Raw genomic sequence first — 143,776 nt, 5'->3', positions numbered from 1 at the left:
CCACTGAAACGCTTTCAAAAAGGCCACCTGGTTGAGAATGACTGAGGTAAACCATCAAAACGCCAACCTTTTCTCACACCTTGAGGATGACATTTTGATGAAAAGCACCTGTTTTAGTATTTTGCAACCATTCCTCCATGCCCCACCAATCAAATACCTCTCAGAAAGTTTATTATCTGAGTAAATGCTTGTATTGAGTGTCAATCTGTTGTATAATGATGTGACTTGTATAACGTCTGCTTCCAACTCACACTCTCAAACGCAGCTCATTTTCCAGCCCACTTTCCAGCTCACACTCTCAAACACATAGATCCCCTGAACGCAGCTCTCTCCAGATCCCAATCACCTGAATTCTGATTACCTGTTCACACACCTGTATGTCATTATCACACAATATTTAGTTAATTTCTTTGCACCGCATCATTGTGAGGTATTGTTTGTTTTGTGACACACTTTAATTTGGCGCACTTGGGTTCCCTGTGATTTACTCTTCCCGTGTATGATAGTTTTTGCTTGCCTCACTAACCATACCTTTTGCCTATTCCCTGCCTGTACTTTAGCCTATTGGATTTCCTGTTATCAACCTATTGCCTGATCTCCCGGACGACGTTACTATCCTTTTCCCTGCCAGTACTGTTGCCTTTTTGGACCCCCTGTGTATGACATTCTGCCTGCCCCTGGACCCAGCTACCAGCCTCCTCCTGTGGTCCATTACAATAAACACTTGCACCCTGCGCTTGAAACCAGCTCTGTCTCCCATCGTGTTCATTACAACTTGCTCATAACAAACCACCAGCCACTGTTGTGAAAGTATGGATGTACATTTTGAAGGTTCTTTTTTTATTTAGTGTTTTAATTTTATTTTATTTTATCTCCCCAATTTTCGTGATGTCCAACTGGTAGTTAGACTTGTTCCATCGCTGCAACTGCCGTATGGACTCTGGAGAGGTGAAGGTCGAGAGCCATGTGTCCTCCGAAACACGACCCTGCCAAGCCGCACTGCTTCTTGACACATTGCTCACTTAAGCCGGAAGCCAGCCGCACAAATGTGTCGGAGGAAACCGCTTCCAACTGGCAACCGTGTCAACGCGCATGCACCCAGCCCGCCACAGGAGTTGCTAGGGCACGATGGGACGAGGACATCCCGGCCGGCCAAAACCGTCCCGTAACCAGGACGACGCTGGGCCAAAACCGTCCTGTAACCCGGACGACGCTGGGCCAATTGTGCGCCGCCTCATGGGACACCCAGCTGCGACACAACCCGGGCTCAAACCCGGATCTGTAGTAACGCCCTGCGATGCAGGCCGAAGGAAAAAAATGAAGTCCCCGTTAATCAAAATAAAAACTACATTGTAATTTCATCTCACTTATTAACCAATCTTATGTATTTATTTTGAATCTATGTTCAAGACATTCTCAGGAACTCGTTCAGCAATCAGTTTCTAAGAAAATGTGTGGTAAGTGTATTGCACAAACATAGATTAGATTCTTATCTTAAGAAAGCATCTCAGTACTTTGAGATTTCTTCAATCTTAATTTCTGCTCTCACTGTCATGAACAAGAGGAATTTATGAACTATTCACATTTGATGGTATAAAGTCAAACCAACTTTTTCAAAATTATTATTTTAAATGTCATGACACTACACAGAATTATGAGTATCCTAGAACTCTATTCTATCGTTTTTTTTTTTTTTTTTTTAATCCTTGTGGAAAAATAAGTTCACACATGTCTGGTATAGTAATGTGTCAAATGCATGCATTTTACATTAATGGACTTAGATTCCACTGATTCCAAAGGAAGGCCCTGTCATTAAGAATCTCTCACAATGTATGTTACCATGTTGCTACACCTTTAGTGGGAAATATGATACAACTTACTGTATGGTGGTTCTGTATGAACATACTGTATGTACTCACTGCAAGTGGAGATCCCCCAGCACCCCATGGATAGGTCTGTGACTTTCTGTCCCACACATCACTACATGAGAAATGGGGGTGGGGGTCTTTCCTCTCAAAAAGAGTAGGTAGACTATAGCCTCCAATGAATGAAAATACTGCTTCCTTTGATACAGAAAGAACCGAAGTGAGAAGGACAGAATACAGGAAGAGGGGAAGACACAATGAGAGATACCAGGTCTGTTTGGTGGGGTATGGGGGTGGGGGGAACTGTCTGTGTACACTGTGAAATATTAAAACAAGGTGGAAGGTGGTGCTTTTCAACAGTCATTTACTATTTTCTGAAAAAATATTTCTAACAGGATCTATTGTCATCATACCCTCTTTGTTGCAAGTGTCTGGAGGTTTCTGAAAAGTTGTCTGACAAGTTTATACCTACTGTATGCTCTGATAGTTTTCAAACACTTAATGTTCTTTTTTTTACCACAATAAGGAGTCTGGAGTTGTGAAATCCTTTTGGGCATTTCAGTCTTTCCATATAAAGCCCTCTCTCTCAACATTACTCAACCCAAGGCACCATTTAGTTACAAGGTGTGACTATGGCTATAGTCCTATGTGGTGAGCTTTGCATATTGAATGGTGTATTACCAGCCTTACAACACCAAATGGAAGACACTTTGGGATTTTTTGCTACTGTGTATTATCGGAAGAAGGGAGAAGATAAGGCGGTGTTGTGTGTGTGTGTGTGTGTGTGTGTGTGTGTGTGTGTGTGTGTGTGTGTGTGTGTGTGTTGAGAAAGAGTGAGCAAGTGGCACGTGATCTCGACACATCTCAATGAAATGACAGTTATTTTTATATATATATATATTTCCTTTTAGTCATTGATTTAAGGATTTGATTAATTGAGAACATATCAAAAGCATCCAAAACATTTAATCCTAATAGTTTTACTGGTTGTCAAACTATACTGTAGCTAGTCACCTGAGTCATTTGATCTGAATGTACCAGACTAGTAAAACATGATGAGGAAGCAATTCAATCCAGCCAAGAGCCTAACAGTTAAGTGGGACAAAAGGGAAATAACCTGCATGCCAAGTACAGTACAGATGTAGGATCTGGCTACAGCAGGAAAATAATCCTGCAGCAACAGAACATGTGAATTAGGATGTGGATTATAATGAATGGACATTTTTGCAGGGGTTGATACATTTTTCATTAGGGCAAATCAAGTCTGACATTTAAAAAAAAAATTACAAACTTTAGAAGCCTTTTTAAACCTTGAATACACTACAAGTTTACATTTCCTGCTGTGCAGGTACATTCTCTGAAACAAAAGAGTGATAAAATTAAGATCCTACATCTGTAAATAGTCAAATTATTAACCCATTATAATCCCTGTTCTAAAACACTCAGTCAAGCCGACCAGGAACAGGGAAAAGGAAAGTACTGCATGTTCTGGCACAGGGAGTAAACTTGTTTATTGATGATTACGCATAAACATCTCATTAGTAAAATGTTTCCCTTCAGCTATTGAGTGCTTTGCTTCCTTCAAATAAACTGTTTATCATTGTCTTACATCAGATGGCTTCACTCCTCTCTAAACTGATCGATGCAGGCTGAATCGATGTGCTATCTGATTTAAGACAAAGCTGTTTCCTTATTCTTTGGGTGATAAAATTCCTGGCAGGAACTCCCTTATCTCTCTAGAGGAGCACACAGAGGCCAAAGAAGGAATAGTGCTTTCAAGGCAACTGGGAAGTCAGAAAAAATAAGAGGTCATATCATGACGTAAGTGATCTTCAGGTCGGAAAGTGGGAACTCTAGAAAGAGGCCCGAGTTTCCGAGTTAGATGACCGTTTTTTTCCAGTCAGAGCTTGTTTTATTTAGATTTTCCAGTTGTCTTCAATGCACTGAAGTCAGAAGTATGAGATTTCTGAGTTCCTAGTTGTTGTGAACGTGGCAAGAGACAAGCACATGGAGGATCATGACGACACTCCCCTCTGAATAGTAGTCTGTCAGTAAGGCCAGATACCGTAAATACCTGATGAATGACGAAGAGTGTGAGTAGGCCTATCGATACAGAGAAAATGGGCTGCTCATCATTGCAGAAAAATGTGTTCTCACATTTACCTGTTGGAAAAGGTGACATTTATTGTGTCCAATTAATGAACAGAATTGGGCATAAGAAATTCTAATTTGTTCTTAACTGACTTGCCTAGTTAAATAAAGGTTAAATAAATAAATATAATATAGAATAGGAAATTAAATAACTTTAACTTCTATTTTATAATACTCTATTATATTATATAATATTCCTCAATATAAAAATGATGAACAGTAGGGCCTATGAGGGAGCAAGTGGCCAATGTTGAGGTGAAGAAAATAAAGAAAAAGTTATGTTTGCGCTTTTTACAAGGTCTGTATTCCACTGACTTTTGTAATGTTTGCATAATCCGTTGTATACTCTTTGTTTTTTTCTATATTGTTTATTTTGAATTTACAATCATTTACAATAATAATAAAATAAAAAAAGGGTACGTTACCATGGCAACCCTGGATCACTGCTTATTTGACCTCGGATGTAGTTACAATTTATTTGTTACTTCTTCCGTGTGAACAGAATTTTTTTGGTTTGCATGAAGTGAGATTTGTGCATGCTAAATATTTGGGACTAGCTAGCTTTGTAGCTAACTAAATTAAAACCAAAATGTCCCGGGGCTCAAGTGCAGGTTTCGATCGTCACATCACCATCTTCTCTCCAGAGGGTAGACTCTACCAAGTTGGTTAGTACAGTGTAATTTCAATCGTATGCTGGCTAGCTAAATGCTCAATCGGCTAGCTAAATGCTCAGTCATGGTTCCTAGCTAAATTTGCGCTAACTGTAACCACAGACAAAAGGGAACCTATCTTTGCTGTAACTAACTACAAGCTGCAAGTTAGCAGTAAGCCTACTTTTCATTTGAAAGTTATTATTTTTAACTAACTAATATTCTAGCAAGCTACACCAGTTAAATATCCACACATTTAAACAATGCTAGCTAGGCTAACACCCGGTACATGTAAACTCAAGAAACACAATGAGCATAACGTTTAGCTAACTAGTCAACATGAAATTGGTTGTCATTTTTTACAAAATAGCTACTGAAAACATGTTGCTTTCTTTTAGTAGCTAGCCTAATAGCATGTGACTACGGCTTGCTAGTGAAGATGGCTAACTAAATGATGTTGTTAACAAGCTAGTCTGCGAGGCTAGCGAGTGTTGCAGTTTATCATCGTGGTATACCGTTTTTTCTCTGACAGTCTCATATAGTGGGACTGCTTTTATCTGTTGAAGTGATTTTTATTATTTTTTTTATGTTATTGTATGCGTTAAAATGATGTCATGTCTTGAATAACCCTGTTTTATGTGTTGTTTTTGACAGAGTATGCTTTCAAGGCCATAAACCAAGGTGGTCTCACGTCAGTAGCAGTCAGAGGTAAAGACTGTGCAGTAGTCGTCACACAGAAGAAAGTACCAGTAAGTTCAGCTGTAAAACTCATGGCTGTTTACCTCATTATTCTAGGCTTCTCACCAGTGGAGGACTAATTTAGTACAACAATTGTATTTCATAGAAATTACATCACCTCGTTTTGTCTCCACAAGGACACACTACTGGATTCCTCCACAGTCACTCACCTGTTCAGGATAACGGAGAACATCGGCTGTGTGATGTCAGGGATGACAGGTAGGCTACAATACCCAGCACAACAGTCTTCAGCAGAGTGATGGACCATTTAGCCTTCATTGCATGGTTGTTACTCACAACAACTCAACTCCATGTGTATCTCAAAACACATACTAGCATATGCATAACCTTTTACCTTGTCCTGAACAAGTCCCAACGCTGTTTCTAACTGCTTGTCTCTTGTCTTCTCCTACCCCCAGCGGACGGCAAGTCCCAGGTCCAGAGAGCACGCTACGAGGCAGCAAACTGGAATTACAAGTACGGTTATGAGATCCCAGTGGACATGCTATGTAAGAGGATCGCAGACATCTCTCAGGTGTACACACAAAACGCTGAGATGAGGCCACTGGGATGCTGTAAGTGCATGTTTATTCATGTTCACCATCACTGGATATAAGTTCTACTATCAAAGAAACGCAAAAGTGATGATCCGTGTTGTACTCTTAATTTTCCTTTAGACATTATAGAAGACAATGCATCTCTTACCCAATATTATTTACAACTGTCAAAGAATTCTGTGCGTACTGTACTTCCTGTTTGACTAAAAGCATGTCTCTCCTCAGGCATGATAGTGATAGGTGTGGATGATGAGTGTGGTCCCCAGGTGTACAAGTGTGACCCTGCTGGATACTACTGTGGCTTCAAGGCCACCGCTGCAGGGGTCAAACAGACAGAGGCAACCAGCTTCCTGGAGAAGAAAGTTAAAAAAAAACTTGACCTGACCTTTAAAGAAACTGTCGAGGTAGATATGCCCTTCTACTCCGCTAACAGTACATACAGTACAAGGTTTAGTGATGCCAAGAGTGTGCAAAGCTGTCATCAAGGCAAAAGGTGGCTACTTTGAAGAATCTAAAATATATTTAGATTGTTTAACACTTTTTTTGGTTACTACATGATTCCAAATGTGTTATTTCATAGTTTTGATGTCTTCACTGTTATTCTACAATGTAGAAAACAGTAAAATTAAAGAAACACCCTGGAATGAGTAGGTGTGTCCAAACTTTTGACTGGTACTGTACATCAAAATTAAAGTGAAATGAACCAGTAGGCGAAATGTTGTACGGTCAGAATTTAGTTCTCTCCTCTGAAAAAACAGTGGATGAGATTGTGTTGTCTCTTTATTTCTTCAGACCGCCATCACCTGTCTGTCAACAGTCCTGTCCATTGATTTCAAGCCCTCTGAGCTGGAGATAGGAGTCATCTCAACAGAAGACCCTAAATTCAGGTGAAGCACCACTCTGAACACATCATTAGTCCCCATATAAAATACAGTAAGACCTTTGTCGTTTAGAAAGTGTGTACAAGAGTTAGTTTAGATGTGGTGGTGCTATATTGGGCTCTCCCACTAATGGACCACCAGAATACTGTTGCGACAACAAAAAACTAGTGAGAAATTTAGAATTTTAGTAATCCTTTCTGTAAGGTAATGCCTAAGAAAACTGTTGATCCTGGATGGACAAAGCTATATTCTATTCTATTAATCTGTCTTTTCTGCTTGCAGGATTCTGACAGAGTCTGAGGTGGACACCCACCTGGTGTCCCTAGCGGAGAGAGATTGAGCCCAGAAAAACTACAGAGAGGCCTAGAGAGATGTGTAAGGCCCAGTCAGAGAATTGTGGGATTTGTAGTCCCCAAGTTGAAGAACGGAGTTAATCCTTGTTTACTGTATATTTGCCCCCTGTTCCATTAAACATTTTTTCAAGTAAAATATTCCGTTTTGATTCATTTGTTTTCAGGTTGATCGCTCAATGCCAGAACGGGGTTTCACTCAAGCACTAGAGTAACAGACTGCACAATATTTTCTGTGTGTATTATTCCATCTGTTTTTATGAAGTTTAAACCCTTTTCTAATGTAGGCTTATGCCATTTTTGTATACAAAAAAATGTATTCTCAATGTGTGACCATAGATTTGACTGAATTCTGTGCACCATGCCTTGGTTATATGACCTAGTACAAACTTGAAAATGTTTGTACCTAAATTGGGTGACCTGACTGAGACGTTTTGAACATTGCTGCAGAGTAAAACATTGACTTCCTGTTGTGGTTCTGCTCACTTAATCACATGACTTACTATTGCAGAGCTGTGGTGAAGGTTCTTTACTACAATCAGTCAAAACTGGTTGTGACCTGTTTGCCTCCTTGTATCATTTCTTTTTTTGCATTTTCCATTTCCTTCAAGTCAGAAATAAAATGCGCCTCTGGTGACAATCAAAAGGCAAATTGACTTGAGAGAAGAGTGCAATATTTCTATGTGATGAGGGAATGGGGAAATATATTGGAAAATATCACATTAAATTAGGTTTATATAATAGAGGCTAAAAGACTAATCTGAAGTCTCAGCATCATGTTAGTTCTATGTCTAGAGGATATGAATAGATCACATGCAGAGATATTGGAACTGTTGTATTTTTGGGTGAGGCTGAGTCAGATTCCTTAGGAAATCCCCTGAGAATCCAGAGGTTAATAGGCCAACTGACATTTATGGCTCACAGCAAATAGGCTGCAATTAGAGGTTCCACTGTACACTCCCATTATAACAGTAGTCAAGGACCATATCTTTCTCTATCACTGATTATAATAGTGTGCCAATGGGAGAAAGGGTTGTAGAAGATACATGAGTAAGTCTATCCAGGAAGATAAATTGTTTAGTTAACTTTGAGCAATAAAAGCTTTTGCAATTTCCCTCTGACGACTTGGGGTAAATCCATTCAGCTGAAGGTAAGTTGTGTCATGTTCTGCTGTCTAACTCTCCTTATGACTGGTAATACTAATAATCAGTATGGGTAGTGCAGTAAATTTAAAGAATTCTTATATTGGTGAACAGTAGGTTCTACAGGAGTCGTCAATTCCCATTCCCACACACACTTATTCAGCAGCACTTCAAAGGTGGAATGTTTTATACGGAACAGTAGTTCCTCTTACACATCCAATTCGGGGGGACTTTTAACAATGTGACTCACAGCTAGTGACCTCGCCCCAACCAGGAAACCCCAGACTGTACTAATGCCGCATTCACATGTTCGTTGGAACTAGGAAACTCTGAAATTTCCAACCTGCTGATTTGTTTTACGAGGCCTGTATATAACTACAACCAGTTAGCATGTTGCAAATTTCAGAGTTTCCTAGTTCCGACTAGCTCATGGACGCGGCATAAGGGAAGATCTCAATTGCACACTCCAGGCTTTCTCATCCAATGGATTTTGAGAGAGCGTATGCAACTGAGATCTTCCCTTTGTGTTGAGTGGGGGAAGGGGACTTCAGTTGTCTTGCAAGTCTATGAAAAATTAACATGACTTTTGTGTGGGATTTCCATGTCAGTGAGTGAGTAGCGTTGGCTAAGTGAGCCAGTTAACTAAGGGTTCAATTCTGTATATTGCTGTGTAAAAATGGCCATGAAGAATTACTAGAGTGTGACAGAAAATTAACTACAACCAGAGGGTGTAAGAGTAGGAAAACAGCAGTCAAAATCCATTTTATATTATAGATGCATATTTTAATGATTCTTTTCAATAGTGTTTCACTCACATTTAATAAAAACATTCACAAGTATAAAAAATTATATCTCTGTATTTACAATATATGATGTCTGATATATACATGAAAATAGGATAATTCTCTCAGAGGTCAGGGCTCATATTATGCTTCCCGGTGCATATGATTTTCACCGACCACAAGACTTCCACCCCGAACAAATGCCATCTTCAGCCTTGTCTCTCTGATGTCTCGTCTTTAGGCCAGCTCTATGTGGCTCTCCCCCTAAAGGCTTCTGTGACCTGGAGTTCCCACTGTGCTTTGATTGGACTGGACAGGCCAGTAGCAGCTTCATCGACTTGACTTCACACCACCACGTGATGCGACTGCTTCAATTCTGCCCAAATGTAATGTCATCATATATCTGTGGAGAATGAAAGTAACAACATTAGGAATCTGTAATCGCAACTGTCATTTAAATAGAAGACAATATTCCTTTGGTACTATAGCCAATTCATTAGTCCAGATAGAGCCTTTTCCCAATCCCCCTAGAACTGCAGTTTTTTATTCATTTAACCTTTATTTATACAAAGATCAAATCTCTTTTACAAGAGAGACCAGTGTAACTTTTAGTATCTCACCTGTTCATCACCAGACATGCACTCCTCCTCACTCTCCTCTGATTCGCTCTCAGGCAGCTCTCTGAGTTCCTGGGCCGTCTTCTTATACAGCTGGTGGCGGATCTCAGCGTTCTGACGCCCGTAGGTCAGGTGGAAAGGCGTGTAGCCCCCGTATGTCACACTGTTGACGTCTGCCCCCATGGAGAGGAGCCGATGGACCAGGGATGGGTTCTGGAGGTCCACAGCCAGGTGAAGCGCTGTACGACCGCTACAATGTTCCTGGGGGAAACAAAAATACACCAAACATTAGTTCCTTTGGTCTGTGAATACATCTAGGTTTTAATTCATCAATGTGGATTCTTGATTCTTGGCATAAGAACACCTGTGTGATGAAACCTTACCTGTGCATTGATGTCGGCACCAAGCTGAACCAGACTCTCCACCATGGAGAGGTATCCGTTAATGGAGGCGAGGTGGAGGCAGTTGTGTCCGCTGTAGTTGGGGAAGGTGAGGATGGAGCGGAGGTGGCGGGGGCAGTTCTGGGTGATCACACTGAAGGAGGTGAGAGAGCCCTTCTTACAGGCGATGTGGAGGGCGGTGTTCCCACTGTCGTCTGCTATCCGCGGGTCACACCCAGCCTTCAGTAGCCTCTCTACCAGATGGGGCTGTTCTGTGATCACTGCCAGGTGGAGCGCCGTCTGAGAGAAGAATAAGAAGGTGGTAAGCTATTGATTTCAGGTGCAAATACCACCATTTAGATGGCTTGTTTATAACTATGTAAGTGTAGTGATGTTTTACGACCTGTTTCAATAAGACTGTGTTTTATCAACCAATTAATTGTGTTTTAATTAACCCATTAAGTTTCTGTTTTAATTGTTCTATTTTTGTAATTTTCAATTAGTCAATTATACAAAAATGAATTGGTTATCTTTAATTACCTGTCTCTGATTGTTCTGTGCATCCAGGAATAGATCATCATTGTGTGACAGTTTGATCATCTGCTCAGCATGTTCTGTGGCTTCATGAATAATGGCCAGGTGGAGAAACCTATGTGGAGGAGGGGTAAAAGAAAGAGTTAAAAACGGCTTTGCTTCAAATACGCACGTCTGAGAGGAAGTGGTTGAAAAAAAAAAGAACAAAGCGCGAGCACTAGAGCGTTGCTCAAGAATGGATTTTTGGGGGGGTTATTTCCACCAGTTGCGGCTTGACACATCTGATACATTATCAGTTCCTGGCAACTCGCCAGGGACTTTCCTAACTGCTCATAGCTGATTTTAGCGCCGCCCAGGGGCAGCTCTGAGCCAAAGTACACACTCAGCGGACAGCGGAGTCCAAAAGTCCTTTTGTTTACTTGCAAATGCTGACTATCAGCTGATTAATTTGACACAACTTGATAACAGGAGCATATCTGTGCGTTTTAAAAGTGACTTAGGCCTACAATGCAAATGAAGAAAAGCTCATTGAAATAGTATAATTATAATCCAAAGCAATACAGCACTTTATGCAAAATCATATGCATTCATAAAACATACCAATGCAACATTACCCAAAGATAAAAGTGAACTTACGTGTCTCTGTCCTCGGTCACTGTTTTCCTCCAGGGTTCATTACTGCAGGAGTTTGACATGACTTCGACGGGGGCCACTCTCAAGTCCTCCAGCTCCTTCACAAGGTTACCATATTCATCCTCTTTTAGCGAATCCAGACCGCTATCAAAACGGTCTTCTTGGCTAGGTATCATTTTGCCATGTTTCGATACCCGTTCATCGACGTTATAATCCATTTGGTTGTCGTTTGAAACTCTATAAACATCCATGTTGAATAGACTGACTGACTGACTGACTGACAAGTCTACTCACTACTCTGTTCCCTCTCAAGTCTGGAATGGAGTGCGTGTTGAAGGGAGGCGCCAGTGGCTTAAATATTCTAGCGGGGAGGAGACAAAGAATGGGGGATTTCCACGTTGAGTTATCTCGACACAACTAGGGAAACTCATAGACCGGGCTTTTATGAGAAAAATTCCCTCTCGAATGAGCCCCATACTCACGAGTAAGAATGAAAACTTGTAGTTTCCTATTAGACGTACCTGTGATGCAGACATAAATACGTTAAATGAATGAGATAGAAGATGAATGAGAGACAGACATTAGAGGTGCCTTTGACTGGTTCTTGAAGAATTCCCTTTTCACTTGGGGAATTAATGTGTCATAAATTATATGAGGGGCATAACTGTTCTGCACCTTTTGACTGTAATGCCATCATCAGGTAACTGTGCGGAACCCGTGTTAAATGGAATGTCAATTGAAGGTCAACCACAGTGTGAAATATCAAATTGGTTTATTATTAGGCCTGCCATATTTGTTATTAGTGTGCTATTACAATTCTGCACCTCACCTGGTCTCATATATGAACAGCTACATGGATAAAATGCATCTCTGTAAGCATAAACGGATAAGAAACTGCCAATTTAATATCTATATGTGGTCAGGTTTTCTTCAGGTTGGGATACCATGTTTGAGGGATGTTTGCAACCTTCATGTTGGAATACAGAACAAAAGCCCAGTATGGGGAAACAAAACCAAAAGATATCTTGCTGTTGCATGGTTCACAGGTGAATCAGATGGAGCTGGGAGATTCAGGTGATTCCACAGGGACTCTCTGATTGCAGAATAATACCACGGGGTATGGTACAGAGGTGGAAAAAGTTACACTTTCCAAATGGAGACAACCCCACTATGAAACGGACACTGCTGCGTGTTCCTCCATGGGATATAGATATAGCCTACTGGACAAACCATTAATGTGCTGCACATACCTAATGTGATATTTACATGGTATTTTGGTATTTTATTAGGATCCCCATTAGCTGTTGTGAAAGTAGCACCTACTCTTTCTGGGGTCCACACAAAAAAAGTAACCATGACATAATACAGAACATTAATAGACAAGAACAACTCAAGGACAGAACTACATACTGTACATTTAAAAGTGGCACACATAGCCTACATATCAATACATACACACAAAATATTAAAGTCAAATAGGGGAGAGGAGTTGTGCCGTGCGGTGTTACTTTCTGTTTTTTTAAACCAGGTTTGCTGTTCATTTGAACAATATGAGATGGAAGGGAGTTCCATGCAATAAGGGCTCTATATAATACTGTACACTTTCTGGAATTTGTTCTAGAGTTGAGGAGTGTGAAAAGACCCCTGGTGGCATGTCGGTGGGGCAAGTGTGTGTGTCAGAGCTGTGTGCTGTGTGTAACTATTTGGAATTTTTAACACATTAATATTTCTTATAAAAAGAAGAACGGATGCAGTCAGTCTCTCCTCATCTCTTAGCCAGAGAGACTGGCATGCATAGTATTAATATTAGCCCTCTGATTACAATGAAGAGCAAGACGTGACGCTCTGTTCTGGGCCAGCTGCAGCTTAACTATGTCTTTCTTTGCAGCACTTGACCACATGACTGGACAATAATCAAGATTAGACAAAACTAGACCCTGCAGGACTTGCTTTTTGGAGTGGGGTGTCAAAAAAGCAGAGCAACAAAAGGATTTCTCCAACTTTGTTTGCTTTACCTTGCGTGACAACAAGTAAAACTGTCTACCTGGGCTAGCCTCACCCTAGCTGACAAATGAACTGAAAACTCCCTGTTTGCACAGGGAAGGACGCTTTTAACAACATAGCAACTGTAACCACAAGCAGTAAGCATTCACACCTCTGTGGGGCGATACTGGGCGCTACTGTAAACATACACTTACACACACCTTCCTAAAAAAAGACAAGCCAGATGTCATATAAAGGATTTCAGCGTGAGTGTATGCGTCACACCACCAGGAGTCATGGCAACAGGCAGGTACACTCTTCTGTCTGTGGGATTGTGATTGGTCTGCTGTGAATTCCACACATTCTTTCATATCTGCCAAGTAAAGTATCACAATACTGAGTCTAGGTTGGGAACATTATGTGCTTTTTCTGAAGGGGAGTAACCCATGCTTCCTGATGTTATCATGTCTGTTGATGGTGAGATTTTTTCAAGGGAAATGCCTATTCATTTGTAAATAGGAAGTTCCTACTAATTTGTTGTAGTAAAATGCAACATCCTTCCTTTGACCACTTTGTTCTGTGTTTACTGTGGTTTTCATGCGCACAATTTCTATCCCAAATCTCTCTCTAGATTGCCCTCTATTGGGTTGCAGTTGTAACAACTTCAATAATTTACAATTACACAAGCCAAATCTATGATCTCTTATTGATATCACTTATTAAATCCACTTCAATCAGTGTAGATGAAGGGGATGAGACAGGTTAAAGAAGCATTTTTAAGCCTTGAGACAATTGAGACATAGATTGTGTATTTGTGCCATTCAGAGGTTGAATGGGCAAGACATAAGATTTAAGTGCCTTTGAGTGGGGTATGGTAGTAGGTGCCAGGCACACTGGTTTGTGTGAAGAAATGCAACGCTGCTGGGTTTTTCACGCTCAACAGTTTCCCGTGTGTATCAAGAACGGTCCACCAACCAAAGGACATCCAGCCAACATGACACAACTGTGAGAAGCATTGGAGTCAGCAACAAGCTTTCGACACCTTGTAGAATAAATATTAAGACATGTTTCTAATAGAATAGGTATGAGGCAAGTTTTACCTCAACATAAATAATCAAGGTATGTAGGGGAAAAAATACATTAGATCATCACCCCGTCTTTTTCAGTTTCCTCTATAAACAGGTATACTTCCTGATTAATTAAGGAATTGCCCTGACTTCTTGGAAAATAAATGTGGTAATACAGGTATTGTTCTTATCTTTTCATGTCCTCCCTTAAAAGGACAAGCCATATGACATTATTTAAATTATTTCAGTGGCACATTGATTCACCGAAACTAAAACAGTCCTCATATCATGCCTCTCCCCTCATTGTTCTCAGGGTTTCATGCTGAGTGTGCCGTACTCCTGTGTAGTACACATTTTCGGGGAAAATTTTAGAGTAGGGGTAATACCTTTTACATTCAAGCATTCCCACGGTTGGATAGTGGCAGACCTGAGGTCTGAGTGTGACACAGACATGTCATGAGGGGCTCCCTCTCCGCAGCTGACCCACTGCCCCAATGATACTGGAGGTAAACTTCTCTCTGTTTAGGGCTAGGTCAAGGTACAGTAGCAATTTAATCACTTCCAGGTCAAACTCTGTGAAATGTCCCATGTCATCATATCTCATCTTAGCTCTAAGACGAATATAAGCCCCAAAGGTCTATATTTCAAAGTCTATACTAGCATACAACTTGGTAGTTAAATAAAGGTTAAATAAAAATACCCCAAAATGTAAACGTCTAATACCCAGCTAGCACATAACGTTCTAAGAACCATATGTTTCTTAGAGCTTGGTGAGAGCGAGGTTGTCCTGTGGTTATTTTGCCTAAAACCTTCCCTCAACTTTCTTGGAATGGTGCAGGACAGTTGCTTGGATTTGTAACATTCTCAGCACATTTAATGAACTTAACATTTATATTTCATTACTTTAACAGAATGTTCTCCTAAAAGTTCAAACATGGTTACATTTAATATCTATTTTGGTAATGTTCTAAGAATGTTCTCCAATTGGTTTGACATTGAGAATGCTCTCAGGTAGTTCAGAGAATGTTAAGAAACAACATACTTCTGTGGGAATTTCAGTAGTTCAACAAAGTTTTCCACAGATTTCCTTTCAGTTTAAAGTCTATTTAAAGTCATGTTCTCAAATTGTTGCAAGAACTTTAAGAAACAATGTTCTTCTGTGGGAAATTCAGTACTTCAGCATAACATTTCCTACAGGTTTCCTCATGGTTATATTTAAAGACATGTTCTCAAATTGTTCAGAGAATGTTAAGAAAACGATCCATAAAAACACTACAAAACATTAGTAACGTTCAGAGAAAATCCTAAGAACGTTATTTGAAAACACATACACCTAATTCTGTGGGCAGTGTGCACGTAGCCTGTCTTCTATGGAGAGCTAGGTCTGCCTTTGGCTGCCTTTCTTAAATAGCAAATATGCTCACTGAGTCTGTACATATTCAAAGATTTCCTTAATTTTGGGTCAGTCATGGTGGTCAGGTATTCTGCCACTGTGTATTCTCTGTTAAGGGCCAAATAGCACTCTAGTTTGCTCTGTTTTTTTTAATTCTTTCCAATGTGTCAAGTTATTATATTTTTGTTTTCTCATGATTTGGTTGGGTCTAAACACATTCTGTTCTCATTACCAACAAAACTCATTATATCCTCTATCTTGTTAAGTGTGTTCAGGTGTGGCCCACTAATTGGCCACACCTGATCTTAATGAGTGATTGTTTTCTTTGAAATAGGGTCTGTTTCAATGGACGAAAATTAACAGCTTTGTATACATAAGAAAACATAGCATATTAGCTCCTTCCTGGTGGTGCAGTGGACTAATTCCATGGATAAAGAACAGAAGATTATAGGTTTGAATCTCACTGATGCTGTGTCACAATAAAAATACATGTGTTTGCATGGTTAATTAATTTCTGTGTCCTATCTGTGCTTGGAGTAAAAAAAATAAAAAATAAAGTGTTATTAAAAGTCTTTTTGAAACATTCAGTGAACATTTTATGGAAATTATTCAAAAACCTCCAAATAACCTAGAATTTCCATTATCAGAGCATTAATAAAACTTCCCAGGAAAACTTTCAAGGAACCAGAGTAAAACATTCTCAGATCCTTCCTGCAACCTTAAACAAAAACTTTCCCAGAACGGGAAAAATTACACTTTGGTTCTTAAAACGTTCAAAAAAAACGGGAAACGTATGGCTTCGTTTTCACATCCGATGATAAATCAAATACATTCCCACAACTTCCAAGAAACCAAAAGTGCTAGCTGGGTACATTGCTTCATCTAGGTCAGGCCTTGGTAAAGGCCGGCCCAGGGGTCGTATGCGTCCTGCGACCTGATTCAGTACGGCCCGCCTATTACTCGCCTTTGTGTAATGATTTAGCTCCCACCCCTTGTGGGACATTTAATATGAAGGCAAGTACAAATGACAACTGCACAAGGACAGACAGTGACTGACACACACGTCACAGCTACAAATAGTAGCTAGCTAGAAAAAACTACCTAGTTTCTAGGTAGTATGCTAGTTTCTAGGTAGTATGCTAGTGCTCCTTTTTTTTTAACAAGATCAGCTTTAAAACCATTTATTTACTCTTTCATGAGTTGCAGGCATTTGTTTTGCATCATCTCTTGTTTTGTTGCTTTTTTGCTTTTTTTAAAAACAATATATTTATTTCACATTTAATAAGCTATATATTTGTTGTTGGTTATATTTCACTAGTCGTATGGGATCAAAAAGATACATACAAATAACATAAATACAAAACAATACATTACATTTAACCGCATTTGTAACTTGAGTCTGATAATTATCGTACAAAACAGTTAATCTGATAATACTTGTGGAAAATAAAAATACTTGCTTGATATGTTTTCCAGTTTCTTGAAATACTTTGCAAATGCTAGTTATTTCTATGTGAAAACTGAAATGGTCTGTTCATTCCTTTTACATGTTAATATACACTCTTATCCAGAGCAACTTACAGTAGTGAGTGCATGAATTTTCATACTTTTTTGTACTGGTCCCCTGTGGGAATTGAACCCATAACCCTAGCATTGCAAGCACCATGCTCTACCATCAAATCGTCACAAACCACTAGATGTCTCAATGTACTCAATTTCTGTATTGTGCAATTGTTTTTCTTCATGGTGATGGAAAGTCTGCAGGTACAAACCTAGATGACCAGCCTATATACAATACAGTAATGTACATTTTAGATTCAGTGGTTTGTACGGATGGTAAATTAATACTGCACAAAATGTGGTTGTTTTCTATGTTATACTGGTCCCGTGTGGCTCAGTTGGTAGAGCGTGGTGTTTGCAACGCCAGGGTTGTGGGTTTGATTCCCACGGGGACCAGTATGGGAAAAAAAATGTATGAAATGTATGCATTCACTAGTGTAAGTCGCTCTGGATAAGAGCGTCTGCTAAATGACTAAAATGTAAAATCAAGAAAAATATTCAATTTGATGTGGATATTTTGTGTCTTCGCCCATAACTTTGCACCTTTTGATGTAAATGTTTAAGGACTGGGTTTTGTTCTTTCTGGATTCCATTAGAATGATGATCGCAGAGAAAGGGACATGGAAACAACTCTTACAATTCCAGCTATTGAATCCTGCAAGTGTGACGACCCTCCCACTCTGTCTGCCGTATTCTCTCTTTTTGTTCTTGTTTCCTTGTTGGGATGCCGGTGGGCGGAGCTGGGAGGGTCGTCAGCTACATGGGAAACACCTGGGTCCGGGTGTGTCCCAGGATAAAGGCACCTCTTCCACATTGATTGGGAAGACTCTCTCCAATGCAGACACTTTTGTTGATTTTGTTTGTGTAGTTTTGTGGCTTTTTGGTTATTTGCTTAGCACCTTTCAACACCCTGCATTATTACATTCAGGTATGCAAAACACTCACTTACACTACTGATTACACACACCATTGTTAATTACTTAGTTACTTTATTTAATAAATATATATTTTGATACTCCTTGTCTCCACGTTGTCTCCCTTTTGTTGCGAACTCTGAGCCGGTTCGTAACACAAGGTACTGTTCTTAATTATTAAACTACCTTTTTTTTTTTTTTTGCAAAGGAAATGTTTTTGCCCATGCTACAGATGTCTATATTGGTCTGCTAATACAGGACTAGTAAAGGCCCAATGCACTACTTTTATGAAAATATCAACATATTTCTTTCTAGGGGTGCTGCAGCACCCTCAGCATCCCTACTTCCCGCAGCTATGTTTACGGTTTAGAATACAAAAAGATTGAGAATGATTATTAGGAATTCAAAAGTCAAGACTCTTCCACCTAGGCTAATTCATTTTCCAATTCATATAAATTTACTTTTTTCAAATGTAGTTGTATGTCTTTAAATTCCGATAAAAATATAATTAAAATATCTGTACCTATTATTTTGTGCTTTATCTAATCTAGTGTTTCTATCCGCAGAATGGTGATCTGAGAGCAGCAGGATAATAATCTGAAAAGGAAGCACATGAGAATGATTACACTTTATCAACTAACTCGATTTTTAATAATCAAGCCAGCTCAGAAGTCTCTTGATCCCTACTCCAACACATAGTAAGAGCGCCCTCATGTGTCCTAGCTGTAATTGCATGTACTGCATAATGACTGCTTTAGAATTAGACTTTAGTTCAAGCGAAAAAAAATCTTTATTTTGAAGCCTTTGAGTTGACCTAGAATACATCCCACACAGAATATAAATGAGTATCTTCCTGTTCTCTCTAGATACATACACAAGTATTATTTTTTATTATTATTATTTTTTTCATCAGGGGTGCTGCAGCACCCCTACTTCTTGCGGCTACGTACGTACATAGACGATTTCAAAGAAATGCAGATGTAGGCAGATAACTATTTTGAAGTGGCTAAAATAAAGCATTGATGTTTTTCTCATTGACTGTTCATTAATTGTTTGGAGATTTTGAGAGAGCAAGACGTGACGCTCTGTTCTGGGCCAGCTGCAGCTTAACTATGTCTTTCTTTGCAGCACTTGACCACATGACTGGACAATAATCAAGATTAGACAAAACTAGACCCTGCAGGACTTGCTTTTTGGAGTGGGGTGTCAAAAAAGCAGAGCAACAAAAGGATTTCTCCAACTTTGTTTGCTTTACCTTGCGTGACAACAAGTAAAACTGTCTACCTGGGCTAGCCTCACCCTAGCTGACAAATGAACTGAAAACTCCCTGTTTGCACAGGGAAGGACGCTTTTAACAACATAGCAACTGTAACCACAAGCAGTAAGCATTCACACCTCTGTGGGGCGATACTGGGCGCTACTGTAAACATACACTTACACACACCTTCCTAAAAAAAGACAAGCCAGATGTCATATAAAGGATTTCAGCGTGAGTGTATGCGTCACACCACCAGGAGTCATGGCAACAGGCAGGTACACTCTTCTGTCTGTGGGATTGTGATTGGTCTGCTGTGAATTCCACACATTCTTTCATATCTGCCAAGTAAAGTATCACAATACTGAGTCTAGGTTGGGAACATTATGTGCTTTTTCTGAAGGGGAGTAACCCATGCTTCCTGATGTTATCATGTCTGTTGATGGTGAGATTTTTTCAAGGGAAATGCCTATTCATTTGTAAATAGGAAGTTCCTACTAATTTGTTGTAGTAAAATGCAACATCCTTCCTTTGACCACTTTGTTCTGTGTTTACTGTGGTTTTCATGCGCACAATTTCTATCCCAAATCTCTCTCTAGATTGCCCTCTATTGGGTTGCAGTTGTAACAACTTCAATAATTTACAATTACACAAGCCAAATCTATGATCTCTTATTGATATCACTTATTAAATCCACTTCAATCAGTGTAGATGAAGGGGATGAGACAGGTTAAAGAAGCATTTTTAAGCCTTGAGACAATTGAGACATAGATTGTGTATTTGTGCCATTCAGAGGTTGAATGGGCAAGACATAAGATTTAAGTGCCTTTGAGTGGGGTATGGTAGTAGGTGCCAGGCACACTGGTTTGTGTGAAGAAATGCAACGCTGCTGGGTTTTTCACGCTCAACAGTTTCCCGTGTGTATCAAGAACGGTCCACCAACCAAAGGACATCCAGCCAACATGACACAACTGTGAGAAGCATTGGAGTCAGCAACAAGCTTTCGACACCTTGTAGAATAAATATTAAGACATGTTTCTAATAGAATAGGTATGAGGCAAGTTTTACCTCAACATAAATAATCAAGGTATGTAGGGGAAAAAATACATTAGATCATCACCCCGTCTTTTTCAGTTTCCTCTATAAACAGGTATACTTCCTGATTAATTAAGGAATTGCCCTGACTTCTTGGAAAATAAATGTGGTAATACAGGTATTGTTCTTATCTTTTCATGTCCTCCCTTAAAAGGACAAGCCATATGACATTATTTAAATTATTTCAGTGGCACATTGATTCACCGAAACTAAAACAGTCCTCATATCATGCCTCTCCCCTCATTGTTCTCAGGGTTTCATGCTGAGTGTGCCGTACTCCTGTGTAGTACACATTTTCGGGGAAAATTTTAGAGTAGGGGTAATACCTTTTACATTCAAGCATTCCCACGGTTGGATAGTGGCAGACCTGAGGTCTGAGTGTGACACAGACATGTCATGAGGGGCTCCCTCTCCGCAGCTGACCCACTGCCCCAATGATACTGGAGGTAAACTTCTCTCTGTTTAGGGCTAGGTCAAGGTACAGTAGCAATTTAATCACTTCCAGGTCAAACTCTGTGAAATGTCCCATGTCATCATATCTCATCTTAGCTCTAAGACGAATATAAGCCCCAAAGGTCTATATTTCAAAGTCTATACTAGCATACAACTTGGTAGTTAAATAAAGGTTAAATAAAAATACCCCAAAATGTAAACGTCTAATACCCAGCTAGCACATAACGTTCTAAGAACCATATGTTTCTTAGAGCTTGGTGAGAGCGAGGTTGTCCTGTGGTTATTTTGCCTAAAACCTTCCCTCAACTTTCTTGGAATGGTGCAGGACAGTTGCTTGGATTTGTAACATTCTCAGCACATTTAATGAACTTAACATTTATATTTCATTACTTTAACAGAATGTTCTCCTAAAAGTTCAAACATGGTTACATTTAATATCTATTTTGGTAATGTTCTAAGAATGTTCTCCAATTGGTTTGACATTGAGAATGCTCTCAGGTAGTTCAGAGAATGTTAAGAAACAACATACTTCTGTGGGAATTTCAGTAGTTCAACAAAGTTTTCCACAGATTTCCTTTCAGTTTAAAGTCTATTTAAAGTCATGTTCTCAAATTGTTGCAAGAACTTTAAGAAACAATGTTCTTCTGTGGGAAATTCAGTACTTCAGCATAACATTTCCTACAGGTTTCCTCATGGTTATATTTAAAGACATGTTCTCAAATTGTTCAGAGAATGTTAAGAAAACGATCCATAAAAACACTACAAAACATTAGTAACGTTCAGAGAAAATCCTAAGAACGTTATTTGAAAACACATACACCTAATTCTGTGGGCAGTGTGCACGTAGCCTGTCTTCTATGGAGAGCTAGGTCTGCCTTTGGCTGCCTTTCTTAAATAGCAAATATGCTCACTGAGTCTGTACATATTCAAAGATTTCCTTAATTTTGGGTCAGTCATGGTGGTCAGGTATTCTGCCACTGTGTATTCTCTGTTAAGGGCCAAATAGCACTCTAGTTTGCTCTGTTTTTTTTAATTCTTTCCAATGTGTCAAGTTATTATATTTTTGTTTTCTCATGATTTGGTTGGGTCTAAACACATTCTGTTCTCATTACCAACAAAACTCATTATATCCTCTATCTTGTTAAGTGTGTTCAGGTGTGGCCCACTAATTGGCCACACCTGATCTTAATGAGTGATTGTTTTCTTTGAAATAGGGTCTGTTTCAATGGACGAAAATTAACAGCTTTGTATACATAAGAAAACATAGCATATTAGCTCCTTCCTGGTGGTGCAGTGGACTAATTCCATGGATAAAGAACAGAAGATTATAGGTTTGAATCTCACTGATGCTGTGTCACAATAAAAATACATGTGTTTGCATGGTTAATTAATTTCTGTGTCCTATCTGTGCTTGGAGTAAAAAAAATAAAAAATAAAGTGTTATTAAAAGTCTTTTTGAAACATTCAGTGAACATTTTATGGAAATTATTCAAAAACCTCCAAATAACCTAGAATTTCCATTATCAGAGCATTAATAAAACTTCCCAGGAAAACTTTCAAGGAACCAGAGTAAAACATTCTCAGATCCTTCCTGCAACCTTAAACAAAAACTTTCCCAGAACGGGAAAAATTACACTTTGGTTCTTAAAACGTTCAAAAAAAACGGGAAACGTATGGCTTCGTTTTCACATCCGATGATAAATCAAATACATTCCCACAACTTCCAAGAAACCAAAAGTGCTAGCTGGGTACATTGCTTCATCTAGGTCAGGCCTTGGTAAAGGCCGGCCCAGGGGTCGTATGCGTCCTGCGACCTGATTCAGTACGGCCCGCCTATTACTCGCCTTTGTGTAATGATTTAGCTCCCACCCCTTGTGGGACATTTAATATGAAGGCAAGTACAAATGACAACTGCACAAGGACAGACAGTGACTGACACACACGTCACAGCTACAAATAGTAGCTAGCTAGAAAAAACTACCTAGTTTCTAGGTAGTATGCTAGTTTCTAGGTAGTATGCTAGTTTCTTGGTAGTATGCTAGTGCTCCTTTTTTTTTAACAAGATCAGCTTTAAAACCATTTATTTACTCTTTCATGAGTTGCAGGCATTTGTTTTGCATCATCTCTTGTTTTGTTGCTTTTTTTGCTTTTTTTAAAAACAATATATTTATTTCACATTTAATAAGCTATATATTTGTTGTTGGTTATATTTCACTAGTCGTATGGGATCAAAAAGATACATACAAATAACATAAATACAAAACAATACATTACATTTAACCGCATTTGTAACTTGAGTCTGATAATTATCGTACAAAACAGTTAATCTGATAATACTTGTGGAAAATAAAAATACTTGCTTGATATGTTTTCCAGTTTCTTGAAATACTTTGCAAATGCTAGTTATTTCTATGTGAAAACTGAAATGGTCTGTTCATTCCTTTTACATGTTAATATACACTCTTATCCAGAGCAACTTACAGTAGTGAGTGCATGAATTTTCATACTTTTTTGTACTGGTCCCCTGTGGGAATTGAACCCATAACCCTAGCATTGCAAGCACCATGCTCTACCATCAAATCGTCACAAACCACTAGATGTCTCAATGTACTCAATTTCTGTATTGTGCAATTGTTTTTCTTCATGGTGATGGAAAGTCTGCAGGTACAAACCTAGATGACCAGCCTATATACAATACAGTAATGTACATTTTAGATTCAGTGGTTTGTACGGATGGTAAATTAATACTGCACAAAATGTGGTTGTTTTCTATGTTATACTGGTCCCGTGTGGCTCAGTTGGTAGAGCGTGGTGTTTGCAACGCCAGGGTTGTGGGTTTGATTCCCACGGGGGACCAGTATGGGAAAAAAAATGTATGAAATGTATGCATTCACTAGTGTAAGTCGCTCTGGATAAGAGCGTCTGCTAAATGACTAAAATGTAAAATCAAGAAAAATATTCAATTTGATGTGGATATTTTGTGTCTTCGCCCATAACTTTGCACCTTTTGATGTAAATGTTTAAGGACTGGGTTTTGTTCTTTCTGGATTCCATTAGAATGATGATCGCAGAGAAAGGGACATGGAAACAACTCTTACAATTCCAGCTATTGAATCCTGCAAGTGTGACGACCCTCCCACTCTGTCTGCCGTATTCTCTCTTTTTGTTCTTGTTTCCTTGTTGGGATGCCGGTGGGCGGAGCTGGGAGGGTCGTCAGCTACATGGGAAACACCTGGGTCCGGGTGTGTCCCAGGATAAAGGCACCTCTTCCACATTGATTGGGAAGACTCTCTCCAATGCAGACACTTTTGTTGATTTTGTTTGTGTAGTTTTGTGGCTTTTTGGTTATTTGCTTAGCACCTTTCAACACCCTGCATTATTACATTCAGGTATGCAAAACACTCACTTACACTACTGATTACACACACCATTGTTAATTACTTAGTTACTTTATTTAATAAATATATATTTTGATACTCCTTGTCTCCACGTTGTCTCCCTTTTGTTGCGAACTCTGAGCCGGTTCGTAACACAAGGTACTGTTCTTAATTATTAAACTACCTTTTTTTTTTTTTGCAAAGGAAATGTTTTTGCCCATGCTACAGATGTCTATATTGGTCTGCTAATACAGGACTAGTAAAGGCCCAATGCACTACTTTTATGAAAATATCAACATATTTCTTTCTAGGGGTGCTGCAGCACCCTCAGCATCCCTACTTCCCGCAGCTATGTTTACGGTTTAGAATACAAAAAGATTGAGAATGATTATTAGGAATTCAAAAGTCAAGACTCTTCCACCTAGGCTAATTCATTTTCCAATTCATATAAATTTACTTTTTTCAAATGTAGTTGTATGTCTTTAAATTCCGATAAAAATATAATTAAAATATCTGTACCTATTATTTTGTGCTTTATCTAATCTAGTGTTTCTATCCGCAGAATGGTGATCTGAGAGCAGCAGGATAATAATCTGAAAAGGAAGCACATGAGAATGATTACACTTTATCAACTAACTCGATTTTTAATAATCAAGCCAGCTCAGAAGTCTCTTGATCCCTACTCCAACACATAGTAAGAGCGCCCTCATGTGTCCTAGCTGTAATTGCATGTACTGCATAATGACTGCTTTAGAATTAGACTTTAGTTCAAGCGAAAAAAAATCTTTATTTTGAAGCCTTTGAGTTGACCTAGAATACATCCCACACAGAATATAAATGAGTATCTTCCTGTTCTCTCTAGATACATACACAAGTATTATTTTTTATTATTATTATTTTTTTCATCAGGGGTGCTGCAGCACCCCTACTTCTTGCGGCTACGTACGTACATAGACGATTTCAAAGAAATGCAGATGTAGGCAGATAACTATTTTGAAGTGGCTAAAATAAAGCATTGATGTTTTTCTCATTGACTGTTCATTAATTGTTTGGAGATTTTGCTCACTCATGTAAATCACTGAGAACCACACACTTATAACAGACCACAGCCTTATGCCTCATTTGACAGGGCTTTCCATTGATGATGACCAAGACAGTAATTTCATATGTGTGCTGCACAGTTTGTGGTGGTAGGTAAGGTTTAAGATGACAGCTCAGTGAAATTAAATGTGACACTAGCAAGGTTTCAATACAACTGACGACAGATTTTAATGCATATACTCTAAAGCATGAAGAAAATATACACACTTTTCCACCAGTGGTGTTTCCAGCAAACATACTTGTTGCAGATATAAATCAGTGCTTGATGACGTAGTTTACACACAATGTAATTTTTTGCTTAAGTTTTCATGTCCCTAATTAAAAACCATAGAGTTCAATGTGTTTCCATTACAACTGCCTACCGACAGTTCTGTCACAAAAACTGTTGCGTTAAATAGCAACTGTGCCTACTCTGGTGCTGGTACTGTAGGCCGTGCTGGTAGGCCAGTCTACATGAGATTATTATGGATAAGAGCGAGAATATTTTTATTTGTCAAGCATCGATCATCATGTCATCATAATAATTCCCTCGAAACTTATTGGAAATTTGCATCAAACTCCTCAACGTGCACTTTCACATGTGAAGCTCGTGAACGTTTATTTTATTTCATCTGTAGCTTAATAACTGCATGGCTTCCCAAATCATAGTGTGAGGACCACACACCATATCAACGAGTGAATCCAACTTTACTTCGATATGATGGTTATTGTATCAATATTTGCGCATAAAGCCGCTTCCACCGCCATTTCCGGACAACTTAATTTAAACCGACACAAAAAGATCCCACCACATCGAACGAACAAAATAAGATCTGCTGTGATTGTATATGCAGCCAATGAGGGAGTCTGTGGCCATGTTCGAGAGCATCAAATCCATGATGCATTTTGAGTAAATGGTGACGGCTGACCTACAAATACTAATGAGTAGTTATTTATGATGAAAGGTGATTTGTAGATCAGTCAGTTGCCTGCACTGTCGAACAAGCCCTGTGTACCGCTGCACTCACTGGAAACTGCAGTAAACTGGGCCCAGGTCCGGATCAACCACTGAAAGCTTTTTAACGTTACTCTGAAATTATGCTAAAATGTATTACAAGTAATGACAATTTATCTCCACATATTTTTCATAATCATGAATTATGGGCAGTTGGACCAGAGTAGCATTGGATTGCAAACCTTTGATTTGTTTGATTGGAGACACTTACAATGACGCATAAAGCCTTTTATTTGTTGGCAGAGAACAGTATTACAGTCCTCTGCAACTACTTTCTAAAGCAGGGTTCCCCAATCTCAGCTCCCCCCTGCACGTTTTGGCTTTTTACCCTAAAACTACACAGCTGATTCAAATAACCAACTCATCATCAAGCTCTGATTATTTGAATCAGTAGAAACCTTGTTCTAAAGGACTACAATTCCCTACAGTTGTACTTCCTGTTCCTGCAATGCAAGATGGGATAGGAGTTCTTGGCCTTCTTTTCTTTTGCCCTGTTGTTCTTCTTGCACCTTCCTGGGTTCTTCTTTGGTCAGAGATGGTTGTCTTTGCGTTGGACAATTTTCAATGGGTTGCATGAAATGTGCCTAATAATAACAACTCCTATATTGAAAAAGATTTACTAGCAATTTATACTTCCACTATCAATCAATGAAAAAACAAATGCAAACCCTTTGGCCAAGTGCATTGAATGATTAGCCCACATTGTACTGTCTGTCATGCTAGGCTGGGTAGATATGGCCCCATGGGTGAACAAGAGCTAGGTAATGATGTGATGTGAGCATTTGTAGAATGACTTTGATTATATGTGACAGTGAGATTGCACCATGGATTAAACATGTTGTGCATTGTACATCAAAAGCATTCATTTTGTTAACACCCAGAAGAGGAGACCCCAGTTTACTGGCTAATGTGATTTGATGTTAATTATTTGACTAGGCTACCTGTATTTGACAGTGTTGTTATTTCACTGAACACTAGATGGTTTAATTTTATTTTTGGCAGTGAAACGAGGGTACTCAGGCGAGAAAAAAACCTCACCCAAATGTATAGCCCCATTGGAAAATATAAACGTACTGTTTGAAAATGTGAAGAAAAATTTCAATTATTTTTAGAAAACTGCATTGCGCTACCCGTACCCCAGTTTGGGAATACCTCCTGTACGTCATTATATTAGATATACACTACCGTTCAAAAGTTTGGGGTCACTTAGAAATGTCCTTGTTTTTGAAAGAAAAGCACATTTTTTTGTCCATTAAAATAACATCAAATTGATCAGAAATACAGTGTAGACATTGTTAATGTTGTAAATGACTGTTGTAGCTGGAAACGGCTGATTTTTTTAATGGAATATCTACATAGGCATAGAGAGGCCCATTATCAGCAACCATCACTCCTGTGTTCCAATGGCACATTGTGTTAGCTAATCCAAGTTTATCATTTTAAAAGGCTAATTGATCATTAGAAAACCCTTTTGCAATTATGTTAGCACAGCTGAAAACTGTTGTCCTGATTAAAGAAGAAATAAAACTGGCCTTCTTTAGACTAGTTGAGTATCTGGAGCCTCTGCATTTGTGGGTTTGATTACAGGCTCAAAATGGCCAGAAACAAAGAACTTTCTTCTGAAACTTGTCAGTCTATTCTTGTTCTCAGAAATGAAGGCTATTCCATGTGAGAAATTGCCAAGAAACTGAAGATCTCATACAGCGCTGTGTACTACTCCCTTCACAGAATAGAAAGGAGTGGGAGGCCACGGTGCACAACTGAGCAAGAGGACAAGTACATTAGAGTGTCTAGTTTGAGAAACAGATGCCTCACAAGTCCTCAATTGGCAGGTTCATTAAATAGTATCCGCAAAACACCAGTCTCAACGTCAACAGTGAAGAGGCGACTCCGGGATGCTGGCGTTCTAGGCAGAGTTCCTCTTTCCAGTGTCTGTGTTATTTTGCCCATCTTAATCTTTTATTTTTATTGGCCTTTGAGATCTCACTCTTCAAATCAAATTTTGCACCGAATACAACAGGTGTAGACCTTACAGTGAAACGCTTACTTACAAGCCCTTAACCAACAATGCAGTTTTAAGAAAAATACCTTAAAGTAAGATAAAAGTAACAAATACTTAAAGAGCAGCAGTAAAATAACAATGGCGAGGCTATATACAGGGGGCACCGGTTAGTTGAGGTAATATGTACATGTAGGTAGAGTTATTTAAGTGACTATACATAGATAATAACAGAGTAACAGCAGCGTAAAAGGGTGGGGGGCAATGCAAATAGTCTGGGTAGCCATTTGATTAGATCAGGGCTACCCAACCCTCTTCCTGGAGATCTACGGTCCTGTGGGTTTTCAGTCCAACCCTGATTTTACAGCGTTGGACTGCTTATTAGCTGCTCAACAAGACCTTAACTAGCTGAATCAGATATGCTAAATTAGGGTTGGTCTGAAAACCTTCGGGAAGAGGGTTGGGCAGCCCTGGGTTAAATATTCAGGAGTCTTATGGCTTTGGGGTAGAAGCTGTTTAGAAGCCTCTTGGACCTAGACTTGGCGCTCCGGTACCGCTTGCCGTGCGGTAGCAGAAAGAACAGTCTATAACTAGGGTGGCTGGAGTCCTGGTATAGAGGTCCTGGATGGCAGGAAGCTTGGCCCCGGTGATGTACTGGGCCGTCTTGGCATCTCCCTTTGGGTTCCTTTAGGGCGGGGTTTCCCAAACCTCTCCTCAGCCCCTCCAGACTTTTCACATTTTTGTTTTAACCCTTAACTGGCACACATGGTTCAATTAGTCAACTAATCATCAAGCCTTTGACTAATTAAATCAGGTGTGGCAATTTAGGGTTAAAACAACAAAAATTGAAACTTCTGGGGGTGCCAGTGGACAGGGTTGGGAAACCCTGTTTTAGGGTCAGATGCCCCAGGGTCAAGCTCTATTTAAGGCGGTATTCACCCCCGCCATTAGCTGCAATATGGTCACCTGTTCCGGTATGGTCCATGTCCTCCGCTGTGACTTTTGATAACAATAATATACAATTAAATGAGGTAGCCAGGACTGGCATATGTTATCTAATTAGAAAAAATGGTTACACTTTGCACGCGTAAACAAACACAACTAAATAGGTACATAACACTTACCATGTCTTGAGGTCTTCTTAGACCTTTTTTGTCCAGATATTTTGTGAATTATGTTGCCTCTGCTGTCCCTCTCTCCATTGGTCAGGGGCAAGGCTAGTGGTAGGAGCAGGTGACTGTCGCTTTGCAGCTCACTCCTTCTAATCCTAAAGTATTTATTCAAATCAAACATAGAACTCGAATCTGTCTGTGATTAGAATTACAACACAAAAACATTGTGGTTTGCCTTGTCACCTAAAACCCTCACAAACTTTTACAGATGCACAATTGAGAGCATCCTGTCGGGCTGTATCACCGCCTGGTACGGCAACTGCACCGCCCACAACCGCAGGGCTCTCCAGAGGGTGGTGCGGTCTGCACAACGCATCACCGGGGGCAAACTACCTGCCCTCCAGGACACCTACAGCACCCGATGTCACAGGAAGACCAAAAAGATCATCAAGGACAACAACCACCCGAGCCACTGCCTGTTCACCCCGCTATCATCCAGAAGGCAAGGTCAGTACAGGTGCATCAAAGCTGAGACCGAGAGACTGAAAAACAGCTTCTATCTCAATGCCATCAGACTGTTAAATAGCCATCACTAGCACAAAGAGGCTGCTGCCTACATACAGACTTGAAATCATTGGCCACTTTAATAAATGGAACACTAGTCACTTTAATAATGTCACTTTGATAATGTTTACATATCTTGCATTACTCATCTCATATGTATATACTGTTTTCTATACTATCTACTGTATCTTAGTCTATGCCACTCTGACATTGCTCATCCATATATTTATATATTCTTAATTCCATTCCTTTACTTAGATTTGTTGTGAAATTGTTAGATATTACTTAGCTGCACTGTCAGAACTAGAAGCACAAGTATTTCACTACACCCGCAATAACATCCGCTAAACACGTGTGTATGTGACCAATAAAATGTGATTTGATTTTGTATGTACCCACAATTCAATTGCCCTAAAAATATACTGGGGAAATGGAAAGAAATATAACTTACAGCTACATGTTGAAAATGTAATGCTGTGCAATAGCTTTCCCAAAGAGCCTCCTCAAATGCCACCCATGCCGCATCGCACTCTTTGCGCAAGCTCATTTCTCTATTTGGTTGAACATCAAATCAAATTGTATTTGTCATATGCGCCGAATACAACAGGTGTAGACCTACAGTGAAATGCTTACTTGGGCTCCTGAGTGGCACAGTGGTGTAAGGCACTGCATCTCAGTGCAAAAGGCGGCCCTACAGTCCCTGGTTTGATTCCAGGCGGTATCACATCCGGCTGTGATTGGGAGTCACATAGGGCGTCGCACAATTGGTCCGGGTTTGGCCGTCATTGTAAATAAGAATTTGTTCTTAACTGACTAGCCTAGTTAAATAACTTTTTTTTTTTATGTACAAGCCCTTAACCAACAATGCAGCTTTAAGAAAAATTTGTGTTAAAGTATTTACTAAAATAAACTGAAGTAAAAAAGAAAAATGAAAATGAACATTATTGTACGTTAACGTAGAAAAGAAAAGTAACAATGTGTGATCATATACTGTGAGACAATGAAATATATAATAGTAGATTCACACATGATAGAAGTAAATTGGTATACATTGTGGATGGTTGGTTTTCATGATCGTTGGAACTGCGTTATATTGTGCAAAAGCAAAAGACAAAGCTTTCCCAGTTAACACTCAAATGTTTTTGTTATTTATCTGCTTTAATTCATCTCAGGTGCGAACAAAGCTGTTATTATTATTTATGAACTAGGTGTATTCATATTTACACAATTGGTATACAGACAGCAAAAAGACAATTACGGTTTAAAATGTGCAGACACCTGTGTAGCTATGTAATCATTTCTATGGGACACACACAGGCCATAAATAAACTAACTACTCCATGAAAGATCTAATTAAAAGGCAAAATAGTTTATTCTGTTATGTATTCTGTGCAGAGTAATTCATTGTTTATGAAGTGAATGTTTCTGAGGGAATGTCTAAATGTTTTCACTTTGTCATTATGGGGTATTTTGTGTAGATGTGTGGGGAAAAAATATATTTAATCTATTTTGAATATGGGCTGTAACACAAATGTGGAATAAGTCAAGGTAGGAATACATTCTGAAGGCGTATCTACAATGGATGTGTATCGAATCGCGCTTGAAAGGAAAGATTCGACTAACTTACCAGGGATCTGTTCACCTGACTTGATTTGTTATGGTGTTTCCTTCTCATCAAGATGAATATGAAGTCTTCCCTGTGGCTCAGTTGGTAGAGCATGATGTTTGCAACGCCAGCATGGTGTGTGCAACGCCAGGGTTGTGGGTTCGATTCCCACGGGGGGCCAGTACAAAAAAATCTAAAAAAATAGAGCATGGTGTTTGCAACGCCAGCATGGTGTGTAAACGTAAGTTGGGTGCGTATTCAACACAACCACAGGTATAATAAGAACGAACACAAAGGTCAGTTCCGGTAGAAATGATAAAACGGAATCATGGGAGATTGAGTTTCACAGTCCGTCACTCATTGCCAGACACTTTTAAATCATGAAATAAATACTTTAAAAAAATCGCTAAAAAGTATTTCCATGTGCTTACACGATTGATATTATTGATTGTCTTTTTACATAATTAATAACGGCGAGCAGCTAACTAAAAGGGTCCAATGTTCACTGGAGTTGCAACCGGCGGGAACCAAAAAGCTAACGTTAGCATACAAGCGTCTGTTGGCCAGAGCGAATAAATATCACTTCCTGTCTATAAGATGAACGAATATACATAACTGATTGAAATAAATTGTTTAGAATTATGCGGTCCGAAATACAGAGAATACTAGATTATTTGTCATTTCTTGTCCAATAACTTACCTCGTTCTCACTGTAAAATAGCTAGCTTCAAACAAATAAGCATTTATGTGTATTTGTACTTATAGCACAAACTCAGGGCGCATCAAGTTTAGAGATTCATAAGGGGCGTGGCATCAGAGGTATCTGGTGTTATTGATTTCGATGCGCCATAAATTTCTGCTATTAGTGCATACAAACATTGTGCTTATTTATACATATAGTACACACTTAATGAGAGACCACTGCTTCCTTGACATTCTTTGTCTGTCACCTTCAGCAATGAGTTGTCTTTTAAATATAGAAAAGGCATAGCTCCCTGTATTCATGTATGTTCGAATTTGGTTACCATAGTATTTGTCTGTCTGAACAGTTTGTGGCTCATTTGTGGTAATCGGAGTAGCCTGCTCTACCGCGCGACCAATGGGCGCGACTTCTGTGCGGCGAGGGCTGCGTTTGACACGCACGAGACGTCACTTTGTAGGCGGGTTTTTCATGGAAAGTGCTGGAAAAAACGAAGTACACCCAAAAGAGCTGACTGATATTCTTCCGTGAGAGTAAAAAGACCCATCATTTCCACATTTTTATACATTTTAATTTGTGGCAATTTCTTACTACACTGTACGATTGATACAAAATGTTACATTATGGTTTTAAATCATATGTGTTTCCCCATTCACGGTGTCCACAACTAAATGTTAAATATTTGCTTTGAATAAAGCTGTAGTCTGTCATCATGCCATGTAATCAAAACTCAAAAACCGGCAGTTCAAACAACTATATATGTATTCCCTATCAAGTCAATAGCCTTTCCCAAAGATATTTCAGATCATTTACAAAATGTTCCACACGCTTGAGAATGCAGAGGCAATTCAAGTCTCAAGTTTTAATGTCACATGCACAAGTACAGTTAAATGCCTTTCTTGGAAACTCAAAACCCAACAATGCAATAATCAATAACAACGTAATACTAGAGAAAAAAAACACGAGAAATAACAAATTTGAAGAACACAATAAGTACGCCTACTATAGACAGGGTCAATTCCAATACCATATGTACAATGTACAGGGATACTGGAGTGATAGAGGTAGATGTGTATAGGGGTAAAGTTACTCGGAATCAGGATATAAGATATAAACATAGCAGCAGCTTGTATGTAAGTGGGTGTGTGTGTGTGTTTGGTGTGAGTGAGCAGATGGAGTGAGTGTGCAGGGCCCTGTGAGTGCATAAAGACACAAATATAAATAAAAATGTCTGTGAGGCTACAAGGTTAACTCATAGTCTGTGGAGCTATTCCATGATGGAAATGGATTAAGATCATCATTATGAAAGAAAGGGAAAAAAGAACTATCACTTCGATGAAGTTATTTATATTTATTGTAACGTGACAAGCATTTACATGCAATTAAACTTAAGTGTTTGGTTCCTTCATAATTGTTGGAGATGCTGCACCCAAAGATGCCGCAACAACACAGCTGCGGATGGATACGTCCGCACAATCAAACACACAAGAGGGTATAAAGATATCGGTCTTTTAAAAGGAAATCCCTTTCTATTTTCCTGCGTCAGAGAGCAGAGGGGACTTGAGATATTGGCAGCATTTTATTCAAGAGAAGTCAACGGAACAAATAAAGGTATATATTAACGTCTTAACTCTTAAACGCAGCCATGTACTCAGTTTGCTTTATCAAATCACTGCTCAACTAAAGTATTATTTTTGACTACCGTAGCGCGTTAGCGTCTCTGGCTTGGTCCCGCATCCATCAGTCGAGAATGTTCGATTCAGTAACTAACGTTACTGTAGCTAGTTTACAAACGTTTGCTATATTTTACGTAGTTATTTAATTAAATTCGTATTCCTTACTTATATACTAAATTATCTAACCGATAACCACATTTTGCGACGATTTGAGTCCCCACTCATTCGTCTCACCACACCTGGTTCTGTCTCATTCGTCCTCGATGTGTGTGTTAACTAAAGTTAGCTAGATTGACTAACTTGTGGAAAAGCACATTTCGAGGCTAACGTGAATTAACTATCTAATGTTTACTTAGTAACGTTAAGTCGGCGTAGAACCTGTCGATAACAGGATTGGCTATCGAACTAGCTACTGTCAACGTTTCGCTCAGCAGCCATTTGCTAGCTTTCGTTTTCCGTCTGGCCAATGCAGCTAGCTGGCACTGGTTAACGTTAGCTAGCTACACCTGCATAGTTTGACACTTCGCAAATTGTTGTAGTGTCAATTTAATGGCCGTGTGAACTGCCCTGAAGTTGGAATTGGTTGTGCCATGCACCTTCTGAATGTAGTTAATTAAACATTGTATGCAATGGTTGACCTTGTCCTTTATGCCTCCAGTAACGTCAATTGTACATTGCGTACACAGGCAGCATGACTTCGCGAGACGGTACGCTAGCTAACATTAGCTACTTCCTCGTGCATTTCTAGCACTGCGGAATCGTCGTCACCTTCCTTGATATTAGCGATTCGATATCCACGTGCGGACAAGTTCAAAATCGGTCAACGTTCTGGAAGTCAATTTGGAGTAGAAATCTTTATGGATTCCCTGAAACCTTTCCACCGACTATGTAAAACACGTGCTGGCAACGTCTATTGTCTCCTGTATGTCGCCATGTTGGCTGCTGGTTCCTCAACCTCCGGTAGTTGGTTTATCACTATTAATTTCAATTAAAAAAAATTAAAAAATGTAACCATTATTTAGCTAGTCAAGTCAGTTAAGAGCAAATTCTTACTCACAATGACGGCTTTCGCTGTCCAAAGCTGGACGAGGCTGGGCAAATATGCGCCACCGTATGGGACTCATGGCTGGTTGTGATGCAACCTGGATTCGAACCAGGGTGTGTCGTGACGCCTCAAGCGCTGAGAAGCAGTGCCTTTGACCGCTGTGCCACTCGGGAGCCCCGTGAAAAGGGACTGATTGTGGAGACCACTTGTTAATTCACAAATTGGCGTCTCTTGCATCATTTTTGTTAATAATGCAGTCAGATTGGCATGGCCATTAACATCGTTAGATTTGAGGACTCTACTATGGAGGTGTTAAATGACTCATTTGCAATGAACTCCCCTTGTTACTAACGGCACTAGAATATGCATTGCTTAATTTAAATCTGTACCTCCTATATTTGGGCATTTTCCAGAGTTCATAACATTCATAACTTTTGCCCCCAGATGCCTGAAGAAATGCGCCAAGAGGAGGAGGCTGAGACCTTTGCCTTCCAGGCAGAGATCGCTCAGCTCATGTCCCTGATCATCAACACCTTTTATTCCAACAAGGAAATCTTCCTCAGGGAGTTGATTTCCAATGCATCTGATGTAAGTGAGAGGGTTGGCATTTGGCCCCATGTTGGATATGTAATAAAACACCCCTCTTTGGACTTAGCAATATTTTGATGCTGACATTTACTTTGTTCAATATCTTTCAGGCTTTGGACAAAATCCGATACGAAAGTCTGACGGACCCCACCAAGCTGGACAACGGCAAGGAACTGAAGATTGACGTCATCCCCAATGTGGAGGAGCGCACCCTGACCCTAATCGACACTGGAATTGGCATGACCAAAGCTGACCTCATCAACAACCTGGGAACCATCGCGAAGTCTGGCACCAAGGCCTTCATGGAGGCCCTGCAGGTATGTCCATTGGATTACAGAAATATTCACTAATATGCATTCAAATACTATGCAGGGAGAGAACATGTTGTGATTAATTATTTCCCTCTTTGCTAGGCTGGAGCTGACATCTCCATGATTGGGCAGTTTGGTGTGGGTTTCTACTCTGCCTACCTGGTGGCCGAGAGGGTGACTGTCATCACTAAGCACAACGATGATGAGCAGTACATCTGGGAGTCCTCAGCCGGAGGCTCCTTCACAGTCAAGGTCGACACTGGTATGTGTCCCATTCAATAAAAGCTGGGTTCAGGTGGGGGGCGTTGCGCACGACAGAACAATGGGGGGGGAAAAGGGAAAGGAAAAAAACAATGTACCTCTTGTTTTTATACAGTATAGTGGATTAAAGGTGTTCTTACACTACCGTGTATTGTAGTGGCGACAAAATGGGCAAATGGATTTCTATGGTGTAATTAATTTCCAGGGGAGCCCATGTTGCGTGGAACTAAGGTGATTCTGCACATGAAGGAGGACCAGACGGAGTATGTTGAGGAAAAAAGGGTCAAGGAGGTGGTCAAGAAGCACTCTCAGTTCATTGGATATCCCATCACCCTCTTCGTGAGTATATGTGTGGAAGTATTTGACAAGTGTGATTAGTGGCCATTTTATGTAGGTGTGGCTGAGGATACAGTAGTAAGGGAAAGTCTTATGTATATATTTTTTTTATTGAAGGATTCATAAACTAAATTGCTCTTTGTTTCTGTGTAGGTTGAGAAGGAGCGTGAAAAGGAGATCAGTGATGATGAGGAGGAGAAGGCAGAGGAGGAGAAAGAGGAGAAGGAGGCAGAGGACAAGCCCAAGATCGAGGACGTTGGCTCTGATGACGAGGAGGACTCCAAAGACAAGGACAAGAAAAAGACCAAGAAGATCAAGGAGAAGTACATTGACCAAGAGGAGCTGAACAAGACCAAGCCCATTTGGACCAGAAACCCTGACGACATCACCATGGAGGAGTACGGAGAGTTCTACAAGAGCCTGACCAACGACTGGGAGGAACACCTGGCTGTCAAGGTACGAACGGTGAAATTTAGAAAATGCGCCGCAATCAAAGTGGTTGCCCAGATGATGGCCTGGTCCCAGATCTCTTTGTGCTGTGTAGCCAACTCCTATGGTCTGTGGGAATAACTATAAGCACACAGCTCTGAGAACAGGATAAGGTGTGTATTTGTATTTAGTAACTCTCCTGTGTCTTCCCTTCTGCAGCACTTTTCAGTGGAGGGCCAGCTGGAGTTCCGTGCTCTCCTCTTTATCCCCCGCCGTGCACCCTTTGACCTCTTTGAGAACAAGAAGAAGAAGAACAACATAAAGCTGTATGTCAGGAGGGTCTTCATCATGGACAGCTGTGAGGAGCTCATCCCAGAGTACCTGAGTAAGTAACCCAGTCTTTGTTGCTTGCTTTCAGTCTTGGAGATCCGAAATGGCTGCCATTTTGTCCCCTGGGACATGTTTGATTGGAAAGTTATTCAATGGTCAGTAGTTTCTGTAATGCAAATACCCCTGGCCACAGGCTATTGCAGGGCCACTGAATGCAAAGGCAGCGCTGTCTCATGAATGGTTTATTCACATATAGGCTAATGGCAAGGGCTGACAATGCTGCTCTGAAATAGTTGGCTACTAGTCTGTTCTCTTTGGCCTACTTATGATGTATATTAGTTTGTTTGACACACACTAAGGTTCTTTCTATATTGAAGTGCTATTAAAGGGAAATTAATGTCTGTTACCCCCCCTGCAGATTTTGTGCGTGGTGTGGTAGACTCTGAGGATCTCCCCCTGAACATCTCCCGAGAGATGCTGCAGCAGAGCAAGATCCTCAAGGTGATCCGCAAGAACATCGTCAAGAAGTGTATGGAGCTGTTCGGCGAGCTGGCAGAGGACAGGGAGAACTACAACAAGTTCTATGATGGCTTCTCCAAGAACCTCAAGGTAACTCATTGCATGTGTCAGGAGATGGGTAGGAACTTGAGAAATTCAGATTTTTCTTTTGAACTGATTGGTTTTCTGCTAATAACTCAACTTGTCCTCTCCTGCAATTGCTGTCATTTGGTGTTCTTCAGTGACTCAAAGGTCTACCTCACTGGGTATTAAACAAAGGTTTACCTAGAGTAGACTCCTTTCTAGCATTTTTTAGTTTCCCCAATTTATTAATTGCAATATTAGTGATCTTGCTCCTCATACCCTGTAGGGGTAGTTGCTGTACTGTGTTCCAAACAGGATCCAGCCTACAGTGTTTTAGAACCATAGATAAAAATTGACTGGCTTCAGGAGCCACAACGTTTTCTGAACCTCCATAAGCTAAATGAGTGCATGAAACTTCCCCGGGCAGTAGTTTAATGTCTAATGGTCTCCTATTGACTACCAGATTATACTAATGGTCATTGTTTTTCTACAGCTGGGCATCCACGAGGACTCCCAGAACCGCAAGAAGCTGTCGGAGCTGCTGCGCTACCACAGTTCTCAGTCCGGAGATGAGCTGACCTCCCTCACGGAGTACCTCACCCGCATGAAGGACAACCAGAAATCCATCTATTACATCACTGGTGGGTCTAGTTAGCCATTTAGCCCCAATAAAGTAGAGCTCCAAACCCAGCAAATCACTTAGACCCAGAAGTTGACTGACAATATTTATTTATTTTAGGCGAGAGCAAGGACCAGGTGGCCAACTCTGCCTTTGTGGAGCGTGTGCGCAAGCGAGGATTCGAGGTCCTGTACATGACGGAGCCCATTGACGAGTACTGTGTCCAGCAGCTGAAGGAGTTTGACGGCAAGACCTTGGTCTCCGTGACCAAGGAGGGCCTGGAGCTGCCGGAGGACGAGGAGGAGAAGAAGAAGATGGATGAGGACAAGACAAAGTTCGAGAACCTCTGCAAGCTCATGAAGGAGATTCTGGACAAGAAAGTAGAGAAGGTAGGTGACTGGAACAACCTATGATTTCTGCAATTAATCAATTTCTGGTCTTTGCTCTATTTTAGAGTGCAACAGTTGACATTTTACCTTTCATTTCTGGTTGTGAACAGGTGCCCTAGTTCATCATTAGTTAATATTGATCCTGGTGAGTCCATGTAGTCTGAGGTGGTCGTGTCCCGTTGGTCTCCCGTGTTGTGACGCTGGTCGCATTGACTTGAGTGGGAATGCTTTAGTTTTTGTCCCCAGGTGTTCGTGTGGCATTATGCAGAGACTCTAGAATATGCTGTGAAGCAGCATTCGTGTAATGATTGCGTGTGGCTCTAACACTGACACCATCATTCAGACTTGAGAATTTGCCTGTTTCTGACTACATTTTGGATGAATTCTAACCAGACTTTCCAGCATGATATTTAACTGGATTTTGTCCATTTTAAAACCATATTTTGAATATAAATTAACTTGCCTACACTGGTTCTTGCCAAACTAATCTCCCATGCTGTTACCACGAACTAATGCTGCTTTGTGTTCCCCAGGTGACCGTGTCAAACAGGCTGGTGTCGTCGCCCTGCTGCATTGTGACCAGCACGTATGGCTGGACGGCCAACATGGAGAGGATCATGAAGGCACAGGCCCTGAGGGACAACTCCACCATGGGCTACATGATGGCCAAGAAACACCTGGAGATCAACCCGGACCACCCCATCGTGGAGACCCTGAGGCAGAAGGCTGACCTGGACAAGAATGACAAGGCGGTGAAGGACCTGGTAATCCTGCTTTTCGAGACCGCTCTCCTCTCCTCTGGCTTCAGCCTGGATGACCCTCAAACTCACTCCAACCGCATCTACAGGATGATCAAGCTGGGCCTGGGTGAGGATGCACTCAACTGTGGGAGGGGGAGAATTTTCTCTAAAGGTCATATTAGTTGGTTATAATGGAAATGTATACTGGATCTAATGTCCCTTCTCTTCTTTCCCTCCAGGAATCGATGATGACGAAGTGATCCCTGAGGAGCCCACCTCTGCACCTGCCCCAGATGAGATCCCACCTCTAGAGGGAGATGACGATGCGTCACGCATGGAGGAAGTGGATTAAATGCCACTTAATCTACCCCTTATATAGCCTCACGTTTTTCCAATCGAACATGTTTATTTGCCCTTTTTTAAATGGGTAACCTGGTCAGTGTCCTTTATGGTATAAAGTCTTAATTCTAGAAATGCGGTTCATTTGTTGTACAAGCTGTATGTAATAGTTAAAGGTGGGCAACGCATCTGGAAAAAAACAGTACCCTGTTGCACTGAGTTTTAAATATTGGACTGGTAGATGTGTGTGAACAATGGGAAATGGAACATTCCATTACTGACACGGTGTTGGGTTGGTTTTCATGTGCAACATAACATGCACGCTGCATGGAGAGTTGACTGCAAGGTTCCTTTGCCTGAGTCCAGACCTGTCTGTATTCAGTCTTTGTTTTGCAGAAATTAAACGATGTAATACCTTAAACGTTCTAATTTGCTGTCTGGACTACTTTGTTCTTCAAAACATTAGAACATGCACCTGTGTTGTGTTAAAAAGGAGACTTCTGAAAATGAGTAACAAATAATGTCAGAACCACAGTTCAACCACCGTTTCTCTAAGGGCTAGGTTTAATAATAAGGATCTTCTGTGGCAAGGAAGGAACATGACTTGTTTGAACAGTTGACACAAGTCCCTAAACTACTGCACACATCAGGGGAGCACAGGCAAACGGGCATAATTTTGGCAGACTCCTGACTTTTTATAATGGAATCTTTTCTCGACTACCGAACAGACGCTGGAGATTGAATTCATTAGTAGGGAACGACCCTCTGCAACAATCAGCAGTTTAAGTTGAGGCTGGAGAAATGCAACCATTAAAATTCAGACTAACTACATGCAATGCCTGACCAGCCATGATATCAAAATTATAGCTAACACTAGCCTCAATGGTTTAGACATGAGTACAACAAGCATTGTGTTCTGATGGGATACAACAGTTTAAAACCTCTTCGGGACGGTTAAGCTAACGTGATGCGGTTGTAAGTAATGAGGAATTTCCCAGGACAGACATCTGATATTGGCAGAAAGCTTAAATTCTTAATCTAACGGCACTGTCCAATTTACAGTGGAAATACCATGCTATTGTAGTGCACAACTTCACCTAGTTATTAAATTAGGCATATTTGGGCAGTCGATACAAAAGTTTGAACAAATCCAATGGTTCTTTGGATCTAAAACTGCACATTCGCCACTAGATGGCAGTGTATTGCACCTGGGCTGGAATAATACATTACGGCCTTTGTCTTGCATATCAAAGATGATGGTACAAAACGGTTGAATTTTTTTTTTCCTTTGTATTACTACATTCCTTTCAAATGGTACCAATATGCGTATCCTTGCTTCAGGGCCTGAGCTACATGAGTATGTCATTTTCGGTGAAAAAAAAGGGCCGGATCCTTAAAGAAAAACGCCTCGTGCTTAGTTGTCTTAAACACTGGGTACATGCAGTGCCTCCGGAAAGTATTTGGACCCGTGACTTTCAACATGTTACAGCCTTTCTCAAATTGATTAGACTGAGGAAAATCTACACTATAAGGACTTGTTACACTTCCCCAGATCTGTGCCTCGACACAATCCTGTCTCAGAGCTCTATGGACAATTCTTTCTTGTTTTTGCTCTGACGTGCACTGTCAACTGTGGGACCTTATATAGACAGGTGTGCCATTCCAAATCATGTCCAATCAATTGAATTTACCACAGGACTTCAATCAAGTTGTAGAAACAGGATGCACCTGAGCTCAATTTCGAGTCTCATAGCAAAGGGTCTGAATACTTATGTAAATAAGGTATTTCATTTTTAATACATTTTTATTTTGTCATTATTGGGTATTGTGTGTAGATTGCTGAGAAAATGTATTTAATCCATTTTAGAATAAGGCCATAACATAACAAAAATGTGGAAAAAGTCAAGGGGTCTGAATACTTTACAAAGGCACTGTAAATCAGTAGATGTAGCAACTGCAGATTGTCCCTTTAAGTTGGACCTTGCATAAAACTGTCTAGAATTTAGGTTTTCAACTTGAACCATGTGGTTCGCACCCTGCAAATGTCTCTGTTGCCACTCAAGGCATTAACACACAAAGATATGTTATTGAGGTCACGAGTTATTCAGTGAGAATCATATAAAAGTCAGGGTGAATTCTTTGAAATCACATGGTTTGTAGTATATTGCAGAGGCCTCGTGAGGGGGTGGAGATAACTGCAAATCTAAATTTTTCAGCTATTGTATCGAGGAAATGTGTTAACTTGTGTGGGTGACTTACTCACGTCTGACCCCTGGCCACTTCTGTCATTCTGATACTGAAGGGTCTAACCAAGCGAGTGACAGAAACAATGGAGACCCTCTGCTAGGCTACTATGAATATCAGTGGAGTGAAAAGAGAACGCAGTAGTAGATTAAAAGTTTAATGGACAGTACATACTGATGGGGAGGGATTTTTAGACAACGTTTCAATTTGCCTTCTTTTACTACTGCAACTAGAGATTTCACATGTAAAGATTTAACTTGTGTCTTCTCTGCTTCAACAAATGACTTCCTGTGGAACTTGTTCTTCTAAAGATCTGTGGTTGTCTTCACACTCTTGGTGGTGACAAAATGTGTCCCCTAGTAGGTGATTATGTTCATTCACACTGTACCACACCTCCCTACATGATCTATAGAAATTATAAATCAAGATCTGATTAAAGAAATGTCATCATGGGGGTGATGAAGGTCAATTATGTCGGGCAATTGATGAGCACTCTGTGGTTGATTCTGAATGGCGTGATTAAAAAAAACTGCTCAAAGTAATGTGTGTGATATTTGCTTTAGAGTAAATTGAAACCACAAGATGCAATATAAGGAGCACAACCTTCACCCCACAAGATTACAATTTGTCTTTGTCAATGTACACGGTATCGTCACTGAGGCGCTCTTGCACGATACCAGTGTTGTATTTAGGTTTCCATTACGTTTATGAGCCCTGAGAATGAGTAGACCTGACCGGATAGAGAATCTAAATAGAATAGCTTAAATCAGAGATTACTATCTTCAATATCTGAAGGGGGAAATATTTGTTTACGCACGGTGATAAGTTATCTAAAACATCAGACAGGAAATTGATCAACCCTAAAGAAGCAGGTGGAATTCAGATGACATAACCGGAGAGGTGACCTAAAATAAATTACACAAGAACTGGACCCACCAACTAATAACCTTTACAGTTGGGTGGAAGGAGATGTGAAGTGTTATGCTCTGTGTGTAATGTTCTACATCTGTTTTGTTCCACTACTACAGTAAGCATTATCACCAGTTAACCCTTTCCTGCCACTCAGAGCGAAAGCTTGTAGTGACTGGTTGGTTTCCCCAGGAGTGGGAAGGTTAACTGAGGGTTGGCTGAGGGTTTTGTGTGTGTGTGTGTGTGTGTGTAGCCTTTTGCTCCTTTACACCAGTGAAGAGGCATGGAGATGCTCACATCACCACACACTGATCCGGACGGTTTGGGAGTAGGAGGTGTTGTAATGATAGCCCGGGGGGAGGAGGAGGGGAGTTCCCCCCCATATGGATGTGTGTATGTCACACTGATAAAATAATGTGACAAATATCACACAATACCATAATAGCTTCAATTCAACAACACACACCAACAGACAGCTCATGGAGAAGATCATCATTCTGTTCTCTGGTAATCTAGTTTACACATCTTACTGACTCCTTGACGTAAACCAATACCCACCTATGAGAACTACACTGGATCAGGATAGCACCACATTTTCCTTAGGTTATAATAGTTTAATATCAAGAGGTCATGACCTTTTAAAGGTCAATAATCAATATATGCAAGAGGAAATAATGTATCACTAGTGTAGTCAGCCCCCCCTAGGGCACAGCTACATCTCATAGCACCCTCTGACCTTTTCACACAAAAAAACAACCCATTCAAGGTGGAAATTACACATGCATCCATTCCAAGTGTTAACTTCATGTATTTAAATTAATTTAAAATATTTTAATTATCAATCCAGCCTACTAGTTGAAATACTACAAAGGATAAAAACAGAAAAAGTACCAGTTACATTTAGTTCTACGCCAAAGCCCAAGACTGTCCAATCCATCCTTCACATTCCTGAGAGAAAGCATCAACCACCATCACTTCAGGCCACATTAAAACATTCACACATCAAAAAGCAGATATCAACAGCGCAGCTCTCCTCAAAGTAAGCACATCATTAGACAGATTTTAAAAAATATATATGCATGACTCCATCATAAGAAACATGTACTGTATTCGACTACGCGCAATGTGTCCAAAGACAAATGTTTACATTGCGTTCTTCCCTAGGTGACTCCCCCAGGCAACATTGAAGGCTATATAAAAACCATTGAATTATCTTGAATATGCCACGTCCCATGACCCATTCTATGACATTTGCTTTGCTACTAGTACATTAGTTGTTCTAACTATAGTCTTTGTCTAGGCCCGGATAGAGGTGGGGCAAACCGTCTAGTCAAACACCACCATAAGCCAACTGACATTTCAACAAAGGTGTCAAGCTAATGTAAACAGAACATAAAAATCTAACATTTGTACAGCCTATACATAGGGCATTGATATTGTTTTGAGTCATATTCATCTCAAGTGTTGCAGCAAGAGCAGATTGGCTTCTGGACCATAGTTAATGATACAGTGCTGTATATTTGAATGTTTTATATTTGAACTTCATGAAGTGATTGCAATTTGACAAATCAACACCCTTCATTGACAGGGCCTGTACACACTATGCCCTATGGGTGATTACTGACTATGGCTTGTTTGAATACAAATTCTAATAATACCAGTACAACAGGTCCATGTCCGGTTCCAAATTATACAAAACACCTGCTCTTTCCATGATGGATCGACCAGGTGAATCCAGGTGAAAGCTATGATCCCTTATTGATGATACTTGTTAAATCTTTTGAGGGCAAAAGTGGGCGGTGCAACTCAATATTAGGAAGGTGTTCTTAATGTTAGGTACACTCAGTGTACCAGTAAAAAGTTTAGACACACCTACTCAATCAAGGGTTTTTCTTTTATTTGTTTCTATTTTCTACATTGTAGAATAATAGTGAAGACATCACAACTATGAAATAATACATATGGAATCATGTAGTAACTCTAAAAAGTGTTTGAAAAATCTCAAATAAATGTTGATTTGTTGAAGTAGCCTTGACAGCTTTGCACTCTTGGTATTCTCTCAACCAGCTTCATGAAGTAGTCACCTGGAATGCATTTAAATGCCTTGTTAAAAGTTAATTTGTGGATTTTTTCCCCCCTTCCTAATGCGCTTGAGATAATCAGTTGTGACAAGGTAGGGGTGGTATACAGAAGACAGCCCTATTTGGTAAAAGACCAAGTCCATATTATGGCAAAAACAGCTCAAATAAGCAAAGAGAAATGACAGTCCATCATGACTTTAAGACATGAAGGTCAATCAATCCAGAAAAGTTCAAGAACTTTGAAAGTTTCTTCAAGTGCAGTTGCAAAAACCATCAAGCGCTATGACGAAACTGGCTTTCATGAGGACTGCCGCAGGAAAGGAAGACCCAGAGTTACCTCTGCTGAAGAGCATAAGTTTATTAGTTAACTGCACCTCAGATTGCAGCCCAAATAAATGCTTCACAGGGTTCAAGGAACAGACATCTCAACAACTGTTCAGAGGAGACTGTGTGAATCAGGCCTTCATGGTTGAATTGCTGCAAAGAAACCACTACTAAAAAGGACACCAATAAGAAGAGACTTGCTTGGGCCAAGAAACACGAGCAATGGACATTAGACCAGTGGAAATCTGTCCTTTGGTCTGATCAGTCCAAATTTGAGATTTTTGTTCCAACCGCCGTGTCTTTGTGAGACGCAGAGTAGGTGAACGGATGATCTCCACATGAGTGGTTCCCACCATGAAGCATGGAGGAGGTAATGTGATGGTGCATTGAAGGTGACACTGGTCAGTTATTTGTTTAGAATTCAAGGCACTCTTAGCCAGCATGGCTACCACAGCATTCTGCAGCAATACGCCATCCCATCTGGTTTGCGCTTAGTGGGACTATCATTTGTTTTTCCACAGGACAATGACCCAAAACACACTTTCAGGCTGTGTAAGAGCTAGTTGACCAAGAAGGAAAGGGATGGAGTGCTGCATCAGATGACCTGGCCTCCACAATCACCCGACCTCAACCCAATTGAGATGGTTTGGGATGAGTTGGACCGCATAGTGAAGGAAAAGCAGCCAACAAGTGCTCAGCATATGTGGGAACTCCTTCATGACTGTTGGAAAAGCATTCCACCTGAAGAATTTTAAATCTATTTTGATTTGTTTACCATGTTTTTGGTTGCTACATGATTCCATACACTACTATTCAAAAGTTTGGGGTCACTTAGAAATTCCCTTGTTTTTAAAGAAAAGCACATTTTTGGTCCATTAAAATAACATCAAATTGATCAGAAATACAAATAGTACCTGCAAAACACCAGTCTCAACGTCAACAGTGAAGAGGCAACTCCGGGATGCTGGCCTTTTAGGCAGAGTTCCTCTGTCCAGTATCTGTGTTCTTTTGCCCATCATACACTTTTCTTTTTATCGGCCAGTCTGATATGGCTTTTTCTTTGCAACTCTGCCTAGAAGGCCAGCATCCCGGAGTCGCATCTTCACTGCTGACGTTGAGACTGGTATTTTGTGGGTACCATTTAATGAAGCTGCCAGTTGAGGACTTGTGATGGGTCTGTCTCTCAAACTAGATGCTAATGTACTTGTCCTCTTGCTCAGTTGTGCATTGGGGCCTCCCACTCCTCTTTCTATTCTGGTTAGAGCCAGTTTGCGCTGTTCTGCGATCTTCAGTTTCTTGGCAATTTCACGCATGGAATAGCCTTCATTTCTAAGAACAAGAATAGACTGACAAGTTTCAGAAGAAAGTTCTTTGTTTCTGGCCATTTTGAGCCTGTAAATCGAACCTGCTGATGCTCCAGATACTCAACTAGTCTAAAGGCGGCCAGTTGTATTGCTTCTTTAAATCAGGACAACAGTTTCCAGCTGTGGTAACATAATTGCAAAAGGGTTTTCTAATGATCAATTAGCCTTTTAAAATGATAAACTTGGATTAGCTAAGACAACGTGCCATTGGAACACACGAGTGATGGTTGCTGATAATAGGCCTTTTGTTGCTTTTCTTTCAAAAACAAGTAAATGTCTAAGTGACCACAAAGTTTTGAACGGTAGTGTGTTTTATTTCTTAGTTTAGATGTCTTCACTATTATTCTACAATGTAGAAAATAATAAAAAATTAAGTAAAACCCTTGAATGAGTAGGTGTGTCCAAACTTAACTGGTACTGTATGTAAACATATAGTGTATCAATTAATGATAATTAGTTTATATACATAGCGCTGATTAATTTGCCTGGCTAAGCAAACTGGAAGTCCTCCCCTCCCCACACACACTCCCTGGGTCAGCCAGGCCACTAAATGAATGCCACAATACTTAACATACAGCATAAAGATTTATGGCATTTATGCTAATCAAATATATAATTATGGTTTGCTGAGTTGAATCCTAAACTAACAAAGCAGAGAGCAAATAATTGTGCAGGCTGAATGTTCCAAAAGCTGAAGTTCGAATAAATCCGTCTGGCTGCAACTCTTGCTGGCATTTGACAGTAAATTGTCTTTTGCATGACCCAACGTTAGTGTGTCCTATTAAAAAATAAGATCGGTCAACAGATGCTTATTCAAGATGCCCAACACCCACACTGCATCGGAAAGTATTCAAATCCCTTGCCTTTTTCCACATTGTCACGTTAGCCTTATTCTAAAATTGATTAAATAGATTTTTTTCTCGTCAATCTACACACAATACCCTATAATTACAAAGCGAAAACAGTTTTTTAGAAATGTTTGCATATTTATACAACTTTAAAAACAGAAATACCTTATTTACCTAAGTATTCAGACCCTTTGCTATGAGGCTCGAAATTGAGCTTAGGTGCATGAATGAACAGGGTCTGCAAACTTACGTAAATATTTTAATATTTTGTTTAATTACATTTGCAAACAATTCTAAAAACCCGTTTTTGCTTTGACATAATGGTGATATTGTGTGTAGATTGAGGAGGGAAGAAAACAATGTAATACATTTTAGAATAGGCTGTAACGTAAGAAAATGTGGAAAAAGTCAAGTGGTCTGAACACTTCCCGTAGGCACTGTGTGTGTGACAGTCCCAGTTCCATATAAAATAGAACATTAACTGCTGCAAAGTTATTTTTGATGGTTTGCTGGTAAGCTGCGCATTTGTTCTTGTGATGCTGTGAGGAAAATGGTTTAGTTCTCTGTGGGGACACTATCAGTAACATTCCTTATCAGACACTCTGGTAAGCCATGAGGGACAAAAAACATCAACTTTCTATGATCTGTATTTTGACTTGAGATCTGGGTTTGCACAGCTCGAACATCCGCGTAAATCCTTCATTCATGTCAATGGTTGACTTCTGCAAAAACGTAAGTTAAGTGGGCAGATCTCAAGTCAGAACACTGCCCAAAGTGAATCTTCTTTATACAGAAGAAATAAAATATTCAAGCAGAATTGCCTGATCATTGACTAGTAATGATCACAGAATATTTCTCTCATGCCATGTCCAAAAAGTAGAACAATGCAATAATGACATCGTTTTTAAACAAAATTGATACAGTATCTACACAGAGATGATCCCCTGCTCTGCTCACCACAATATCTCATGTTCTCTCACTGTCAAAGTAACTTTTCATAGAGGCCTTATAAATCACTTAGTATGGTGCCATTCGCAATGTTACATTACCAAGAGCTGGAGTCTTGCAGTACACAGCTCATGTCCTAGCGCTAATGCCAACACTTCACCTCAAATGTCAAATGTATGTTCTGAGTGCTGCTCCAGAAGGATATCACGGAGGCAGAAATCAAAAGGCGTCAGCCATTATCAGTTATTTACATTTCACATGCCAAATGTGGTATACTTTTGAGCTGGGTTTCAGATACACAAATGGACAAGCGACGGTTGCCGTGTAATTTAAAACGCCAGTGACTGCTGATTGCTTTAGCCGAATGACCTCTGACAACAGCTCGGTTCGTGTCAAGTCAAACACCTTGAAAAGGCATTCGAATCCCTTTCTGTACCTTTTCTATACAAAGTAGAAACCCATAAAATGAACACTTAAAAAAAGTCAAACTGGACACACAGACGGGAAAAAGCGCCACCGAAAACGTGGCTTTAGTTCATTTTCCAGTTCCCTCCAACTCCTCCTCCTAGACCTTCTGCACCTGTGGCTGCGGTACCTTGCGTCCCGCCTTCATGCGGCTGCGGGCGTAGACACGCAGGAAGAGGGCGAGGAAGACCACGGCCATGCCAAAGCCCCCCACCATGGTGACGGCGTGGCCGTACAGGAAACAGGAGAGCAGGATGGCGATGGCCTGCCGCAGGGTCATGATGATGGTGAAGACGGCGGCGCCGAACTGCGCGATGGTGTAGAAGATGAAGAGCTGGCCGCACGCCGAGCACACCGACAGCAGCACGGCATGGAATGCAAACTCCGAGTGGCGCGTCATGAAGGCCAGCGAGTCGAAGAAGGCGCCCTGCTCCAGCAGCGAGCCCACGGTGAAGAGGCAGGAGAAGAGGTTGACGCCGAACATCATCTGCACAGATGACATCTTGTGCTTGAACAGGTTGTCCTGCCAGTTGGACGTGAAGCTGTCGAAGACGATGTAGCCACCCAAGATGACCACGCCGCTGAACGTTGTGACCGTAGATGGGTGCTTATCGGCCGTGCTCGTCAACAAGAACATGCTGACACCCAGAGAGATGAGTGCCGCCGTCAGGTACTCCCAGTACTCATAGCTCTTGTGTGACACAATCTTGCCCATGAGCATGACAGGGATCACTTTAGAGGCCTTGGCCAGCACCTGGGTGGGGAAGCTGATGTACTTGAGGGCCTCGTACTGGCACCAGCTGCTGAGGACGTTGGAGAGCGAGGCAAATGAGTACTTGTACATAGGTGCGCCGTGGCGAGGCTGCTTGAACAGGACACACCACAGGCCTGACACGGTCAGTGCCAGGATACGGTTCATGAACACCAGGAACTGGGAGTCCTTGAAGTGTTCGCCCTCCTCCTCTGGGGTGGAAGCACCGTACGAGCGAGTCATCACCCTCTCCTGTAGGACACCCCATGTCAGGTAGGACACCTGGAGAGACAACAGGATAACATAGAGAAGGAGACGTAGAATATGAAGTACATGAGATATGAATAAGTCAATATGTTTGCATTGCAGTTTAAATATATAGAATCTACCCAATCAAATTCAATACAATTTATTTACAGTGCCTTCAGAAAGTATTACACCCCTTGACTTTTTCTCCATTTTGTTAATACAGCCTGAATTTAAGTGATTCAATTGCAATTATGTGTCACTGGCCTCTACACACAATACCCAATCATGTTTTTAGAAAGGTGTGCAAATTAATAAAAAGTTCAAATGTCTTGTGTCAAAAAGTATTAAACCCCTGTATTATGGCATAAAAATTTGCTTACACATTTTTGAATGACTACCTCATCTCTGTACCCCACACATACAGATAATTGTAAGAGCCCTCAGTCGAGCAGTGAATTTCAAACACATATTCAACCACAAAGACCAGGGAGGTTTTCCAATGCCTCGCAAAGGGCACCTACTGGTAGACAAGAAAAATAAAATAAACATTGAATATCCCTTTGAACATGAAGTTATTAAATACATTTTGGATGGTGTACCAATACACTCAGTCACTACAAAGATACAGGTGTCCTTCCCAACCCATTTGCCATAGAGCAGGTACTGGGGGTACGCCAAATAAACACATTCACATTTGTTTTTACATTTTTTTCCTCACAAACAGTCCATTTATATTTTCCAACTGGTCTATACATGTATAAAGGCAACAGATACCATTAACTTGTTATGGATAGGGGGCAGTATTTTCACGGCCGGATAAAAAACATACCCGATTTAATCTGATTATTACTCCTGCCCAGAAACTAGAATATGCATATAATTATAAGCTTTGGATAGAAAACACTCCAAAGTTTCTAAAACTGTTTGAATGGTGTCTGTGAGTATAACAGAACTCATTTGGCAGGCCAAAACCTGAGAAGATTCCTTACAGGAAGTGCCCTCTCTGTAGAAGGCCAAGAAATGGTCACTCTCTTTATTGAAAACTGAGGATCTCTGCTGTAACGTGACACTTCCTACGGCTCCCATAGGCTCTCAGAAGGCGGCAGAACGGGGAATGATGACTTTGCAGGCCATGGTTGAAAAACAGTAGCGCATTTGGATAGTGGTCGATCTGAGAACAATGAGACTGGGGGCGCGTGCATGAGCCGACACCATGTTTTTATTTTTTCGTCTTTGAACGAAAACAGGGTTTCCCGGTCGGAATATTATCGCTTTTTTACGAGAAAAATCGCATAAAAATTGATTTTAAACAGCGTTTGACATGCTTCGAAGTACGGTAATGGAATATTTTGAAATCTTTTGTCACGAAACGCGCCGGGCGCGTCACCCTTCGTCACCCTTCGGATAGTGTCTTGAACGCACAACAAAACGCCGCTATTTGGATATAACTATGGATTATTTGGAACCAAACCAACATTTGTTATTGAAGTAGAAGTCCTGGGAGTGCATTCTGACGAAGAACAGCAAAGGTAATCCAATTTTTCTTATAGTAAATCGGAGTTTGGCGAGGGCTAAACTTGGTGGGTGTCAAAATAGCTAGCCCGTGATGGCGAGCTATCTACTCAGAATATTGCAAAATGTGCTTTCACCGAAAAGCTATTTTAAAATCGGACATAGCGATTGCATAAAGGAGTTCTGTATCTATAATTCTTAAAATAATTGTAATGTTTTTTGTGAACGTTTATCGTGAGTAATTTAGTAAATTCACCGGAAGTTTTCGGTGGGTATGCTAGTTCTGAACGTCACATGCTAATGTAAAAAGCTGTTTTTTGATTATAAATATGAACTTGATTGAACAAAACATGCATGTATTGTATAACATAATGTCCTAGGCGTGTCATCTGATGAAGATCAAAGGTTAGTGCTGCATTTAGCTGTGGTTTTGTTTTTTTGTGACATTATATGCTAGCTTGAAAAATGGGTGTCTGATTATTTCTGGCTGGGTACTCCGCTGACATAATCTAATGTTTTGCTTTCGCTGTAAAGCCTTTTTGAAATCGGACAGTGTGGTTAGATAAAGGAGAGTGTTGTCTTTAAAATGGTGTAAAATAGTCATATGTTTGAAAAATTGAAGTTTTCGGACTTTCGAGGACTTTGTATTTCGCGCCACGCCCATCATTGGATATTGGAGCAGGTGTTCCGCTAGCGGAACGTCTATTAATAAGAAGGGGCTACAAGCGTCTTATATGGTGAGCTACCGAGTGGCTAGGACAGGCAACCCCCATACTATTGTGGAGAATTCGTCCTGCTGCCACAGATGTGGCTGGGACAATGCTGGGGGAAAAGGACAACAACAAAAAAATCCTATACAGACAATGTCTTCATCAAACAACACTGTTTCACGACGCATCAGTGACATGGCAGGAGATGTTTTGAAACAACTACTGCTTCACATACAAGCCAGTGAATTATATGCGTTACAGCTGGATGAGTCAACAGGCGTGACACAGTCCGCGTCACTAGCATGAAAACTAAATACAGGCACAGACTGTGTGTGGAAAATGATTTAAGACTGAGACTCTCTCCAATACAACCCAACATTGCAGAGTTATGTGCATCCTTTCAAGCACACCCTTCTCATTAACCTTTGGTGAGTGATTCACAAGTTTCCATGAACAAATAAGGTTTTATATGTATGATGATTAAATAAAGAGCGAAATTATTGATTATTATTATTTGTGCCGTGGTCCTATAAGAGCTTTTTGTCATTTCCCACGAGCCGGGCTGTGGCAAAAACTCACACTCATTCTTATGTTTAATAAATGTATAGTGTGTGTGTGGCAGGTTTACAATGAAGGCAAAAAACAACACTTGAGGGTGCGCTGACCCTGGTGCCAGAGGGGGTATGCAGCTGGAGGTTGAATGTTTGAAGGGGTACGGGACTATAAAAGGTTTGGGAACCACTGCTCGAGGAAGGAAACTGCTCAGGGATTTCACCATGCGGCTAATGGTGACTTTAAAACAGAGTTTAAATGGATGTGTTAGGAGAAAATTAAGGATGGAGCAAGTACATTGTAGTTACGCCACAATACTAACCTAAATGACAGAGTGAAAAGGAAGCCTGTACAGAATAAACATATTTCAAAACATTCATCCTGTTTGCAATAATGCACTAAAATAAAACCGCATAAAATGTGGTAAAGAAATTAACTTTTTTGTCCTGAATACAAAGCATTATGTTTGGGGAAAATCCAACACATGACAGAGTACCACTCTTCATATTTTCAAGCATGTGGGAAGTTGCATCATGTTATGTGCATGCTTGTCATCGGCAAGGACTAGGGAGTTTTGTAACATAAAAAAAACAAACAGAATGGCGCTAAGCACAGGCAAAATCCTAGAGGAAAACCTGGTTCAGTCTGCTTTCCAACAGACACTGGGAGATTAATTCACCTGTCAGCAGGACAATAACCTGAAACAAAGCAAAATGTACACTGGAGTTACTTACCAAGACGACATTGAATGTTCCTGAGTGGCCTAGTTTCAATTTGGACTTAAAATTTTAAAAAAATAATCGCCATGAAAACCTACGGCAAGACTTGAAAATGGATGTCTAGCAATGATCAACAACCAACTTGACAGAGCTTGAAGAATAAAAAAATAAAAATAATACTGTACAATCCAGGTGTGTAAAGATCTTAAAGCTGGCCGATCGAAGGGAGGTGCGGCAGGTGCTGCTTTTCCTCCAGATGCTGTTATTTCATCTAAAAGATCAGGTATTCACCGACCCCAGCTAAGTAGCTCTCACAAACATTTAAAGTGCAATTATGCTTTTTATCTCCAGTACATTGCCACGATTGTCAGCTATGTACAGTATGTAGCTGCTCTACTGATAATCTCAGTGCGTCCTTGCTGGGATGACAATCTACAGTTCAGCGTCATGTTCTTCTAAAACACATATTGATCTGGTGTTTAGTAATACACCAGAAAGCATGACAATCATTCTATATGGTTACTGGGCTGTCTGACCATAATGTGACACTCATAGCCAGAAAGCTGTCTAAGAACAGGTTTAACTTCTCTACTGTTAGAAAGCCTGATCAACTCAGAATACCTAAGGGTGAATACAATTATTTTGATGCAATTAAGGGAATTAAGTGTTCTATACAAATGTAGAAACTGACAGTCAGGGTTTTCTATTCACAATCCAGCCTACAATAAATGGCTTCCTAAAGAAAACCAAATCCAAACCTGGCTGGAAGAGAATTCTTCCTTGGCTAAATGGAGAAATTTGGAAACTGCTGAAAGAATGAGATTATGCTCAAAAAACTGCCCTGAAGTCCAAATTAGAGCACGACAGACGTAGGTTTACCATGTTGAGAAATAAGGTGATGAAAGAAATCACAGGCCAAGGAAAACATTTTTTTTTAAATCAACATAATTGGTGAAGCTAAGGAAAATTCTAAATTGATCTGGAAAAATCTAAAAGAAGTTGACAGGGAAAGACCATAGTAACACTGCAAAAACAGGCTCTCAAAGTGCTTGATAGACATCATCACTGTTACATCTTCAGAAAGCATGATAACTCAGCTTGTATTCAAGATCCGAAATGGTCTGGCACCCCCCTGCCATGAGAGGTGACTGTATAGTTCCCTTAAGGAATAGCACCTTTAGTCAAACTGCTTTCTCTATGAGAGCTTCCCATGTCTGGAACACACTGCCATCAGACACACAACTGCACCACCTATCGCACTTTCACAAAAAACAAAGTCATGGCTAAAGGCCAATCAGACTTGGGAACATAATCCCTAGCTGTGTATTACTGCTTTCCATGTTATCTGTAGCTTGTGAGGTGTGGAAACACTGTTGCTTTTATACATTCTGTTTCTCTGTCTGTCTGCATGCTGCTTGTCCTATGTTGCTCTTTCTGTGTGCTATGTGCTGCTTGTCCTACGTTGTGCTGTCTGTGTGCTACGTGTTGCTTGTCCTATGTTGCTCTGCATGTGCTCACTGCTCATTGTTTTTCTGTATTGTTATTCTAACAGTTTTTAATAACATGCCCAGGGACTGCGGTTGAATAATAGCCGGCTGGCTAAAACCGACACTTTTACTAAAAGGGTGATTAAATGTGCACTGTCGCTGTAAAAATAAACTCAATAAAGTAAAGAGACTTACCCAGAAAGAGTCACAACTGTAATCGCTGCCAAAGGTGCTACAAACTACTGACTCAGGGGTGTGAATACTTACGTAAATTAGAATTCTGTATTTCATTTTTCAATAAATTAGCATGTTTTAACTTTGTCATTATTGGGTAACATACAAAAATCTATTTAATACATTTTTTAATTCAGGCTGTAACACAATAAGTCAAGGGGTATGAATACATTCTGAAGGTGCTGTATACAGCCATTTTAACTACATGTCACAAAGTGCTCTACCTGAAGTCCTGCAGCGCAGAAGACTAACTTGAAGGCTTGTCTGGCCGACGAGCCAGGGTCCGCGTCATTTCTGGGAGCTAGCGACACGTCGTCTAGGAGACCTGTCTTCGATTCACTTCCAAACACACAGGCTTTTATGACAGGATAGCAAATGCCTCGGCCTGGGGGGAGGGGAATAAACAAGGTCCAGAACACATCAACCATTCACTGATCCAATTCAACATACTGATCATGTTATGTCAACAGAGAGAACATGGGATTTGCAACTTGAAGGACACTAAGTCATACCGGATAGATAGGTAGGTGTTAGTCATGTGGAGAAAAAGTGTGGGTCTGTGTGTGTGTGTGTGTGGGTCTGTGTGTGTGGGTGTGTGTGTGTGTGTGTGGGTCTGTGTGTGTGGGTCTGTGTGTGTGTGTGGGTCTGTGTGTGTGTGGGTCTGTGTGTGTGGGTCTGTGTGTATGCCAGCGTATAAGTGCAGCGTGTGTGTAATCACCAGTTTGTAGATCATCCACACCTGTTTGGAGGTAGTTGATCCTCTTCAAGTAGGTGATGAGGAAGTAGCCGGGGATGATGATGGTGGTGTAGCCTAGCACGTTGAGGAAGAAGCGGAACAGCCACATGTCATGCCAGTCCTGCAGCAGCGACGACTCTTCGTCCGCCGCCAGCGAAGATGGGAGGATCAGAACCAGGCCAAGCCAAAGCCTTCAGCGCGCGCACACGTACACACACACACACACACACACGGATTAGTACCAGAGACATGGCAGGTAAGCTATGTAGTAGACTGATTAACTATAATAAAGCAGTCATAGCCATTGAAGCAGCATGTTTTCCCACATTTTTAAAGCGATGGATTGAAATACTGCAGACTCATCTCTGATGAGATATCCAAATTTGATTCATATTGGAAGGTGGGACACACTGTCATTTAAGAGCACATAACACCCATTGAGTCAAGAGAAGAGACCATCCCTTTTCATACAACTCCTATTGGTCGAGGTGGCAAGACCAGTGTCCACCTGTCATGTTCACCAATCCTGTACACTAGCATCCTTTTCCACAGATACTACTAACCTACCTACACCCATCCAGTGTGTGTGTGTGTGTGTGTGTGGGGGGGGGTGAGGGGGAGGGGGGGATGTAACCTAATCAGGCTGTGTGAAAGGTGTGTTCCCAGCCTGCCTGGATACTTCTCTGCTTGACACAGACAGAGGCTCTTTGTGTGCACCTCTACCCCAAGCCAGGCCACTGCAGCTTCTCCTAGTGCAACCTGGGCTGTGAACAAGCAGCTCACTATATGCAGGAATGCAGTCCTCTCTGCACTTTAACCAACCAACCTGCAGGCCGAAGCCATTCACATCAGGGCAGAGACTGAAAAATGGCCACATTTAGGCTGTGAAAAATGGCCACATTTAGATTTCATCTACTTATCACATGGTTCATATTTGACTGTTACAAAATTGCAAAGAGGGCCTTGTTGCTTTTATATAAATTAGGTACTCTGCAACAGTTAGCCTAATTATTATAATGGTTAGAATACACACTTGTATGACTTGAGACAAGGATGTCAGCCTGGACCCATAACCGCCTTGACGTTTACATGTTGTTTTTCACAAACCTGACAGGGATGGACTAAATTACACAGACGTGTCCTAGAAAAGCTGAACTGTGTCCGTTGTAATAATATACAGTAACAGGAACCAACCACATACAGTAACGAACCACATACGACTATTTACACAACCCAAAGGAATGGACTAAAAGCTGAAACGTGTGAACAGTTACATGACTAGACCTACATCATGTCAATGGCCATAGCAAGGGCCTTTATTCTGCATTTATTCATTTGGACCTAAGTAACTAGTTAAACTGTTGTCATAACAGCTAACGTTAGCTCTAGAAGCGAAGTACAACGTTGCAATCTTCCTGAAAACAAAACATAACGTCGCGTGCACAGTTCCACTGTTGCTTACAAGGGCACGCTCACATTGACAACTAGTAGTTTGCTGTGTCAAATCAACAAAACAATGCTTTACGTTGGATTTAAATTGAATGCATTTTCAAAGGAAAATTAAGAGGCGACCGCATCAGCACAATGTGTTCCTACCTCCATGAAAAAGATGGCATTTTCCTCCCACTAACACCTGGCGTAACGGACACGCCGAACAACTTAACCGCTTTCGCTGCAATGAAGCATGTAGCGACTCAAATCAACTGTTGGAATCGTTATTATGAAAGCACTTTCGCCCCTGAGCTAACTGTTCTCTTTCCCAGTGCCTTTACAACTTATCAATTGCCTATGTGTTCACTTCAAGAAAGAATCCCCCCCTTCAGTGGAAAATTAGGTTGTAGTCCTATTTTGCGACATTGCCACCTGTAGGGCTGGATGAATACATTCACGAATCCACTGCACTGTAGTACAGCACAACTACTGTGTACAGTACTGTAAGTATCGCTACAATATGTACAGTAGTTTAAATGAAACAAGAAAGTCAATCAGAAATGAAACCTTGGAAGAATTAAGTTGATTCACAACAACATTCACCCGATAATGTAATAGAAACAATATTATCAACATAGTTTTTCCAAAGCATGAACAATTTATAATGAGGAGTTTTCATTTATCCACACTGAAAACCAAAAGTTTGGAAAGATGCATGTCCCTCACAAAAAAAGGAAGCTAGAAGAGCCAGCACGTTTCTCAGTACACCAGCAAGCAAATGCTGTTCTCTTGACAATGAGGAAGTGTTGCTGTCCAAAAACACAGACATGCCTGTCATTGAATAAGCCCATGCCATGATTAGATAGCAGAAAAACCCACCAATCTCTTTTACAAGTTCTTTAAACAATTAAAGTTAATTTACCAACATTTCTGAAAATGGACAAATACTGAAGAAAAATATAAACACAACATGTAAAATGTTGGACCCATGTTTCATGAGCTGAAATAAAAGATCCCAGAAATTTTCCATATGCACAAAAAGCTTATTTCTCTCAAATGTTGTGCACAAATTTGTTTACTTCCCTGTTAGTGAGCATTTCTCCTTTGCCAAGATAATCCGTCCACCTGACAGGTGTGGCATATCAAGAAACGGATTAAACAGCATGATCATTACACAGGTGCACCTTGTGCTGGGGACAATAAAAGGCCATTCTAAAATGTGCAGTTTTGTAACACAACACAAAGCCACAGATGTCTCAAGTTTTGGGGGAGTGTGCAATTGGCATGCTGACTGCATGAATGTCCACCAGAGCTGTTGCCAGAGAATTGGATGTTCATTTCTCTACCGTATGCCACCTCCAACATCATTTTGTAGAATTTGGCATTACTTCCAACCGGCCTCACAACTGCAGACCGCGTGTAACCACGCCAGCCCTGGACCTCCACTTCCGGCTTCTTCACCTGCGGGATCGTCTGAGACCAGCCACCCGGACAACTGATGTAACAGGAGTATTTCTGTCTGTAATAAAGCCCTTTTGTTGAGAAAAACTCATTCTGTTTGGCTGGGCCTGGCTCCCCAGTGGGTGGGCCTATGTCCTCCCAGGCCCACCCATGGCTTATCAGTGATGTCTGTTGTACTGTTGTGCTGGGTACAGTATGTGCTGCACACTGTCAGTGCAGTACACATGCTGCGTAGCATGCTACACAATGGCCTTTTCCAACGGCTATCATCTTATTAGCCAAGGATGGCCTTATGAGACTATTACCTTATTAGAAAAGAGGATGTGCAAATACTGTATCTGCTCAAGATTGCTGATTTTAAATGCCACACCACCAACCACAGAGGAAGTGCCTACCTACCTGCCCATCATGCTCCGTTCTCATGCATGCTTTCATGCAGTGTTGGGGTGGTTGGGTAGAGAGGAAGTAGCCTTAACCAGGGGTTGTAGGTGTCATAAAGTAGGAGTGCTGATCTAGGATCAGTTCAGCCTGTTAGATCATAATGTATGAGATTATATGGACAAGTGGGACCAGGGCCCATATCCACAAAGCATCTCAGAGTAGGAGTGCAGGTTTAGGTTCTACCAAGTCCCATCTGTCCATGTAATCTTATTCATTATGATCTAAAAGGCAAAACTGATCCTAGATCAGCACTCCTCCTCTGATATGCTTTGTGGATAGTGCCCTGATCCTAGGTCAAATGAAACCAAGCTGTATTTATACAGCCCATTTAAGACATGGAATGCAAAGCAATGTGCTTTACAGGGGGGAAAAAATGATTAAAAAAACTATGAAAATAAAATATGAAAAGATTAGAGCTCAAAAGATTAATAAATTCAATACAGACAGGCCTTGGAGTCAGTCTCTTTGTCAACATGAATATTAACATCACCCAACACAATGATTTTATCATAGTTCTCAAGGACAATAGACAATATTTCAGAGAAATCAGTAAATAAAGTGGGGCAGTGCTTAGGTGGCCTATACAGGGTTATAGCCAGCACTGGTGGCTGACATTTAAACAGTGTAGCAAGATGCTCAAAAGACCCAAAGTCGCCAAACGAAATGTCCTTACAACTGGGAGCATTAGTAAAATTAGAAGCTGTCCCCCCACCCTTTTCCCTTTTCTGATAGAGTATGAAAAGCTGTAGTCTGGGGGGAGGCTTCAATAAGAGCGGCACTACAGTCTGACTACACAGTCATGTTTCAGTGAAAAACATGCAATCAACTTTGCGCTCAGTAATGAGGTCATTCATGAGAAAGGTTTTACTGGTGATTGTTCTAACATTTAAAACCTCCATATTCAATGCGTGGGTCACTCTGCCCCTGGGGCATCTGCCTCAAGGTAAACCAATGGAATAACAACCTAATTAAATTATTAACATTACAACCACGTTTTCTGACAGTCTCAAATCTATCAGAATGGTAGGAGATAAAAGTTTGTATAAACTCACTAGAATGCGGAGTTAAAGGAACATTAATTAGGTTACTCACAACAACCATAGTTCCATTTCTACAGAGTTGATATGGTTTCCAAGTCCTCTGTTGCTTATTCTGACAGGGAGAACTGGAGCACTACCAGACCCTGTCCGTCAGTCTCTAAAACAGTTTGATGTTGCTGGAAATAATCTTGGTCAGCACTCCTAGTCTGAGATGCTTGACACATACAGCCCCGGAGTCTTACATCTGCTTCTTGTCACAGGACACAGAAGCAGCCAGGTTTGTCTACTGACAATAGAGTCATTTTAGGGAATTCGTTCACTCAAAAGGGCGTCGGCCATTAGGTTCACAACATTGTGTCCTGGTTGGGGCAAATAAAGATTTGTTTGTTCAGTTACAGTGTTGTGAAAATATAATTTGCATATCCCCTGCCAAAACAATGGATTCCTAATCGTCCGGAAAAACAAGCTAGACTGGTTTATCTGGCTTATATTTGCGTATTAACAAGTTGTCAAAGAATAAATCAGATAAATGCCAAAATAAAGGCACAAATAAGTCCCTCCCCACCGTGCACACTGGTTGAAACAACGTTGTTTCCATTTCAATGAAATTACATTGAACCAATGTGGAATAGACATTGTCTGTGCCCAGAGGGTCAAGTGCTTGTGAAAGAAAATATGCCAACATGCAAACAGAAGATAAAACATTCCCCATCAACAAAGACAATAAATGAATCCCTCACCTCATTGAAAGGCTTCTTTATTCTTGGGCCCAGTCTTGTCTTAGGCCTATGCCTGAATATTAATTATGGGCAGCCTGTCAGAGTACACAGAGAACAGGTAAGTTATCCGGCTGAGTGGAATTTCCAGACTCATTGTATAAAGGGAAGAACCCAGCAACAACAATAAATAGGATTTACCAAAAGCAGCAGACAGGAAACTGAGAAATAAGGGGGTTTGCAGTTATCAAGGAGGCTTTGTTCTCCCGAGTCAGAATCACACGATGTTTACAAAAATTAATTGGATGGATTTGCAGTACATGCCGAGTCAGCAATAGCCTGCAAGAATGGCCCTATCAACAAAACATCTATTCGATCTCTAGTCTATATTAATGACATACAGTGCATTCGGAAAGTATTCAGACCCCTTGACTTTTTCCACATTTGTATGTCACATTACAGCCTTATTCTTTAATGGATTAAATTGATTTTTTCCTCATCAATCTACACACAATACCCCATGATGACAAGGCGAAAACAGGTTTTTGAAAATGTTTGGAAATGTATAAAAAAAAAAATCAAAAACAGAAATACCTTATTTACATTATTATTCAGACCCTTTACTATGAGACTCGAAATTGAGCTCAGGTGTATCCTGTCTCCATTGATCATCCTTGAGATGTTTCTACAACTTGATTGGAGTCAACCTGTGGTAAATTCAATTGATTGGACATGATTTGGAAAGGCTCACACCTGTCTATACAAGGTCCCCAAGTTGACAGTGCATGTCAGAGCAAAAGCCAAGCCATGAGGTCGAAGGAATTGTCCTTAGAGCTCCGAGACAGGATTGTGTCGAGGCACAGGTCTGGGGAAGGATAGCAAAAAATTGCTGCAGCATTGAAGGTCCCAAGAAACCTACATCATTCTTAAATGAAAGAAATTTGGAACCACCAAGACCCTTCCTAGGGCTGTCCGCCAGGCCAAACTAAGCAATCGGGGGCGAAGGGCCTTGGTCAGGGAGGTGACCAAGAACCCAATGGTCACTCTGACAGAGCTCCAGAGTTCCTCTGGAGAACATTCCAGAAGGACAACCATCTCTGCAGCACTCCACCAACAGGCCTTTATGGTAGAGTGACCAGACGGAAGCCACTCCTCAGTAAAAGGCACATGACAGCCCACTTGGAGTTTGCCAAAAGGCACCTAAAGACTCTCCGACCATGAGAAACAAGATTCTCTGTTCTGATGAATCCAAGATTGAACACTTTGGCCTAAATGCTAAGCGTCACGTCTGGAGGAAACCTGGCACCATCCCTATGGTGAAGCACGGTGGTGACAGAACCATGCTGTGGGGATGTTTTTGAGCAGCAGGGACTGGGAGACTAGTCAGGATCGAGGGAAAGATAACCCCAAACTTAAAGGGATGGAAGGGAGGGTGGCCACCGTCAACAACGGTCCCTGTACTACACCCCCCCCCAGGCTGGGGAGCGTCGCTGGAGCCTCCTGGCTGATGAGCGTCGCTGGAGCCTCCGGGCTGATGAGCGTCGCTGGAGCCTCCGGGCTGAGGAGCGTCGCTGGAGACTCCGGGCTGAGGAGCGTCGCTGGAGACTCCGGGCTGAGGAGCGTCGCTGGAGACTCCGGGCTGAGGAGCGTCGCTGGAGACTCCGGGCTGAGGAGCGTCGCTGGAGACTCCGGGCTGGGGAGCGTCGCTGGAGGCTCAGGGCTGGAGAGCTTCGCTGGAGACTCCGGGCTAGGGAGCGTCGCTGGAGACTCAGGGCTGAGGAGCGTCGCTGGAGGCTCAGGGCTGGAGAGCGTCGCTGGAGGCTCCAGACTGGAGAGCGTCGCTGGAGGCTGCAGACTGGAGAGCGTCGCTGGAGGCTGCAGACTGGAGAGCGTCGCTGAAGGCTGCAGACTGGAGAGCGTCGCTGGAGGCTGAGTGCTCACAGCAGGCACTGGCTGTACCGGGTTATGGAGGCGCACTGGAGGGTGAGTGCACGAAGCAGGAACAGGACGTACTGGACTGGGCAGGTGCACTAGAGGCCTGATGCGTGGGGCTGGCTTTGGGGGCGCCAGACCAGTGACACGCACCTCAGGGCTAGTGCGAGGAGTAGGAACAGGGTAAACTGGACCGAGGAGATGCACTGGTGGCCAGATGCGCTGCGCCGGCGCACTTCTCCCTGGCTGCCAGCTAACTCTCGCCTGGTAACGCTGCGGAGCCCGCACCGGACTGTGCACACATATGGGCGACACAGTGCGTATCTCCGCATAACAAGTTGCTTGCTTGATCCGTCGCTCCCCATAATAAGCACCTGTACATAGCCCATCTGTAAATAGCCCACCCAACTACCTCATCCCCATATAGTTTTTTTAAATTTTTCCTTTGCAACCTAGTATCTCTACTTGCACATTCATCTTCTGCACATCTATCACTCCAGTGTTATTTGCAAAAATTTTACTTATTTCGCCACTATGGCCTATTTATTGCCTTACCTCCCTAATCTTACTACATTTGCACACACTGTATATAGATTTTTCTATTGTGTTATTGACTGTACGTTTGTTTATCCCATGTGTAACTCTGTGTTGTTTGTGTTGCACTGCTTTGCTTTATCTTTGCCAGGTCGCAGTTGTAAATGAGAACTTGTTCTCAACTGGCTTACCTGGTTGAATAAAGGTGAAATAAAAAAAATTAAAAATTAAAATGAACAGAAGTTCTGAACATATGTTTAGGAATGACAAGAAAAAAGTGAAATGGTGTTGATTATATTCTGTTTATTACAAAATATAAGACTTTGGAACTGTTAAGAGAATGCTCAAAGATCAAAGCTAATTGATCAGAGAGAAGGAAGATGGTTAAACAGGGAAAATATAACTGTATTGAAAATACATCTATTACGATAAAATGTGTCTTACCAACAAAGATACTGGCATGGCAATACATTCAAAGTATAAACCAATAAATGAAATATACAATGAAAGATATTAAGTTATGATAATAGATAAAGAACCTCTTTATGATAACAGATTTACAGTGACTAAAGTTTTAAAAAATGTAAAGTTCCATTCTGAGAGCTTAAACTATTTTCACTTACAGCATGACAGCAATGCATTTTCTTAATCAGTTAGTATACACATTTGATAGAGGTAGATTCCCTGTATTTTATAGGGAAATTAAACATTTGAATTCTTCCAACTCATACTCATCTTTTTTTGATAGTAAATGAATGTAGAAACAGAAGGAAAACTTTTCCAAGTTTCCAAGTGAGATTTAACTGCTCCTAGTATTTGAAAACGGGTATAGAACTAATTCAGTAGATATACATTTTCCCCTTTGTACCTTTTGCTAGTGGAGAAAAAGCTTCTTTTCAATGTGAATTGCTCATGCAGAGGGACGAATTCTAACTTTGACTTTTCATGCACAACTCAATCTTACATTGACTTCAATGCATGATTAACACAAAAGGCATGCAGATTGCAGGTTAGTATTCAGCCCATATAGTCTATAGTCATGATGTACAAAACATTAGGAACACCTTCCTAACATTGAGTTGCACCCCCCGCCCCTCCCCTTTGAACTCAGAACTGCCTTAATTCATCAGGGCATGGACTCTACAAGGTGTCGAAAGTGTTCCACAGGGATTCTGGCCCATGTTGACTCCAATGCTTCCCACAGTTGTGTCAAGTTGTCTGGATGTCCTTTGGGTGGTGGGCCATTTTTGATACACACGGGAAACTGTTGAGCGTGAAAAACCCAGCAGAGTATGCAGTTCTTGACACACACAAACTGGTGCGCCTGGCCCCTACTACTATACCTCAATCAAAGTCACTTAAATATTTTGTCTTGCCCATTCACCCTCTGAATGGTACACACATAATCCATGTCTCAATGATCTCAAGACTTAAAAATCCTTATTTAACCAGTCTCCTCCCCTTCATCTACAGTGATTGAAGTAGATTTAACAATAAGGGATCATAGCTTTCACCTGGATTCACCTGGTCAGTCTATATCAGCAGGTGTTCCTAATGTTTTGTTCACTCAGTGTACACGCAATATAAATGAAAGTAAACCATCACACAATAACAAACATGATTGAAGTAAAGCTACAGTTTTCCGATGATGCTCAAGATGTTCAAGATTCAAAATGTCTCCAGCTGTAGAGTATATTCAGGTGGTGAGAGTACACTCAGAATGGCCCTCCAACCACTGACCTGCCCTGGATTTGAATGTCATCAAAAGGGAAAAGGGCAAGGATCTGAAAGGAAGCCATATGATGGGGGTTTATATTTCACATATTTTATACCTCTGATCCAGACAACAGTCCAGTCAGTCTCTTTCATAACAATAAATAAACTGGGGATGTTACAATTTCCCCGCAAATCCTCACAAATATGTATTTCTAGCATTCTCAGTGAATATCACCGGACTTCGAGTCAAACGCCAAATGCACTTTGAGCTGATTTCCCAGACACAGATTAAGTTTATAGCTATAGTCCTGGACTAAAAAAAGCATGTTCAATGGAGAATCTTTTTTATTCCAGTACAAGGATTAATTTGTGTGTGGGAAACTGACCCTTCCTGTATAACTCACATCATCATTGCCGTTGGCTAGATCCAGTGCCGTCTCATCCTCCATGTTCCTCAACATCTTGTCGGCCCCAGATTGGCAGAGCAGGTTGGCGATGGCTGCGTCCTGCCGGCCCACCGCCAGGTGAAGTGACGTGCAGCCGTTAAACATCGCAGCATCCATGTCAGCTCCCTTGTTCAGAAGCAGAGTCACAGAGATCACGTCATGGAGCTCCACGGCCAGATGGAGAGCTGTCTTACCACTTGTACCTTCCTGGGGGACAGAGAGAAGACAGGCAAGGGTATCGGTAAATACAATTTCTCTTCAAAAAAGGATAGGGTGAGGGAAAGGCCACCAGGGGGAGCAAAGGACCAAACAATCTTAGTAAGGAACTGTCCTCCTCAATCCAGTTTCTTATTCATTCTAAAACTGAAAATGTGCCAATGTCTTGAACACATAAAATTAGGCAAATTATATCTACTGTATAGCAAGCTTATTTCCCCCAGAAATATATCTGGGGTAGGTAAGGTCAGTCTGCTATGTTGTGTTGAGTTCTATATCCATCCATATGTGACTCAGACTTGCTGGCCTGGGCCTATTCTCTGACACGTCAAGCATCTCCAGAAAACCCCCTGGTTCCCAGCCAGCCTCATCACGACCCAACTCTAATTACATGAATCCATCAGAATCCACTGAGCTTAGGCCGTATCACTATCAGTACAGTAAAGTAGTAAAGGACATAGCTTGAAGGAGAAAGGCTGTACCTCTAAATATATATATTTTTAAATACCATGTGTTCATTAATATATCACATTTGCTCATATCGTGACATGATACATTCCTTTAAAGACAGTCCTCAAAGGTGTAGCTTGATCATCTAAGTCGAGGTAAATGTATATCTGCCCTACTACAAATAAAGAGGATTTAGGAAAGACACAATGTTATGAAGTACTAACTACAGTATTGCAGCACAATGAAATGCAGTACCTGAGTAATACAAGGTTATTGTAAGGGAGTACACCTGGGGAAGTCATTGGACAAACCTGGATGTTGAGGTCTGCCCCTTTCTTCATCAGTAGCTTCATCAGACAATGCTGTCTGTTCACAGTGGCTAAGTGGAGACAGGTGAGACCTGAAAACAAAGACACATTCCTTTAAAAAAAATATCACCTTTCAAAAATCACCTTTCTGAATGAGGGATTAGATTATTTTGACTACATGTTATAGCTAGTATCAAACAAGCATCAGTAAGGTCATACCACGTGACACACAATAACATACATAAGCTACATATCAAACAAAATATACAATTGTTTACAACCATAAACATGATTTCCATCTCCAAAATCTACTAAGCCGGGAACATCGAATACCAGCTTGACAGCAACAACAAATCATTTAAACCACAGTCTTGTCTCGCACAGAGCAATGTCGCAATAAAACACAAAGCACGAGGCAAGAACAAGCTCGCACAGATGCCGACATACTGTAGACGCCAACACAACAACAGGAAGTGGCACTAAATAAAGAGACATCACATCATGGTATCGTTATAGCCTCTCACACAGCGTGCAAGGTGGCAACAGCTGATCATCCAGGGTCCTGTTCAGTAGGCACACAGCGTGCAGGGTGGCAACAGCTGATCATCCTGGGCTCTGTTCAGTAGGCACACAGCGTGCAAGGTGGCAACAGCTGATCATCCTGGGCCCTGTTCAGTAGGCACACAGCGTGCAAGTTGGCAACAGCTGATCATCCTGGGCTCTGTTCAGTAGGCACACAGCATGCAAGGTGGCAACAGCTGATCATCCTGGGCCCTGTTCAGTAGGCACACAGCATGCAAGGTGGCAACAGCTGATCATCCTGGGCTCTGTTCAGTAGGCACACAGCATGCAAGGTGGCAACAGCTGATCATCCTGGGCTCTGTTCAGTAGGCACACAGCGTGCAAGGTGGCAACAGCTGATCATCCTGGGCTCTGTTCAGTAGGCACACAGCGTGCAAGGTGGCAACAGCTGATCATCCTGGGCCCTATTCAGTAGGCAAACAGCATGCAAGGTGGCAACAGCTTTGCAAAGAAGGGCACCTATTGGTAGATGGGTAAAAATAAAAAAAGCAGACATTGAATATTCCTTTGAGCATGGTGAAGTTATAAATGACACTTTGGATGGTGTATCAATACACGCAGTCATTACAAAGTGACTGCGTCCTTCCTAACTCAGTTGCCGGAGAGGAAGGAAACCGCTCAGGGATTTCACCATGAGGCCAATGGTGACTTTAAAACAGTTACAGAGTTTAATGGCTGTAGTTACTCCACAATACTAACCTAAATTACAGAGTGAAAAGAAGGAAGCCTGTACAGACTAAAAATATTTCAAAACATGCATCCTGTTCACAACAAAGCACTAAAGTAATACTCTAAAAAATGTGGCAAAGCAATTCACTTTTTGTCCTGAATACAAAGTGTTATGTTTGGGCAAATTCAGTACCACTCTCTATATTTTCAAGCATCGTGGTGTCTGCATCATATTATGGGTATGCTTGTAATCGTTAAGGGCTGGGGAGTTTTCAGGATAAAAAAGAAATAGAATGGAGCTAAGCACAGAAAACATCCCAGAGGAAAACCTGGTTCAGTCTGCTTTCCACCAGACACTGGGAGATTAATTCACCTTTCAGCAGGACAATAACCTAAAACACAAGGCCAAATCTACACTGGAGTTGCTTACCAAGAAGACAGTGAATGTTCCCGAGTGGCCGAGTTACAGTTTTGACTTAAATCTGCTTGAAAATCTATGGCAAGACTTGAAAATGGTTTTCTAGCAATGATATATGTTTTGAAAAGAATAATGGGACAATGTTGTTCATTCCATGTGCAAAGCTCTTAGACACTTACCCAGGAAGACTCACACCTGTAATGGCTTTCAAAGGTGATTCTAACATGTATTGACTCTGTATTGAATATTTAAGTAAATTTGATATTTCTCCATTTCATTTTCAATAAATGTGCAAATGTTTTAGCAAAAATATATATTTAATAAGCTGTAACACAACAGAATGTGGAATAAGTCAAGGGGTATGAATACTTTCTGAAGGCACTGTACATTATGTAGAACACACATGTAGAATAAGGAAAGTAACAGCTCTATTTCTGACATTTATAGCTGTAATATTTAATGTTTGCCTACTGTAGTGGGCCCAGGGTTGTATTCATTAATGCACACATAGAAAAACGAAAATTAGTGTTTCTTATATGGCAAGTCCAGGTAGGCTCTCCCTGTTTCAGTCAGTTTTTTCACCATTTGGTGCCTAATGAATATGGGCCCTGCTCTCTCACCTCTCCAGTTCTGGGTCTCCAGCACGGAGCCCAGCTTGCTGGGGGAGACATCCCGGGTCATCTCGGTGGCGCATTTGGCCTGGCCCTGCTCGCAGGCCACATGGAGCGGCGTATTGCCCTCCTGGTCCTGCAGCTCCAGGCTGGCCCCGCTCTCCACAAGGCCCCGCACCACCGAAGACAGGCTCAGGTAGGTGGCAAGGTGTAGCGGCGTCTAAGGACCACGCATAAAAATAGAATTACTCATATGGGTACACTCAATATGGCCGCCAGTCCACCCATTACAGAACATTGACTAGGATGTGGATCCCCTTTCTAGTAATTCTATTTCTATGGAACCACATACCAATCCAAACAAACAACCAACAATGGGTTAGTATTACAGGTTGGTGTGATATCTGACTTGGAGTCAGAATGGGCCCTCTTTAAAGTGAATTTAGTACAATCAGGGTTGCTAAGAGCTGATCAAGGATCTGAAGTTAAGTACAGTAGCTAATATCTACAATGAGTGTACAAAACATTAGGAACACCTTCCTAATATTGTGTTGCACCCCCTTTTGCCCTCAGAACAGCCTCAATTCGTCAGGGCATGGACTCAAAAGCATTCCATAGGGATGCTGGCACATGTTGACTCCAATGCTTCCCACAGTTGTATCAAGTTGGCTGGATGTCCTTTGGGTGGTGGACCATTCTTGATACACATGGGAAACTGTTAAGCGTGAAAAACCCAGCAGCGTTGCAGTTCTTGACACAGTCAAACCGGTGCGCCTGGCACCTACTGCCATTCCCCATTCAAAGGCACTTTGCTATTTACCCTCTGAATGGCCCTCATACACAATCCATGTCTCACTTGTCTTAAAAATCCTTCTTTAACCTGTCTCCTCCCTTTCATCTACACTGATTGAAGTGGATATATCAGATGACATCAATAAGGGATCCCCTCGATTCACCTGGTCAGTCAATCTCATGGAAAGCGCAAGTGTTCCTAATGTTTTGTAGACTCAGTGTATGACTCAGCTTAAGTATAGAATAGTTGAACTCTTTAATGCCATAGGAGGCCATACCAAGTGAGGGGATGAGCAACAATACATTGGTAAGTAACTAAAATAAATAAAATGTAGGCCTAAGGCATCTCAATGTGGAACTGCTGATTGAACTGTGTAGGGGGGGAATATAATGACTAATATAACCAGTAGGGCTACCACTGCTTACGTGGCTTTTGGTAAACTCTAACAGAACAGAGAAATAACAAGGCTATGTGTGTGTGAGTCACGGTGTAAAAAAACGCTGACTGTGTCATTTCTGCTCTCTCCGCTTTCCTCTCCGACCCATCAGGATTTCTCCAACGCCACGTCAGCTTGCCCCCCCGCATGTTCACTCAAACCTCCTCTTAAATCTGCCCTGTCTAGCTTAAAGGTTTTTATCTATGAGAGAGAGAAGATTCCAGATAAGATTCCTCCACTTTTATTCATTTTTTAAAGGCGGGAAAGCAGGGGAGTTTCCAATTTCATTTAAGCTCCCTTATGAAATAACTCTGGATCCACCCACTGAACCCTTACTGTGAGAGGATGCAACTACTGGAGAAAGGGGAAGAGAGTTTCTCATGAATTACACGATGCAGAAATAACATTATCACCTCTGTCGTCATAAACATTGGCAATTGCAATCATCAAGAGGAAGTATCATGAAGGTTAAGTCAGTTTCAGTACACCAGTATAACCAGTGTTGAGGGTGTAAAGAGAGGAGCGTTGCTTTGTTTACTGTACCTGGTACAAGTTGTTCTGGATGTCCAAGACATCTTTGGGAAACAGCTGTATCAATTGGTTGGCAAAGTGTTCATCTTCATGGATGATGGCTAAATGCAGGACTCTAGAAGGGAAACAAAAACAAAACAACATTTCTCATTAAATTTCTATAATAAATCAGATTGATTTATAAAGACCTTTTTTCATTAAATGTGTCATAAAGTGCTTTTGCGGTAACCCGTCCTAGGCCCCACAGCAAGCAAAAGCAGTTTTGAGTTACTGTCATTTAAACGTTGCATTCGACTGGAAAGTGAGCCGCCCGAGGAAAGTGGAATCGTTTCTCATTCAAAACGTCCAGTTACTTTCCTTTAAACGTTTAAAAGTAAGCAGCCTCAGGAGACGAGAACAACATATAATTTGATGGAAAGAATTACCTGCTTGAGCATTCTTAGAATGATATCAGACCTACCTGGAAATGTAACGCATTGCATTAATGTCAACTGGTTGCTTAGCAGGCCACACTCATTGGTTGCGAATGTTGTGCAATAATGGAACTTTTATGCAAAGAATAGTCATGTCAGGAGGATGTTTCATTCCGCAAAGCACTTTTCGAATATGTATCTTCTTGGGTATCATTCACCACTGGAACCGTAGTTATTTGAAGAAGAACAAACAAAACTATCGGTTGATGAAGGGATGTCTAACATACACAAACCGCAGACCTATGAACTTTAACTACACAGTTAAAATGCAAATGCAATGAATTTTGTTCTTTACTGCACCCCATTCACGCTGTCATCACATGTGGTTCATACAGTCAAAGTGGAAAACAGCAACACCAAGAAACACTCACCCCAAAAGCTAAAGGGGAAGTTCTAGCAGACAAAAGAGTCAAATGCAGGAAATAGACACAGTGCTTTGTTTAACCTACATCAAGGCTTTCCAAAACACACTGTTCACACACTATTCCCTACAAAGTGCACTACTTTTGACCAGAGCTTCATTTTCAACCTAACTAACTGATGTGAAAGTAGTGTAGGCCGATAAGGCCAAAAGTCTGCATGTCTGTGGTAATTCTATGAGTTTCATTAATCAGCCTATTCTTGGGAGATAATTACTATGTGAACATGTGCCCTGCCTTGTCTATCATGGGGAATTTCCAGTGCTGTGTTTTATACTTCTGCTTTCCAAGTCGAGGCAACTCACAGGAGTTCATCCGCAGCTTTCACACAAAGGCCTGAGAGTATGTATCACTCCACACTTAAACTCTCCTCTTAGTCGACATCACATGCCATGATTATTGGGATTAGGATAAACATGACACACGTAAAGAAAGAGCTGTGCAGGGCAAAACTACAGGTCATTCACCAAGCCTTTATTTATTCATCCAGACAGCAACTACAACTGGTGGTTGTTTTGATTGTTCGCTTGGTGCAGTAGGCCTAGTCTACGAAAACGCATCCATCTACAAAATGTTATTGTGGTTAACACACTCAGACATCCAGTCATTCCATCAGACATGACGGCATCAATGAAAACGTCACCTGTTTGTTGACAGTGGTAATTTTAGCCTATGCTTTCATTGCCAGATGAAACCCCTAAGAGGACAGCCAAAGAGTAGCACCCATCCAATTCTGTAAGATCTACCAGGTTGATTCTGGAAGGGTCTCTAGGTGATTGGGGCAAAGAGTTGGTTTTTGGGTTGGGCACAAATGTATGGGGTAGGACAGACACCATATTGTGCATTAGAATTGAGTTGATAGACATTTGCATGGACCAATTGGTACTCAATATAGCCTATGCTATGTATTTTAGACAGGGGAAAGTCATAATATATATACAGATATTAAGGACACCGCTGCTGCGACTCTGTTCTTTATTCTTACTCTGATTATTATCTATTCTGATGCCTAGTCACTTTAGCCAGCGTTTATGTACATATCTACCTCAAATACCTCGTATTCCTGCACATTGACCAGGTAGTGGTACTCCCTGTACATAGCCCCATTATTGTGTATTCTATTTAAGCAATAAGGCCTGAGGGGGTGTGGTATATGGCCAATATACCGCGGCTAAGGGCTGTTCTTACCGCGACACAACGCGGAGTGCCTGGACACAGCCCTTAGCCATTGTATATTGGCCATATATAACAAACCCCAGAGGTGCCTTATTGCTATTAAAAACTGTTCACACCAGAATTTGAGCAGTAAAAACAAGTGTTTTGTCATACCCGTGGTATACGTATGAAAGCTGTCAGCCAATCAGCATTCAGGGTTCAAACCACCCAGTTAATAATCCTCTTTTTAACTCTGCATCTTTAGGGAGGGGTCATAAACAAACATTTCATGGTAGTCTACACCTATGGTTTGGCGCATGTGACAAATTTGATTTGATATTGTCAAATTAAACTAAAATTAGCCGACTGTTGTCCATACTTGTGTCTATACTGAAAAATGTGTCAACAAGAATTGTGGGCGGATCCCAATGTAATTAATTCAAATGCAAAGTTGACCATGCCTTGGCTTGCACACACATACACGCATGCGTGTGTTTCTTGAAACGTTGTTCACCAAAACTTCGTCGTCATGACAAGAACACGTTTTACCTTTTCAAAAACACAAAATAAAATATTAGTTATTTAAAAAGAGGTAAATAAAAAACGTACGTGTCTCCATCTTCAGTGATGGTGGTGAGAAGGTTTTCTTCATGTTCACTACATTCTGTGTTCTCTGCGCTGTCATCTTTAGACTTTGAAATGTTGCAGCCCCCTATAATCTCACTCAAACTCTCAACATTTAGTGACGATGACCCATAAGCAGAATCCAAACGCTCCTCTGTGCTGGTGATAGTCAATTTATCCCTGGCTTCACTGGGTTCAGAAGTCGAATCCCGATCTGTTTTGATAAAGGGGTCATCTTTCATTAAAGATTGGAAGGATTCAACACCAGAGTCCATTTGGTTATCCTCCAACAAATCCAATTTCCGCTTCGCATCTTCGGCGTTTTGCATGGTGGCCCGCGATTCACAGTCACTCCAGGTAGTCTTGACCAGTTTAATCCCCGAGAGGCCTATATGTTGCTTGATGGTGCGAGCAGTTCTCGGAGGAAAACTCGATCACACCTGAGTAGGAATTCACTGTTCCTTTCTGAAACCAAAGGTAGCGGTTGAGTTTCATGCCATCGGATCGAGCGCGTTGACTTTCCCCACACCACCAGTTTAGGCTACATGAAAATAAGTGGTCATCTTGCAACAACGCATAAATGGTATAAACACTTCCCTACACGCAAAATGGGGCATTTACTTCAAAACATAAGAGTCTTAATATCAGCAACAGGCTTCAAAATAACTTTGACACTGTCATAACCTGTGGTAAACCTGCATAGTTGAGAGCATGTGAGCGATGAAACGCGATAGGGGAAGCGCTCTGCGCTTACGTGAAAAGGCGGACTGTTTTTGTCTGGAGATGCGGATGGGGAATCCCCGAAGTGCGTATTATGCACTTACATTACAACCACCCCCAACGCTGTGGAGTGTCCCTGGTTTTACAGGATAGGTTTGAACTACACTCCCCGTACCATGCTTTCATTTGTGTTTCTTTCTAAACTAGTGTCACAATGTTTCAGTGAGTAGAGGCCATATGGTAGGCCTAAAACAGCATAGCCTAGACCTATACTCTAATGTTGCATATAACTTTTTGTAGATACAGTGCCTTCACAAAAGTATTCACACCCCTTGACTTTTTCAAAATGTTGTTGTGGTACAGCCTGAATTTAAAATGGATTAAATGTAGATTTTTTTGGTCACTGGCCTACCCACAATACCCCATAATGTCAAAGTGGAATTATGCTTTTAGAAAAATGAAAAGTCAATAAGTATTCAACCCCTTTGTTATGGCACGCCTAAATGCGTTAAGGAGTAAAAATGTGCTTAACAAGTCACGTAATAAGTTGCAATAATAGTGTTTAACATGACTTTTGAATGACTACCTCATCTCTTTACCCCACATATACAATTATCTGTAAGGTCCCTCAGTCGAGCAATGAATTTCAAACAGATTCAACCACAAAGACCAGGGAGGTTTTCCAATGCCTTGCTAAGAAGGCAGATGGGTAAAAACAAAAGATGCAGATATTGAATATCCTTTTGAGCATGGTGAAGTTATTCATTACTCTTTGGGTGGTGCATCAATACAGCTAGTCACTACAAAGATACAGGCTTCCTTCCTAACTCAGTTGGAGGAAGGAAACTGCTCAGGGATTTCCCCATGAGACCAATGGTGACTATAAAACAGGTACAGAGTTTAATGGCTGTGATAGGAGAAAACTGAGGATGGATCAACAACATTGTAGTTACTCCACAATACTAATCTAATTGACTGAGTGAAAAGAAGGAAGCTTGTACAGAATAAAAATATTCCATTTACATTTTTTTTACATTTACGTCATTTAGCAGACACTCTTATCCAGAGCGATTTACAAATTGGTGCATTCACCTTATGATATCCATGCATCATGTTTGCAACAAGGCACTAAAGTAATACTGAAAAAAAATGTGGCAAAGCAATTAACTTTTTGTCCTGAATACAGTCTTATGTTTGGGGCAAATACAATACAACACATTACTGACTACCACTGTCCATATTTTCAAGCATAGTGGTGGCTGCATCATGTTACTGGTATGCTTGTAATCGTTAATGACTGGGGAGTTTTTCAGGATAAAAATGAAACGGAATGGAGCTAAGCACAGGTAAAATCCTAGAAGAAAACCTGGTTCAGTCTGCTTTCCATCAGACACTGGGAGATGAATTCTCCTAACAGCAGGACAATAACTTAAAACACAAGGCCAAATCTACACTGGAGTTGCTTACCAAGAAGAAAGTGAATGCTCCTGAGTGGCTGAGTTACAGTTTTGACTTAAATCTACTTGAAAATCTATGGCAAGACCGGAAAATGGTTGTCTAGCAATGACCAACAACCAATTTGACACAGCTTGAAGAATTTTGATAATAATAATGGGCAAATATTGTACAATCCAAGTGTGCAAAGCTCTTAGAGACTTACCCAGAAAGACTCACAGCTGTAAATTACCGCCAAAGGGGATTCTAACATGTATTGACTCAGGGGTGTGAATACTTATGTATCACGCCTGCTCCCGCTCTCCCTCTCTGGCGCTCAATGGTGCCAGGCTGCCCTTCATTACGCACACCTGTCACCATCATTACGTGCAGCTGCGCAATATTGGGCTACATTAATTTGTTGATTACCCCCTCTATATTTGTCTGCTCCTCAGTTTGTTCCCTGTGTCAGCATTGATGTTGTTATTTTTCCCCTGTCCAGACACTGTTCCTGTTCTGTTTAATGTCCGATGTTTATTAAATGTTCACTCCCTGTACCTGCTTCTCGTCTCCAGCGTCGATCCTCACATTTATGTAAATTAAATATTTCTGTGTTTCATTTTCAGTACATTTGCAAACATTTCTAAAAACATGCTTTCACTTTGTCATAATGGGATAGTATGTGTAGATGGGTGAGGAAAAAAATGGATTTAATCCATTTTGAATTCAGGCTGTAACACAACAAAATGTGGGATAAGTCAAGGGGTATGGATACTTTCTGAAGGCACTGTATGATTAAGCATTCACAATAGGCCTAATACAAACATGGAAATACAACTGGTGGCCTATAGTATAGCCTACTAATGCTTACTCACTGTAAACACAACTTTAGTGGCCAATATAACCTACTAGGCTAATGCTTATTCACTGTAAACATAATTTGAGTGGCCTATAGAAAAGCCTACTAATGCTTAATCGCTGTAAACCCAACTGCAGGAGTTGAAGTGCAAGACTTGTAGCCTAATTTTCCAGCAGAGAGCACTGGTCAGCTTTTTTGAATCCAACCCCAAAAGGTATTTTTCACAGTTGGTGTTCAATATATCTCCTGTAGGCTATTTCTCCTCTCTGGGTGCTCTCTGATTCAGCTCATGGTTTCACAATTAAATAAAGAGGTATCATCTCATCTGTAGCCTTTTCTTGGTAACAAAAGAGACCAATGTGTTAATGGGTAGACAGAGGCTAGTAGGCTGAAATCTGTCAAAATGCCACACCATTCCATAGGAGTCAAACCTGAACGTAAATCCCTTTCCCCTTTTCAAATTAAGCCTAATATCAGTATGGCCATTAGGGGGCAGAATCAGCCATGTTATAGCAGACTTTTTACCTTTGAGAGTTGATACCACGCTTTACAGCCTACAGTACAGGTGATAATACATTAGATGTTAGATGTTTGACTACAGCATTACTGCAGAATTACTACAGCATTACCACAGCATTACTGCAGAATTACTACAGCATTAGTACAACATTACTGCAGAATTACTACAACATTAGTACAACATTGCTTCAGAATTACTACACCATTACTGCAGCATTACTACAGCATTACTGCAAAATTACTACAGCATTACTACAGCATTACAGAAACACAGTGCTACAGAGGATTACTTGAATAATATTAACTATAGAAGGCCTAGTATTGCCCATAGCATGAAAAGCTACTCATCAGATTTTCTGTGCATTTCAACTTGCTGTCAAGAGCCGCTGTTGCATATTTTGGCCTGCAGTTAATGTCATTAATGTTCCAAGTGCAATCATATCTGGCCATGCTTTTTGAATGATTAGATACAGTTGAAGTTCAAAGTTTACATACACTTAGGTTGGAGTCATTAAAACTAGTTTTTCAACCACTCCACAAATTTCTTGTTAACAAACTATAGTTTTGGCAAGTCGGTTAGGACATCTACTTCGTGCATGATACAAGTAATTTTTCCAACAATTGTTTACAGACAGATTATTTCACTTATAATTCACTGTATCACAATTCCAGTGGGTCAGAAGTTTACATACACTAAGTTGACTGTGACTTTAAACAGCTTGGAAAATTCCAGAAAATGATATCATGGCTTTAGAAGCTTCTGATAGGCTAATTGACATAATTTGAGTCAATTGAAGGTGTACCTATGGATGTATTTCAAGGCCTACCTTCAAATTCAGTGCCTCTTTGCATGACATCATGGGAAAATCAAAAGAAATCAGCCAAGACCTCAGGAAAAAAACTGTAGACCTCCACAAGTATGGTTCATCCTTGGGAGCAATTTCCAAATGCCTGAAGGAACCACGTTCATCTGTACAAACAATAATACGCAAGTATAAACACCATGGGACCACGCAGCCATCGTACCGCTCAGGAAGGAGACGCGTTCTGTCTCCTAAAGATGAATGTACTTTGGTGCGAAAAGTGCTAATCAATCCCAGAACAACAGCAAAGGACCTTGTGAAGATGCTGGAGGAAACAGGTAAAAAAGTATCAATATCCACAGTAAAACGAGTCCTATATCGACATAACCTGAAAGGCCGCTCAGCAAGGAAGAAGCCACTGCTCCAAAACTACTATAAAAAAGACAGACTACAGTTTGCAACTGCACATGGGGACAAAGATCGTACTTTTTGGAGAAATTTCCTCTGGTCTGATGAAACAAAAATAGAACTGTTTGGCCATAATGACCGTCGTTAAATTTGGAGGATAAACGGGGAGGCTTGCAAGCCAAAGAACACCATCCCAACCGTGAAGCACAGGGGTGGCAGCATCATGTTGTGGGGGTGCTTTGCTGCAGGAGGGACTGGTACGCTTCACAAAATAGATGGCATCATGAGGCAGGAAAATTATGTGGATATATTGAAGGAACATCCCAAGACATCAGTCAGGAAGTTAAAGCTTGGTCGCAAATGGGTCTTCCAAATGGACAATGACCCCAAGCATACTTTCAAAGTTGTGGCAAAATGGCTTTAGGACAACAAAGTCAAGATATTGGAGTGGCCATCACAAATCCCTGACCTCAATCCCATAGACAATTTGTAGGCAGAACAGAAAAAGCGTGTGTGAGCAAGGAGGCCTACAAACCTGACTCTGTTACACCAGCTCTGTCAGGAGGAATAGACCAAAATTCACCCAACTTATTGTGGGAAGCTTGTGGAAAGCTACCTGAAGTTAAACAATTTAAAGGCAATGCTACCAAATACTAAGTGAGTGTATGTAAACTTCTGACCCACCGGGAATGATGAAATAAATAAAAGCTGAAATAAATCATTCTCTCTACTATTATTCTGACATTTCACATTCTTAAAATAAAGTGGTGATCCCACCTGACCAAAGACAGGGAATTTTGACTAGGATTAAATGTCAGGAATTGTGAAAAACTGAGTTTAAATGTATTTGGCTAAGGTGTATGTAAACTTCCGACTTCAACTGTACATTGATTATATCATGCTCACGTAATCACTGTGCCATCTACATTTACATTACATTTAAGTCATTTAGCAGACGCTCTTATCCAGAGCGACTTACAAATTGGTGCATTCACCTTATAATATCCCGTGGAACAACCACTTTACAATAGTGCATCTAAATCTTTTAAGGGGGGGGTTAGAAGGATTACTTTATCCGATCCTAGGTATTCCTTAAAGAGGTGGGGTTTCAGGTGTCTCCGGAAGGTGGTGATTGACTCCGCTGTCCTGGCGTCGTGAGGGAGCTTGTTCCACCATTGGGGTGCCAGAGCAGCGAACAGTTTTGACTGGGCTGAGCGGGAACTGTGCTTCCTCAGAGGTAGGGAGGCGAGCAGGCCAGAGGTGGATGAACGCAGTGCCCTTGTTTGAGTGTAGGGCCTGATCAGAGCCTGAAGGTACGGAGGTGCCGTTCCCCTCACAGCTCCGTAGGCAAGCACCATGGTCTTGTAGCGGATGCGAGCTTCGACTGGAAGCCAGTGGAGAGAGCGGAGGAGCGGGGTGACGTGAGAGAACTTGGGAAGGTTGAACACCAGACGGGCTGCGGCGTTCTGGATGAGTTGGAGGGGTTTAATGGCACAGGCAGGGAGCCCAGCCAACAACGAGTTGCAGTAATCCAGACGGGAGATGACAAGTGCCTGGATTAGGACATGCGCCGCTTCCTGTGTGAGGCAGGGTTGTACTCTGCGAATGTTGTAGAGCATGAACCTACAGGATCGGGTCACCGCCTTGATGTTAGTGGAGAACGACAGGGTGTTGTCCAGGGTCACGCCGAGGCTCTTAGCACTCTGGGAGGAGGACACAAGGGAGTTGTCAACCGTGATGGCGAGATCATGGAACGGGCAGTCCTTCCCCGGGAGGAAGAGCAGCTCCGTCTTGCCGAGGTTCAGCTTGAGGTGGTGATCCGTCATCCACACTGATATGTCTGCCAGACATGCAGAGATGCGATTCGCCACCTGGTTGTCAGAAGGGGGAAAGGAGAAGATTAATTGTGTGTCATCTGCATAGCAATGATATGAGAGACCATGTGAGGATATGACAGAGCCAAGTGTCTTGGTGTATAGCGAGAATAGGAGTGGGCCTAGAACAGAGCCCTGGGGGACACCAGTGGTGAGAGCACGTGGTGCGGAGACAGATTCTCGCCACGCCACCTGGTAGGAGCGACCTGTCAGGTAGGACGCAATCCAAGCGTGGGCCGCGCCGGAGATGCCCAGCTCGGAGAGGGTGGAGAGGAGGATCTGATGGTTCACGGTATCAAAGTGTAGGTTTTTTCAGAAGGGGTGCAACTCTCGCTCTCTTGAAGACGGAAGGGACGTAGCCAGCGGTCAAGGATGAGTTGATGAGCGAGGTGAGGTAGGGGAGAAGGTCTCCGGAAATGGTCTGGAGAAGAGAGGAGGGGATAGGGTCAAGTGGGCAGGTTGTTGGGCGGCCGGCCGTCACAAGACGCGAGATTTCATCTGGAGAGAGAGGGGAGAAAGAGGTCAAAGCACAGGGTAGGGCAGTGTGAGCAGGACCAGCGGTGTCGTTTGACTGAGCAAACGAGGATCGGATGTCGTCAACCTTCTTTTCAAAATGGTTGACGAAGTCATCCGCAGAGAGGGAGGAGGGGGGAGGGGGGAGGAGGATTCAGGAGGGAGGAGAAGGTAGCAAAGAGCTTCCTAGGGTTAGAGGCAGATGCTTGGAGTTTAGAGTGGTAGAAAGTGGCTTTAGCAGCAGAGACAGAAGAGGAAAATGTAGAGAGGAGGGAGTGAAAGGATGCCAGGTCCGCAGGGGAGGCGATTTTTCCTCCATTTCCGCTCGGCTGCCCGGAGCCCTGTTCTGTGAGCTCGCAGTGAGTCGTCGAGCCACGGAGCAGGAGGGGAGGACCGAGCCGGCCTGGAGGATAGGGGACAGAGGAAATCAAAGGATGCAGAGAGGGAGGAGAGGAGGGTTGAGGAGGCAGAATCAGGAGATAGGTTGGAGAAGGTTTGAGCAGAGGGAAGAGATGATAGGATGGAAGAGGAGAGAGTAGCGGGAGAGAGAGAGCGAAGGTTGGGACGGCGCAATACCATCCGAGTAGGGGCAGAGTGAGAAGTGTTGGATGAGAGCGAGAGGGAAAAGGATACAAGGTAGTGGTCGGAGACTTGGAGGGGAGTTGCAATGAGATTAGTGGAAGAACAGCATCTAGTAAAGATGAGGTCAAGCGTATTGCCTGCCTTGTGAGTAGGGGGGGAAGGTGAGAGGGTGAGGTCGAAAGAGGAGAGGAGTGGAAAGAAGGAGGCAGAGAGGAATGAGTCGAAGGTAGACGTGGGGAGGTTAAAGTCACCCAGAACTGTGAGAGGTGAGCCATCCTCAGGAAAGGAACTTATCAAGGCGTCAAGCTCATTGATGAACTCTCCAAGGGAACCTGGAGGGCGATAAATGATAAGGATGTTAAGCTTGAAAGGGCTGGTAACTGTGACAGCATGGAATTCAAATGAGGAGATAGACAGATGGGTCAGGGGAGAAATAGAGAATGTCCACTTGGGAGAGATGTGGATTCCAGTGCCACCACCCCGCTGGCTCGATGCTCTAGGGGTATGCGAGAACACGTAGTCAGACGAGGAGAGAGCAGTAGGAGTAGCAGTGTTATCTGTGGTAATCCATGTTTCCGTCAGCGCCAGGAAGTCTAGGGACTGGAGGGTAGCATAGGCTGAGATGAACTCAGCCTTGTTGGCCGCAGACCGGCAGTTCCAGAGGCTGCCGGAGACCTGGAACTCCACGTGGGTCGTGCGCGCTGGGACCACCAGGTTAGAGTGGCAGCGGCCACGCGGTGTGGAGCGTTTGTATGGCCTGTGCAGAGGGGAGAGAACAGGGATAGACAGACACATAGTAGACAAGCTACAGAAGAGGCTACGCTAATGCAAAGGAGATTGGACTGACAAGTGGACTACACGTCTCGAATGTTCAGAAAGTTAAGCTTACGTTGCAAAAATCTTATTGACTAAAATGATACAGTACTGCTGGCTGGTGGAGTAGGCTAGCTAGCAGTGGCTGCGTTGTTGACTTTGAACGTGTAGCTGGCTAGGTAACCTCGATAGTTTCAGTACTACACCTTGTCGTGATACAAAGCAACTTTGTAGCTAGCTAGCTAACATAACACTAATCAAGACGTTCCTTGTATGTATTTAGTTTCTACAATGCTGCTCGTCGGTAATAGTTGGCTGGGTTAGGAAAAATGGCGTCGCGGGGGACGGAAATAGCTGGCTAGCTGACCTCGATGGCTTGCTAGCTAACCTCGGTAATTACTAAACTAAACAATTATCGAGCTATGACAAAGACAACTAAGTAGCTAGCTAGCTAACACTACACTAGTCAAATCGTTCCATTGTAAAGTATTAGTATCTACAGCGCTGCTAGTCGGTAACGGTTGGCTAGCTAGCAGTGGGTTAATGATGACTAGGTGTGTTGACTAAGTCTGGCGCCGCGTCGCGGCTGGCTAGCTCACCTCGATAATTACTCAAACTACACAACTATCTTAGATACAGAGACAGCAAAGACAACTATGTAGCTGGCTAACTAACACCACACTAATCAAGTCGTTACGTTGTAATGTAATCGTTTCTACAGTGCTGCTAGTCGGTAGAAGTTGGCTAGCTAGCCTTCCCTGTAGCTCAGTTGGTAGAGCATGGTGTTTGCAACACCAGGGTTGTGGGTTCGTTTCCCACGGGGGGCCAGCACAGAAAAAAATGTATGAAATTGTATGAAATGTATGCATTCACTACTGTAAGTCGCTCTGGATAAGAGCGTCTGCTAAATGACTAAAATGTAATGTAAATGTAGCAGTGATGACTAGCTAGCTAGCTAGCAGCTAGGAGTGTTGACTACGTTAGGAGGACGAAGATAGCTTGCCTCGATAATTACTCAAATAATGTATTCATTTCAATTACATGTGCTTGTATTTACACGTTATGCTTTATTTATTTATGTAATTTGCTTTATGATACATTTCTAAATCACCACCAGGTACAGAATATTGTCCAATATGAATTTTCCGTCTGTCTCCCCTCTGTTTCAATGACAAGCTGTTTTTAGAGGGAGATCTAATAACATCACTTTGGGGTGAGCCATAAAACTGGCTCAGGTCAAACTGGCTTACTGGCAACTTGTGTTAAAGGCTTAGATCTTCACTGAGCCAAGGATGGTTTTCATTGAGTAGGCTATGGAGGTTTATACCAGTTCTATCAATCAATTCAAATCAAATCAAATGTATTTATATAGCCCTTCGTACATCAGCTGATATCTCAAAGTGCTGTACAGAAACCCAGCCTAAAACCCCAAACAGCAAGCAATGCATGTGAAAGAAGCACGGCGGCTAGGAACAACTCCCTAGGAAAATCTCCCTAGAAAGGCCAAAAACCTAGGAAGAAACCTAGAGAGGAACCAGGCTATGAGGGGTGGCCAGTCCTCTTCTGGCTGTGCAGGGTGGATATTATAACAGAACATGGTCAAGATGTTAAAATGTTCATAAATGACCAGCATGGTCAAATAATAAGAATCATAGTAGTTGTCGAGGATGCAACAAGCACGTCCGGTGAACAGGTCAGGGTTCCATAGCCGCAGGCAGAACAGCTGAAACTGGAGCAGCAGCACGGCCAGGTGGACTGGGGACAGCAAGGAGTCATCATACCAGGTAGTCCTGAGGCATGGTCCTAGGGCTCAGGTCCTCCGAGAGAAAGACAGAAAGAGAGAATTAGAGAGAGCATATTTAAATTCACACAGGACACTGGATAAGACAAGAGAAATACTCCAGATGTAACAGACTGACCCTAGCCCCCCGACACATAAACTACTGCAGCATAAATACTGGAGGCTGAGACAGGAGGGATCAGAAGACACTGTGGCCCCATCCGATGATACCCCGGACAGGGCCAAACAGGCAGGATATAACCCCACCCACTTTGCCAAAGCACAGCCCCCACACCACTAGAGGGATGTCTCCAACCACCAACTTACCGTCCTAAGACAAGGCCGAGTATAGCCCACAACGATCTCCGCCATGGCACAACCCAAGGGGGGGCGCCAACCCAGACAGGAAGACCACGTCAGTGACTCAACCCACTCAAGTGACGCACCCCTCCCATGGACGGCATGGAAGAACACCAGTAAGCCAGTGACTCAGCCCCTGTAAAAGGGTTAGAGGCAGAGAATCCCAGTGGAAAGAGGGGAACCGGCAAGGCAGAGACAGCAAGGGCGGTTCGTTGCTCCAACCTTTCCGTTCACCTTCACACTCCTGGGCCAGACTATACTTAATCATAGGACCTACTGAAGAGATAAGTCTTCAGTAAAGACTTAAAGGTTGAGACTGAGTCTGCGTCTCTCACATTGGTAGGCAGACCATTCCATAAAAATTGAGCTCTATAGGAGAAAGCCCTACCTCCAGCCGTTTGCTTAGAAATTCTAGGGACAATTAGGAGGCCTGCGTCTTGTGACCGTAGCGTACGTGTAGGTATGTACGGCAGGACCAAATCAGAAAGATAGGTAGGAGCAAGCCCATGTAATGCTTTGTAGGTTAGCAGTAAAACCTTGAAATCAGCCCTTGCCTTAACAGGAAGCCAGTGTAGGGAGGCTAGCACTGGAGTAATATGATAACATTTTTTGGTTCTAGTCATGATTCTAGCAGCCGTATTTAGCACTAACTGAAGTTTGTTTAGTGCTTTATCCGGGTAGCCGGAAAGTAGAGCATTGCAGTAGTCCAGCCTAGAAGTAACAAAAGCATGGATTAATTTTTCTGCGTAATTTTTGGACAGAAAGTTTCTGATTTTTGCAATGTTACGTAGATGGAAAAAAGCTGTCCTTGAAACAGTCTTGATATGTTCTTCAAAAGAGAGATAAGGGTCCAGAGTAACGCCGAGGTCCTTCACAGTTTTATTTGAGACGACTGTACAACCATCCAGATTAATTGTCAGATTCAACAGAAGATCTCTTTGTTTCTTGGGACCTAGAACAAGCATCTCTGTTTTGTCCGAGTTTAAAAGTAGAAAGTTTGCAGCCATCCACTTCTTTATGTCTGAAACACAGGCTTCTAGCGAGGGCAATTTTGGGGCTTCACCATGTTTCATTGAAATGTACAGCTGTGTGTCGTCCGCATAGCAGTGAAATTTAACATTATGTTTTCGAATGACATCCCCAAGAGGTAAAATATATAGTGAAAACAATGTGGTCCTAAAACGGAACCTTGAGGAACACCGAAATTTACAATTGATTTGTCAGAGGACAAACCATTCACAGAGACAAACTGATATCTTTCCGACAGATAAGATCGAAACCAGGCCAGAACGTGTCCATGTAGACCAATTTGGGTTTCCAATCTCTCCAAAAGAATGTGGTGATCGATGGTATCAAAAGCGGCACTAAGATCTAGGAGCACGAGGACAGATGCAGAGCCTCGGTCTGACGTCATTAAAAGGTCATTTACCACCTTCACAAGTGCAGTCTCAGTGCTATGATGGGGTCTAAAACCAGACTGAAGCGTTTCGTATACATTGTTTGTCTTCAGGAAGGCAGTGAGTTGCTGTGCAACAGCTTTTCTCAAATTTTTGAGAGGAATGGAAGATTCGATATAGGCCGATAGTTTTTTATAATTTCTGGATCAAGATTCGGCTTTTTCAAGAGAGGCTTTATTACTGCCACTTTTAGTGAGCTTGGTACACATCCGGTGGATAGAGAGCCGTTTATTATGTTCAACATAGGAGGGCCAAGCACAGGAAGCAGCTCTTTCAGTAGTTTAGTTGGAATAGGGTCCAGTATGCAGCTTGAGGGTTTGGAGGCCATGATTATTTTCATCATTGTGTCAAGAGATATAGTACTAAAACACTTTAGTATCTCCCTTGATCCTAGGTCCTGGCAGAGTTGTGTAGACTCAGGACAATGGAGCTTTGGAGGAATACCCAGATTTAAAGAGGAGTCTGTAATTTGCTTTCTAATGATCATGATCTTTTCCTCAAAGAAGTTCATAAATTTATTACTGCCGAAGTGAAAGCCATCCTCCATTTGCGAAGGCTGCTTTTTAGTTAGCTTTGCGACAGTATCAAAAAGGAATTTCGGATTGTTCTTATTTTCCTCAATTAAGTTGGAAAAATAGGATGATCGAGCAGCAGTGAGGGCTCTTCGATACTGCACGGTACTGTCTTTCCAAGCTAGTCGGAAGACTTCCAGTTTTGTGTGGCGCCATTTCCGTTCCAATTTTCTGTAAGCTTGCTTCAGAGCTCGTGTATTTTCTGTATACCAGGGAGCTAGTTTCTTATGACAGATGTTTTTAGTTTTTAGGGGTGCAACTGCATCTAGGGTATTGCGCAAGGTTAAATTGAGTTCCTCGGTTAGGTGGTTAACTGATTTTTGTCCTCTGACGTCCTTGGGTAGGCAGAGGGAGTCTGGAAGGGCATCAAGGAATCTCTGGGTTGTCTGAGAATTTATAGCACGACTTTTAATGCTCCTTGGTTGGGGTCTGAGCAGATTATTTGTTGCGATTGCAAACGTAATAAAATGGTGGTCCGATAGTCCAGGATTATGAGGAAAAACATTAAGATCCACAACATTTATTCCATGGGACAAAACTAGGTCCAGAGTATGACTGTGGCAGTGAGTAGGTCCAGAGACATGTTGGACAAAACCCACTGAGTCGACGATGGCTCCGAAAGCCTTTTGGAGTGGGTCTATGGACTTTTCCATGTGAATGTTAAAGTCACCAAAAATTAGAATATTATCTGCTATGACTACAAGATCCGATAGGAATTCAGGGAACTCAGTGAGGAACACTGCATATGGCCCAGGAGGCCTGTAAACAGTAGCTATAAAAAGTGAGTGAGTAGGCTGCATAGATTTCATGACTAGAAGCTCAAAAGACGAAAACGTCATTGTTTTTTGTTTTTTTGTAATTTGAAATTTGCTATCATAAATGTTAGCAACACCTCCGCCTTTGCCAGATGCACGGGGGGTATGGTCACTAGTGTAACCAGGGGGTGAGGCCTCTTTTAACACAGTAAATTCATCAGGCTTAAGCCATGTTTCAGTCAGGCCAATCACATCAAGATTATGATCAGTGATTAGTTCATTGACTATAACTGCCTTGGAAGTGAGGGATCTAACATTAAGTAACCCAATTTTGAGATGTGAGGTATCACAATCTCTTTCAATAATGGCAGGAATGGAGGAGGTCTTTATACTAGTGAGATTGCTAAAGCGAACACCGCCATTTTTAATTTTGCCCAACCTAGGTCGAGGCACAGACACGGTCTCAATGGGGAAAGCTGAGCTGACTACGCTGACTGTGCTAGTGGCAGACTCCACTAAGCTGGCAGGCTGGCTAACAGCCTGCTGCCTGGCCTGCACCCTATTTCATTGTGGAGCTAGAGGAGTTAGAGCCCTGTCTATGTTCGTAGATAAGATGAGAGCACCCCTCCAGCTAGGATGGAGTCCGTCACTCCTCAACAGGCCAGGCTTGGTCCTGTTTGTGGGTGAGTCCCAGAAAGAGGGCCAATTATCTACAAATTCTATCTTTTGGGAGGGGCAGAAAACAGCTTTCAACCAGCGATTGAGTTGTGAGACTCTGCTGTAGAGCTCATCACTCCCCCTAACTGGGAGGGGGCCAGAGACAATTAATCGATGCCGACACATCTTTCTAGCTGATTTACACGCTGAAGCTATGTTGCGCTTGGTGACCTCTGACTGTTTCATCCTAACATCGTTGGTGCCGACGTGGATAACAATATCTCTATACTCTCTACACTCGCCAGTTTTAGCTTTAGCCAGCACCGTCTTTAGATTAGCCTTAATGTCGGTAGCCCTGCCCCCTGGTAAACAGTGTATGATCGCTGGATGATTAGTTTTAAGTCTAATAATTGGTCTTCATCAGTGGACAGTCAGACTATATCAGTTGGACTTTGACTAAAATCTCTTCAAACAGAGGCCCACATCAGAAATGATTTGTTCACTTAGTGTTGTTATTCTCTAAAATGTGTGAATGTATGTTTTTCTTGTGTTCGTGATACGGATGTGTGTGTGTGTGTGTGTGTGTGTGTGTGTGTGTTTAATATAATACAATAAAATCCATCAATCTCAATCAATCAGTTTGGGAAATATGACTAGGTTTTCTGGCACAACAGTCTGCTTAAAGTGGCACTTCAGTTTCCTTTTCACCTCAATTAACATCTGATTTACTTAACAAAAGGCACATCTCAATAGGTGGTCCAGGTAAGTCATGACATAGCACAAGTAGGGGAATGGGGTGCTTGCTCCTCTATTGTTCCTCAAGCAAGAGGGAGGCCAATGACATCACGACTTCCCATCAAACCAACTCCTTGAATGCCCTAGTCCTTGAAGTTTGTTTGCAGTTGTGTAAAAAAACAATATTTTGCTCTAAACTTTTTTTGTAGTTGTACCGTTTAGTGTGTGTAATTTACTGTATCTATAGGCCTACTTGGGATATCACTTTTCAACAGGAACAGTAAAAAAACTTTCCATCTCTCAATGATGTTCCATGTTGAATACGAGGCTATTAAGAAATATAATTCTACTGATAACATGGAATGGGGAATAACTCACCCATACAGACAATTTCACGTATCCCTTCCCTGCAGAGACCAATGGACACTGAAGGGGAACCTTGCTGTGAGCCGTCTACTGCCGTCTCATCACAGATACCTGGAGAGGATTGCAATCACCACGAGCACACACAGGCGCGCTCTTATATTTACATTTTGCCTGTGCCATATCGTGTAGAATAGTCTACAGAGTATTTGTCTTTGTCCTATATAGCCTAGTAGTGCACTTGTTTTTTCATTTACTGAGGCTAATTTATGCAGCTGCCATGACCATTTTATCCTGACGGGGACTGACTGATGTCTTTACCATTTCCCACTACTCTATCACAAGAGCCATTCGGAAGCACCTGCATCAACGCGCAAAGGAAGGAGCCCAATGTTTTCTACTGCGGACATATGAACCCAAGACATTACGCTTTGGATATAGGCTGCCCGTAGCCATGCAACAACACCTCACATCAAAGATTCTGTGGGGAAGAAGATGCTGCTTTGAAACTGGAGCATTGTTAACCATGATGTAGAGGTTCCTTCCGGCTAAATCGGGTTGGATTATGTAGCCTGCGATAGGCTTGCTGGCGAGTTTACGTTGCCCTGTGATTTGAACCTCAGTTTTCCTAAAGTGATCCATGCCCCTGTGTTTTTGCCTTTGTCAACATGTCCCCAGCATCGGCTGCCACGGCCAGTGAGAGCAGCACCACTACCGTTCCAGAGGAGGACACAGAGGAGAGCCCCCGCGAGGAGGTGAGAGAAGAGAACCGCTTTGTATACCTTCAATTTTGCGCCTGCGGCTGCACGAGAGCTGCTAGGCGAATCGTGCAATTGGCAAAATAGTTAATATTCATATCGCAGCTAAATCACCCATAACCTGAGCCCTAATCTGATTCAGAGATAGCAGCTCAATTACCCACTTATAATAAACGCATTAGGCGCTGCAGCTGCACCAATACGGTTTTTACCGTGTATCATGTAAATTATAAATAGCCTATAGTTTTGACCATATTATTCATTCAATATGTTGTGTAGCTGTGCGTGAGTGTGCGCTTGTTTTTGTCTCGTCTCCAGCCACTGTAAAACATCCAGGTTATATGGTCCCTTTCTGGTGGGTATCAAAATGATTGACAGCCCCCTGTCTGAGGAGATATCGTAATGACAGGCTACAGGCCTATACTCCTGTCAAGGCAAGGGATTATTAAAGCCCTTTAAATATTCATTTATACAGCAATATTAACATTCTGGATGCATTTCACAAACTATTATTATTTCTAATTGCTACAATGAACCCTTCTTGTTTTAATAGTGTCATTCTGATCAGGGAACACTATTGTATAATTATTTTTAGCTGCTGGTGGGTTATATTTTGAGGATTTAATAGGGTTTATTATCAGTTGATAGGATGTGTCACTAACCATTTTAATGTATTCATTAGCTTACATTCACAATTCCTGTTACACTTCTGGATTAAACATAAGACTGAAGAGCTGACAATTCCAATCAAGTAGTAGGTTTAAGTATAGAGATGTGCTAATGTTGAGTCAAACTTTTGTTTTAGTTGGGCATCTCTTCCATTAGCCTTTCTATTACACTAAAGGATTTTTTTGTACCACAGAGCCAGTCTTAAGAGAGTGTCAGCTTGACAGAAACTCAATTGGGGGTAATTCCATGGTAACATAGTGATGCTAAGACTCCGATTTTTCACTTTAAAATGTATGTAAAACAATAACCAATGATTGCGAAGTTAAACAATAAAACAATAAATACAACTCTATGCACAAGGACTACCTTTAACAATTTCCACTGAACATTTTACAAAAACACAATTTACTTGAAGAACAGTGCAGATACAAAGTTTGGTAACAGAATGAGGGTTTGTGCTGTTGATGCCATCATTCTGTTACCAAACTTTGCATGTGCAAAGTTCTCGAAATTTCACGAAATTATTGTTTTATAACGTATTGTAGCATATAAAAATAGGTCATTTACAAGTGGAAACACCATGTCACAGGTAGTGGGAATGAAAGCCTGTCAATCTGACTGTCATGGTTGTGTGTAGGAACGGACCAAGGCACCACGTGCGTATCGTTCCACATCTTTATTTCTATGTGAAACTATGCAAGACAGACAATAAACTATAAACAAAAACAACAAACCGTGACGAAGAGGTGCTACATGCATAAACTCAAAATAATCTCCCACAAACACTAGTGGGAAAAACAACAACTTAAATATGATCCCCAATTAGAGACAACGATGACCAGCTGCCTCTAATTGGGAATCATACGAAAACCCCAACCTAGAAAAAATAACCTAGAACACAACATAGAAAATGGAAACTAGACAAAAAACCCAACATAGAAAAAAGAAACTACAACCAAACATAGAAATAAATAAACTAAACAAACCCCCCCAGTCACGCCCTGACCTACTCTACCATAGAATAGTATGAGCTCTCTATGGTCAGGACGTGACACTGACAGTGTGAACCCAGAGAAAGCCTAAAGTAATCGGGTAGAAAGTGGGACACTTCTTTAACACCCTCACTTTGTGCTTCATCAACACCATTTGTTGAACACACCTCTGGTGAAAATCAGGCCACCTGAGAGTGTCATCATTATGGCTATTTTCGGCTCCTACAGAATTCATTAGGAAGTAGGCATTATCCATGAAGTAGGCATTATCCACAAAGAAGACATTATCCATGAAGTAGGCATTATCCACCCACACAGCAAGACAATCATTTTTCATATCATTATTTCATTGTATAGTATTAATTCAGCTGCCTCCACATTGTTGATAATTAACTGCCTGGTGCATTTTCCCTAGCTTCACCATTTTACCATGAAGATTCCCACTGCTTTTTCAATCAGCTTTTATCAAATGAAGCTTAAAATGTCAGACGCAGTGACTGCAATGCTTTCCTAATGAAAAATATTAATCAAGTTACATCTAGAATTGACTGAGAAATGGCTGTACCTGCTATCCTGCTTTCCTCTAATGTTTCCCAAACACTCTATAGCCTGTTTCTGCATTGTTGAGGCAAGTGGTTATGATGAATATACGATGTATTGATGTTTGCTATGCATGATATACATCGGACCAGAATAGATCATCAGACCAGACGGTATCTTTCCTCAGGCACCTCGAGATGCTCAGAGCTTGAACATACCCTACTGCCATAGGTAAGGGCAGGCATGCTGTATAAGACAATGTGAAACATTATCTGTTGGACACCAGGCAAATACACAAAAAATAGTAGAAGAAATAAAAGTATTTCCTTCAAATGAAAAGTCTAAAAGAAAATGTAGTGCAATATCCATTGTGCAAACACAACGTGTATCCCTTCAAAGCTGTAGAATGTTAGATGAGTACCAAAGGACACCCCCATCCTCTACAATCAATCATGATCTCATGTCATGCTGCTTAAACTCATATTACTTTATGCTCAATTCAAAAAGAGGGCACAACAGCTCCATGCAACAGGAGCTGGAAAGTGTGTTATGTTAGATTGATTACGGTGCTGGCTAGAGTTTATCCACTGCCAGTGAGTGAATAATATTCCATTGCAGTAGCATATCAACAGAAGGGGAAATTCAGTGCTAAGCCCTCTGCCCTGTGGGGCGTTGTGTTGACAGGGGGCATGGGGACCATGTCATGTGACAAGGTTGGGGGAGGATAATTATGGAGAAGGAACATCTATTATTTACTCAGTGCTGTCATGTTAGGAGCACGGCTTGCTCATGTGTTTTTCTTTTCACAACATATCAGAGAAGGTCTTTTGTAAAAACCTGGAATACATTTTGGCGAAACCTGTATTTAAATCCCCAAAAAGGTTGTCTATACAGTACTATCCTGTATTATACACTGGGTGGTTCGAGCCCTGAATGCTGATTGGCTGAAAGCTGTGGTATATCGTATACCATAGGTATGACAAAACATTTATTTTTACTGTTCTAATTACATTGGAAACCAGTTTATAATAGCAATAAGGCACCTCAGGGTTTGCGGTATATGATATACCACGGTTAAGGTCTGTATTCAGGCACTCTGCGTTGCTTCGTGCATAAGAACCACACCCCCTCGTGCCTTATTGCATAAATAACCTATGCAACGAAAGATAACCATTGAAGCATGATGCCTCCTCTTCATAGCTGGTTGCAATGTCCTGCCTACCCTCTGTAGGCTACTGTTTAGTTCCAACAAATTAATCCACTGCCAAAAGTATCACCCCATGATGTCCAGGCAGCGAGCCTCCTGTACTATACACCATTAAGCCAATCAATCTCTGCCCCCTGTGTGATGACTGATATGCAAATGTAGGAATGAACTGCGCTATAATCCAGCCATCCTGAGGCTTTTGGATCCCTTGCCAACCGTGTGAGTAGGCTGCACTCCCATAAGGCGTGACCAGCTCCTGATGCAGGCACTGGGGCTTGCGGTGCCCTGGGGTGGAAAAGATACCACCAGCTTCATTGTGCCTGGATGAAATGGCTGCATGATTTCTTCTGGATGGTTTGCTCTCTTAACGGTTCACAATTTTGGAATCCAAAGTGTTTTAGATATCTGTTTAAATAAATACTATTTACATGAGTAAAACATTATTTTGTAGCTAATATAGCTAATTTCACTTTTATAATGCTACTGTATATTTGATCAGAAGACTCCTATATCCACATACATAGGGCCATAAACTGGGAGTGCTTCACACTCACTTGAAGTTGCTGGTAGTATATGTGAGGTACTTCATGGCGACAAACGCATTAAATGTTTTCTCAATGGCCTGGAATGGAAACAAGCAGATTCTCATGAAAAGGTTGAGAGTTCAGATGAAGTGTGTGAGCCGTTTGATCTTAACAAGCAAAGACATGATCAAGCGGCTCCCTGCTCAGGCATAAGATATGTTAATGCACTTAGAATGCTGACTATTTCTCTAAATATTTAATGTGTTGCAAAGAGCAGGTGCTTTTGGTGTTTCTATAGAGTTATTTAAAAGATACAGTGAGGGAAAAAAATATTTGATCCCCTGCTGATTTTGTACGTTTGCCCACTCACAAAGAAATGATCAGTCTATCATTTTAATGATAGGTTTATTTGAACAGTGAGAGACAGAAAAACAACAAAAGAATCCAGAAAAACGCATGTAAAAATTTTTTGATTTTTTCCCCGCATTTTAATGAGGGAAAAAAGTATTTGACCCCTCTGCAAAACATTACTTAGTACTTGGTGGCAAAACCCTTGTTGGCAATCACAGAGGTCAGACATTTCTTGTAGTTGGCCACCAGGTTTGCACACATCTCAGGAGGGATTTTGTCCCACTCCTCTTTGCAGATCTTCTCCAAGTCATTAAGGTTTCGAGGCTGACGTTTGGCAACTCGAACCTTCAGCTCCCTCCACAGATTTTCTATGGGATTAAGGTCTGGAGACTGGCTAGGCCACTCCAGGACCTTAATGTGCTTCTTCTTGAGCCACTCCTTTGTTGCCTTGACTGTGTGTTTTGGATCATTGTCATGCTGGAATACCCATCCACGACCCATTTTCAATGCCCTGGCTGAGGGAAGGAGGTTCTCACCCAAGATTTGACGGTACATGGCCCCGTCCATCGTCCCTTTGATGCGGTGAAGTTGTCCTGTCCCCTTAGCAGAAAAACACCCCCAAAACATAATGTTTCCACCTCCATGTTTGACGGTGGGGATGGTGTTATTGGGGTCATAGGCAGCATTCCTCCTCCTCCAAACATGGCGAGTTGAGTTGATGCCAAAGAGCTCCATTTTGGTCTCATCTGACCACAACACTTTCACCCAGTTGTCCTCTGAATCATTCAGATGTTCATTGGCAAAATTCAGACGGGCATGTATATGTGCTTTCTTGAGCAGGGAGACCTTGCGGGCGCTGCAGGATTTCAGTCCTTCACAGCGTAGTGTGTTACCAATTGTTTTCTTGGTAACTATGGTCCCAGCTGCCTTGAGATCATTGACAAGATCCTCCCGTGTAGTTCTGGGCTGATTCCTCACCGTTCTCATGATCATTGCAACTCCACGAGGTGAGATCTTGCATGGAGCCCCAGGCCGAGGGAGATTGACAGTTCTTTTGTGTGTCTTCCATTTGCGAATAATCGCACCAACTGTTGTCACCATCTCACCAAGCTGCTTGGCGATGGTCTTGTAGCCCATTCCAGCCTTGTGTAGGTCTACAATCTTGTCCCTGACATCCTTGGAGAGCTCTTTGGTCTTGGCCATGGTGGAGAGTTTGGAATCTGATTGATTGATTGCTTCAGTGGACAGGTGTCTTTTATATAGGTAACAAACTGAGATTAGGAGCACTCCCTTTAAGAGTGTGCTCCTAATCTCAGCTCGTTACCTGTATAAAAGACACCTGGGAGCCAGAAATCTTTCTGATTGAGAGGGGGTCAAATACTTATTTCCCTCATTAAAATGCAAATCAATTTATAACATTTTTGACATGCGTTTTCTGGATTTTTATGTTGTTATTCTGTCTCTCACTGTTCAAATAAACCTACCATTAAAATTATAGACTGATCATTTCTTTGTCAGTGGGCAAACGTACAAAATCAGCAGGGGATCAAATACTTTTCCCCCTCACTGTAGCTATTATTTAAAAAAATCCATTGATTCATTCTCATCAGGTATTTGAAATGTATTTTGTCCACAATGCTTGCAGGTATGTTTTCACAGACTCAGATTGGTATTTTCTCTCTCTGTTTCCCTCTGTGCAGCAGCGGCCCCTGAAGCAGTCGCTCAGTAAATCCCTGTGCAGGGAGAGCCACTGGAAATGCCTGATCCTGTCCCTGCTCATCTACGGCTGCGTGGGGGCCATGACCTGGTGCCACGTGACCAAGGTGACGCGCCTCTCCTTCGACAGTGCCTACAAGGTCAAGTCCATGATGTACCACGAAAGCCCCTGCTCCAACGGTTACATCTACATCCCTGTGGCCTTCATGGTCATGCTCTACGTGGTCTACCTGGTGGAGTGCTGGCACTGCCACACCCACAACCAGCTACAGCACAAGGTGAACGTGGAGAGTGTGGGAGAGCGTGTCGGGCGCATGCAGCAGGCCACGCCCTGCATCTGGTGGAAGGCCATCAGCTACCACTATGTGCGGCGGACGCGACAGGTAACACGCTACCGTAACGGAGACGCATACACCACCACACAGGTGTACCACGAGCGCGTCAACACGCATGTGGCCGAGGCGGAGTTCGACTACAGCAACTGCGGTGTGAAGGACATATCCAAGCAGCTGCAGGGCCTAGACTGCTTCCCTGTCACCAAGCTGAGGTTCACCAAGTGCTTTAGCTTCGCCAACGTGGAGTCGGAGAACGCCTACCTGACTCAGCGGGCCCGCTTCTTCACTGAGAATGAGGGCCTGGACGACTACATGGAGGCTCGCGAGGGAATGCACTTGAAGAATGTAGACTTTAAGGAGTACATGATTGCCTTCTCGGATCCGGACCACCTGCCCTGGTACGTGTCCAACTACGTGTTCTGGACGGCCGCCGCCTTCACCTTCTCCTGGCCGCTGCGCGTGCTAACCGAGTACCGCACGGCCTACGTCCACTACCACGTGGAGAAGCTGTTCGGCTTCGACTATGTCCCTGTCACGCCATCTGAGGAGCGACCATATTGCCACCACATCCCTCGGGTCAACACCATCGACAGCACCGAGTTGGAGTGGCACATCCGCTCCAACCAGCAGCTGGTGCCCAGCTATTCAGAGGCTGTACTCATGGACCTGGCTCAGCTCTCGTCAGGTGGCGGCGGCAATGCCAACACCTACTCAATGTGCGGCGGCTACGGCAGCTACCGGCAGAACTGCGAGCGCTGCCACCGCACCATCAGCAGCTCGTCCATCTTCTCGCGCAGCGCACTGAGCATCTGTACTGGGACTAGCCCGCGCATCCCCTTCAGCGGCAGCCGCTTCTCACTGTCGCGGCTGTACGGATCGCGGCGCAGCTGCCTGTGGCGGAGCAGCGGCAGCCTCAATGAGACATCGTGCCCCACAGAGAGCACGCGCTGCCTGACGCCGTCGGGCCAGCTGACTAGCGAGGAGAATCCGCCGGACTACCAGGACGCGCTCTACTTCCCTGTGCTCATCGTGCACCGCAACGAGGGCTGCCTGAACCACTCGCTGCACAGGAACGGATCCTGCGTGGAGACCTCTATATGACCCAGTGCTGGGCCTCCCAGTCCAGACCTGAACAAGGAATGTAATGTTACTGTCCTTTCTCTGGGAGGACACTGACTGGATAATGAACCTTCCTTTTGGATCTTTTTTTTTCTCCATTAGACCACAGAACACATGACACACCAGTGGCATTCCGGAACCCTTCCAGACCTCTTCCAACACTGTTTATCAAAGACAGTACTGAGTTAAATGCACATTTTGAATGCTCACTCCACCTTTTCCATAATTTCCTTTGCAGCCCAGCTCATCTCACATGAGATGCCCTCCAGTGATATGTTCATCATAGTAAGTAATAGACTATGTAACTATCTCAAAGCATGTATGAAAAAAAAACACATTCATAGGCAAAATCAGACAGTCTGCGACAAATGGACATAATGATCTGAGAATGGTATTTGGAAGGACATATGTTGCGCGGAATGCACACCACCACCATTCTGGACCAATCACAATGCTCTGTTCATATCAGTTTGAGTTTCCTTAACCAAAGTGTCATGTTAGCTTCCACACTATCTATAAATAGAGAACATGAAAAGCAAGGTACACTAACAGACATTGGGCCTGAGAATAAACTCCACCTTAAATCGTAGTGCATTTTGCTGTTGTCATAACCAGGTAGCAAACAACTTCAATTGGAACATCTGTTTTCGAAGTTGGATAAAATGTGTTATTTTGTAAGAGTCTTAGAAGGGATGTCTTGTGACTGAAAATCCCCAACACAGCTCAACACAGCTCAAGACAGCTCAACGGTAGAGGCCTTCATTGGAGATGACTCATAAGTGGGGCATGAGTTTAAGGAACATAAACATGATTTATTCAAGCCTTAGAGAGCAATTTGGAGATGGGAAGGAAAACCATGACGCCACATTAAATAATTGAGAGCAAGAAAAGTTTAAAACATCTGACTTATTTTTCTAGTAAATGCATTACTGGATATTTGAAATTATGTTGCAGATATCAAAGTAAATTCATACAGACTATAATTTGTTTCCCCTCTAGCTCATGGTTCTTAATGAAAAGCCTTAGATGCAGATCTAAAATTTTCATTAAAACATTACAATTTGAAACACATTTGGGCTATGTGATGGTGTAGTTGTTTGTTTTGAGGCCAACAAGAGATCTTTTTACGGAATTAAAGTTCTTTCATGATAATGATGATGATGTGAGATACAGCAGTTACAACATCCAGTTAATTAGCAACGGGAATCAAATATCACAGGATGCAATAACATTCCCACTTCCTGACCCTCTAAATATAGTAACATAGTCAGACCCATGAATAATTTAGATCAGGAGGACTAAATGGTACAAATACTTCAAACTGAATCCATGAGAGAAGTCTTTCATCGCATCATTTTCCTTACTGTCAATATTACTGTGTCACTCTTCACTACATGTTAATGCATTTCTGATTAACTAATACATACAACATCAATGTGATTATATCATGTCAACTCAGCTGTCAATAATAACCTCAGCATTGCATATCTCCTATTTTCAATTAATATTTGAACTCAAAATGATTATTAATTACTATATGAAAAATAATTTCCTTCAAACTACCTCATCTTTGTTTTCGTGATTTAAGTGCTTGACTGTGGGTGCTTTAAAGTTTGGCTTAAAACCACACCTAAACCACATAGCTCACCTACCCATTCATCCAAAACTACACCCTAACAACATACTGTACTGTAGCTACCCATTCATCCAACCAACCAACCAACCAACCAGAAATACAAAGGCAGAAACAGAGCAACTCAACTCACTGCATCTCTTCTAGGTAGCAATATACTGATGAGACAGGACATTTAATTGAGGCTGGCACCAATGATCAGGCCCTGAAAACTTCAAGATGTGCTTTGTCTATTGTCAGAAAAAGTAGCTTTAAAAGCAGGACCACGTGCTGATTCTGATGATGCCTATCAGAAACAGCCAGACAGCATCACAGAGACCCAAAATAGACTGAGGGCTGTGTTCAAACACTGATAATGTCAGCTTTAATAATAAACCAGGAGGATTCTTGAAGATCTGAGAATAAACACGATCACAACTGATCAAATGTTCTATGTACTAATGGCTTATTTCCACTAGCAAAGTTTCAAAGCAAGACCAGGTAAATAATATTTTAACATAAGTTCAATAAATGTGTAGAATTCACACCTAGGATTAATCTAACCACTAGGAAGGGTAGCCTAGTGGTTAGAGTGTTGGACTAGTAACTGAAAGGTTGCAAGTTCAAATCCCTGAGCTGGCAAGTTACAAATCTGTCGTTTTGCCCCTGAACAGGCAGTTAACCCACTGTTCCTAGGCCATCATTGAAAATAAGAATTTGTTCTTAATTGACTTGCCTAGTTAAATAAAATAAAAAATCACTTATAAAGTACACAGAATGGGTGCCCAGCTAGCTCATGAAGTGAAAAATCCAACCCACTTCCCCCAGTCCACTGAAATATACACACACATTTTGTAAATAACTCTTAAATGGTTTTGAAGGTAGCGGTCAAAGGGCTTTGTTGCTGTGATCAAACTAAAGCTAACCCTAGGAGCTGGAGTCAATATGGCCCAGGATAAGAGCTAAGCTGACAGCTAGCCAGTCACTTCTGGCCCAGAGGCCTCTGCTATTTAATAGAAAACAACTCTGATGAATTCAGGGTGATGGCAGAGCTCAGTAATCTATGCCCAGGACTCACACTTACAATTCACACATTGTTATTAGATCTATATACACAAAGGATAGATAGGCCTTTCTCCATTTTATGTATCCTACTGACCTCAGATTCTCACAGCCATTCCCATTCTTATCTCAGAAATGACTAGCATTATTGACTAATGGGGATATGTGATTGAATTGACTGTAAACATTGGATTGACCACTTAATAATCTAACGCTGTCAAAGATAAACTCATTCTGCTCATTCTGAAAAAACATACACCTATTTTGTGAAATCCAGTGATCATCCCATGAACAAAAATTGCATTAACAATATACTGGTAGATCTCTTGCAGAGAGTGTAATACCAGTTCTTTCTCTTGATGCGTTTCTTCCTTACACCTTACTACCTTTATAATGTCACTTGCCACTGGCCATTTTAGGAAACTAGATGCGAAGCAATTAAAGGAAGTTGTTCAACCTCAATCCCATTTTCTCGACAACAAACCAAAAAACACTTTATCTATACAATAAAGCAGCAAACAAAAAATACACACCAGTCATAACCACAAGACACTGAGTCCTGTCTGGTTAGTTGTGGCTCACCTCATCAAAAGCGCATCTATGCAACCCCCATAACCAACTCAGGAGTGTAGTCAGGATATCCACCTTACATTTGTCATAAATTCTACCCCTTAACCTTTTCTTATTATCCCTGTCAGCTGACTTGACAGTGCTGTTTGATTTGTTTCCCAGATAGGAGGCTATGAGGATGCACTTAAGTGCCCAACGAATCACAGCATGTGACGCAGCTCTGTAACCATACTGATGCTCCTATAGCAGATGATGGAAGGAAGGTTATTCTAGCCTAGCTAGAGGTCACACATGTCATGGGAAGCACAGTTCACTCAGTCACAGAATGCCCTCTTTTTCATTAGAAGATTTTCAGAGTTTTGATGAGCTCTCTTTAGATCACTCCTATTATGGCTGAGATGGGTTGAAGTTAGGAAACAGTAGATAGTGAAGCCCCAGAGTTTTAGATTTCAACAATGGTAAAAAAAAAAAGATAGTGATACTGGCATTATATTACCGACATTACATTACAGACTCAATAGTCCATTGCTCACTGGCCAGCCTCTCACTAATAAAAAAAAGTTAATTTAATGTAGATAAAACAATTATATCAGATGGCTTCACTGTGATATGTAATTGTGTACAAATAAAAGTGTTTAACAGTGTTATGTTTACTAACCATAAAACAATGAATAGTATTCAAGCACAGCAAACCAAGGTTATCAAACTTTGTTTTTTAGTGACAATTCAGAAAACTGAAAATCTTTTCCTACCACAGACTGTTAACTTCGAACCCTTTATCATAATGTAACATAGAACTAGGCTTGCAAAATTCCGGTAACTTTCCACAAAATCCCGGTTGGTAGATTCCCAGAAACAGGAGGGTATAACCAGGAAATCCTGAATCTTCCAACCAGGATTTCTGAAATACCTGGGAATTCTGAGAAAGTAAGTGGAATTTTGCAACCCTAGATGGAACCCTTTATCGTGTGTACAAAGTGGAGTAATACCTTATAATACTGTATGTACTCTCACACCCAGAATGCTTTTGGGGCTCCTCTTTTTATAATGTTGTGTATAATTTTGTGGCTCAAAACAGGATTGCAGGAGAACGATTTTGTACTGTAAGTAATACAGAGATTGTAGGTTAGGACTGTCGTCGTGTTTCTTGTGCTTAGTCGATTGTGTCACCAATAAATGCATAAAATGTGGTGTTTTATTCACAAACACTGCTAATCCTCAAATGTACTCGACAACAGGGAAGTGTTTCGGGTTTTCAGATCAACAATCGACACATTTCTATATAAAATGGTGTTGTACAAGGAAAATGAATCTTGTAAAATACAGTACAATTTCAATTGCAGACCCTCCAATCTGATGCTGTATGAGCTATACACTTACTTTGCAATGGCAGAGCACTGTTGATTATTTCCTTTCGATGTTATTAGTACGTTTTAACACTCTTTCTTGATAGGGGAAAGGCTGGAAGAGATTACACATTTTTGTATGGAGGTCAAAGCCACAGATTTGAGTGCAGACAACCTTTTACATAAGGAAGCCAACCGCTGACTTATTCGATCAATATTCCACTATCTTAGACTGTCATTCAGACTAGTTACATTGGTTTGCGTCCCAAATGGCACCCTATTTCCTATGTAGTGCTCTACTTTCAAACATATCCCTCTGGGTTTGCAGATCTATGTGTTCTGGGCCTTGGTCGAAAGTAGTACACTCTCTAGGGAATAGGGTGCCATTTGAGACACACCTATTGTTAAGTTTATTCTGATCATACTGAGAACATTGCTCTGCCTGCATTTCTCTTACTCTCTCAATGTCATAGATTGCTGGTCCTTGCAGCAAGATCTACAGTCAGGAAACATGTTTTGTACTGCCTAGGTAAGGTGGATCACAGGTTGAGTGTGTGACTACTAAATAATAAATATAGAGGAAAACTGCAAGTCTGTATGTACAGTTGAAGTCGGAAGTTTACATACACCTTAGCCAAATACATTTAAACTTTGTTTTTCACAATTCCTGGCATTTAATCCTAGTAACAATTCCCTGTCTTAGGTCAGTTAGGATCACCACTTTCCCAGTGGGTCAGAAGTTTACATACACTCAATTAGTACTTGGCAGCATTGCCTTTAAATTGTTTAACTTGGGTCAAACGTTTCGGGTAGCTTCCCACAATAAGTTGGGTGAATTTTGGCCCATTCCTCCTGACAGAGCTGGTGTAACTGTGTCAGGTTTGTAGGCCTACTTGCTCACACATGCTTTTTCAGTTCTGCCCACAAATTTTCCATAGGATTGAGGTCAGGGATTTGTGATGGCCATACCAATACCTTGACTTTGTTGTCCTTAAGCCATTTTGCCACAACTTTGGAAGTATGCTTGGGGCCATTGTCCATTTGGAAGACCCATTTGCGACCAAGCTTTAACTTCCTGACTGATGTCTTGAGATGTTGCTTCAATATATCCACATAATTTTCCTTCCTCATGATGCCATCTATTTTGTAAAGTGCACCAGTCCCTCCTGCAGCAAAGCACCCCCACAACATGATGCTGCCACCCCCGTGCTTCACGGTTGGGATGGTGTTCTTCGGCTTGCAAGCCACCCCCTTTTTCCTCCAAACAGAACGACGGTCATTATGGCCAAACAGTTCTATTTTTGTTTCATCAGACCAGAGGACATTTCTCCAAAAAGTACGATCTTTGTCCCCGTGTGCAGTTGCAAACCGTAGTCTGGCTTTTTTATGGTGGTTTTGGAGCAGTGGCTTGTTTTACTGTGGATATAGATACTTTTGTACCCGTTTCCTCCAGCATCGTCACAAGGTCCTTTGCTGTTGTTCTGGGATTGATTAGCACTTTTCGCACCAAGGTACGTTCATCTCTAGGAGACAGAACGCGTCTCCTTCCTGAGCGGTACGACGGCTGCGTGGTCCCATGGTGTTTATACTTTCGTACTATTGTTTGTACAGATGAACGTGGTACCTTCAGGCATTTGGAAATTGCTCCCAAGGATGAACCAGACTTGTGGAGGTCTACAATTCTTTTCTGAGGTCTTGGCTGATTTCTTTTGATTTTCCCATGATGTCAAGCAAAGAGGCACTGAGTTTGAAGGAAGGCCTTGAAACACATCCACAGGTACACCTCCAATTGACTCAAATGATGTCAATCAGCCTATCAGAAGCTTCTAAAGCCATGACATCCTTTTCTGGAATTTTCCAAGCTGTTTAAATGCACAGTTAACTTAGTGTATGTAAACTTCTGACCCACTGGAATTGTGATACAGTGAATTATAAGTGAAATAATCTGTCTGTAAACAATTGTTGGAAAAATTACTTGTGTCACGCACAAAGTAGATGTCCAAACCGACTTGCCAAAACTATAATTTGTTAACAAGAAATTTGTGGAGTGGTTGAAAAACGAGTTTTAATGACTCCAACATAAGTGTATGTAAACTTCTGACTTCAACTGTATATTGACACTATCACAATGTTGCCTTGATGTTGCATAATACAGTTACAATGACCGCAAACCAAATCTGTACATCAAAAACAGCTTGTGAAATTGTTGAAACATAAAATGTATTTTTACATACGACATATAACATGTACACACTGAAACCCATGTGGTAGAATAATATAAAGCCTATATTTACCAGTATATCCAACTTTCCAAACTAATTTATATGCTATTATAAACTGGGTGGTTCGAGCCCTGAATGCTAATTGGCTGACAGCCGTGGTATATCAGACCGTATACCACGGGTATGACAAAACATTTATTTTTACTGCTCTAATTATGTTGGTAACTTGTTTATAATAGCAATAAGGCACCTTGGGGGTTTGTGGTATATGACCAATATACTACAGCTAAGGGCTGTATCCCGGCACTGCGCGTTGCGTCGTACTCAAGAACAGCCTTTAGCCGTGGTATATTGGCCATATATCACACCCCCTCGGGCCTTATTGCTTAAATATATAATTCTACTTTGTACATTTACTAAACGGTGAATACAAACAATGAGTAGCCTACATACAGTGAAGGTGCCCCATAGCTCAGTGGTGGACCTCAACAACCTGAAGTCATCCCAGAATAACACCTATGTCAGTATTCATCCCTGACCTTCGGACCAAGCCAATTTATTACATCCTAATAAACTGGGGTTATTTTCCATGGGCCAAAGGTACAGTGGTGTAGCCTATTTAGCTAACTTCTGATTTCAGTGGTAACACATTACAGACATCGCTACATTTAACAACTTCGCAGATATGAAACAAATAGTAGGCATCCTGTCTACAATATATGACAAAGTGGCACTTTGGTGAGCATAAATGGCCTGTATGTTTATATTAATGAATCAAAATGTATTTTCATGTCAAATCGCCAGCTGGCAACCCATCCCTTATGGGATTAATTGACACATAAACAAACATTACAATAATTCACTGTGATAATTCAGTGATGATTCTTCTTCTTTGTATTTAATAATGCTCTGAGGTTTAGGCTAGGTTCTCTTCTGTGTTGTGTTTCCTGTGTGCTTGGTTCTGATTGTTGCGTACCACCTGGCTGATGCAGTAGTCACTCTCCTGGCCCACCTCTGTCAGGCGGATATCACACTCCACCATGCTGCTGTTGTGACACATGCCCTCCTCCAACACTTTACCACCATCCTGAATGAACACAGACAACACAAACAAAACACAATGCACACGGCAGTAGGTTAATACACCACAGACGTTGTATGATGCCAAACGCATCATCATCACCACAGTTTTTGCTCAGTACTGAAAGTGCGCCATTTTGAAAAGCTGACATGGACACTTTTTTAGGATTGTATTAACAGTGGACTAACACTAAAATCTAGTTTATTTAAGTCAGATTTTCACTTAGTCTCCCACTGACATCAGTGCATTATTAAGTGGGAGTTAGGATTCTCACACTGCCTGACATCACACCGTAATCTCACTCTGGAGAATCTTGGAACAGCTGGGGTCAAGGCTACATGGTATGTAATAGGACATGAAGGATGGTTTCAGTCCTTGAAACCACTGGCTGAATTTACTGTGGGCTACGGTGTCATACAAGGTCTCACCAATGGCCTATTGTACTGTCAACAGTGTTTTATTGTCATGTCTGAGACAAGCGTTTTTCTATTTCAGCGTACACTATACCAAGGTCAGACAGACATTTTGATGCACGTGACAGTTTTGCTATGCGGGTGATTTTTCACCCTGTGCATTCCAGTTCCACTTCCTGGGATAAAACTGACATCTGAAAGGGGAAACTGCACGAGAGAGAGGGAACAATACATCCCATTGGAAAACAACTCCTACTTAGCTTTCCATTATTGTGTATTTCTGGCATGCATATGAATAATTGAAGATGCAAACAGCTTGGATTGTAGAGCTAACATTTGCCTGTTTACTTTCCCATTGGAACCAAGTCTGTATGAAACGCCCTCTCTTTGTTGCATGTTTGATCCGTTATTTGTAGTTGTTGAACTGTAGTACCACCTGAAAGGTGTTTGCAGCAAATATAAAGTGGATGCTTTGTTATGCCTACCATATTACAACTTGACTTACTGTTAAATTAGTGACATTAGTTAAATGTTGAATCAGTAATATGTTTCACTGAATCTAAAGTTGAATGATCTAAAATAAAACAACCTTTAAAACAGTACAGTATTATACATACAGCAGACAGATCATACGATGTAGTTTGTGTCTGAGGTAAGTGCCAGCACTCACCATACCCAGCCTGTTACAGGACAGGTTGATGCTCCTCAGCGTATTATTCTGGACCAGGACTTGGGACAGGACCGTGGCTGTGGGCTCTGTCATTTCGTTGCCTCCCAGGTGCAGCCATTTCAGGGTGCGGTTCTTCAGCAGGGCCTGGGCGATGGCCTGGCCCCCCTCGTCTCCCAGCCGGTTCAGACGCAGGTTGAGGGACAGCAGGCTGGAGTTCTTGGTCAGGGCGTAGGCTATAGCCTGGGCCCCCGGCCCCCGAATGTTGTTGTCGTAGACAGTGAGGCTCTCCAGCTTACTCCTGGTTAGTTTAATTTACATTTTCAATAATTACAGAAGAAAATGTGATAAAAGGGAAGGATGAAATAGTATAACAAATGTATCAAAATAAAGTTTTTAATTAAAATATGTAAATCATTATTTGAATATGTTGGAAACCCGTTGTATAAAAGTGATAATGCCCTCGAAGCCGGTGTTTGGAGAATATATTGGCATTGTTTGCCGGACCTCGACTTCATCTTGGGCCTAACAACACCCGTGCCATTATATCCTCCAAACACCGGCTTCTCTGGCATTATCACTTAAAGGGAACACAAGCAGGTGAGGTAGGCAACCTGACAAAATCCCACCTGTTGAGCAGCTTGCCGATGGCCCGGGCGCCCCGGTCCCCGATGAGGTTGTGGGAGAGGTTGAGCTCCCTGAGGGACGGGTGGTCCAGGAGGTTGTTCACAAGCTGACGACACTTCTCGTCATCCACTTTGCTTTGGTGGATCCTCAGCACCTGCGACGATAGCATAGTATGGGGCGGGTAGATCTACGTGTTAAAAAATATATATAAAACAGCAAGCTGGAATCAAACGTCATTCTTTATACATAAATGTTATAATATACACTGCGTGCACAATTGTTAGGCAAATTATATTCCTCGGGATTAATTTACTGTTGAACAAACACAATGCTCTCAGTCAATCCAAAATGTTATTGAACCTCAAACCTGAATGTTTAACCAAGGAAAAGTGAGTTTTGTCTTTCTCAGGGAAATATATAAGTGTGCACAATTATTAGGCAACTATTAGTGTGCAGAATTATTAGGCAACTAAATTACAAAAATAATTTCTCTCAACTCACTTGTTGATTCTCAATTTTGTAACAGATAAGTAACACAAAATGACAATTATATAACATTTTTGGCCTTTCAAAAATATTCAGTGACCAAAATAGCCACCCTTATTTTCAAGAACTGCCATGAGCCTTCCATCCATGGAGTCTGTCAGTTTCTTGATCTGTTCACGATCAACTTTCGCTGAAGCAGCAACCACAGCCTCCCAAATGCTGTTCAAAGAGGTGTATTGTCTTCCCTTACTGTAAATCTCACGTTTGAGAAGGGCCCACAAGTTCTCAATAGGATTTAAGTCATGTGAGGAAGGGGGCCAGGTCATTATTCAGGCGTCTTTGAGGCCCTTGCTGGCTAGCCAAGCAGTGGAGTACTTGGATGCATGTGATGGAGCATTGTCCTGCATAAAGATCATGGCCTTCTAGAATGCTGAGGACTTCTTCCTGTACCACTGTTTGACGAAAGAATCTTCCAGAAACTGGCAGTAGGTTTGGGAGTTGAGTTTCAGTCCATCTTCAACCAGAAAAGGTCCAACTACCTCATCCTCAATGATAGCAGCCCATACCCTCCTTCACCTTGCTGGCACCTGACTCAAAGTGGTGCCCTGTGTCCATTACTGATCCAGCCACGGGCCCATCCATTTGGTCCATCAAGAGTCACTTTCATTTCATCTGTCCATAAAACCTTTGAAAAATCTGTCTTCAGGTATTTCTTTGCCCAATCTTGACGCTTCAACTTGTGAATCTTATTCAGTGGTGGTCTTGTTTCAGTCTTCTTGACCTTGGCCATGTCTCTGAGCACTTGACACCTTGTACTTTTGAACACTCCAGGTAGGTTGCAGTTCTGGAATACGGTGGCACTGGAGGATAATGGGTTCCTGTTAGTTTGACGTTTAATTCTTCTCAAGTCTTTTGCAGTTAATTTGCACCTTTTCTTCCCCATGCGTTTTTTGCGCCCCAGTTGACTATTCGCAACAAAACGTTTGATTGTCCGATGGTCACGCCTAAATAGTTTAGCTATTTAAAGAGTGTCGCATCTGTCTGAAAGGCATTTTACATTTTGGGCTTTTCAGTGTCAGTTAAATCTATTTTTTGGCCCATTTTACCTGAGGTAATGAGGCTGCCTAATAATTATGCACACCTTGATATAAGGTGTTATTCACTTTCGCCACACCCTCCCTCATTACACAAATACATATCACCTGAAAATGATTAAATCCAATAAGCGTCCAAGTTTATATGGTTTGGAGTTCGAAAATGTGAATAGAAACAATGATAAGATCAGAATACTCACTTGCCTAATAATTGTGCACGCAGTGTATAAAACAGCAAGCTTTAATCAAACGTCATTCTTTCCTCTGATAGAACAAAAAGTGATGCTGTGGGCTATTATCTTTTAACAGTTTCGCTCAATTCATTCTGATCAACCTAGCAATTACGACACATCCCTCACTATTGTCACTGGTTGCACTAATTTAACAGTTTGTCTACATAAGCTGGTTCAATCATTCATGACATTACCCTGAATAAGGCACAGTGATGCCGAAACGTTGGTGTTTTTTTACCCAATAAATTACTAGGAGGATATATATATGGATTGTGCGACTCTCTTTGTTTTTATAGCTTAGTTTATTTTCCGTTAGTCAGCACCTCTACACTAAATCATTTTCTCTGGGTGTGCGCCAGCTCATGCTTTTTATGTTATGCCATGTAGCTAAGAAGCAATGAATCCCTGTGTTGTAGCATAATAACAGTTGTGCCATACAAGGACAGGTGTTTAGGGTTTCAGCCTCAGGCATTGTACTTCCTTTGATGTAAGTAGAGAATTATAATACATCTGTGATACTGCAGTTTGTTTCACCTCATTTGAAACAGAATCTTTGTTACTGATGCTTACTGAGGAAGTGTATGACACAGAGCAGAACAGAAATGCCCCAGACAACCTGACTCCATCCTGTATAGGAAAGCAGAGCAACGAAGCCAAAGGGCACCATGCCAGTGAACACTGAGAGGGAGTCGATCGATACTCACCCTCAAGGTCTTACAGGACTTCAAGGCCTTGGCCAGCGACTCGCAGTCGCGGAAAGTGAACTCAAAGAGGTTCCACTCAAAGTTCATGCCGCATCCCTTGACCCGGTAGACCACGTGAAACTCCTCCAGATGGCTCAGCTTGTCCAGCAGGATGCCAAAGTCAAAGTGGTCCATGGATGGCCCATCCATGCCCATGTCGCTGGCCGAGTCCGAGTTGTCGTCGTCCTCCGACTTCTGGGGCTCCTTGATTGGCGGCATCAGCTGTGAGATGTCCAGCCTCTTCACGTAGTTCCGGCACAGAGGCACCATGCCCAGCACCGTCTTGGGGTCAGTGACATTAGGAATGTAGAGTTCGATGATGTTCTCCAGGTGCCTCTCAAAGAACATGCGCTTCCAGCTGTGGCCGTATGAGGAGACGTCACACAGGCTCCAGCGCTGTTTGCAGCAGCGCTTCCAGTAGCCGTCGTCGCTGATCAGGTTGGCAGTCACCTGCAGGGGCAGGGACGGAGAGAGCCTCTCCAGGACAAAGTCTTTGTGCCTGGGAAGAAGTTCTTCGAGGATGGGCTTTTCTGTGACCAAGAAATAGAGGTTGAATTATGTGATCAAATAAACAACTGACTTGATTAATTGACTGAATAAATAACGTAGAACATATATAATAAAACATACCCTCAAAGTTTCTCACTATGTGTTGCAGGCAGAGGTTGGATAAAAGGGGCACTACAGTGAGGGACCACTCTGGATCTTCTGCAATGATCCTGCGCATCTTCCTGGGGTCTGCAGCCAAGTTGAGTTTTGCTACTGGGGGATACATGCGAGCCCCAGGAGACTTGGACATTGTTGCAGTCATGCTTGGGAATTTTGGGGGGAATTACCTGTTCAATATAAGAACAGAGTTTAACCAGAGAGAATTCTCAAAATGCAATGTTAGAGTTTGCAAATAAACCATAGTCAAATATAGTATTACTGCCACATTAATTTAAATATATCACAAACACTTTTGAGCAGGGATTCTGTAACTTGTTAGGCCCTATCTATCTAGCCTTCCCTGTGGCTCAGTTGGTAGAGCATGGTGTGTGCAACGCCAAGGTTGTGGGTTCGATTCCCACGGGGGGCCAGAACAAAACAACAACAAAAAAATGTATGAACTGTATTCACTACTGTAAGTCGCTCTGGATAAGAGCGTCTGCGAAATGACTGAAATGTAAATGTAGTTACCTTGAACTAATGCTGGCATTATCAGCCCTTCCAAACATGAGAGCTAACGTTAGCCTAACTAAATTAGTAATTTATCAGCTAGCTAACTTTAGCTAGCTAAGTTACTTGACATAGCAGGATATCTAACTTTAGCTAACCACAGCAATGCATAGCTACCTAAATGCTGCAAATTCTCGATTTATCTGATAACGAGTGCACATGTTAGCTTGCTAGCTTACCTTGTTTTGCCTTGGGTCGACCGACGTTGCCGTGGTTACAAACAAGCACATTTGCTCGCGGGGGAAACGCCCACGGTGGGAAGCGGTTTCCACTAGAATCCACAGCCACAAAGGCAAAATTGGCTATATCGTAAAACTGTATGAAAAAACATTTATGTCTAGTGGTAGTCATACGTTTAGCAGTGTCGTTAGGGTTAGGTTTCACATTGAATTTTAAGAATATAAATTGTAGAAGTAGGCAGAGTTTAGCCATAATTATTACTTTGTTGCATCAGGACAGTCAAGCAGGCACAATCTGGGCATTTGGTTGCAATGCGCGTAATACATCCATATACTGAGTGCATGAATGTTTAACTATTATTTTATTATTTCCAAAACCAGAATTATGCATAATTGTTTTACTTCAACATAAAGTCAAACAAATCACAATTCTTAGGGGTGACCAACATGTATGCAGTAGCCAACAGCAGATGTCCAGGCCATTCCCTCCCTCCTGTCTCTATGGTCCCCCAGGAGTCTGCTTCAGTTTTGATGTCAGCAGCCAAAAAGAGTTTGCTTCCATGTGCATCATTTATATTTGCATAAAACATTTTAAATTAGCGGTAGAAGTACTGGCTAGTTAGCAGGGTTAGAAAAACCAGTACAAGATGTTGATAACACCCTACTACCCCAACCGACATCCTTAATGAAGGTAGCCAGTAGATAGATACAATAATTATCATTTATTTTATTGACCTGTCTGTTTTATGAAATCAACAATGAGTGGGTGTCATGATTCCCCATTCGTGTACATATAATGCATTCACAAAAAGTGTACAATCCCAATCTCAGGAGTTAGGCAAAATGGAATTCAAAAGAAAATCTTGTTAGTTTGGCTTAGGTGGCTGTAGACAACAGTATTTGCCAGTGTTTCCCTTGCCACAACATGTTATTGTAGCCAGAGGTCAGTTGATTTCCTGTGGCGGTGAATGACCCAGCCATGTTGGGTGCTGTCAACGGCAGGTGGTGTCCATGGGACCTGCTAAAAGAAGAGAAAACCCAAACTTCAATATCTTACTCTCAGGGTAGTCACACCAAAGCAACACAATACCAGTGAGCAGAACAATGTCTCAATTCAATTAATGGTAGAAAGCTGACATCCAGCGTGCCTTTGTCTCAGAATGTAATGTCATGACTGATGATAAACAGTGGACAAAATGTAATGTATTGATAGAAAGTGAACAGTGCTAGCTGCTCACACACTATATTGGTTACGTCTGGCACATATTGTGGCACCTGGTCGTTGACCTTGTTATCCGGCTTGGATATCTTGGTGACTTTGATCATAGGAAGGAAGTGGGCCTGCCTCGGAATAAAGGGGTACCTCAGGCCGTCGGTCTTCAGACACTTAGTGTGTATGCGGTCACCCTTATAACCATAAGGACAGCAGTGGACACCATCCAGACAGCACACGCTCTAGGAAACAGCAATATACAAGTTCATGTTTTGATGCTACACATTTTGAGTAGAAATGTTTAACAATGCTGTTTATAGAAATATGACAAACTTTACTGTGTAGTTACTAATGTAAGTAGAACGTAACAAGCATTAATTACATAGTAGTCTAATAACAAAACTGAATAACGACAATATATTTTTACAATATATATTTATCCTGTTATCCAAGATGTAAAGTTACAGTAGACCAGGGGTCTCAAATTACCGGCCTGCGGGCCCAGATTCACAAAACACGCAAAACCGTCTCACGCAAAAACCATGTAATGACCTTGGTTATATCTAAGATATAAAATACTTTTATCCGTAGGTTCTTTTCAATGTGCTACCACCTTTAATAACATAAATGCCAACGAACAAACAACATGCGACTGAATGCTAAGTAGCCATGTCCTCCCCCCAAAAAATTCAATTAAGAATACATTTCTTCTTAAGAAGGTTTTGTGAATCTGGGCCCTGTGGGCCAAATGCTGTCCTCTGGACTTTGGGGAAGAAGATCAAATGTGGCACGAAGGCAAAATTAGCTTGAGACCCCTGACCATGAAGCCAACATACAAGCAGAAAGACTACTCACAGGGGAAAATGGACAGCAGCTCCACCCGCCCTCGGGGTGACGGCAGCAGGGCAGATATTTGAGCCATCACAGTGCACCATAGAGACAGAGCTCTCCACTGCTGCAGAATTGCTGCAGCATTGCTCTGGGATGATATCACACTCAAGTAGGGGAGAGACAGGAGAGTGTGGTTCCTCTGCAGCCACCTTGTTCAGCATGGGCACACTGCTCTATGGTTGGTCATATTTCGCACACATCTGTTCTGTGGTGTTGCAGATGTATCCGGACAGGCAACAGTGGGTTATGTTAGAGTAACACTACTTACAAACACACTGTCTAGGAAAACAAACATAGTGAAAATAAAAGTTATGAGGTGGTCTGTGAATACCTTGTAGTGCATATGTAATGAATCTCTGATACCTCTCAGTGAGCTCTGATGAGGGTCTTCGTTTTGACCGAAAAGTTGGTTTCGCCATTGAAGAACTACATTTACACTAGTGGTGTCAAATTTGTTTAGTACTCATTCAGGGAAGGGACAGCAGGCGTATCTTCCATTGGTCATACAGCAGGTTGACTGATCAGAGCAGACCCTGCCACCACTAACACCAATGCAGCAATATTCCACATCTAAGGACAAAGAATAAAGAAGTGTTATAGAAGCATTGTTTAATATGCCAAGATTGAAATTAATTATATTGTAGCATACTGAATTATTTCAAATTGCAGTTTCACTTACCAGGTAAGGTAAGCCTATGAAACAACGTAAAGGGCGACTCCTGAAACAACGGAATTAAACAACGTAAAGAGTGACTCCTCAAACAACAGAATTAAACAACGTAAAGGACGACTCCTCAAACAACGTAATTAAACAACGTAAAGGGTGACTCCTCAAAAACAACACATCTTTTTATGCTGCATAGTAGATTTAATCTAACCACTTTTAATAAGGACCTAACTGACCTAACCTGATGTCAATGATACTGACCTCAATTAGGGCTAATTTCTTTATCCAGTGTGTTTTTAAGTTGCTGACACCATTCAAACCAATGAGGGTTCGGAACGTTATTGCCAATTATCTCAGAATGATCTTTTTGCAGATAGAACCTTATAGTCCCAATCTCTCAAAATTGGTTGTTGATGAATACCCAAATGTTCAATTATGCAACAAGGATATTCCATTGCCCTCGTTAGTTTAACTGGGTGAGGATTAAAGGTGAGGTGAGGATTAAAGGTGAGGTGAGGATTAAAGCCTAAAAGCACTATGAACAAGACAATTTCAGCCAGTAGAGCTGATTCTCATCAGCGAAAAACCTTTTCCCTGATTTATGTTCAGCTGAAGCTTGGCTGGCAGCTCAAAGACATCCCTGCAGGGAACCTGCACAGTCATGTCACGCCACGTCTCACAACAAAAGACTATACACGTGTAATTACAATTACTGTCTGCCATCTTTGTTTCTGTCTGTAATACAACATTATATAAATGACCCTCAAAGCACTCGTTTGAGTAAATTACTACTATCCAATCATATAGACCTACTGCTCTTATTAAACAATAATTTGATTACATCACACCAAACTACAATGTATGAATGTTATAAGTATTATCAATCTTACTCAGAGGCTGCCTTAGCAAGGCAAAAAGGTGAAGAAGAAAAGGACAGGGCTTGGGCAGTGAGCTGTGCTTGGTGCAGAGTGGAGTGGACACAATTGCTTACCCTGCATGCTACGCAACACATACTGTACACACTCAACACACAGAACTGTGGATGCAGTGTAGCTGTGTGCCATGATCCTGCTGTGTGGACCATTTGTGAGCAAGCTGGCAGATGGAACGAGGATTTTGGATAAGATGCATTTGGAGAGGATCCATCATCCATCCCAAAGCATCTAAACAAGCAGATTCTCTAGTCTAAAACCGTGCTGGTACTTCAACACATTAATGTCTTGCTGCAAGAGAGAGGCTTTATCATGTGTTGAATGAAAGAATCACACACTAAAACATATCTTAAATCAAATCAAATTTTATTTGTCACATGCGCTGAATACAACTGGTGTAGACTTAACCGTGTAATTCTTGCTTACGAGTCCTTCCCAATGATGCTGCAGAGTAGATTTTACAAATAATAATACACATTAAATAGTAACACAAGAGGAATAAAATATCATACACAAGAATGGAATGATATACAGGGACTACCAAGACAAGATGCCTTAGCAAGGCTCCCTGTGGCTCAGTTGGTAGAGCATGGTGTTTGCAACGCCAGCATGGTGTGTGCAACGCCAGGGTTGTGGGTTCGATTCCCACGGGGGGCCAGTACAAAAAAAAAAAGAAATGTATGAAAATGTATGCATTCACTACTGTAAGTCGCTCTGGATAAGAGCATCGACTAAAATGTAAATGTAAGGTCAATGTGCAGAGGTATTTGAGGTAGATATGTACATGAAGGAAGGGTAAAGTGACTAGTCATCAGGATATATATATAAGAGTAAAATAAAGAACAAAGTATTACACGTTAGAACAAAAACACACAACCCAATAATGACGATTGATTTAGAGCCATGAAGCCTATCTGAAGAGTTGGACAATAAAACCTAAATAGGGGAACTTTTGTTACATCACTTTTAGGTTACACTTTAATACTATACATTCTCCCAGACGCCGCAGAATAGATAATAAATTGCAGTCTAGACACACAAAAAACCCCAGCTAGATCAGCCTTACAAAATCCCCCAATTATGCCATCCTCAGTCTATAACAATGGTCACCAAGGCCTGGAGTTGACCGTCTATGACAGGAGCCAGTGCTAGTAGGTCTTATCATCAGCTGCAGCACTAGGGAGGCTCCGGTGAGGCGGGGCTGGGACAACAACAAAAGACAAAAAGCTGATGGGTCCTAATGTTGTCTGTAACCCTCATCTGGAGTCTGTGTAGCTACCTCTCCCTGATTCCCCCTACACTCTGTTCTACTCCAGCCACGGTTCATTGAGTGGAGCTTGTTTCTTCAAAGGGTTTGCAGCGAGTTCAGAGGCATGTCAGTTTGGCACAGTAGCACTATGCTGATTCTCCCAACAGCCCCAAGCTAATAGAAAAGTAGGAATAGGATGTTTAACTTAAAGCTTACCATTTGACAGTATGCATCAATGACACGTCATATACACATTCCTATTAGTATTTAGGTTCTAAAATATAGGACAAAATTATATGGAGTGGGGGAAGGGGTTAGGCAGTGGGAAATGCTTTACTTCATCATGACACTGAAGGCCTAATGACATAATATGGTGTATTAGGAGGATATTTGCTTAATTATGTAATAAGATGGGTAATCCTACTTAGTAACTTAATGGACATGACCGGTCACATGGTGCGACCCAAACGCTTCAGCGTGACGAGGGGGGAGCAAGAGAGAGAGGGTAACTGCTCTTTTCATGGCACATCAGTGTAGAGGCTCCTGGAGGAGGTGGAGGGATGGAGTGAGGGGAGAGAAGACACTGACTAGGGCCCCGGGGCTGACCATCACTGTCGCCCTGGTGTAACGCAGTCTGACAGACACACGCTTCCCTTGCTCTCGGCTTCTAATGGACTGGCATGACATGGGCCTTCTCCACGGAGCAGTGGAGGAGAGGGTCTCCGGAAGCAGGCAATGAAACGCACTCGGGATATCAACCTAGTCGGGGGGAATGAATCAGTGTTGGGGATCCCAGACTGCATCTGCTCTAGCCTGGAACTGAAGTAGAATAATGTGTGGGGAAATCCAGTGTCATCTATGAGTCTTGCATGGCTTAGTGATGTTAGTTAGGCTTTGCTCTTTTAGTGCAACCTCTTCTCCCCATTGCTTTGTGTCTGAAGAACCCAAAAAGATCTGTAACACAGTGGGGAAAATCTGCATGTCGATAAGACTAATCAAAGTAGATGAATTAACAAACCATATAACCTCAATTTATGTTGGTCGTTACAGTAGATTTGACAGGGGACACATCTATGGTTGAAAAGAGCAGAGATAACACTGACTGCATTCTCTATTGACAGGTTAAAAAATGCAATGCCCACACATTTCCAGAAGTGCTGATGTCATTGCGTTGCCAGTTAAAAGCCAATTTATGCTTAATCCAAAAATGTGGTGGAGGCACCATATGGATGGTCTGACACAATCACAGAGCCTCTGGAGGCACAAAGAGGGCAAATTGAGCTCCATACCACAAATGTTGCAACAATGGGGAGGGGGCTCCGTATAGCTCCGCACTGACATGATTGTGTTTATACAGGACCTACCGTCAACCAAACTCACTTCCTTCACAACAGCTCTGCGTTGCTTGGCAAAGCGCAAGAAGTATGAATGCCTTGATTTCTGCAGAGGCCGTATCACCATAAACGCTTCACGGCCACTGCAGATGTCCAATTGACCATGTGGCACCTTTAACAGTGCAGGGTTCCCCTCTGCTGCATCATACAACACAGTAGGATATTGGCCCATATATCTCACCTAGTACTGCCAGTTTCATACAGAGAAGAGCTTTGGTATTGGAAAATGTAGTAGACGCCATCTTTATTTCCAACAGAATTTACAGTGCCTTGAGAAAGTGTTCACACCCCTCGACTTTCCCGTTTTGTTATTACAGTCTGGATTTAAACTGGATTAAATTGAGGTGTGTGTAGATCAGTGACACAAATACTTCAATGTCAAAGTGAAATTATGTTTTGAGAAATGTTTACTAATTAAATTCAAAAGGAAAAGCTGAAATGTCTCAAGTCATTAAATATTCAACCTTTTTATGGCAAGCCTAAATAAATTCACAAGTAAAAATGTGTTTATCTACACCCATAAATTGCATGGACTCACCCTGCGCAAGTGTTTAACACGCTTTAAATGACTAACCCCTCTCTGTACCCCAGACATACAAATAATTGTAAGGTCCCTAAGTCAAGCACTGAATTTCAAGCACAGATTCAACCACAAAGACAAGGGAGGTTTTCCTATGGTTTGCAAAAAAAGCTACCCATTGTTAGATGGGTAAAAAACATTTAATATCCATTTGAGCATGGTGCAGATAAATTATACACTTTGGTGTATCAATACACACAGTCACTACAAAGATACAGGCGTCCTTCCTAACGCAGCTGCCGGAGAGGAAGGAAACTGCTCAGGGACCTCACCCTGAGGCCAATGGTGACTTTAAAACAGTTAGTTTAATGGCTGTGATAGGCAATAACGGAGGATGGATCAACAATATTGTAGTTATTCCACAATACTAACATAAAATGACAGAGTGAAAAGGAAGCCTGTACAGAATAAAAATATTCCAGAACACACATCCTGTTTGCAATAAGACACTATAGTAATACTACCAAAAAATGTGGAAAAGAAATGAACTTTTTGTCCTGAATACAAAGCATTATGTTTGGGGAAAAGCCAACACATGACAGAGTACCACTTCAAATATTCAAGAATGGTGGTGGCTGCATTTTTTAGGATAAAAAGGCAAAAGAGCTATGCACAGGCAAAATCCTAGAGGGAAACCTGGTTCAGCCTGCTTTCCAACAGACACTGGGAGACAAATTCACCTTTCAGCAGGTCAATAACCTAAAACAAGGTCAAATATACACCGGGGTTGCTTACCAAGATGACATTGAATGTTCCTGAGTGGCCTAGCTACAGTTTTGACTTAGATTTTCAAGCCAATTTATTGAAAGACTTAAATGGCTGTCTAGCAATGCTCAACAACCAACTTGACGATTTGTTTTTAAAGAATGGATATATATTGTACAAACCTAGTGTGCAATGTGCTTAGAGTCAAAGCTGTAATTGCTGTCAAAGGTGATTCTAACATTGACTCAGGGGTTGAATACTTACCTAATATTTATTTCCCATTTAATAAAAAAAAAATAATTCCACTTTGACAGAGTATTTTTAGAAGATCATTGAGAAAAAAAAAAAAAAAAAAGACAATTAAATCCATTTTAATCCCACAACATTTGGAAAAAGTTAAGGGGTGTGAATACTTTCTGAAAGCACTGTAAATTGTCTTCAAAGATCCCCTTGTGTAAGAGAATTCAAAACCCAGCACAGAGAGAAAGAACACCCATCCGTTTATCCATGAAGAGTGCCAGCAGTATTTCCTGCATTATTGTTGGGAATGGATGGTGGCACAATCACACTTCTCTATTTGCCTCCATGGCAGGAGCCATTGCATTAGTTGCTAGGCAATGTGGCTGTGTGTAAATTGCCAAAGAGTAGGTGGAAGGTGTGATTTGAGAAGTGGAATTTACAAAAAGATGGATAAACCAGTTTCACACCCACAAAAATAGTATGTTTTTACTGGCGCCACCTTGTGTCCATTTCTGTGCAGAGACATTTTGTGACACAAAACGAATGAAGAAACTTTATTCTGTTTCATTGGGAAAATAAATGAACACAAAAAAGACAGACATTGTTACTAAATATATGAACACTAACGTAATTTATCGTACAATTTTGAGTGCCTTAGTTTCCTGTCAAGGACTGGCTTTTTCCTCTGCACTCTCCACGGCCGTCTCTGACTGAACCTTACAGGACAATGCGTGTAACAGAAAAAAAGGAAAAAAAGTCACGTGAAACACCCAACGTCAAATGGGCTAAAGAGTGACATTGTCCACGTCTGAATCATCACTGATATAAGACGCGGGGCTGGAACTCCAAATGACGCTCCCTTCCAGGGAGATGACGGAGCTGAAGCTATCCATGAAGAGATCACTGTTACTGCTGCTGCTACTACTACTGCTGCTGCTGCTGCTGCTGCTGCTACTGTCGTCGTCGTGGATCACCATCACCTCCTCTGGCTGGGCTGTGTGGAGAGACAGTAGTAGAAGGCACTATGAGAGCCCTTCATAGACCCACACTGTCCTGGGTCGTGTTCAGTAAGGCACACTTGTTGACTGATTTCACTTATCACACAAACATCCATCCATCCGCCACATCTTCACCCATGAATTCCAAGGCTTCCCCTCAACAACTTCTGCAAACTTAGGAGTGGGGTGAACGCACCTCTCACCTTTCCTCTCAGTGATGAGCACCAGGCGTCTCTGCTTCATGTCTGGGGTGAGCTGCTCCACCATGCGATCGATGCAGTTGTCCAGCACCAGCGAGCAGGTCTGCGACAGGATGGCCTGCCGGCAGATGGGGCACTCATCCTTCCGCTTGCGCCACTCACTGATGCAGTGCAGGCAGAAGCTGTGGGCGCAGTTAAGGGTCACCGCCTGTAGGGGATATATGAACGAAGGATCGAAACAAAACAGCTCGGATTAAATGCTCAGAGCATTCAAAATTCTGTTTTACCTGTGTTTTGTATCATATTATACTGTAAAAGTGTTATTTCCTGGTTAAAAATAGGGCTAGGCGATATATCAAATTAATGTTTTAGAGTGATGTTCCAAATGCCTGTATCACAAGTACTTATTTTTATGAGTGTTGTGTCTTTTTAGTCTCATATCCTTAGCTCCTTCTGTGCTGTGTGCACCTTCCCACTTGCACAGACACCAAGCCCCTTGCCCTGCCACTCACAACAATGACGAAAGTTTACCTTCTTCCTCTGACGACAAGCAGTGTAAGGGATACATTGGGATTTTTGCACTTCCCTAGAGTCAGATGAACTCGTGGATACCATTTCTATGTCTCTGTGTCCAGTATGAAGTAAGTTAGAGGTAGTTTTTGCGAGCCAATGCTAACTAGCGTTACCATAGACATCCAGTTATTGTGCCATCTGCCAGCAGATAACCATAGACTTCCAGTCATTGCGCAAAAGCTAGTTAGCAATTGCGCTAGTGCAAGTTAGCAACGACCTTCAAACCTCACGCAGAGAAATAAAAATGGTATCGACGAGTTCATCTGATTCTGGGGAAGTAGATAAAGGGCCTCATTGTCAAATTCCCTTTAAACTCGCCATTTGCATTTGAGGTTTGGTCCAACAAAAATCGGTCATATGGACACCGAAATGCTTTGGCATTATTTTACTGTAACAAGTTATCCTTTTTAAGTTATCGTTAGAAAGGTTGTGTGTCAACTCCCAAAATGTAGAAAGCAGACCCTACTAAACCAAGAGTATCAATGAACATGATTGCTCAGTTTGTCACGTATTGCAGTACTGCTAGCATCATTTTAGACAGACTTATGTGCTAGCTGTCTAGTCTTTCATAAAAATGTGCAATGAGCAGAAAAATACGCATTTAAATTGGGAATTGGCAACTTGTTTTATTCTGAGAAATAAGCATCTTAACTAGGTAAGCCACTTGATTTCAATATCTTAAAGTGAACAGGCTGTGTTGTTCAAACAGTTGAAGACAGACAGGAGGGTGTATTCATAACAGTTCAACTGTTCTACCTTATTAGCAAGCAAATAGATCCAAGTTGGTAAGACTTTAAATATAAAAGATTTGCTGGCTTCTCACTAGCATGTGGGCTTTTACTTAATAGATTTATTATGAGACCCATGTACATTTTCTAGAATGCCTGCTACAAGAAGTTGGTCATTATTAGTGGATGTGCATGGTCTGGTTACATTTGTAACAAAAATAGCATTGTCATAGAGACTTGAAAGCCAGATCAATTACATTTAGTTGGTCATATTGTTGTGGAAGGCTTATATCTAGCCTAAATATAACATTTTTATTTTTTTACATGCAGTTTATTGACCTTTAATTGTGCAACAAAGCTTACTTTAACTTAAATGCGTATCGCCCATAATGAAGTGGCACAGCGGTCTAAGGCACTGCATCACTACAGACCCTGGTTAGATTCCAAGCTGTATCACAACCGGCCGTAATTGGGAGTCCCATAGGGTGGCGCACAATTGGCCCAGCGTCGTCCGGGTTTGACCGGGGAATGCTGTCATTTTAAATAAGAATTTGTTCTTAACTGACTTGCCTAGTTAAATAAAGGTCAAATAATTATAATATATATCAATTACATTTAGTGTTGGCAACAAACACATTTGCCAGTGTTATATATATATATTTTTTTAAGTCAGCAGGTTTAAACGGGTGGAGTTTTGGCTTGTCCGATGACGTCATCAGGCAGTATAAGTTAATAGAAAAATAAAGAGCTCCAAGCCTCTCTGCCAATAACAGAAAAACAGATTTGATATTGAGATAAAAACAGCTGCATTGGGCCTTTAAAGTAACCTTTCGCTGTGATAACATTGGAATTACAGATTGAGATTACAGTACAGCGTCTTCCAGTCAGTAGCTATACTCCCAGACAGAGATGTAAACTTAACTGTACATGAGACTGTTAGAGATCCAATGGGAACTCCATACGGTCAAAATATTTACCTTAATGAAGAGCTCAGAACAAATGATGCATTGAAGTTCGTTCTCCAGCACCTCCGTCATTTGTGTTACCACCTCCTCCTTTTGAGTTCTCGCCCTCTCCTTCTCTTCCTGCAAGACAACACATCGGTTTGAAACCTCAAATTTATTTTAATCCAGGCATGTCAAGTGAAGAGCGTTTCATTCAAACGAGTTAGGAAATTCAATTGAGTGAGGAAGTCACGCTGGAGGTAGCTTACCTTTGTCACCTCCAGCTCTTTGTCTTTGGCCTTGAGGACGTCCTCGAAGCCTTGTCGAGAGAGTGCAAGTTCCTCTATGACTTTTCTTTGCTATATAGATTGCAACAGATTCAAGATTGGTTACACAAATAATACAGTTGTGTCGGGCCTTTAATACAAGAGCTTAATGTTTTATGTTGCTTACCTCTTGCAATGCCTCCTCCAGCTGCTTTTTCAAACCCTTCTCCTCCAACTGTTTTTTCAAACCCTCTTCATGCTGTGTTTTTTGCACCTTTAAAAACAAACACATTTGCCAGTGTTAAATGAGTCATCAATTCTGGAGCACACCTTGATCATTATCAAATAGATATTTGCTCTACTACACACTGAAATACATGTGTAAAATTCCTCCTGAAAGGTCTTGTCAGAGTAGTATAATATATACAGTGCCTTCAGAAAATATTCATAACCCTTAACTAAATCCACTGTCGTTACAGCCTGAAGTCAAAATTGATTAAAATGTTTGTTTTCTCTCACCCATCTACACACAATACTTCATAATGACAAAGTGTTTTGTTGACATTTTAGCAAATTTATTGAAAATGAAAACGCAGAAATCTCATTTACATACAGTAAGTATTCATACCCCTTTGCTATGACAATCTAAATTGAGCTCAGGTGCATCCAATTTTCTTTGATCATCCTAGAGATGTCACTACAACTTGACTGAAGTCCACCTGTGGCCAATTCAATTGTTTGGACAAGATTTAGAAAGAAACACACCCGTCTATAAAAAGGTCCCACAGTTGAAAGTGCATGTCAGAGCAGAAACTATACCAATGAAGTCCAAGGAACTGTCCGTAGCTCTCCAAGAGAATTGTAATGAGGCATACAGGACCAAAGTTTGGACACACCTACTCATTCAAGGGTTTTTCTTTATTTTTACTATTTGCTACGATGTAGAATAATAGTGAAGACATCAAAACTATGAAATAACACATATGGAATCATGTAGCAACCAAAGACGTTAAACACATCTAAATATTTTAGATTCTTCAAATAGCCACCCTTTGCCTTGATGACAGCTTTGCACACTAAGCATTCTCTCAACCAGCTTCATGAGAAATGCCTTTTCAGTCTTGAAGGAGTTACCACATATGCTGAGCACTTGTTGGCTGCTTTTCCTTCATTCTGCGGTCCAACTCTTCCCAACCCATCTCAATTGGGTTGAGGTCAAGTGATTGTGGAGGCCAGGTCATCTGATGCAGCACTCCATCCCTTTCCTTCTTGATCAAATAGCCCTTACACAGCCTGGTGTGTTTTGGGTCAATGTCCTGTTGAAAAACAAATGATAATCCTACTAAGCGCAAACCAGATGGGATGGCATATCACTGCAGAATGCCGAGGTAGCCATGCTGGTTAAGTGTGCATTGAATTCTAAAGAAATCACAGACAGTGTCACCAGCAAGGCACCCCCACACCATCATAATTCACAGTGGGAACAACACACGCGGAGATCATCCGTTCACCTACTCTGCATCTCACAAAGACAAGGTGGTTGGAACCAAAAATTGCACATTTGGAATCATCAGACCAAAGGACAGATTTCCACCGGTCTAATGTCCATTGGTTGTGTTTCTTGGCCCAAGCAAGTCTCTTCTTCTTATTGGTGTCCCTTACTAGTACTTTCTGTGCAGCAATTCAACCATGAAGGCCTGATTCACACAGTCTCCTCTGAACAGTTGATGTTGAGATGTGTCTGTGACTTAAACTCTGAAGCATTTATTTGGGCTGCAATCTGAAGTGCAGTTAATTAACGAGTTCTGAGGCTGGTAACTAATCAACTTATCCTCTGCAGCAGAAGTAACGCTGGGTATTCTTTTCCTGTGGCGTTCCTCATGAGAGCCAGTTTCATCATAGCACTTGATGGTTTTTGCGACTGTACTTGAAGAAACTTTCAAAGTTCTTAATTTTCTGGATTGATGGACCTTCATGTCTTAAAGTAACGTAGTGTTGTTTCTCTTTGCTTATTTGAGCTGTTCTTGCCATATTGACTTGATCCTTTACCAAATAGGGCTTTCTTCTGCATACCAACCATACCTTGTCACAACAACTGATTGGCTCAAACGCATTAAGGAAAGAAATTCCACAAATTAACTTAACCTGTCTGGGCTAGGGGGCAATATTTTCACGGCCAGATGAAAAACGTACCCAATATAAACAGGTTACTACGCTGGCTCAGAAACTAGAATATGCATATTATTAGTATATTTGGATAGAAAACACTCTGAAGTTTCTAAAACTGTTTGAATGGTGTCTGAGTATAACAGAACTCATATGGCAGGCAAAAACCTGAGAAAAAAATCCAACCAGGAAGTGGATTGTAGTTTTTCAAGACTGGGCCTATTCAGTATACATGGACTTAGAGTTCAATTTGCACTTCCTAAGGCTTCCACTAGATGTCAGTCTTTAGAATGTGTTTCAGGCTTTTGCAGTCAACAGAGAGCGAACAAGACCTCCTGGAGTCTGATGACCAAGAGAATGACAGGCCACAATTACACGCATTCACGTGAGGAGGTAGCTGTGTTCCATAACGTTTTAAGACATTGGAATCGTCCGGTTGGAATATTACTGAAGTTTTACGTTAAAAAGGCCCTAAAGATTGATGTTTTACAACGTTTGACATGTTTCAACGAACGTAAATAACCTTTTGTCGTGAAATATTCGGCGCGCTTCCTACATTTGGAGTAGCTTACTGAACGCGCAAACAACAAGGAGTTATTTGGACATAAATTATAGACTTTATCGAACAAAACAACATATTGTGGACCTGGGATTCCTGGAAGTGCCTTCTGATGAAGATCAAAGGTAAGTGAATATTTCTAATGCTATTTATGATTTAGATGACTCCAAAATGGCGGGTATCTGTATTGCCTGGTGTATGTTTCTGAGCGCCGTACTCAGATTATTGCAAAGTGTGCTTTCCCCATGAAGCTTTTTTTAAATCTGTCACAGCTGTTGCATAAAGGAGATGTTCATCTATAATTCTTTGAATAACAGTTTAATATTTTATCAACGTTTATGATAAGTATTTTTGTAAATTGTTGTGCTAATTCACCGGCAGTATTGGTGGCAAAATATTTTCTGAACGTCACGTGCCAATGTTAAATGCTGTTTTTGGATCTAAATATGAACTTTATCGAACAAAACATACATGTATTGTGTAACATAAATGTCCTAGGAGTGGCGTCTGATGAAGATCGTCAAAGGTTAGTGCTTCATTTCGCTGCGTTTTGGGTTTTATTGACTTGTCCTTGCTTGGAAAATGGCTGTGTGATTATTTTTGTCTATGTACTCTCCTTACATAATCTAATGTTTTGCTTTCGCTGTAAAGCCTTTTTGAAAATCGGACAATGTGGTTACGTCAAGGATACGTGCATCTTTAAAATGGTGTAAAATAGTCGTATTTTTGAGAAAGTTGAATTATGACATTGTTGTTTTTGAATTTGCCGCCCTGATATTTCACTGGCTGTGTCCCGCAGGTGGGACGCTGGCGTCCCACCTAGCCCATAGAAGTTAAGGCACACCTGTTAATTGAAATGCATTACAGGTGACTACCCAATGAGCTGTCAAGGCAAACGGTGGCTACTTTGAAGAATCTCAAATGTATTTTGATTAAACACTTTTTTGGTTACTACATGATTCCATGTGTTATTTCATAGTTTGATGTCGTCACTATAATTCTACAATGTAGAAAATAGTAAACAAAAGAAAAACCCTGGAATGAGTAGGTGTATCCAAACTTTTGACTGGTACTGTATAACTGGGAAAGGGTATAAAACAATTTCTAGAGTAATAAACATTTAAGAGCACAGTGGTTTCCATCATTGGTAAATGGAAAAATTATGGAACTACCCAGACTCTGCCTAGAGCTGGCCGTCCGACCAAACTGTGCAACTAGTAGTGCTGAGCGATTTGTGCTTTGAGGTTGTTTCGGTTAGATAAAAAAAAGTAATATAGATCAAGGTTTTCAGTTTCAATTGATTTTTTTACATTAAATGCACTATGCATCATGTGGGTTGAATGCTGTAACACAGAATAAAACAATGAATACCTTGGTAACCTCATTGCTGCTATTCCTGCATTTCAGTTGAATGCCTCCTTGCACTTTCAATTTGCCGTCATTGCACATTTAGACATCCCACTTAACATACATTGTAGTTAATTGTTTTACTTGTATATTTTTTGCATTCTTTTATTTACACTTCTGGTCAGATGCTAATTGCATTTCCTTGTACTGTACTTGTTCAATGACAAAGTTGAATCTAATCCATGTAGAATAATGGCCTGTTGGAAACAAACTCCCTACCTCATCGCATTGTTCAGTCTGGATCTGATTTATCTCTAGAGAAACTGTGCAATGTGCGCATTGAGCTCACAGAAATAAAACAATTAGTTGTTTAAAACCCGAGAAATTAGAGATTTCAGTTGATCGCTCAGCACTAGCAACCAGGCAAGGACCTTGATCAGGAAGGTGACCAAGAACACAATGACCACTAACAAAACGACAAAGTTCCTTGGCTGAGATGGGAGAACCTACCAGAAGAACAACAGTCTCTACAACACTTCACCAATCTGGTCTTTATGGGAGAGTGGAAAGACAGAAGGCTCATGAAAGACATAAGAACAAAAGATTCTGTGGTTTGATGAGACAAAAATGTATCTCTTTGGCCTGAATGCAAAGCGCTACGTCTGGAGAAAACCAAGCACAGCTTATCACCTGTCTAACACCATCCCTACCGTGAAGCATGGTAGTGGCAACATCATTCTATGGTGATGCTTTTCAGCGACAGGGAGACTGGTAAGGACCGAGGGAACAATGAATGGAGCCAAAAAAAAAGGCAAATCCTTGATGAGAACCTGCTTCAGAGTGCAAACGACCTCAGACTGGGGGGGGGGGGGGGGGCGAAGGTTTACATTCCAACAGGACAATAACCCCAAGCATACAGCCAAAGCAATGCCAGAATGGCTTCAGAACAGTGGCCCAGCCAAAGTCCAGACTTGAAACCCATTGAAAGACTTGAGTGCTGTTCATTGCCACTCCCCATTTAACTTAATGCGAAAATCCCCAAATCCAGATGTGCAAAGCTGATACAGACATACCCAAAACGACTGAAAGCTGTAATCGCCTCCAAAAAGGTGCTTCTACAAAGTATTGCATGAGGGCTGTGAATATTTATGTAAATTACATATTTATGCATTTCATTTTCAATATACATTTCTAAAAACATGTTTTTACTTTGTCATTATGGGTTATTGTGTGTAGATGGGGAGGGAAAACTATTCAATCCATTTTGAATTCAGGCTGTAACAACGTGGAATAAGTCATGGGGTATGAATACTTTCTGAAGGCACTGATCACAACAAAAAATAATAGGCTAGCAACGGGGTATAGGTCTGTAAGTTATGTGAATGGAGGATAATCTTATAAAGAGCAGGAATTCTGGATGAATCCCTGATATCCCCCACTGAGGCTCACCTCCAGGCGGTTCTCTGTCTCGCTGATGGACTTCTCCAACACCTCCATCCTGTGCAGCTGGCCCCTCAGCATCTCCAGCTGGCTCTGCAGCTCCCTCACCTGCTCCTCCCGGTGGGGGTCGTCACGCTGTCGCCCCCCCTCACCCTCCAGGGTCTCCACCCGCCGCTGGGTGAAGTTCATCCGCTCCCGCAGCACCAGCATGTTCTGGCTGTACCTAGCAGCCAAATCAGTACATTTTTGTTTTTCAGTCTGGATGTTAATAATGAGAACACCTGGCCCTTTCTACAAATCTGTCCTTTCCTCTTTCATCGTGCTGATCTAGGGTTGCAAGATTTCGCTAACTTTCACAAAATTTCCCAGGTTTTTCAGAAATCCTGGTCAGAGGATCCAGATTTCCTGGTTATTCCCTACTGATTCCAGAAATCTTCCTAACAGGATTTCTGGAAAAGTTACCAGAATTTTGCAACTCTTTGCTGATCAAAAATAATTGACCTGGTGAAAGCCAGCCTAATGATGAGCTTCCATCATATTGTTTCACCTGTCAAGTCTTTTCCAATCAGTGCAGACAAGGAAAGGAAATGAGGACTGACTTCTAGACAATTGAGAAAGAGCCATATTCTCTTTTATATAGAACCTGCCCAATATGTTATGAATGTAGCAGCAGGAGACCCAGACGTACATTTCTAGGCTGGACAGATTCCTGCTAGGACTGCTGGGTCTCTCTAGAGGCGAGTCCAGCCTCCGATGCTGCCGCATGCTGGGCCCGGCCTCCTCCCGTACCCTGGTCCCTGGCCTGTCCCGGGGCTCGTCTGTGGGGCAGGCCTGGCCCTGGGACTTGTCTGTGGCAGAGTGGCGGTAGAGCTTGGATTTAGATGAGGTTGAAGGCTCCAGTTCAGAGTTAAATTTCCTCTTCGTCTTCTTGATTCTGGATGCGGCGCAGGCCCCTTCACTAGGTCCCGTCACTAGGTAGGGTTTGATGTCCTCGAGGCGCTGCCGAACCAGTATGTACTCATACTCCACTTTGGTGCCGACGATGGGCACCCCCAACTTTATCGAGTCCCCAAGCCTCAGCAGGTGAGCTTTGTCCACAGGAATTCGTTCTCCGTTCACCCACACACCATTAAGGCTCTGGAAAAAGAATAAACTGCTTACACCTTTTTGTTTTTATAATAAAAATACTTTCATTTTAAAATTGGATATATGGAGAAGCTGTACCTTCTTATCGGTCACCGTCCATTGGCCGCCGTCTCGTTGCTTGAACATACAGTGCATTCTGGATATCATTAGGGGGCAGCTTGGGGACACGAGCTGGTGAGTGACATTTAAGCCACGTCCAATTGTGACCTGAGACAAGAATGGAGCTTAGGGAATTTCATTCACACAGTAGCTCGTTATACTTTTTTGCATAATGTTTACAATATTTCTTTGCATAGAGCAGAATAAGAGGCCATAGTTCTCTGTATGATAGAGAAATGTTCTAGTGATGTTATGGCGACCCGTCATTCAGGGCAGGTCGAGACAGTTTTGTATGTTATTTTAGCATTAATAGATGTAATTGTTTGTAAACTATGTAAAGCCACATACAAAAATTGACTCTTTCTTAAGGCATCACCAAAATGCAGGTGTTTCAACCTAGCTCAGTGCTTCTGTGGTGGTGGAGCAGCAAGCGGAAAATATGGAGCGTAAGGGTTGGTAATGTTCTCTAGTTGCGCCGTGATTGGCTCAGTGTTCTGTCACTCATTAGGGACATTACCTCACCGCAAAATCTACGGGTAGAGCTAGAAAATTCAAGCCCCTTGAGTGCTGTCATAGAGTTATATTAGAAGTGCACAACCAAGAAGCCTCAAGGTCATTGGCCACAGAAAATGACATCAATTCAGTTTATATCTACCGTAGCCTTGATTGGACTTTTGTCCAACCTCATACTTCTAAAATCTTAGCTAGCAAGCTAGACAAGCAGTCATCATGAATCAAGTGGACATTCTACTGGCAAATCCTTGTCATATGAAGAGAAATTATAGATAAAACGTATCGGTGCTCATCGGCCATAAACATTAGACAACAAGTTGGAAATCGCAAATTCAACAATGAGTGGAAGGAATCAGTGGCTAACCATGCGTTGCAAAGCAAATCACTAGCCTGCTATTCCGAGTTTCCAAACAATTGGAAACTCGGAATTGGAAAATCTCAGACTTCGGTGAGTTTAAGCCAACTGGGAACTCTGGGGGTGTGAGAGCTCCAAATCGGGCCTCTTTCTAGAGCGCTGGCCTGAAGATCACTGACGACATGATTCAACCTTGTTTATGTTGTGTAGTAAGCGGTCAGTAGCCCATATGTCTCACCCTAATAATTTGTTTCTCTACATTAAAAGTGCAGAACAAATAGTTAGACTACGTCTGTCCTAGCTCGCTTATTAATGTCTTAACCGAAATTACAGATTGCCTCTTATTCACTCGACCACTTATGCCATAGTTTGTACATAACAATTGTCAGTAGAAACCCCATTTGTTTAAGCAGGTCAGCCATATCAGCTATGTTTTTCCAAAAGGCAGTAAATGAGGCTGAATGAGCTGTTTCGCTGCCAGAAAAGGCTCTGCTGATACTACTGCTTCACCTGGCTAAGGATTCACTCCATGGTGCTGAAAAGAAATCTCTGCTGTTGGGAAAGCTTTATGTAGGCCCTAACAGTTTGTGGGCAGCGTTTGTCACCGTTATAGTGCAATTGAAGTATTGTTTTGTGTTGTGGCTTTGCTGGCATGCAGTGGCGATTTGAACATGTAAATCTTGGTGGGGCAAACGCCCACTTTTATGCATGCCAACAAAGCCACTACACAATACATTAATTGCACTATAACGGTGACAAACGGTGCACACGAACTGTTAGAGCCTACATAAATCTGTCCAAACACAAGCACTGCTACACTTTACCAAACAACCTAGTTAGCTAATAAAAGTTTTCCTATTGATATCTGGATTCTGCGACGCAGTTAGCATTAACGCTTGGACCGCTGATATATGTCCCGGGATCCATGCTCAAACAAGGTGGTACTACATTGACAAAGGATGTAGCCTAGCTGCTAGCTATCAAGCTAGGCAACCTGGTCTACTACTGCTAAGCGGTTAGCCCTTGTGGCTAGGGCGGCACTTCAATTTGTCTTGGGCTTAGGACTACCGATTTCTAGAGTGTTCTCCTCCCGGCGTCTTTCATTTTACGGAGTGAATAGCGGGCTCGCCCTACTATTAGTACTTCCATGCCGACGAAAAAAAGACAAGGATCACATCTCTGTTGGGCAGTTACATGAACTCTTGAAGAAGCAGAAAGTATAAGGGAACTATACTTCAGCAGGAAAATAACTTTAAAAGCTTCATACAAATTTGGTATTTTATTAGGATCCCCATTAGCTGTTGCAAAAGCAGCAGCTACTCTTCCTGGGGTCCACACAAAACATAATACAGAACATCATTAGACAAATGATCCTGGAGTCTACCAACAAACGGCTGGAGGACCTGACTAAAGATGTAGGAGACATTAACACAAGCCTTCAGTTCACACAGAAGGATGTGGATGTATTGAAGACCACACAGGATACACTTCCCAGAAACTGTTCCTTTATGCGGAATGAATTCACCACAGTTAGGGAGGGCCTCCAGAACATGTCTGGGAAGGCTGATTACCTGGATGGACAATCGAGGAGAAATAATCTTGTAATACATGGTATCCAGGAGAAACAAAGTGAGACATGAGCTGAATCAGAGGAGAAAGTTTGAAAGCTGTTTTCTGAGGAGCTACAATTGAGTCAACAGGTTGAGCTGGAATGTGCCCACCGGTCTGGGAAACCAGAGGGCACTGGTGGTGTCAATGAAACCAGACCCAGGCCAATTGTAGTGAAATTCCTCAGGTTCAAGGACAAGCTTGCAGTCCGTGAAAAAGCCAAATGCATTAAAGGGTCCGACACCTTCAATGAGGATTTCTCTGATGCAGTCCGTCAAAGAAGAAATTAACTAATACCAGCTATGAAGGCTGCAAGAGAACGAGTTGACAAAGCATACCTGAGGTATGACAAACTGATTGTTCACCCTCACTCCCAAGGAGATCTTCTTTTGAGGCTGCTGAGACCTCTCTATACATGGATACAATTTGTTCAGGAGGGACAGAAATAGATATGGGGGTGGAGTTACAGTTCACATCCAGAGTCACATTCCAGAAAAACAACGTAAGGACTTAATGTTGAATTGATTAGAAGCGCTATGGGTACAGGTGCATTTACCACTGTTGGAATCAGCTAAACTGATCATTGAGATAGTAAATGAATAATAGGAAGTGAAAGAGTCTGAAGAAAGACAGATGGCGTCAGAATGTGAGGAGAGCAACGTGTGAAACAGGGGAGACAGAAGGACATCTGTGGATTAAATGAAGGAGGGATTGATTCTCTTAAGGCAGTAATAAAGGTTTGCTATCCTGTTACCCTCTTTATTAGCTTCCTGTGGAGTCATAAACTGTAAAGATTGGAGGAGTGTTTTAAGTAGGATGTATAACTGAAGTGAGAAATATTTAGCTGTCTGATTACAGCTGTACAGAACCTTTGGGAAGAATTAAACTTGGTTAAAACTTCTCTAGTGTCCGTGAGTTATTTGTTCTGAAAAATAAGAACCTAACACCACATTTGAAACCTATACTAGTTGGTTGCTGCTATAGGGCACCTAGTGCTGATGTGAAATATCTTGATGTAATATGCGAAATGTTGGATAAGATATCTGATGAAAATAGGTAAATATATTTTGGGGGAGATAAGAATCAAAAAAATGTTTTTAACACCAACTGTCAAATAAGAAATGCATTTCTGTTGCCAATGTATGTAACCTGACCCAAGTTATGACATATCCAACAGCAGGGGTGGAAAAAGTACCCAATTGTCATACTTGAGTAAAAGTATTAATACCTAAATAGAAAGTTACTCAAGTAAGTCACCCAGTAAAATAATACTTGAGTAGAAGTTTAAAAGTATTTGGTTCTAAATATACTTAAGTATCAAAAGTAAAAATCATTTCAAATTCCTTTTATTAAGCAAAGCAGATGACACCATTTTCTTGTTTTTAAAATGTGCTGATAGTAAGGAGTACACTCCAACATGATTTACAAACAATGCATTTATATTTAGTGAGTCTGCCAGATCAGAGGCAGTAGGGATGACCACCTGTTCTCATGATAAGTGTGTGATTTATAATTTTCCTGCCATGCTAAGCATTCATCATGTAAAAAGTACTTTTTGGTGTCAGGGAAAATTTATGGAGTAAAAAGTACATTATTTCCATTAGGAATGTAGTGAGGTAAAATGTTTTACTAATTTATAGTAAAGTCATGTACAGATACACACAAAAAAAAAACACTTTTGTACTTTTACACCACTGCCAACCAGAACGTTCACTAATAGGTCTGTTATCACGTCATCAACTTGTATCGATTACATTTTTACTAACATGGCTGAACATTGTTCTAAAGCTGTATCAGTGGCACTAGGTTGTAGTGATCATAACTTGCTTGCACTCACTAGGAAAACAAGCTACCGACGGTCGTACAGAGGGTTCAATCAGGACTCATTTGTGGATGAGATTAAGAATGTGCAATGGTTAGAATTGTGTAGTAAGGATGATCCTGAAATGTCACCAAGTTTGTTTATGAAATTATTTATGAGTATAGCTGATAAGCATGACCCTTTAAGAAAATGCACTGAGGTCAAACGGTGCCCCATGGATTGATGAGCTGAGAAATGTAATGATTCAACGTTATGGTGCCAAAAAAGCAGCAGATAAATCAAGCTAAACAAAGGAAAGAAGGGATTCTATCAGCACAAAATGTACGAAGGGTGATTGGGGGAAAAACTGGAGAATGTTGAACGCCATTCTGGGTGGGAATTCTAACGTCTGCCTCTGTTGAATCAGAGGGTATATTTATTACAAAACCATGACATCGCAAACTACTTTCATTAATATTTTACAGGCAAAGTGGACAAGTTGAGGAATGCTATGATTCATGTCATATACCCTAATAAAAGATTGTATCATGAAGGAGAGGCAATGCATGTTCAAATTTCACCAAGTATAAAGGGAAGAAGTAGGAAGGATGCTGTTGTCTCACCTGGTACAGATAATGTTGACACCAAATTGCTTAGAGTTACAACTAACCAAAAACCTACCCCAATCTCTCAGTGCTTGATGTATGGGGTTGCACAGAAGTCTGGATAGAGTCAAAGGTTATTCCACTAAGGATTAAAAAAAAATCTGCATTCAATCACTGGTCCTAATAGTCGTCATATAAGCTTGCTACCTGTGTTGTATCTGTAGAAATCAAGGATTATTTCTCATGTAATGGTCTGACAACAGGTTTCCAGAATGCATACAAAGGGTATTCTATGAGTATGGCCTTAGCACAAATGACTGGTTAAAGAGTATGGATGACAGGAAGTTAGTTGGTGTAGTGTTATTAGATTTCAGTGCTGCTTTTGATGTAATTGATCATGAACTGTTACTAGGTAAACGCAAATGTTATGGTTTTAAGTCTGCAGCTCTAGCCTGGATGGAAAGCTATCTATCCAGGAGAAGGCAAAACATGTTCTTTAATTGGTAGATTTTCAAACAGTAAAGATATACACTGTGGTGTTTCTCAAGGAGGCTGCCTAGGCCCACTTCTCTAGCTTTACTTATGATTGTAGAGTCAATGTATAGCGCAGCATCAGAACGTAATGAGCTAACAGATGTACTGAGTAGTGAACTAAGAACTGATATGAACAAATAGGTGTTGAACATTTCTAACACTAAATGTATTGTATTTGGTTCAAGATATGCTTGCTGATGATACCCAATTGAATTTGTCGATGAATAGAACGCATGTAGAGCAAGCGAAAAGAAAAAAAAACTACTAGGCGTCATGTCAGACTCAGCTTTATCATGGTCAGAACACATAGATAATGTTGTTAAGATGGGTAAGGGAATTGCTGTTACAAGAAAAAGTTCAGAGTACGTAACATATAGCACTCAATCAGGTGATTCAATCCCTGGTCCTATCACACTTAGAGTACTGTCCAGTTATATGGTCATCTGCAGTAATGAAAGACAACAAAAAAAATCTCCAAAACAGGGCTGCCAGATTAGCTCTATCTGTATGAATATGATCCAAATGCATCAGAATCTTACATGGCTTCACATTGAAAACAAAGTACTATCCAGTCTTCTGATTTTCTTTAATGAGAGAGAGATATATATATATATAATTATTTATTTAAACTGCCCCCCCAGGCCAGTTAGTACATACTAGAGACATGCATAACCACCAAACCAGACAAGTAAATTCAGGGCATTTAAGACAGTGGTTCCCAAACTTTTTATAGTCCCGTACCCCTTCAAACATTCAAACTCCAGCTGTGTACCTCCTCCTGCACCAGGGTCAGCGCACTCAAATGTTTGTTTTTTTTGCCATTGTAAGCCTGCCACACACACACGATTCATTTATTAAACAAACTCATTCTTATGTCACAACTCAGCTCATGGAAAGTGACAAAGAGCTCTTATAGGACCAGGGCACAAATAATTATAAATAATTTTGCTCTTTATTTAGCCATCTTACATATAAAACTTTATTTGTTCAATGAAAATTGTGAATAACTCACCACAGGTTAATGAGAAGGGTGTGCTTGAAAGAATGCACATAACTATGCAATGTTGGGTGATATTGAAGAAAGTCTCAGTCTTAAATCATTTTCCACACACAACCTATGCCTGTATTTTGTTGTCATGCTAGTGAGGGCTGAGAATCCAGTCTCGCATAGGTACGTGGTTGCAAAAGGGCATCAGTGTCTTAACAGCCGATTTGCCAAGGCAGGATACTCTGAGCGCAGCCCAATCCAGAAATCTGGCAGTGGCTTCTGTTAAATTCAATTTTCACAGAACCGCTTGTTGCAATTTCGAAGAGGCTCTCTTGTTCAGATATCGGTAAGTGGACTGGAGGCAGGGCATGAAAGAGATAACGAATCCGGTTGTTTGTGTTGTCTGTTTCGGGAAAGACCTGCGTAATTGCGCACCCAACTCACTCAGGTGCTTCGCTATATCACATTTTACATTGTCGTAAGCTTGAGTTAATTTGCACAACAACAAAAAAATCATACAATGATGGAAAGACCTGTGTGTTGTCCTTGTTAACCTGTTAGGGCTAGGGGGCAGTATTGACACAGCCGGATAAAAAAATGTACCCGATTTAATCTGGTTACTACTCCTGCCCAGTAACTAGAATATGCATATAATTATTGGCTTTGGATAGAAAACACCCTAAAGTTTCTAAAACTGTTTGAATGGTGTCTGTGAGTATAACAGAACTCATATGGCAGGCAAAAACCTGAGAGGATTCTATATGGGAAGTGGCCTGTCTGACAAGTTGTTGTTCATCTGGGCTCTTTTTATTGAAGACTGAGGATCTTTGCTCTAACGTGACACTTCCTACGGCTCCCATAGGCTCTCAGAGCCCGGGAAAAAGCTGAACGATATCGAGGCAGCCTCTGGCTGAAACACATTATCGCTTTTGGCAAGTGGCCGATCAGAGTACTATGGGCTTAGGCGCGTGCACGAGTCGACCCCGTGCTTTATTTTCTTTCGTCTGTTTACCTAAATGCAGATTCCCGGGCGGAATATTATCGCTTTTTTACGAGAAAAATGGCATAAAAATTGATTTTAAACAGCGGTTGACATGCTTCGAAGTACGGTAATGGAATATTTAGAATTTTTTTGTCACGAAATGCGCCATGCTCGTAACCCTTATTTACCCTTTCGGATAGTGTCTTGAACGCATGAACAAAACGCCGCTATTTGGATATAACTATGGATTATTTTGAACCAAACCAACATTTGTTATTGAAGTAGAAGTCCTGGGAGTGCATTCTGATGAAGAACACCAAATGTAATAACATTTTTCTTATAGTAAATCAGACTTTGGTGAGTGCTAAACTTGCTGGGTGTCTAAATAGCTAGCCCTGTGATGCCGGGCTATCTACTGAGAATATTGCAAAATGCGCTTTCACCGAAAAGCTATTTTAAAATCGGACATATCGAGTGCATAGAGGAGTTCTGTATCTATAATTCTTAAAATAATTGTTATGCTTTTTGTGAACGTTTATCGTGAGTAATTTAGTAAATTCACCGGAAGTTTGCGGGGGGTATGCTAGTTCTGAACGTCACATGCTAATGTAAAAAGCTGGTTTTTGATATAAATATGAACTTGATTGAACAAACATGAGTGTATTGTATAACATAATGTCCTAGGTGTGTCATCTGATGAAGATCAAAAAAAATGGGTGTCTGATTATTTCTGGCTTGGTACTCTGCTGACATAATCTAATGTTTTGCTTTCGTTGTAAAGCCTTTTTGAAATCGGACAGTGTGGTTAGATTAACGAGAGTCTTGTCTTTAAATAGCTGTAAAATAGTCATATGTTTGAGAAATTGAAGTAATAGCATTTCTAAGGTATTTGAATAACGCGCCACAGGATTCCACTGGCTGTTACGTAGGTGGGACGATTTCGTCCCCCGGGCCTAGAGAGGTTAATGCAGACAGAGAATAGCTCCAACTTCTTGAAAATAGTTGCGGAGAGTCCCTGTAATCCTAGATTCAGATCGTTCAGGCGAGAAAAAACGTCACCCAGATAGGCCAGTCGTATGAGAAACTCGTTATCATGCAAGCGGTCAGTCAATACTTTGCCCTTGATGACCAGTGCACTTCTGTATGTTGTAAAAGCGTTACATGGTCGCTGTCCATATCATTGCATAGTACAGAAAATACACAAGAGTTCAGGGGCCTTCCTTTAACAAAGTTAACCTGTTGGGGATAGGGGGCAGTATTTGCACGGCCGGATAAAAAACGTATCCGATTTAATCTGGTTACTACTCCTGCCCAGTAACTAGAATATGCATATAATTGTTTGATTTGGATAGAAAACACCCTAAAGTTTCTAAAACTGTTTGAATGGTGTCTGTGAGTATAACAGAACTCATTTGGCAGGCCAAAACCTGAGAAGATTCCAAACAGGAATCGCTCTCTCTGACCTTCTTGCGCTATCTTGGCCTTCTTGATCATCTCTAACCAAAACAAGGGATCTCTGGCATAACGTGACATTTTCTAACGCTCCCATAGGCTCTCAGAAGGCGCCAGAATGATGAATGGTGGCTTTGCAGGCCATGGCTGAAAAACATTAGCGCATTTGGATAATGGTCGATCTGAGGACAATGACACTGGAGGCGCGTGCACGAGCCGACACCATGTTTACTTTCTCTCTCTTTGAACGAAAACAACAACTCCCGGTCGGAATATTATCGCTTTTTTACGAGAAAAATCGCATAAAAATTGATTTTAAACAGCGTTTGACATGCTTCGAAGTACGGTAATGGAATATTTAGAATTTTTTTGTCACGAAACGCGTCGGGCGCGTCACCCTTCTTTACCCTTCGGATAGTGTCTTGAACGCACGAACAAAACGCCGCTATTTGGATATAACTATGGATTATTTGGAACCAAACCAACATTTGTTATTGAAGTAGAAGTCCTGGGAGTGCATTCTGACGAAGAACAGCAAAGGTAATCCAATTTTTCTTATAGTAAATCGGAGTTTGATGAGTACCACACTTGGTGGGTGTCAAAATAGCTAGCCTGTGATGGCCGGGCCATCTACTCAGAATATTGCAAAATGTGCTTTCACCGAAAAGCTATTTTAAAATCGGACATAGCGAGTGCATAAAGGAGTTCTGTATCTATAATTCTTAAAATAATTGTAATGTTTTTTGTGAACGTTTAACGTGAGTAATTTAGTAAATTCACCGGAGTGTTCGGTGGGAATGCTAGTCACATGCTAATGTAAAAAGCTGGTTGTTGATATAAATATGAACTTGATTGAACAAAACATGCATGTATTGTATAACAATGTCCTAGGATTGTCATCTGATGAAGATCATCAAAGGTTAGTGCTGCATTTAGCTGTGGTTTGGGTTTATGTGACATTATATGCTAGCTTGAAAAATGGGTGTCTGATTATTTCTGGCTGGGTACTCTGACATAATCTAATGTTTTGCTTTCGTTGTAAAGCCTTTTTGAAATCGGACAGTGTGGTTAGATTAACGAGAGTCTTGTCTTTAAAATGGTGTAAAATAGTCATATGTTTGAGAAATTGAAGTAATAGCATTTCTAAGGTATTTGAATATCGCGACACGGGATTACACTGGCTGTTGAGTAGGTGGGACACAAGCGTCCCACTGGCCCAGAGAGGTTAACCATTTTCACTGTAGTGTCCAAAACGTCTTTCAAGCTGTCAGGCATTCCCTTGGCAGAAAGAGCCTCTCGGTGGATGCTGCAGTGTACCCAAGTGGCGTCGGGAGCAACTGCTTGCACGCATGTTACCACTCCACTATGTCTCCCTGTTATGGCTTTTGCGCCATCAGTACAGATACCAACATGAGCAGCAGCTACATTTGGCTACGTATGGACAGTAAGTAGAATTCCCGCGAGAAAGTAACGGTTAATGTGATTGGATGTTAATTACTTGACTAGGCTACCTGTATTTGACATTGTTGTTATTTTGCTGAACACTAGATGGTTTCATTTTATTTTGAGGTGAAACGAGGCTACTCAGGCAAGAAAAAAATCCTCACCCAAATGTATAGCCCCGTTGGAAAATATAAATGGCCTGTTTGAAAATGTGAAGTAAAAAATAATAATTTGAATCTCATTTTTATTTGGCATACCCACGACAGGCATTACACGTTTGGGAAAACACGATCTAACCCAAGGACAAATCGCCTTTACAGTTTTAAATAGAGCCATAGCTGAATGGAGCTCTTTACCAATCCATATTTCTCAGGGAGAAAGTAAATCCACCTTCAAGAAAGAAAGAATTAAGTTCTAATGCGATAAACAATATGACTGACAGGAAATAGAAAGCATCAACTGAATGTTAAGTGTGTTTCCTGTCAGGTATTTTAATTGTCTATTTGTTAAATGTTTGTAAAGTCTTGATTTGTAATGTCTTAATTGGTGTTGGACCCCAGGAAGATTAGCTAATGTTATGGCGTTAGATAATTAGCTAATGAGGATCCTAATAAAAATTCACAAATTCACACCCGACTATCAGCGAAGCCTTGTCTAGCAGTGAAAGAGTTTATTCAGCCTCTTACTGCATTTGGAAAAAAACATAGCAGAGCCCCACCTGCCTTGAACGACGAGTCGCCACTGCTGGCATGAATCTAAAATGTAGTTTTTGCTCCACCAAGATTGACATGCTAAAATCGCCACTGGTGACATGTATTGTATGTAAGGGTTGTAATTTAAAAACAAAGCATTTGTGTTTAGTGAGTCAGCCAGATCAGAGGCAGTAAAGGAATGTTCTCTCGATAAGTGTGCAAATTGGACCATTTTCTATCCTGCTAAGCATTCAAAATGTAACGAGTACTTTTGGGTGTCAGGGAAAATGTATGGAGTAAAAAGTACATCATTTTCTTCAAGAACGTAGAAGTAAAAGTAGTCAAAAATATAAATAGTAAAGTACAGAAATCCCCCCAAAATACTTTAGTACTTGAAAGTATTTTTACCACTTAAGAGCTAATTGTATATTTTGCCTCCCGGAACAGCATGGTTTAATCATTATGAAAGACAAACATGGAGCTGGAGGAAGCTTGTCATTAAGTGCTTGGCGTCTTATGACATGTCTACATAATTATACCTACGGAGGAGCTGCTTTTATGGAGGAACTTTGAACGTTTTTGTGAACTCCCGAGTTGGTTTAATGTTGAACCTTGCCAAACGTTAAACTTGAGTGTGCAGAGCAGCACTAGAATAACAAACACGTCTTACAGTTTTGTAGTTAGTAAATCCAATGTGAAACGTGATAACTGTAGTACCCTTTACTAGCATTGAAAAAGTAAATAATTCTCTAAACATCAAATATAATTGTAACATGCTTCGTAAACAGGTGTATACTAACAGTGAAACGCTTACTTTCGTATAGTAAAATGTATAGTAACACGAGGAACAAATACACAATGAGCAATGATAGCTTGGCTATATACATGGGATACCAGTACCAAGTCAATGTGCAGGTGTATGAGGAAATTGATGTAACGTTAGCAGCGTATGTGATGAGTGTGGAAGTCGAAATGTGTGCACGTGTAATTTATGAATTAAACTAGTAACGTCGTCAGTACTAGGTTACAGTAACCTATGCTTCAGAGGGTAGCCTACACTGTACACACCCATTGGCAAATATAGTATTTCCAGCTGGCAGATACTGGAATAGGTTTGAGTGACAGAGAGGGCTTTGCATACTGAACAGGTTTCAGCCCTTGACTACCATTTCGCATTCAATAGGGATTTAGCTAACACTCTAGGTAGCTAGCTAGCCAGTAGGTTGAGGTTCAACTTTAGCACCAAACAGCTAACATGTACATACACGTATGCTTGATTCGCAGCTACATTTATTAACGGCTAACTATCGTTAGCTACTGTACCTCTGTATTCTCGAACAAGCGGAGCCAGTCCAAATCTTTCCCGACTCGTGTCAAACACCATACTAATTTCTTCGCAGATTCATCTTCCTCAGCTGTAGAGAAATTTGAGCTTTCTATTTGGTCCATTTTACAACATATTACAGCCAGATAACTGAGCAAAATATGTTTCGTTTTCCCTTCTTAGGGGGTGACAGAGCCTTCAGAAGAAAATAAATCACGTGACATATATAAAAATAAGTCCCACAATGCCTCACTCCAAAACCTGTTGGGTTTCCACTACTTACCCAAGCCACAAAGTCAACATTGACTACATCGTAAAACTTAATTAAAACAAACATTTGCTTTTCTGTCTTAATGTAAGTGTTAGGTTTAATAATACATATTTAATATTACATATTAATATTACATATTACATACAAGATACATTTAAGAAATGGCGGGGTTTAACGCAACAAACTTGGCACACCTGTATTTGGGGAGTTTCTCCCATTCTTCTCTGCAGATCCTCTCAAGCTCTGTCAGGTTGGATGGGGAGTGTTGCTGCACAGCTATTTTCAGGTCTCTCCAGAGATGTTCGATTGGGTTCAAGTCCGGGTTCTGGCTGGGCCACTCAAGGACATTCAGAGACTTGTCCCGAAGCCACTCCTACGTTGTCTTGGCTGTGTGCTTAGGGTCGTTGTCCTGTTGGAAGGTGAACCTTCGCCTCAGTCTGAGGTCCTGAGGGGTCTGGAGCAAGTTTTCATCAAGGATCTCTCTATACTTTGCTCCGTTCATTTTTTCCTCGATCCCGACTGGTCTCCCAGTCCCTGCCACTGTAAAACATCCCCACAGCATGATGCTGCCACCACCCTGCTTCACCGTAGGAAATGTGCACGGTTTCCTCCAGACGTGACGCTTGGCATTTAGGCTAAAGATTCAAACTTGGTTTCATCAGACCAGAGAATCTTGTTTCTCATGGTCTGAGAGTCTTTAGGTGACTTTTGGCAAACTCCAAGCGGGCTGTCATGTGCCTTTTACTGAGGAGTGGCTTCCGTCTGTTCACTCTACCATAAAGGCTTGATTGATGGAGAGTGGCACCTTCCCTGTAGCTCAGTTGGTAGAGCATGGTGTTTGCAATGCCAGGGTTGTGGGTTTGATTCCCACGGGGGGCCAGCACAAACAAAACAAACAAAAAAATGTATGAAATGAAATGTATGCATTCACTACTGTAAGTCGCTCTGGATAAGAGCGTCTGCTAAACGACTAAAATGTAAATGGCAGAGATGGTTGTCCTTCTGGAAGCTTCTCCCATATTCACAGAGGAACTCTAGAACTCTGTCAAAGTGACCATCGGGTTCTTGTTCACCTCCCTCGCCAAGGCCCTTCTCCCCTGATTTGCTCAGTTTGGCAATGTGGCCAGCTCCAAGTAGAGTCTTGGTGGTTCTAAACTTCTTCCATTTAAGAATTATGGAGGCCACTGTGTTCTTGAGGATCTTCAATGCTGCAGAAATGTTTTGGTACCCTTCCCCAGATCTGTGCCTCGACACAATCATGTCTCGGAGCTCTACGAGCACTGTCAACTGTGTGACCGTATATAGACAGGTGTGTGCCTTTCCAAATCATGTCCAATCAATTTAATTTCTCACAGGTGGACTCCAATCAAGTTGCAGAAACGTCTCAAGGATGATCAATGGACACAGGATGCACCTGAGCTGAATTTCGAGTCTCATAGCAAAGGGTATGAATACTTATATAAATAAGTTATTTTTGCTTTTTATTTTAATTACATTTAAAAAAATGTCTAAAAACCTGTTTTCACTTTGTCATTATGGGGTAATGTGTGTAGATTGCTGATGATAAAAAAAAAAGTAATCTATTTTAGAATAAGGCTGTAACGTAACAAAATGTGGAAAAAGTAATTGGGTCTGAATACTTTCCGAAGGCACTGTACATATGAAATGAGTAATTATTACCTTCACCACCTGGGGGCGGCCCGTCAGGAAGTCCAGAACCCATTAAAGCAGTATCGAAACATTATTAAAGTGACTAGTGTTCCATTATTAAAGTGACCAATGATTCCATGAAAATGTACATAGGTCAGCAGCCTCAAAGGTGCATGGTTGAGTAACCGGGTGGTAGCTGGCTAGTGATGGCTATTTAATAGTCTGATGGCCTTGAGATAGAAGCTGTTTTTCAGTCTTTTGGTCTCAGCTTTGATGCCCCTGTATTGAATTCGCCTTCTGGATGATAGCAGGGTGAACAGGCCGTGGCTCGGGTGGTTGATGTCCTTGATGATCTTTTTGGCCTTCCTGTGACATCGGGTGCTGTAAGTGTTCTGGAGGGCAGGCAGTGTGCCCCCGGTATTGCGTTGGGCAGACCGCACCACCCTCCGGAGAGCCCTGCGGTTGCAGGCAGTGCAGTTATCGTACCAGGCTGTGATACAGCCCAACAGGATGCTCTCAATTGTGCATCTGTAAAAGTTTGTGAGGGTCTTAGGCACCAAGCCACATTTCTTCATCCTTCTGAGGTTGAAGAGGTGCTGTTGCGCCTTCTTCACCTCACG

General features: G+C 41.5%; 8 protein-coding genes and 1 long non-coding RNA gene across 16 annotated transcripts; 3 read left to right on the top strand and 6 right to left on the bottom strand.

The window, feature by feature from the left end:
- Positions 1–4,461: 4,461 nt before the first annotated feature.
- Positions 4,462–7,331, top strand: LOC106571223 (proteasome subunit alpha type-6). Its single transcript, XM_014144015.2, has 7 exons — positions 4,462–4,681; positions 5,321–5,415; positions 5,542–5,623; positions 5,824–5,979; positions 6,187–6,365; positions 6,754–6,848; positions 7,125–7,331. Exons 1-7 carry the CDS (start codon positions 4,606–4,608, stop codon positions 7,180–7,182), a joined length of 741 nt encoding a protein of 246 aa, XP_013999490.1. The 5' UTR covers positions 4,462–4,605; the 3' UTR covers positions 7,183–7,331.
- A 1,760-nt stretch (positions 7,332–9,091) lies between these two features.
- LOC106571222 (NF-kappa-B inhibitor alpha) lies at positions 9,092–11,626 on the bottom strand. Its single transcript, XM_014144014.2, has 5 exons — positions 11,284–11,626; positions 10,654–10,762; positions 10,117–10,413; positions 9,737–9,994; positions 9,092–9,519 (listed from the first exon to the last, which is right to left on the bottom strand). Exons 1-5 carry the CDS (start codon positions 11,529–11,531, stop codon positions 9,487–9,489), a joined length of 945 nt encoding a protein of 314 aa, XP_013999489.1. The 5' UTR covers positions 11,532–11,626; the 3' UTR covers positions 9,092–9,486.
- A 17,010-nt stretch (positions 11,627–28,636) lies between these two features.
- LOC106571221 (uncharacterized) lies at positions 28,637–32,497 on the bottom strand. The gene is made up of 3 exons (XR_001320874.2): positions 31,775–32,497; positions 29,596–29,738; positions 28,637–29,470 (listed from the first exon to the last, which is right to left on the bottom strand). It is a non-coding gene; the product is annotated as an uncharacterized lncRNA (long non-coding RNA).
- Positions 32,498–33,979: 1,482 nt separating this feature from the next.
- Positions 33,980–40,482, top strand: hsp90ab1 (heat shock protein 90, alpha (cytosolic), class B member 1). Its single transcript, NM_001123532.1, is given in 12 exon segments — positions 33,980–34,064; positions 35,619–35,762; positions 35,873–36,079; positions 36,176–36,335; positions 36,540–36,673; positions 36,824–37,126; positions 37,319–37,484; positions 37,848–38,038; positions 38,505–38,652; positions 38,751–39,019; positions 39,553–39,886; positions 39,999–40,482. Coding segments are annotated over 11 exon segments (2,169 nt in total). The 5' UTR covers positions 33,980–34,064; the 3' UTR covers positions 40,112–40,482.
- Positions 40,483–47,231: 6,749 nt separating this feature from the next.
- On the bottom strand, positions 47,232–60,882 carry LOC106571220 (adenosine 3'-phospho 5'-phosphosulfate transporter 1). Of its 4 annotated transcripts, none has more exons than XM_014144012.2 (4): positions 60,657–60,882; positions 56,214–56,422; positions 55,720–55,880; positions 47,232–50,314 (listed from the first exon to the last, which is right to left on the bottom strand). In XM_014144012.2, the coding sequence occupies exons 1-4, from the start codon at positions 60,671–60,673 to the stop codon at positions 49,382–49,384; spliced, it is 1,320 nt and encodes a 439-aa protein (XP_013999487.1). In that variant the 5' UTR covers positions 60,674–60,882; the 3' UTR covers positions 47,232–49,381. The 4 variants fall into 4 exon arrangements, with proteins under 4 accessions (XP_013999487.1, XP_013999485.1, XP_045551567.1 ...); XM_014144010.2 differs by lacking the exon at positions 60,657–60,882 and adding an exon at positions 57,828–58,079; XM_045695611.1 differs by having other exon boundaries at positions 47,233–50,314; positions 56,235–56,422.
- Positions 60,883–64,069: 3,187 nt separating this feature from the next.
- On the bottom strand, positions 64,070–74,395 carry nfkbie (nuclear factor of kappa light polypeptide gene enhancer in B-cells inhibitor, epsilon). The gene is made up of 6 exons (XM_014144009.2): positions 73,619–74,395; positions 70,975–71,077; positions 69,212–69,422; positions 66,926–67,014; positions 65,907–66,155; positions 64,070–65,570 (listed from the first exon to the last, which is right to left on the bottom strand). Exons 1-6 carry the CDS (start codon positions 73,960–73,962, stop codon positions 65,502–65,504), a joined length of 1,065 nt encoding a protein of 354 aa, XP_013999484.1. The 5' UTR covers positions 73,963–74,395; the 3' UTR covers positions 64,070–65,501.
- A 13,954-nt stretch (positions 74,396–88,349) lies between these two features.
- On the top strand, positions 88,350–100,936 carry LOC106571218 (transmembrane protein 151B). Its single transcript, XM_014144008.2, has 2 exons — positions 88,350–89,592; positions 95,579–100,936. Exons 1-2 carry the CDS (start codon positions 89,506–89,508, stop codon positions 97,028–97,030), a joined length of 1,539 nt encoding a protein of 512 aa, XP_013999483.1. The 5' UTR covers positions 88,350–89,505; the 3' UTR covers positions 97,031–100,936.
- A 2,893-nt stretch (positions 100,937–103,829) lies between these two features.
- On the bottom strand, positions 103,830–110,895 carry drc5 (dynein regulatory complex subunit 5). 2 transcript variants are annotated; one of them, XM_014144006.2, is made up of 6 exons: positions 110,602–110,895; positions 109,835–110,040; positions 109,166–109,734; positions 106,651–106,802; positions 106,025–106,322; positions 103,830–104,947 (listed from the first exon to the last, which is right to left on the bottom strand). In XM_014144006.2, the coding sequence occupies exons 2-6, from the start codon at positions 110,013–110,015 to the stop codon at positions 104,777–104,779; spliced, it is 1,371 nt and encodes a 456-aa protein (XP_013999481.1). In that variant the 5' UTR covers positions 110,016–110,040; positions 110,602–110,895; the 3' UTR covers positions 103,830–104,776. The 2 variants fall into 2 exon arrangements, with proteins under 2 accessions (XP_013999481.1, XP_013999482.1); XM_014144007.2 differs by lacking the exon at positions 110,602–110,895 and adding an exon at positions 110,384–110,592.
- Positions 110,896–117,620: 6,725 nt separating this feature from the next.
- On the bottom strand, positions 117,621–141,472 carry rnf8 (ring finger protein 8, E3 ubiquitin protein ligase). 4 transcript variants are annotated; one of them, XM_014143909.2, is made up of 9 exons: positions 141,235–141,472; positions 128,918–129,046; positions 128,382–128,830; positions 127,703–127,916; positions 122,369–122,455; positions 122,185–122,274; positions 121,949–122,056; positions 119,667–119,878; positions 117,621–119,466 (listed from the first exon to the last, which is right to left on the bottom strand). In XM_014143909.2, exons 1-9 carry the CDS (start codon positions 141,358–141,360, stop codon positions 119,424–119,426), a joined length of 1,458 nt encoding a protein of 485 aa, XP_013999384.1. In that variant the 5' UTR covers positions 141,361–141,472; the 3' UTR covers positions 117,621–119,423.
- Between the last annotated feature and the right edge of the window lie 2,304 nt (positions 141,473–143,776).

Source organism: Salmo salar, chromosome ssa15, assembly GCF_905237065.1.
Source record: "Salmo salar chromosome ssa15, Ssal_v3.1, whole genome shotgun sequence".
In the NCBI taxonomy this organism is placed as follows: Eukaryota; Metazoa; Chordata; class Actinopteri; order Salmoniformes; family Salmonidae; genus Salmo; species Salmo salar.
This window is presented reverse-complemented; position numbering and strand designations above follow the sequence as displayed.

What these genes read in the sequence shown, in the direction of transcription:
- LOC106571223 (XM_014144015.2), top strand. Translation starts at nt 4,606, where the DNA reads ATGTCCCGGGGCTCAAGTGCAGGTTTCGATCGTCACATCACCATCTTC. An exon ending in TCACACAGAAGAAAGTACCA is followed by an intron (nt 5,416 to 5,541) that starts GTAAGTTCAGCT and finishes TGTCTCCACAAG; the next exon opens with GACACACTACTGGATTCCTC. An exon ending in TGTGATGTCAGGGATGACAG is followed by an intron (nt 5,624 to 5,823) that starts GTAGGCTACAAT and finishes TCCTACCCCCAG; the next exon opens with CGGACGGCAAGTCCCAGGTC.
- LOC106571222 (XM_014144014.2), bottom strand. Translation starts at nt 11,531, where the DNA reads ATGGATGTTTATAGAGTTTCAAACGACAACCAAATGGATTATAACGTC. An exon ending in GTGACCGAGGACAGAGACAC is followed by an intron (nt 10,763 to 11,283) that starts GTAAGTTCACTT and finishes TCCTCCACATAG; the next exon opens with GTTTCTCCACCTGGCCATTA. An exon ending in GCATGTCTGGTGATGAACAG is followed by an intron (nt 9,520 to 9,736) that starts GTGAGATACTAA and finishes CATTCTCCACAG; the next exon opens with ATATATGATGACATTACATT.
- LOC106571220 (XM_014144010.2), bottom strand. Translation starts at nt 57,847, where the DNA reads ATGCCATCTTTTTCATGGAG. An exon ending in ATGCCATCTTTTTCATGGAG is followed by an intron (nt 56,423 to 57,827) that starts GTAGGAACACAT and finishes CGCGCGCTGAAG; the next exon opens with GCTTTGGCTTGGCCTGGTTC. An exon ending in TGTGGATGATCTACAAACTG is followed by an intron (nt 55,881 to 56,213) that starts GTGATTACACAC and finishes CCCTCCCCCCAG; the next exon opens with GCCGAGGCATTTGCTATCCT.
- nfkbie (XM_014144009.2), bottom strand. Translation starts at nt 73,962, where the DNA reads ATGCAAAACGCCGAAGATGCGAAGCGGAAATTGGATTTGTTGGAGGAT. An exon ending in ATCACTGAAGATGGAGACAC is followed by an intron (nt 71,078 to 73,618) that starts GTACGTTTTTTA and finishes TTTCCCTTCTAG; the next exon opens with AGTCCTGCATTTAGCCATCA. An exon ending in GGGCAGACCTCAACATCCAG is followed by an intron (nt 66,156 to 66,925) that starts GTTTGTCCAATG and finishes TCTGTCCCCCAG; the next exon opens with GAAGGTACAAGTGGTAAGAC.
- LOC106571218 (XM_014144008.2), top strand. Translation starts at nt 89,506, where the DNA reads ATGTCCCCAGCATCGGCTGCCACGGCCAGTGAGAGCAGCACCACTACC. An exon ending in AGGAGAGCCCCCGCGAGGAG is followed by an intron (nt 89,593 to 95,578) that starts GTGAGAGAAGAG and finishes CCCTCTGTGCAG; the next exon opens with CAGCGGCCCCTGAAGCAGTC.
- drc5 (XM_014144006.2), bottom strand. Translation starts at nt 110,015, where the DNA reads ATGACTGCAACAATGTCCAAGTCTCCTGGGGCTCGCATGTATCCCCCA. An exon ending in CATAGTGAGAAACTTTGAGG is followed by an intron (nt 109,735 to 109,834) that starts GTATGTTTTATT and finishes TCTTGGTCACAG; the next exon opens with AAAAGCCCATCCTCGAAGAA. An exon ending in AGTCCTGTAAGACCTTGAGG is followed by an intron (nt 106,803 to 109,165) that starts GTGAGTATCGAT and finishes CTATCGTCGCAG; the next exon opens with GTGCTGAGGATCCACCAAAG.
- rnf8 (XM_014143908.2), bottom strand. Translation starts at nt 141,360, where the DNA reads ATGGACCAAATAGAAAGCTCAAATTTCTCTACAGCTGAGGAAGATGAA. An exon ending in GCTTGTTCGAGAATACAGAG is followed by an intron (nt 129,047 to 141,234) that starts GTACAGTAGCTA and finishes TTCTTGTCTCAG; the next exon opens with GTCACAATTGGACGTGGCTT. An exon ending in AAGAGCTGGAGGTGACAAAG is followed by an intron (nt 122,057 to 122,184) that starts GTAAGCTACCTC and finishes GTTGTCTTGCAG; the next exon opens with GAAGAGAAGGAGAGGGCGAG.